The 107,620-nt window shown below is 41.0% G+C and overlaps 2 protein-coding genes across 2 annotated transcripts; both read left to right on the top strand.

Moving 5' to 3' along the window:
- Positions 1–13,649: 13,649 nt before the first annotated feature.
- CPB2 (carboxypeptidase B2) lies at positions 13,650–32,826 on the top strand (the record flags this gene model as incomplete). Its single annotated transcript, XM_082491155.1, has 11 exons — positions 13,650–13,720; positions 18,498–18,573; positions 21,521–21,645; positions 21,737–21,845; positions 22,383–22,484; positions 23,057–23,161; positions 25,802–25,918; positions 26,780–26,870; positions 30,381–30,583; positions 32,430–32,514; positions 32,642–32,826. The coding sequence occupies 11 exons, from the start codon at positions 13,650–13,652 to the stop codon at positions 32,824–32,826; spliced, it is 1,269 nt and encodes a 422-aa protein (XP_082347281.1).
- Positions 32,827–35,485: 2,659 nt separating this feature from the next.
- ZC3H13 (zinc finger CCCH-type containing 13) lies at positions 35,486–84,808 on the top strand. Its single transcript, XM_082485107.1, has 20 exons — positions 35,486–35,561; positions 41,718–41,840; positions 42,276–42,385; positions 47,766–47,877; positions 54,464–54,572; positions 56,847–56,986; positions 57,746–57,906; positions 59,202–59,399; positions 60,681–60,854; positions 64,994–65,304; positions 66,362–66,826; positions 67,791–67,973; positions 71,095–71,638; positions 72,659–72,762; positions 73,166–74,191; positions 75,260–75,769; positions 78,946–79,095; positions 80,053–80,253; positions 83,506–83,669; positions 84,295–84,808. The coding sequence occupies exons 2-20, from the start codon at positions 41,724–41,726 to the stop codon at positions 84,463–84,465; spliced, it is 4,950 nt and encodes a 1,649-aa protein (XP_082341233.1). The 5' UTR covers positions 35,486–35,561; positions 41,718–41,723; the 3' UTR covers positions 84,466–84,808.
- Positions 84,809–107,620: the final 22,812 nt, after the last annotated feature.

Genomic DNA, 107,620 nt, shown 5'->3' with positions numbered 1-107,620 from the left:
CTCCGGCCCCTTCAGAATTGCCTTAATGAAGAACCAATATTAAATGATGTGAGAAGTCTCTCCAAATAAAATGTTCTATAAAGCCAAATGTGTTATCTTTGTTTTTAGTAATACATGTGCTAATGGGGATGTGCGTGTCACGTAGGTGAAACAGGGACAGATTTTAAAAAACTCACAGTGGGCTCGCTAAGAATGTGTCTTCCGTATTGTTACTGAAATCACAGATTGCAGAAAATGGGAAGGATTATTTCCTAGGTCATTTTTGTACATGCCACTCTGAGACACTGCCAAAGATGGGACACTGTGCTGGCTGGACCTGCAGCCTGACCCAGTACGATTTTCCCCATTCAGCGCAATACCCATCATCCTCTTCCTTTGCTCATATACCCATAATTTTTGCTTTTTTACATATTCTGCAATGCAAATGTGCCACTGGGTTTCTGTACTAAAGGTCAGATCCTTTTCCTGATCAGATCTGGCTGCCCTGTTCCTCTCACAAACCTATATATTTAATATAGGGTGGGAAAGGAACAGCATCCCAAGACCCATCCCGTCTGGTCACAATATTTCCCAGAGCTGTCAGAGGAGGAGAACATCTCAAGGGTTATATGAAGGAGACGACACCCCAACTTACTTCCAGTCAAGGAGGAGTTATCAGAGCATGGCCCCTATGCTGCTTCTCCTCTTTCTAAGTATAGGACCCACTGTTGCCATACAAAAGGGGTGGCACTGAAAAGATGGCTGCTCTTCCCTTACGTTGTTTGACTCGGGGAATCCAGCAGAGGTAAACCAGAGAGAGGAAACTGCAGGCAGAAACTGTGACCACAACATTTCCCTCAGGTGGGATGACCATGTATTTTGTGTGTGTTGCATACACGGGTGGCACATTTGCAAACTGCAAGGGCCATTTTCGGCTGGGCAGAGAGTATGGATCTGAAAGGGTCAGGCAATCCTGCCTGAAGACAGCCCTGATTTGGGTTCCCCGTCTCAGGGAGATGTCCTCGCCCCAGACTCAGGGGCAGACATGAGGGATGAAGTAGACAACGGATGGGAGATGGCAGCAGCACGAGGGTGTGAGGAGGGGCTTTTCCCTTGGTCCCAAACAAATCCTGGCACTTGCTATCCCCACAGAGAAGAAGGGGTTTTCAGACACAGCCTTTCCCATTCACCAGCCCTGAGCAACTCAGGTTTTTTGCACGAGGGTAGGATTTTTAGAGGAGCCTGCTGAGAGAGGCAGGGAAAGGAGGCTTTCAAACATCATTCACCCCTGTTTAAGAGGGACAGGGAACTGCTGGAGCAAGTCCAGCGAAGGGCAACTAAGATGATTAAGGGCTTGGAGCATCTCCCTTATGAGGAAAGGCTGAGAGAGCTGGGACTCTTTAGCCTGGAGAAGAGAAGGCTGAGGGGAGACCTTATTATGGCATACAAGTATCTAAAGAGTGGGTTGAAGGAGGATGGAGCCAGGCTCTTTTCAGTGGTTCCCAGTGACAGGACAAGGGGCAATGGGCACAAGTTAGAACACAGGAAGTTCTGTTCAAATACACGGAAACACTTCTTTATGGTGAGGGTGACAGAGCACTGGCACAGGCTGCCCAGGGAGGTTGTGGAGTCCCCTTCTCTGGAGATTTTCAAGACCCGCCTGGATGCAGTCCTGAGTAATGTGCTCTGGGCAATCCTGGTTTGGCAGGGGAGTTGGACTAGATGATCTCTAGAGGTCCCTTCCAACTCTGAAAACTCTATGATTCCTTGATTCCGTGATATATTTCCTATAGGCGAAATGTAGGACTTCAGTGTCCCTGGAGATCAAAATCTGCCTCTAGCTCAGGCTCTGGAGGGGGGCCAGGTGATGTACGCCATTATTCGACACACGTTTTGTGAAGGGGGCTGCTTTTCCCTCTTCCTCAGCATCCCCTTACTGGAGCCAGGCACCCTGCCATACAGCCCTCCCTCCTCCTCCCCTGCCCCCCGGCTGCATTTTGGGGCACTCTCTCTGAACCTCAACCTGCGTCTCGGCACCAGCGGTGAGCCCTGACACCAGCCCTGGCACCAGCGCAGCAGGGAGAGACAACCACAAGATGGCAGTCACTCTATCTGGAGTTTTAGAGACTGGCATGCATGAGCTCCCAAAATGCTCTCCTCTGGGAAATGCAGAAAAATTTGGGATATTTAACCCTAGGCAAAATGCTAGAACCTGTCAGTGTGCAAAAGGGAAGAGGCAGGGATACTACAGTTAATGCCTTACCAGATCTTCATCCCTAACTCTATAATCTCCCCTGAAAAATAAAACTGCTATGGACCCAAAGGTGTGGGAATAGCCACATTCTGGTATAGGAGTATAAATATTTTGACTTTTCAATGCACTTCTTTTTAATTGGGTATTCCTGGTTTTGTGATGGACTTGAGGTTTTGCTTTCATGAACTGGAAATGGTAACCTGTACTAAAGCTCCCAGCAATTGCTGAAGGGGTTAAACCCATCACAAACATCACAAAAAAAAAAAAAAAAAAACAGGATCTGGAATGTTTTGCTGTTGCTTTTCTCCAACTTTTTCCATCACTCTTAGAGAAAGCAGCTGTCTTTGGGATTCACTCCCAAATCAAGCTGGCTTTGTAAGCACTTCCATCATTGATTTTCATTGCACAATTAATCATAATTTTCAAGGCTTCAAAAAGGCTTAGACATTCATATGAATAAAATTAAAGAATCAGCAGTTAGACTAACTAGGAGAAAAAACCATGAGGGCAATCAATCCACTTGGCTTAAGGATACAGTCTGATCACCAGATGGACTCAGAAGCAAATATCCCCCCATAGTGTAGTAGAGCATAATTAGGTGCATGATGAGGATTTTACACCCTCTTGTAAATCATCTATCCTGGCTAAAAATCATCTGTTCTGCCTTTAGAAAGGGGATACGAAGCAGTATGGCTGGCCGCTGTGCTCTTGTACAGGTAAGGTCATGTTTCTGCTTCCTCCAGAGATGGAGTTGAACCAAAACCCCAACCTGGCATCACTCCTCTTTCCAAGGGCAGCTTAATTCTGCTGTGACCCTGATCATAAACTTCAGCTCTTGGTGTCCATTGCTGCCTAACCATGCAGCAGCTTTGATTTGGCTCCTGCTCGGAAAACAGGACCATGTCTCTGGTCAACGGCTGCAAAAAACACACAAGCAGCACTGGTCCTACAGTAAGTACTCAGCTACCACTGCTGTCAGCTGGATGGAGAAACAGGTCCCGGCGCCGCCTCCAGTCTTGCAAACCCATGTGTTGAGTTGCTACTGAGACTTCCCAGCTCCCCCTCTTCTGCCGCTTCTAGCAGCCTCCTCCACCACCTGGGAGAATGGACTTGTCAAGAATTTGGGAGCATTTTCCTCCAAGCTGCTCAGCCACTTTAAGTTCAGTACTTTTCAGGCAAGTGGACACAGGGAGCAGGAGAAAGTAGGGTTGCTGAATGCCTGAGCCTCGTTGCCTGCTGTGTGGTGAGCAACGTCACAGTTAAAAATGATACATAAACCTAAGAAGCCATTTATTAAGCACATCAGTAGATAGGGGAGCTCTGTGTACTGGTAAAGTGATAGACTTTATATAGCTTAGTGCAGGCAAACTCTGAATTAGGACCAAAATAACTTAAAGTTCTCATTTTGTTCATATTTTTTATGTATATCAGTGCTCAATGGCAGTTCTTTTCCGCCACCAGGAAAACCGTGATGTTCTCCTGATGGTTCGTTTGCTGCTCAGGGAGTAACACACAGCTCTGAAGTAAAACTACTAGTTTTAAAGCATTGTGTTTCATTGCACCTTATTTACTTTTTCTGCCCTGCTCACTTTTTAAAGGCAACAGTATCTTACAGAAAACCTAACTTGATCTCAGGGTGCAACCTACAATTGCTATTACAGGTCCAAAAGCTGAGAAGGACCAGAATTCCCACAGGCCATGTGCTCACAGGTAATGATACGTCTGAAATTTGTGAAAAGGGCAGAAAGCTACATAAGCAATTGAGGATATAAGCACTGAACTCCCTCGGGGCAGGCGCTTGTTTAGTGCACGTGTTAAGGATCGAAAGGAATACAGCAATGGATATCTGGGAACACAGAAAGCATGGAGAGAAACCCCACACATCCACCCAGGAAATCTCCTAACAGGTGATTGACACGCACAGTGCTGCTTTGATTCACGCAGGCAAAAGAGCAATGCCCCATTGCCAGGCACCTCTGGCAGCCTGTGCTGTGGAGTTGTCCTGGCTCTTCACTGCAGTTAGGCAAACCGGACACCTCAGAGCATGTGTTGGTTTGTCACTGAGGTGGGGAGATGTCTTCTGACCTCAGTAAGGTGTCCTCTCTTGATTTTGCAGCCCTGGAGGAGAACACCCTGCCTCTCTGAGAGGTGGTGGATAAGTCTGAGGTGCATCAACCTCTCCATGTCTTCTCCTCAAGACCTGCGTCTGCTTGAGTGCCAGTGAAACAGTCCTGTGGTTAACTAACACACCAGTGAAAGGCCCCATCAGCCATGTCAGTGAAAAGTAATAGAGATCTCTGAGGACAGATGCAGGCCACCAGCCCTACCTCCGCTGCTTGCTGCACTGTCAAATTACATTTCACATTAGGGAAATGTGGCCGCAGTGCCCCATAATGCTTGTCACAATCCTTTTCAGACCAACATGGGGCGATTCTGCCCATGTGATGATCGGACATTGCAGAAGAGTCAAATGCCTTGAGAAACTTCCCAAATTCGTTGCTGGATCCAAATTCTAGTAATATAGCTTCTGCTAATTACAGAGGTTGTGTACTGTGCTAATGGGACCTGTACTGTCAGAAACCTCCTTGGCTTGTCAAGATTTACAACACATGGGAACAACCTACTAATAGAGGTTCAGCCTCTGCTGACCTGGTGGCATCCATTCAGGAGCATCCAGAGGCTTTGAACTTGATAGAGGAACAAATTCTCATAAGGTAATTTCATTCTGCATTTCTCATACAAGCTCTTGGCAGGGGGATATCCAGCACTGTGACAGAAATCCCTCTCTAGCCTATAGTGGTCTCCTAAAGGTTTGGAAATGACACCCCAAAAAGGAGTCATGGGGGTCTCAGAGCATGGTCCTTGAATGCAGATTAGAATCATAGAATCATTTTGATTGGAAGAGACCTTTGAGACCATTAAGTCCGACCATTAACCTAGCACTGCCAAGTCCATCATGAACCTCAGCACATCTCCATGTTTTTTAAATACCTCCAAGGATGGCAACTCAACCACTTCTGGTGACTCAAATGCTTTCCTGGGCAGCCTGTTCCAATAATTGACAAGTCTTTCAGTGAAAAATTTTTTCCAAATATCCAGTCTAAACCTCCCCTGGAGCAACTTGAGGCCTTTTCCTCTTGTCCTATCACTTCTTACCTGGGAGAAGAGACCAACACCCACCTCTCTACAACCTCCTTTCAAGTAGTTGTAGAGAGTGATAAGGTCTCCCCTCAGCCTCCTTTTCTCCAGACTAAACAACCCCAGTTCCCTCAGCTGCTCCTCAGAAGATATGTGCTCCAGACTCCTCATCAGCTTTGTTGCCCTTCTCTGGACACGCTCCAGCACCTCAATGTCTTTCTTGTAGTGAGGGGCCCAAAACTGAACACAATATTTGAGATGCAGCCTCACCAGTGCCGAGTACAGGGGGATAATCACTTCCCTAGTCCTGCTGGCCACACTATTTCTAATACAAGCCAGAGATTGCAGAAGGTTTCAGCACAGATGTCGTCAGCTGCCAGAGCAGTTGCACGGTGCTGGGCTGGAGCAGCTGTACAACGGTGTCAGTGCTTTGCTGGGAGTCTGCAACTGCAATACTGAGAGTGCACTGTAGGACAGCTCACCTCTCCCCTTCCCCATCCCTGGATGGATAGAAGAAAAGTCATTTGCCTATTCGGATGCATTTGTACAAGAGCGGTCCTGCTGGGGCAGTGATGAGTCTCTCTGCAGTGTGGATCTGCTTGTGCAGGCTGGTGGTCAGCATGGGCTGAGAGTGAGATGTGCCTCTGAGGTGGGGAACACACCAGCCTAAAGGGGTGAACGAAAGGGGGCAGGGGCTTTGCTCCATGGAGCTTCTCTTCACCAGCATCCTCAAACAGGTCCTGACATCATCCGAACAGGTCTCAATATCCTCCAAAAGCCCAAAGGAAAAGCCCGCTCTTCTAACCTCTGCCAGATGCCACGCAAGCAATGTCAGCATGTGCGAGCAGTGCAGAGAAGAGCAGCAAATACTGTTGATGGACTTAGAGACAGGCAGAACACATCACTAGTCCAGGGCTAATTGCATTCCTGATATGTACATACATACCTATGTACATAGAGAGGGGGTCAGGTATGCATCCATTCGCTTGCACCTTAGCCAATGTGTGCTCTCTGTACGTGGTACTCGGAGCACCTTTCTCAAGTAGCTCTTCCTGGCGTGCTCCCGTGGCTCACTGTGATATCCTTTGTTTAACAGTTAAACTTGTTTTGCGAGTGCTCCTTGTTAAGATACTGGCAAACAAATCAATATCTACTGGCAGTAAGAAAACACGAGTCACTTGGACAACATGTTGTTTGGGTGGGAGTTGATAACAGGAAACAGAGCTCATGAGGAAAGTGTTTAACCAATACAGACACCTCCCCACCTCCCCAAAACAGCACACACACATCTTTCTGCTGAGAGAGAGCTGGAAAGCTAAACAGCAAGGACAGTAAGCTAAAACATGAATAAAGTAGGTTGGAATAACTGAGTACTCAAAAACGCAAAGTGAACATGTATTTTCAGCCTCTGCTCCTACCATGACTGAAACATACTGCCTGTACAGCACTCACCTGGGGATGAGAGGTCTGTTTCTTCCCAAATTAACCCATCATTTTCCGGCACAGACAGTATCTGATTTTTTTTTTTTTTGAGTTGGGAATGACATGAGGGAGAAATGCCAGAACCACAGAAATTTAGACATAGTCCAGATTTTCCCCTCCTGGTGGTTTCATGGACTGCCAAATTCTTTCCAGAATGAAATGACAGAGGTCGGTGACATTGGCCATGTATGTAAATGATCAGTGTCCTACGGAGATTAATTGGTTCATGAATAAAGATGAGGAACTGAGGTGTGCAGGGAGAAATCATTTATCAATTATATGCCTTGGAAAACTGAAAGATGATGCGGCCTTAACGGCTGAATGGGTTTGAAAGGGAGACTTGTAAATTGAGTTCTAATTATGTTCTGCCGCATTCGTAATAAAGAGCTGTTAAACTAATTGCATCCTTGTGTGGTTCATGAGCAACGGCACTCAGCTGCATCCCACAGCAAGCAACAGAGATCAGAGTTTAGTTAGATTTTAGTTGTCCTTTGCCTCGTGTAGGAAGGAGGCTAACCAGTTACCTTTGGCCTCATCAGTAGTGGTAATGCCCCCAAAAAAGGGCAAGAGCCTGTAGATATTTTTCAGGAGATTAATTTTGCATTTGAATCTGAATTTAAAGAACCAAGAAGGACAGCATAGACTCACTTGGCTTTTGTGTTCTGCTTCAGTCACATGGATTCATTGGACTGATTACCCATCCCTGGTGGGACTCGGTAACTGGAAACAAGAGGATTCTGGAGGATCAAACCTATAGCAGAATATGCTAATCCCAAACAGGGAAAAGGATCTGAGGGATGTGGCTGTTGATAACAGCGACCTCCCCTCCTCCTGCCCCTTCTGTGTGCTTGTTAACAGGTTTACTGTTACCAACAGACAGTACCAACCTAGCATGAGCTCTGGCACATGCTGAAATACAGACTCAGATCTGACAATCTCGATGCAGAATGAGGTTTGTTATTTAAAATCTTGCAGCTGGATACTGTGCAAGCCCCAGGATCAAAGAGGACAGCCACACTTAGGTCCTGGCTGAGCTTAGAGGAAATCCCGTGACTCTCAGTTGCTGAAAAGCAAGGGTGCCAGTAAGGGGGGGTCACTGGACATCACTCAGCGGCACTACTGCAACTGCTCAAGACCATCTGGCTGCAGCAGTTCAAGCAGTTCCTCCTTTGACATGTTTTATCTGGCCACTTTCTGGGGGCTGGCTCTCTTTCACCAGCAAGAGCAGCTGCAGGAGCCCAGCATGAGGGCCAGGCACAGCCCAACGTCTCAGCGCATGCTGATGCTTGAGCAATGGTACCCTGTTAGCTGGGACATGGGTGCCTGGCCTCTTCTGCTGCTACCTTTTTGGGCACTAACATCTTAAACCACCATATAAAGATGCACCAAAGCCTGGTCTCTCTGAGGTACAACACCTACGCAACATCAGGAGGACATATGCCATCCAGGGGGTCCTGGACAGGGTGGAGAAGAGGGCCCATGACAACCTCATGCAGTTCAACAAGGGCAAGTGCAAGGTCTTACATCTGGGTCAGGGCAATCCCAAGCACAAATACAGACTGGGCAGAGAATAGATCAAGAGCAGTCCTGAGGAGAAGGACCTGGGTGTGCTGATTGACGAGAAGGTCAACATGAGCAGGCAATGCATGATCGCAGCCCAGAAGGCCAACTGTATCCTGGGCTGCATCAGAAGTGTGGCCAGCAGGTCAAAGGAGGTGATTCTGCCCCTCTACTCTACTCTAGTGAGACCCCACCTGGAGTACCATGTCCAGCTCTGGAGTCTCCAACATAGGAAAGACATGGACCTGTTTGAGTGGGTCTGGAGAAGGGCCACAAAGAAGATCAGAGGACTGGAGCACCTCTTCTATGGGGACAGGCTGAGAGAGTTGGGGTTGTTCAGCCTGGAGAAGAGAAGGCTCTGGGGAGACCTTACTGCGGCCTTCCAGTACCAAAAGGGGGCCTACAGGAGAGCCGGGGAAGGACTTTTTACAAGGGCATGTAGTGATAGGACGAGGGAGAATGGCTTCAAACTGGAAGAGGGCAGGTTTAAATTAAACATTAGGAGGAAATTTTTCACTTTGAGTGTGGTGAGACACTGGAACAGGTTGCCCAGATAAATTGTGGAAACTCCATCCCTGGAGGCGTTCAAGGCCAGGCTGGATGGGGCTTTGAGCAACCTGGTCTAGTGGGAGGTGTCCCTGCCTATGGCGGGGGGGTGGGACTCGATGATCTTCAAGGTCCCTTCCAACCTAAACCATTCTATGATTCTATGATTCTATGGGTGTTACTACATGCCAATGTGGAGAGGGAGGGGAGACACAGCAGGTTCAGCCAAAAGAGTGGAAATATCTCTTTAGAATTGCCTTTAAAGTATGATTACACTTTAAAAAGCAATATAGTAACGGCACGAGGAGGCTTTATATACTGCCAGTCCTAATTCCCACATGCATAGTTTTCAACAAAGAAATCAAGAGACTACTTTGTTAATTATCTGCTCTAAAAACTAAGACCTGACCATCCCTTTTTAAATAAAAGCCCGTGCATGTCCCAGGGCTACTCTAAAACTTAACAGAAACCAACACAGGTCAAACTGTCCCCTATCACTGCATGCCTTCTGGTCACATCTGCTACGGTAATACTTGCAGGCACTGGTTCAGCCTAGCCCATGGTCTACCCAGTGTAGAAGTAATAATTAATCCAGGTGCAGCAAAACCTTTGAACTCAGCCAGAATTTTCAACCAAGCAGCTCTTGATCAGGGAATGCTGAATCATCAGAAAGAAAAAGGGTTGCTGGAAAGGCTTAGCTTTGAAGAATTTCCCAATTAGAGAAAAATATATTTGCTTGAGAAAGGAAGCTTTCAAATGGCTGAAATTCAAATGGCTGCAACAGTTCCTAAATTCAACCTTGTTTCCTCCTGGTCTTAAAAAAAAATGCATAGAAATGTGAGTTAATTTTCAGTAAAATTAAGAAAAAGCTTTTAAATTGAGGAAAAAATCAAACAACAGTTGAAATTATCAAAATGAAATGTTTTGATTAACCCAATTGTTTTTATAGCTACTCTTCCGCATGTTTTTTAAGACTGCATTTTTCTTCCCAGCTTAGCTGGGAAGTACTTCCCGGGTTCTCAGAAATTCTTGAAGGTTAAGAAACAATTTACTGTTGTAGGTAGAGCAAGTATACCTTCATTTATGACTTTCGTTGCCCAGAACACAGCAAATTGCTTCTGACCATAACAAGCACCTGAAGTGCCCAAGCTGTGGGAGGCAGACAGAATCCATAGGATTCACTGGAACAGACACAGCCTCCTACCTCTGAGCGAGTCATCCCAGCTCCAGTGGCCACGAACAGGACCAGGCGTTTCATTACCCTCTGAGATGTCCACAGGAGGTCACAGATGAATTGCTCCCAACAAGTGCCCATTTCTCCGCAGTGCCTGTGCAAGCGGCATGAGATGGCTCGCTCAGGCACAGCGGTCTGCACTGGGAAGGGCTAACGCTAGAGAAGACGATTCTCTCTTCCTAAGGGGATGAGACAAGTGGATAGGGGGGATGTCAATAGAAGTCAACGGGCAAATGTTAACCCCTAACGGCTGGGTGGAAGCAGCGAAGTTAATGCTTAAGTTTGGTGTCTAAACACATTCCCATCCCTTTCTATTTTGTCAGTAGAGTTTTTTTATTGATGTTTTTCCTGGGCAGGGCTAGAGCTCTCCTCAGCAGCTCACAAGGGGTTGGGGTAATCAATGTGTAGTTGGTTGCTCGTTAGAGTAGACCGCGGCAACACAGTATAAATAGATCATATCGGGAAAGGAAATCTGACCTGCTTGGAGACTGACCCGTCCCAGCTGTCTTTGTGTACAATGTGTGTCACAGCACAAATATCTTTGCAATGGGAACCTCCACGCTTTTGAAAATCAGACCACTTTATGGAGGTGTTTACTGACCAGCAACCTCATTTTAGGCACCTAGATTCAAACAGCTTGGCTGCTGCTGGTGAGGTGGTGGTGCTGGGATGGAGCTAGGGGCTGTAGTGGGTGTAGATGTGCCGTTTAGTCACCCAGGGATGATGACCAGTGGCACTGGTTTTGAACACTGTGTGTGACGTTGTTGCTGAGACAGGCTGTGTAAGTGGAGGAGAATGTAGTCTGCGTTGTTGAGATACTAACGGAAGGAAAAAAAGCAGAAAGGTGATTGATCCAAACAAGCAATGCCCAGCACATGCTTGAAAGGCAATGGGTTTGTGTCCTATCTGGAGCCATGAGACCTCTGAGGCTTTCAGACAAGCAAGAGGTGCAGGGATATACATTTCTGCCTCCTGGTCAGTCATGTCTTTCATTTTATTTTCTGTTCATTTTTTTATGTTTCATCCTACACTTACTAGTCTGTTTGTTGCGTTTTAACCTGTGTGGTGCCTTAACCACCACAAGACTCTGGTTTGTCCTTCCCTCAGAACTTACTTTAATGCCTTTAGTTTCCGCAAACACCCATTTTTTCATATTTTTTTTTGGTATGAAATATTTCCAGTGCCTATCAGAAATCAAAAGGCAAGTAGGAAAACAGCAGTTTTCAAACAGAGTGTGAACCACCTCTTTGCAGATGAGCTGGAGAACCCATAGGAAAAGCAACCAACAAACAAAAAAGTCTGACACCTACCATTTGTCCAAAATTTTCTTCTCAGGTGGATAGCAGAAAGTGTTCCCTTTTCCCTTTTAATTAACGCTTTAAGATACAGATGATCCTTTTCTTTCCTTTGTTATCAGCAATCCTACTCCATCGGCTTTTCAATCTCCTCTGTTACACCTATCTCAGTAGATCCAATTTTTCTTTTAATTCAATCTGTACATAAGACATTTCCAGAGGAAAGTGTGCCTGGATGACCAAGTTTCATCTCCTGTATTTTACCGTCTGTTGGAAGCTTCCTTTGCCTACATGAGGATAGAGCATCTGAACCATCAGGTTAAAAATCAACTCCTGTGGCAGAGACCTGCCCACTGCCTTTGCCGGGAACGGCCTCGGTACCTTACCAGAATTTCCTATTTGTTTGAACAACATCTAGAAAAGATAAAATAGGAGCTACAAAATCTAGGTAAGGTGTCAGTGGTTTTGCTTCCCGTGAGCTTTTTTTTTCCCTTTCTTTCTCTTTGGTGCCCAGTTTGTGCTCAACTCCAGTTTGGGGATTTTCAGTGTTTGTGTATTTTCACAGACACATTAACAGCAGGGTACTCACTGGGGAGTGTGATTCACCTCTGCTGACCTCAGCTATCGAAAAATTAGCCATCTGACTTGCTAGGACAGGTCTGCCCTCCTAAATAAAAAAAGAATCAGGACTGAATTTGAGTTCCGAAGTCCTGATTGCCTTCCTAAGTGGAGCACTGGTTCTGATCTGGACCACTCCAGAGCTGTTGGTGGATGCAACCAAGTCCATGTTACCTAACCTAACCTGAGCTCCAGGGTTTGCACCCAGGCGTTTTTCACCAGTTGTATACCTATTACCCTAAGCTACACCTCCAGCATCAAATAATTTAGTTCCCCCATTCACTCTCATGACTTGGCTCCCTGGTGTCCCCATTGCATGTATGTTGATTCTCTCCTCAGTCCTCTTCTGGAATGAATTCTCCCTGGAACAGAACCATGTTGTGTTTCTGGGGACTGCTCATATCAGACAGCATGGATGAAACTGCCCCAGGTTTGTTTCCCTCATTCTGCACCTATACGATGTGCTCAGCCAAGGACTAACATTAGGGTGGGTCTGATGCTGGACATGTAAATGAGCAGTTCTCCTCCACATAAGGCTGCCATTGGGGTGTTCCCAAACCAGTGCCATGCCTTGAACTGCTATGTTGGTGTGTGGAAGAAGAAGACCTAGACCATGTACTTACCCTTCCATGTCCTAGCCAAGTTGGATTTACTCTTCAAGCACAGAACATGTATGGAAATCATCTATTCTGACATATCAAATTTATTCAGCTTTTCAGCATGTCCTGTCTGGACAACCATGGATAGAAATATGGGAGGCAAATTTTGGGGCATACAAAAACTAATAATAATGAGATGAAGAGTCACTGGTACTTTTTCTTGGAAAGCTAACCCAGTGTGACATGTGGAAAATACATGGGTGTCAGAATGTCACAGAAAAGAAGGCATGGAGCAACACATGCAATCTGAAATCCTTGGAGGGATTGGGTGTTAACAAAGAGGTAGAGGCCAGCTGCAGAAGATGGAGACCCAGTTGAAGAGCTCCATTCTGAACTAGAGGAACGGCCCTCAGTAGCAAGACTATCATGTCTCACTTGCTTCTTATTTTCTCTACTAGCAAATGCCAGCAAAAGAAGCTTTCCTGCTCAGGATTTTTCCATTTGGACTTAATAACCTCATTCCCATTCCTCTCACTCAGCTTCACGCAGACTGCGATGTGCTATAGGAGTGCTGTATGCAGAGCACACTCCTGGACCTCCATAAATATTAGAGGATCGCAAAAACTTTGTGCTTGGTGTTATTTCTTATGTCTGTGGTTCATAGCCATAATGAAATGACACGAAGGCTGAGATGACAAAGTGACTTGTCAATATCAAAATGTCCAAAATGTACCTTATCCTTTCATGGATGGGCGACATCAATATGAGCAGGACCTCCCCAGGGAGTTCCGTCATATTGACTTAGCCATCAGGAGCTTGGGGTTGAGGTGAGAGACAGTATTAAATTTTAACCACTCTTTAAATAACATTTTTGAAATCAATAATGTGGGTCCTGAACCCTTGGCTTTCCAATTGCATTTGGGTTCATTGTGGATGCCGTGAAGATGAAGTTTTACCTGCTCTTTTTTACCCTATTTATGTGGATTCAAGAGAAGCATGTCTTCACTCTTCCAAGGTAAATATCTGATGGTGCTACTGGGCTTTTAGTGTGTGGTGAGTGGGACGGGGAAAGTACTGAAGCAAAATAACTCCAAGTTGCATAAGAAAACATTTGGCAAAGGCTGACATTTATTTATTGCTCTTGTAATTGGATATGTGGTTCAATTTAACATATAGATGGTGGAGGAAATGAAATTATTCTAAGTCTTCTTTGCATCCATAAATCCTATGTTTTTAATCATATTAAAACTATTCTTTTCGGTCTAAGTGCAAATCAATTCTGTTCAATCAGTGCTTTTGAATGCCAATAAAGGGCATTCTGAAACTTAATGGGAAAAAATAATTTGCTTCATTTGCCTTAAAACAAGACCTTAAATGAATTACTTCTTGAGGTAGAGAGAGAAACCATTTCAGAAAGTGCTAACAATCTGTTGTCTTTCTAAAGCAGCTTTTATGGTTGTTTTTCCAATCATAAATCATTTTTGAATAACCATTTGGTATTTGTACAATGTTTCAGAAGCAGCTTTATTGTTACCTATCGATAAACTTCAGAAATGCCCTGAAACCAAATGCATTGGTAAAACATGAGAACGTATGTCAGAGATAAAGACAGTCAAAGTGCTTTTATTTTCTACACGTACAGCTGGTTTAGAAACCTGAAATGTTTTAACAGGTTTAATAGGAACTAAAAGGATAAGCCCCTCGTGGTGACATTAAGCAAGACGAACAACCTGTAGGAATCACGATTAAACACAGCCTGCTCCTAGGACTGAAATGCCTACACAAATAATAGCATATTATGTCTCACAGCCCTTCTGTGACTCTGCACCACAAACCAGTGGGCAGACCTGTGACAGGTGAACACTTCTTGAGTTCATGGCTCAAAAAGAGGACCTTTCATCTCCGTTTGTGTTGCAATCGTATTTTGTTGTGGATTGCTGCGGAGGTGTGAGGGTTACAGTAGGGGGACAGTTAAACATGTTTTTAGGTGAATTCAGTGGAGTAATATTGCTCTGCGCTACTTGAAGGTTCATTTATTTCATGTTTAAATAAAACACTGAATATTTGACCCTTACAGAAGAATATGGCATTTTCCACTTGAAAGCCTGAGTCTAACCCTCCCAGCCCCGCTTATGGAAATGGTGAAAATAATGAGATTTTAAAGGTGATACATTATATCTGACTTTTTACTTTTATTTGAGTACTAGTGTTGGAGGATTTAACGGTCATGTATTAAACCTTCCCTTTACAAGGCTGCAGTGTGATTACTGCATCTGGACTTCTAGGAAAAATACGGAACATTGTGAGATTTGTGAAAGAGCTGATAGCACTGGAAAGACACCCAGCTCACTCGTAGGGAAAGGGCAAGGCTGGAGGCTGTTGGAGAACCAGAAAGGTGTGAGAAAAGAGAGCCCACAGGCAGACACCTGTGCTCCAGGCAGAGGAACAGCTTACATGGTCCAGGAGAACAGGAGAAGATGCTGGCAGCACTCCTCTAGTGACACTACTTGCTAGAGCCAGGGTAAGACTTTCAGCTGGAGGCAAGTAGGGAGGCCTCCCTTCTGGAGATGTTAGTCAGAAAGAACATGCGAGGTTTAAATGAAGGCAGGCTATGAGGACAGAGACACATCCATGCTGATGCCTTCTTTTTGTGGGTCTGTGTGATATGTGATGCTGATGGTCTTCCTAGTGACTGAGAAATACAATGGAGAGGGGGGATGAAGAGACTAAGATGCCAAAAACAGCCGGCACTGGTTTATGTCTATCTGTGAGATGGTGGCTATGGCCCATGGATAGGATTCATCCGACTGTATGGGATTTCTACACAGTTCTGCATGGGAACAAGTCTGTCTCACCTTCCTGTACAGATAGTGGAGAAAAATATGTGTATTTAGTTACAATTCATTTTGGTTTAGCACACACGTCTAAATTAACTCAGGTTAACTGGACCTTAAAAGTGTCTTTTTCTTGATTAAAAGAGCGTTGAGCTCAGATGAAGATATCAAAACCATCTAAAATGAACTGCAGTGCATCCCACTCACTCTGTCATAGCTACAGGATAAGACCTGAGCATTGTAGTGTGAGGATGGCAGCTGGACTTTCTGAAAGTAAAAGGGAGAAGAACAAGAGATGGGGAACAGTGATAGAGTCCAGTAGGACCTTGGCAGAAAGTTGGAGGAGGAGAATGAGAGGGATCCTCTTAAGGACAAACTCAAAGAGCAACCAGGGAAACAGGGCATGAGGACAGAAAGTCCAAGAAAAGAGGTGTGTTCATCTTGAACATCTCCAGCTGTACCAGGGCAGCAGGCAGGACAGCGAAGCTGGGGGTGGAGGATCGTTTCTGAGATTGGCATAAAGGCAATAATTAGAGCTTTCATCTGGGTGTTTTCTAACAGGAGTGGGGCAGAAGACAGATGAAAGGGTATAATGCCAGAGGAACTGAGAAGGCCAATGACTACAATTTCAGCTATTAATACTCCCCATGTTAAACATGACTACAAGAGGAACGGCAGAACTTGGATCAGCTTGTTCAGTGTATTCATGTCCTACCGATGAGAGCTATAGAGGAATCACTGCTAGCTACCACCTGCCCAGTACTTACCACACCCGGCTGAAATATTTGTGCAACAAATCATAGACAGGTTGGAAGGGACCTTGAAGATCATCAAGTTCCAACCCCCCTGCCATAGGCAAGGACACCTCCCACTAGACCAGGTTGCTCAAAGCCCCATCGAGCCTGGCCTTGAACACCTCAAGAGATGGAGCTTCCACAACTTCTCTGGGCAACGTGTTCCAGTGCCTCACCACCCTCAAAGTGAAAAACTTCCTCCTAATGTTTAATTTAAACCTGCCCTCTTCCAGTTTGAAGCCATTCCCCCTCATCCTATCACTACATGCCCTTCTAAAAAGTCCTTCTCCAGCTCTCCTGTAGGCCCCCTTTTGGTACTGGAAGGCTGCAATAAGGTCTCCCCAGAGCCTTCTCTTCTCCAGGCTGAACATCCCCAAATGGTGGGGTATAAGTACATACCAGCTTCCTCATTATGGTACTCTCAGGGTGTGGGAATCGCAGGACGAAATTAGATGCAGCAGCCCTTTTCTGGTCTACCCTGTGAAAAGACTTCCCCAGCTATGAGAAGACAAATTAACTTTTAAAATAGCCCCAAAGTGCACTTGCCTAAAGAAATAGGCAAACTGCCAACCCTGCCTACCCCTGATTGCTTTTTGATGCTCTATCAAATGATGGTTGGGGTAAAAATGGAGCTGGCATATTATTGGTTCTGCATGAGAAGCAACAGTGATTGCTTGGAGCCTGGGTAAAAGTAGAAAAGATGAATCACCCGGTTGCCAGATGCTGTCAGGTATCTGCTTGAAATCAGTCACAACAATGAGTTCTGATAATCATGTTATGCAGCTTGAAAACACTAGTTTTCAGAGCTCTGCCTGATTTCTTTTTAACAGCCTTTGCAGACAGGGCTGGCAGGGACTTCCACAGTGCCTGACTTCCACTGCCACCTACTCCGAGAGCCACCTCAGCCCACAAAATGGAGATAGGGATCCAACATTCCCCTGAGTGTCCTCCTTCTACACACATGAATTATTTTAATTATCTACCCATGGCAATTTTGAACTACATGGCTTGCAGGGCACTGAAGACCATGGCTGGATTTACAATGGAAAGTGGTGGGTTTTCTTCCAGAAAGTTAATTTCACTTCTGTTACTGATGGTGGGGTCAGGCATGGAGTAGCTGGGAGGGGTCATCTCATGTACAGCAGGTCTGGACCATGGGTTTCATGTAGAAGGAGAATATAAGTTACCAGGCAAAGAGGGGGAGGACAGCGGTATAGACCAATGGAAACCATACCTGGCAGAGGGACAAAAATGTGGAGATCAGTAGAACTGGACTGGAGTAGGAATGATGATGGTACTAGCCTCTGCACCTCTACAAAACACCGTGCTTGGCTTTTCACAGAATCACAGAATGGTCATGGTTGGAAGGGACCTCTGGACATCATCTAGTCTCCCCTGCCAGAGCAGGGTCACCTACAGCAAGTTGCACAGGACAGTGTCCGGGTGGGTTTGGAATGTCTCTAGAGGGGAGACTCCACCACCTCTCTGGGCAGCCTGTTCCAGTGCTCTGCCACCCTCAAAGTAAAGAAGTTCCTCCTCGTGTTTAGATGGAACTTTTCATGTTCAGGTTTGTGCCTATTACCCGTTGTACTATCACTGGGCACCACTGACAAAATACTGTTCCCATCCCCCTGGCACCCTCCCTTCAAGTATTTACAAGTATTGATAAGATCCCCCTCTCACTCTTCTCTTCTCCAGACGAAAGAGACCTGATTCCCAATTCCCAATTTGCAGGAGTCTGGGAGGGCTCATGCCTCTCTGCTGAACAGTGACTGAGACAGAGAAACTCAGGGGAGAAGAGGACAGCTGTCCTCCTGATCCAGGCTAGCTTTCCACCGGTGCTGTTGCACGCTGGATCAGCTGGGGCTGGCAGCTGTTGTGCCGGTGCTAGCTCCCAGGAGCAATCTCAGAGTCCAGCTGTAGATACTGCCTACCAGAGCCCTGCACCACCTCTTTCATGGATTTTACTTACTTTACTTTTGCGGACTGACAGAAGCAGAGGCTGGAACAGGGCTCAGCATCTTCACTATTGGATCTTCTTCAAGTTCTTGGCAGGGCAGCCAAGCCAGGGAAGAAGAGAAAGGCCAAGCCTGCTTCTCTACTTTTGCGTGACGTAGAGTAGTTCCAAGTATCTGTGCCTTACCTAAATACCCTTGTTTTTCAGGGATGAAGTTTTGTGGGCTCTCCCACAAACAAACAAACAGGTTGAAGCCCTTCAAGATTTACTGAACACCACTGAGGTAAACAGATCCCTCTGTCTCTCTGGTCTCTATGCCAAATTCTTCCCCAAAGTGCACTAATACTCCTTGTCCCATCAGAGAGAGATTTAGCCCATTTTCTTTCATTTGTCCTAATACAGCAGCTCAGCAAATGCTTGGTTTTCATTGCTCCGCTACCTTCTGATTTACATGAGGAGACCTCTGCTTCATAATGTTATAGTAGTGCATTGTATTTGAGCTCAGATTTTTGCAATTGCAAAGACACTGCAAAATTGGCAAAGCATCAACACACAGTAAGTAGAAATATTTTTGCTAGGGAATCTCAGCACTGTAGACCAATGCAATCTTGACCTATATGACTTGCAGAGCTTTGAAGATCAGGACTGGATTTTTGTGGTATTTTTCTTAAAGCAGCATTTAGAAGATAAAGATATCTTAAGCAATACTTTTTTTATTATTATTACTTCTATCTGTCATTAAAGAAGAGAGTAATTAAAATGAGGCATCTCTTCCTTTTCAAAAGCATTTGTCCAATCACACCCTCACAGTTTGAAACCAACATTCAGCAATAAAGGTGTTACCATTCCCTACACCAACATAATTTACAGGATGATTGAGGATGTGTCTCAGATGACTGACAGCTTTTAACAATGCCTATGCCCAGTCTTTCTCTGTCTTTCTTGGCTCCTATCCATTTCATGTCCACCCCAAAATCCTCCTAGTCTTCTCCTGTCCCTCCCAGCATCTTCTGATCCGTCCCTTCAGTTCACACAAACCTTGATAACCTTCCTTGCTCTTTTCCACTGCCACATGTCAGCTCACATATCCATCTCCTTTGCTGTACCAAAATGAATCTTCTCCATCTTTTCCTCAACACTGTCATTCTTCACTTTCTTGTGCACAGGAGCCCCAAGAAGCAATGAAAAATAATCGCAGCACATTAAGCGTAGAGAGAGCTTGAGGTGCTTTCTACCATGTCACTTATGTGAATATGCAAACCGAACACTTTTCAAATGTTATAAACTGGCCATTTTTTTTTCCCATGGCTATAAATTGGGCAAGTTATAAGAAGAAAAGGGAAAGGGAAAGGGAAAGGGAAAGGGAAAGGGAAAGGGAAAGGGAAAGGGAAAGGGAAAGGGAAAGGGAAAGGGAAAGGGAAAGGGAAAGGGAAAGGGAAAGGGAAAGAAGTGAAAGAGAAAGGCAAAAGCAAAAGCAAAGGCAAAGGGAAAAGGAAAGGGAAAGGCAAGACATGAACAGTACCTCCCAGCAAATTTTTATGGTTACAGTGTAGCAAAAAAGAAGCAATTGAAAATTAGCCTCTTACAAGAAGAATTGCCAGGCTAATTATACATGCTACTCCTGCAAAAGCTGTAAAGCAAAAACCTAAAACAAAGGAGATGCTTTGTTTTTACAGCACACACATTGCCTGTAGAATCCATCGTGAAAGAACCCAGATGCAGGAACACCAACAGCTGAGTCTTTTGTAGCTCCTCCTGGGGCAGTACTGACCATTGCTGATGATGGGTAGAGACCAATAATCACATGCATTATCAAAGTCTCCCATTTACCCCCATTCATTGCTTCTCTTCCACCTAAACTGTGTCAATCCAGAGTTCCTTAGTCTTCCTTGCTTTCAATCCAAAGAGAAACTAAATCTGAATTGGTGCGCATCAGCGCAGACAGCAGGCTAGCCAGGGCAACAGGGAAATCGTTGCTGGGGAGCTAAGCATCCAGCTCACTTCTTGCATGGGTTTTCCACACAATGCTGAGCCCTGTGATGCTGTTGCTACCTTGCCAATAACGTCTGAGATGGCTACACTGAGACTAGCTCAGCCATTTGTATAGCACATCGCAGCAATACATCCAGAGGCCAAATGTTTTACCATTTATTGTTCCAAAGTATCACACACAGTATCACAGTATGCTAGGGATTGGAAGGGACCTCAAAAGATCGTCTAGTCCAATCCCCCTGTCGGAGCAGGAACACCTAGATGAGGTTGCACAGGAAGGCGTCCAGGTGAGTTTTGAATGTCTCCAGAGAAGGAGACTCCACAACCTCCCTGAGTCTTGATTAAAAGCATGGATGAGCTTTCTGCATGATTTTGCAGACACATTCTCTCTGAGAAATGAGTGAAGTAAACAGTTGACATGGTGCCCTAAGTTGACTATAATGCATGGTGCCCTATGTTGACTATAGTTGCACCTTTCTGGTGCAACTGCACCAGAAAGGAAAAAAAATAAAGCCTATTGTCTGGAGACTCCATGCTGTGTGTCTTCAAGAATGCATCCAAGAATTATGTTGACCTTTTTCACATTGTAGACTCGTGCCTAATTTTCTGCTTACTGTCACCCCTACATCTTTTGGTATTATTGTTTGTACAGTTTCAGTCTTTTATTGAATATGCTGGCTTCTAATTTCATTATTGTAAAAGATTTAATTTTACCAAGAAGAATCTCATTTTCTTATTTTATTCCCATTTCTAATCTCTTTATTGCTGCTTCAACTTGACTTATATTCAAACCCCTTCTGGCATTTATTTCCTCCCTGATCAAAGTCATCAGCAAATACAATAACTAAAAAGACTGGTCTGATCTTCATTAATTCTCCAAATACCCTCAGGGAAAATAACTCTCAGCAGCCTTGAAAACATGTAACATAATAACCAACTAAACATATCTATTATACTAGAAATACTATCTCAGAAAGTGTTATGTTCCTGTCTTTGTTCTTGATTTATGAATTTATGTGCAGAAGTCATTATAAACATTTCTTAAATACACACGTTTCATTTCCAGCAGTAGCAGAATGCTATAACACAACACAGGCAACATTAAAGTGCTTATTACAAGTGGTGTCTTATATTGAAAACATATGCTTTGATTATTTTCAAAATACTTATTCAGTGTTAGCAAGAATATTTTTTCTTCCCTCAGTAAAAAAAATAAAATGTTTATGGACACTTTGCAGGTCCTTCTCTGGCAACCCGTTGTGGTTGAAAACATCAAGGAGAACAGAGAAGTCCATTTCTATGTCAGGGCATCCAGCACAAATAGCATAAAAGCTCAGTTAAGGCAACTGACCATCCAACACAAGTATGTATTTTTTATTTGTTGTCATGAATGTTTCTATAAAGTTGTTTGTCATTTATGTGACAGGAGCTTGTGCTCTTTCTTTGTTATTCAGAGTCTTGGTGGGAGATGTTCAAGGACTTATTGAAAAACAGACTATCAATGACACGGTCAACCCACGCAGATCTTCATCATATTATGAAAACTACCATTCAATGAAAGAAGTGAGATATTTTTATTGTAATCCTCTGTAGGTTCAAGAGGTGAAATAAGTCTCATGGTTGAGAATGGAGATAGGGAAAGAAATCGCCAACAGGTAAATAATTACGATTGTGTTGCTCAACCATTGAGAGTTGTAATTACTATAACACCTTCATAGAGAAGGAATGAAGCACCAGACAAAATCTCTCATACACGTGTTGCTTCAAACTGCCATTCAAATGCAGACAACATAGAAGTGAAATGAAGTCACAAAACACCACATAAATATTTAAAACATGAAATGGATAATAATTTAACCAAACAGAACTAAAGAATAATTTCAGGGTTATACTTGGACTGTGTTGTGACTGTACCTTACCATTTATTTTAAGAGAAATTAGAGTCAGGCAAGTGGTAAGTGTTCTGAATTGCTAGTTTTTCTTTCCCGTCAGCTAAAGAGGCAGGATTTGGGGAGGAAGAATGAATTTAAGTCTAGACCATTTTCAGGGACGAAGGACAACAACAGGCAGAAGATCTATATACTAACTTCATCCTTGCAGATATATCATTGGATGGAAGAAGTAGTGAAAGTCCATTCCGACCTCCTCCAGAAAATATATATTGGATCCTCATATGAAAAACGACCACTCTATGTTCTGAAGGTATGGCTGTGACTTACTGCAAAATCTTTCCAAATACTAATGTAAGCAAGTGACTGGGTTTGGCCAGAACACTTTCCTAAATCTATACTTCTATGCATATTTTAACAATGTGCAAATTTTTGTCATTCCTAGAAGTCTCCTAAGTTCTTCTAATAAGGTGCATTACCTTTGACAAAGGCATTTAACTGTGTTAGGTTCATTGTTGGGTCACAAAGAAGTTTCCACATCTAGGCCATCATCCAAAGGCATGAAATACCGGCACAGGGGACACCCTCCTCTGTTGACTATGAAGCCAGTCTAGTTTGTCGCCCTGCATAGTTGGTGATCGACTCCCTTGACCCCAGGTCGGGCTGCAGTCTTGGTGCCTGTGTTAGGAGCTTGCTGCCAGCAGTCTGGGTATGACTCTGACCGTACGGCAACGTAACTGAGAGCAGTATTCTGGCCCAGGATCAGCCTGAGCTCTCCCTATGTGACAGACGCTGCTTCTTCGGCCTTAATTTCCCTTTTCACTTCCACTTCCGTGTGGTACACTTTACAATGGTGACACTTTCATACCATTTCTCTTTTGTCAGCTTTCTAAAAGCCAGGAAAAATCCAAAAGTGCCATATGGATCGACTGTGGTATCCACGCTAGAGAATGGATTTCTCCTGCTTTTTGCCTGTGGTTCATAGGCCATGTGAGTAGATAATCACATCTGATGACTGTTTTCAAAGCAAAGCAAAAAACCTTGATGCAATTTACCTTCTCTGTCCAATTGAACTCTAGAGTCCATGAAGTCTTAATCAATTTACTTCCAGAACACCATCACAGGAGATGTGTGTCTAAGATTTATACGTAGCAGTGAGTGTGTGCGTATGTATGTGTGTGTCAGTAGATGGAGGTATGTGTGTGTGTGAGAGAAAGATCAAATGCCAAAGAGCTCAGATGGGTTCTCAAGTATGAAAGAAAATTTTAAAGTATGTGCAGCTAATTCAACAGAGACGTTTACAATTATGAATGGTCAGTGATGGAGAAGCCATGCCAGGAAAAGCAAGTATTTTGTAATCTACTAGGCCTATGTCTATGCCACCACATGGATACAAGGAATGATCCTGGCTCTTGGTCATGTAGCGCATGGTGGTTCATGTCCATATTACTCCATCTGACACTGCCTGGAGTAGATCAGACGACACCTGGAATGAGCTCAAGCTGTCCTATAACACTTAGTTCTTCCCTGCTTGCCTTCCTAGAGCCACAGTTACCCCACACTTGCCTGTGCCAGGCATGGCATAACTCCACACCACCATGTACACCAGCAATCTCTACTTAGCACTAACTGTGATGTGTCACCTGCTGCTGCGCCTGCTGCTGCTGCTCCCCCACCTCCTGCCTCTGCATTTTCTATTTGTACTCATGCCTTTTTCTGGATCTGCCTCATTCAGAGAATGAGGTAACACAGGACATCTTTTTCTGAAGGTACCATCCCTGCTACAGACACCATCATTTCAGACCTCCAGAACACAACCAACAACTGCCAGCTACACGCATAGTACCAGTTCGTGGAAACTAGTAAATCACTGATGGGATGAGACTGCATGATGGGCTTAGCCTGACCAGCCTTGATGTGCAGCCACAGACTGATGGTCACATCTGATCTTTAATATCTTTAATATCTACAGTGCTCACGGTAGTGAACAAAGGTATGCCAAAAGATACCACATCCATGGTTTGCACTGGATCTTAACACGTGTTACCTTGGTCTTTTTTAATTTAAGGAGTCTCTGCTCAACTCATCATGCTGAGCTGCTGGCCCAATTCTTAGTATGGACCAGGAAAAGGCTCCTAAGGCTTTTCTGGCCCAGACAAGCTTGCCCAACTTGCTCAGTTAAGGTCCTAAGATATCATTTATTGTTACTTTTTCACAAAAGCAAAGTTCACAGTAAAAGTAAGCTAGATGAGATTGAGACTTCACAATCACCAGTACTGTAGCCAGAGCAATAACATAGATGAGTCCTTGAAACATGAATTATGGTTTGGCAGTGATGGAACTAAATAATGATGGTGGTAATAATAATAATAATAATAATAATAATAATAATAATAATAATAATAATAATAATAATAATAATAATAATAATAATAATGTTTATTTCTGTCCTCAGTAATAACTATAAAACCTCAATGACTATAACATTTGAAAGGAGATTGCAGGAGTTAGGGACAGAAACAGCTGAACGTACCCTGTGACCCACTGAAAATCCCAGCCTTCAAGGTTCCCTTGGAGAGAAATACATTTGCCGTTTCATGCTGCTTCAAATAATTACCAGCTGTGCTGTCACTTTGCCAGTGACACATCCCTGCAGCATTTTTCAGAACTAACAAGCTGAACATTTAGGTACTCCATCCTCTTGATGCAATTTACGTGTTTTAAATCCAAATTTTATTTCTCTATCACTTCATGAAGTAACATTTTGAAATTTGACATTAATACACATCTGTACATAGACATCAAAATCAGTAGATCTCTCTTGCAAATCCTAGGCATTCTTTCCAATGTTTCCACTCTTTATCAATTAATTTTGTTGTTACATTGTAGTAAGATTGACATTTCTCATTTAAGTTAGAGAAAGTCCATTGCCCGAGGAAAACTAGGAAGGATTTAAAATGAATGAAGGTGCTTTAAGCAAGGTATAAAGAAAAAAAAACCCAAAGATATTATTACGGACTTGTTCTATTCTAATTGTAACAAAACCACTTATTTAGGTTAAAATTTGTCCATGTGGTGGACCAATAACCAGGTTAGGTATCACTAAAGCCTCCAAAATTGGCTGTGAGGCACAATTAGCAACGTAGGTCTTACTGGCTCTTTGCATACAAACACCCTGAACTCATAACGCGCCCAGGAGAAATAATGTCATGTACAGCAACCGTTCGAAATGTTTCTTGTTATTTTTGTGCTTGCTTTATTTTACACTGTTTTTGTGGTATTTTGGGCAGGAGGGAGGGTTCCTATCCTTTATACAAGCAGCAAAAGCTCAAACCTTCCTATTAATTGGCTTCAAGTCTCTCTCATGACCACTCCTTAACATCAGAGGACCGCAGTGTACCTGACTGACTGTACCAGTTCGACCCCTACCCTCTCCCCGGCACTTCTAACCAAAGCCCTACTTTCCTATTTAGCAGTTTCTGTGATATGATGCACCTCTATCAGGAGGCAGACCGGTCTGATAATTGCACAATTATTTTACATATACCATCAGGTGCCTTTCTAGGAAGACAAAAAGAAAACCCAACACTATTACGAACGCTTTTAATAAGTTTCCCCTCTGCTTTATAGGCAATCCATGTGCGTGAGAGAGACCAGACCATGACAACACTTCTGGACCATTTTGATTTCTACGTCATGCCGGTGATGAACGTGGATGGCTATGAGTATACGTGGAGCCATCCCTCTGTACGTAGAGCTTTTTTGACAGATTGTGCAACATACTGATGCGTTATCTATGGGAACTACCAGTGTGCATGCTTAGGGTGTAATTTCCATCCTGGAACTGCACGCCCCCAGCTCTTGATCTCTGCTTGGAATTTCTGCCTCTCTGCCCTATTTAAACCACAGCAAATACTGCAACTAATTGGCGTTTGACTCACGCTACCTTTCTGTCTTCCAAGCTGCTGGAAATGCACTTGGAAATAACAGAATCTCATCCTGGGGTACTAATACTTCCAGATTATCAGGGAACGCCGGCGTCTGCCTCCAGCAGCAAGGTTAAAAACACTGGCACAATCCCGCACAAGCTGAATACTGTGCTGCATCAGACAGATAGAGCATAGCCAATAACTCACTTCCTCCTCCTGCAAGGTAGCCCCGTTCTCCGAGTACTTTTTGTTTCAGATAAATGAAGGTACAACCGGTTTTTATTTATTGGTTGTAAATTCTGAGTCGTTCAGATGGTTCTTTGATTTTTAGATCCTTCACTAAAATTAAAAAAAAAAAAAAAGCCTACGGAAAGGTTGGACTCCTAAATCTCACATACCTGGCCGAACAGTATGTCTGCTTGTCTCCTTCCATGGTCCAAATCCATTGAAATCAAGCCAGATGGGACCACCTCTTGTCCTACCTAATATTTCCTTTTATCATCCAGCCTCACTGGCAATCAGATTGTGTTTTTATAGTCTTTCTTGGTATTTTGCCTCTTCATTGGCACATGACCTCTAGAGGCAAAAGTTGGAAGTCCCATTTAACGAACAAGTGCAATGGTGCCATCGTTTTTCTCAGCTTTTTCCCTGAACGTGGCTTGTGTGTCTCTTTCCATAGAATCGGCTGTGGAGAAAGAGCCGCTCATCGCACACTAACAGCAAGTGCGTCGGTACTGACATGAACAGGAATTTTGATGCACACTGGTGCGGTATGACATCATTTCCTCCCTATTGTACTCCTGCCTCAATTTTAGCCTTTAAAATTCTTAATTTTGAAAACATTCTCATTTACTGTTTCACAAACTTGATATAAAGACAAATGCGACTGGATAACTTTTACGAACCAGTGAACAGTTTCCCAACCGTAGACACTTTTTGTTGGGTCCTAGGATTTTTCCTCCCCAGATGCCACACCAGAGACTAACCTCTTCCCAGCATGATGACATGAGAGAGGGGGACCAGGACCCTGGATCCTGTCCCTTGCATCACACCATGACACGCTGGGCGGAGGCTGGAGAGGAGCAGGGGGAGAAGGAGAGAGGGAAGAGGTGGGTGGCCCTTGCCATGTCAACCAATGCCTTTTGCACCGCCCAGTTGAGTAGATGTTTCACTGTGTTGTATGAACTGGTCACCTCAGTCATCTTTCAGTAGTAATGCCTGGCTGACCAAGATTTCTTGGCTCTCAGTATTTGTTGTCAAGGTTATATCACATTTACTTAACCACAGGCATTTTAATACTTTACAGGTTTTTAATAGTCTGCAGGATAGCTGTCTTAGAATTTACCCTATAGATCTGATTTGGGTTCACTCAGTACTGACACTAATGTTTGGTATGACTTTCAGTCATTTTAGTCCGCTGCTAAACTGGGAATAAAGATGTTTATTTACCATCCATGGTGATTATACAGAGAAAACCACATTTTTTCAGGCACAAAATTATGAAGATAGGTAACAAATACATAGATTTAGAAGTGATATTGAGTATAAATAAGTCATAAAAACAAAACTGGGAGAAGTCTGAAGAAATAACACCAAAAAAACTATGTGATGCAGATACTAGTTTCAGGGAAAGGTTATATAATACACTGCATTTAACTTGTCAAGCACTTTTGGTGGTGAACAACTTCTGAAGCAGATAAATGATTCTACTTTACAAAGAGCAGAAGAATACAGGTAGATTAGAAAGTGTTTCTTCTCTAAAGAAGTCTTTGGACAAAATGTACACCTTTCTTGCAGGGCAAAGGCAGAACATCTTTCTTTAGTAACTAGGGAAATATTCATGCTGTTTTCAGCCATGCTATGTTCCTCTCTTAGACATGGTTGAAAACACAGAAGAGAGAAGCCTCAGCACCTTGCAGGGCCATTGGACAGAAAAATACTGTTTGTACAGATAAATCTAAGCACTGAAGTCCGGTGCTTACAATAACTTACGCAGATGACTGTGAGGATCTTCCTAGGTTTCTACTCTGTTTAGTTATACAGTCAGTAAAGTGCAGAAAAACAAAATTCTGTTTTTCTTAGCATAAAAATATTGCCTCTACTGAATCAGATATATCTTTGTTTAGGAATTGATAGCAGTGGTTGAACAGATTTGATCCAGAACTTGTTAAATGTAGAATCTTCATTATTGCTGTAGCTGTGCAAAACATCAGGAGTTCAACAGGATGCTCAGAAGAACCAAGCTGGAGTCTTATTGCTTTATAATAGTGTTATATTTATTATCAGTTGTGTCAATTGAATACTATAACAGAATTGTGTATATGGGAAATGGCCACAAATTCACAGGAACCTACAATTTAATCTTTATTCACATACTTTTAAACAGAAGAGTTCTTGTCAGGGATGTGAAAAGCTCAGACTTCCATTGGCTTCAGATTTGCTTGTGAATACACTTTGTGCAACCGCAAACTCCAGGGTTTATATCTATGCATTTAATCAGAGCTATACTGCTGCATTGTCTATTCTTCCTCTTCAGCTGCTCAGATAAAAACTTTATGAACAGGTACAATGCCCTCATGGATTTTATGAAAATATACTAAATGCACAGATACATTACACTTTCTTATACTAATAAAAAGCAAAATTACTCCACTAAAACCAATGCACCCACTCTGTAGAACTAAATTTGACTGGAACCCAGTTTTATCCATGTTTTCCGTATCATTTCCTTAGCTGGCTGTTTCCATTTTGACCTAGGATTTAGGAAAGCAGACAGAACATTAATCCAAGACTGCCAGCAAACAGATTTTTCATTGTCTTGTTCCTTGGACAGTTTCTGACTGCTGTGCAAAACAGAACAGTGTAAAACTTAACATTCTCATTTTGTCACTTTTGAATGATTTCGCATAGATGCCAAGAATTGTTTGTATTTTCATGTATATGAATTTTCACGGACTGTTTGTGAAATCTGCCTTAATTCAGTAAGAATTATACATACATCCCAGAATAGAAAACTTACCACAGCTCTCTTTATCCCAGCACCCTTGTTTCTGACCTCCCAGCCTGCATCTTCCAGACTCAGTGTCTCTGTTGGCACATCTGCCCCACAGCTGCCTCTCTTCACTATATTATTTCTGCTTCTTCTGCTGTGTGATACAAGGGTGTACGTAACCCGAGGATTTCTTTTCAGCCGTTGATATTATAAAGGGGCTTGCAGTATCTGTGGAACAGTTGTATGGATGAAACTACAGGTTTATTCTTAACATCAACAGCCAGGTACCATTGTATCACCTAGTCTTTCTGTCTATCACACCCATATTTCACCCAAATACACCTGTACGGAGCCTTGCAACTCTTAATTAACTAAAACATACATATATCAAATTGTTAAGTGTTTTTGAGGTCCACATATGCTCCTTGTTACTTTGCGACATGCTATAGATCTTCCCTAGATATCACTGGCACCAGAAGACATTTCCTGTTCTCCTGTATCATATGATAAGAGCTTGCTTTGCTTCTACAGGGCTGCTACTCTGCAGATGTAACTGGCATTATTGATTTTTGGTTTTTGGAAGATGGACATCAGTTAAAGTGTGTCAGTGCCCAGGGAGGAAGAAAGTCTTCTGGGTGTTAAAGTACTCAGTGAGCTTTATTCCTGCATAAGATTTAAGGATAAAATGTCCATTTAAACTACAGATAGTAGCAAAGGGGGAAATTTACAAAATTTATTAAAATACAAAGAGCTGACATTTAACAATAAAGATCCTGGCTGCTTCCAGAAAGTTATTTAGTCTTATTCTGAAGATAGCAAAAATGGTGAATCCTAGTTGTCTTCTTAGTAAATTGTTCCAGTACCTAGTTTTCCTCATTCTTAAAAACCTTCATTTAGATTTGTGCTTTTTCAACTTCTAATTGGCAGTTTGCTATTCCCCAAGATTAAATAATCACTTAGAACTGCCGTTTTCCTGTAGTACTTAATAGATTTTAAGAAGGGATCTCACAGTCGTCTTCTTGATTAATTTAAATGGAGCATATTCATCCTCTCCTCTAAGACTTTTTATCCAGTCTTTAAAAAAATTTTTTTCTTTACCTTATCCAATTTTTTTTGAGAGTATATATAGTAGGTGAGAAATCGTAGTAGGCTCACACTGTTTTCTGCAAACATGACAGTTCTTTCCACAACATGGTGGAGCCCACGATTTCTTGTGTATTAGCATCATACTCTGGTCTTTCAGAAATGCAGAAGTTAAGGAGTAACACCATGCCCTCTTTTGTTACAGAGGAAGGAGCATCTCCCTATGAATGTCACGAGATATACTGTGGACCTTACCCAGAGTCCGAGCCTGAAGTGAAAGCAGTGGCTCGCTTTGTCAGAGATCACAAAGACATCATTAAAGCCTACATCACCATGCACTCTTACTCCCAGATGGTATTGTTTCCATATTCTTATACTAGGGAGAAAAGCAAAGACCACGATGAGCTGGTAAGTCTTCCCATCTCTTTAAGTTTTACATTTATTTCAGAACTTCTTACCCTGCTTGGTTAGGCTTGTAATGAAGGAGTCACAGTGCTCTGCAGATGAAGAATTAGAAAATCTCCTGATGTTCTTAAGAACTTAAAGAAGTTTAGGCTGGTCTAGCACAGCAAGAGTCTTCTGAAGACTATGGAAAAATGAAAACAGTTATTTGAGATTCGATAGCACATCATCAATCTCTGATACTTTGAAGCTGCTACTAAAAGAGCAGTGTCTTGTTTTTTTGGATACCTTGAAAAGATATTTGTGCAAATTGCTGATTATGTTGTATGGTTTATACAAACTCCAAAGTTACTTGGGTGTGTAACTGAAAAATACCCTCCACATACCTAAGCAATGAGGTATTCTGGCAGACACTTGCTGTTTTTGTGAAAGTGTTTTGCTAGGGATACTTATTTAAAATGGTCCTAATGGTAGGATGGAAGACATATCCTGCTTATGTAGAATTTGACATTCTTGAGCTACCAAATCACACGGTAAAAGCTCTCCTAGAAGACAGGCAGAGGTCAAAAAAGACAAAGTAGCTGCTGCTCTTTCCCACTGACCAGAAAACTCTGGTTTTGTTTGGATCAGGAAAGGATATCTAGGCTAAAATGAGATTTGCTTACACAGACTAATTAAGCCATAAGTGTATGTGGGACAGCTTAGTAATATTTTTCTTATGTAAAGACATCAAGTCCCCTAGAGCAAGGAACTGCCTTTCCTGTACTTCCTAGCCCACTTTTGGCATTTCTTAAGTTCCAAGTGCCGAGGCAATGAATTATTTTATTTGCAGCAAGAATATTCTTGCCTAGCAGCAAGAAAGGACCAGAAATTGTGTGAAGGGGACCAGAGAGGAGGTTTGCAGGCTTTGGGATTTGCCTTATGGGAAGAGGGCGCATGTCTGAGATGGACAGGTCATTTCATATGTTACATGGCATAAAGATCGGCAGTAAGAGAGTTTATAAAGATACGGGATTGCCATTTGCACACACTGCTGTCATTTTTACTGCCTGTCAACCTGATGCATCTCCCATGTCACTTATTACATTTAAAAAAAAAAAAATAAAAATTTGAAAAAATAAATGCCATATAGATAAGATTATAGATAAGAGGACTGCAAAAAGTACACCATTAATGCATTGGAAGCATCCTACCTTGTTAGACAAAATCCCAGACAGTTCAATATATTTCCATTGGTAACTAGTGCCAGTGGGTTCAGAAGAAAAAAAAAAAAACAAAAAAAATCCAGTACTATCAATAAGAAACAATCTAAACCCAAACAACACATATTCTTATGCTGTCTTGGTTAGTGTTTAATTTCCTGAAACTGCATTTAAAAAATGCAGTTGTGAGTGGACAGTAATAGTGCATATGTGACTCCTTCCCTGCAAAACAGAAAGACATGCTCTAATTCTGGGCATTTAAGTCTTCTTCATGGCTTACGAGTAGAATTTGATCAATGAAAATCTTTTTCTGCTGTTTTTGTCAACGCTACATGAATCAAGAGTGACTTAAATATTGTGGCAGAAAAGGAAAAATATGAGACAAATGGGAACAAATGGTTTGATGACAGTTTGCTGCCTGAAGTGGGTGGTAAGGTCGCGTCTATATTTTTTATCTAGCTACAGTAGAAATGCAATCATCTGTAGCGTGGGCATATGCTGAAAATTTTAACCACATTCTGTGGGTTTTCTAGAGCCTTTTAGAAGAGTATTTAACTAATGTGAGATCCAGAGCACAGTGTAAATATATCCTAACTGCGTAAATATTAACTATTATCACAAGCCTATAAAGATGTTTTATTTAATTTCAGGAAAGTCTGGCAAAGAAAGCAGTTAAAGCTATAAAGAGGACAACAAAGAAAACCTATAGACCTGGTGCTGGTGCACAAACAATTTGTAAGTAGTATTTTTAATACAACAGGCATAAGAGCATATCCTTGCTAGCATCCAAACACAACTTTTGAACAGAAAACTGAAGCTTTAGTTTTGGGTAACTGTTATCTGTTTTCCCTTCCTCACATAGATTTAGCTCCTGGAGGGTCAGACGACTGGGCTTATGATCTTGGCATTAAATATTCTTTTACCATTGAGCTTCGGGACACAGGAACTTATGGATTTTTGCTTCCTTCTCAAGAAATTAAGCCAACTTGCTTAGAAGCACTTTCTGCTGTCAAAGAGATAGCTCAACACGTTCTTCAAAATTTGTGATGTTGAATATAATTTATTCCAGCATGACTGTATTTACTTAGTACAAATAATAATAAAAAGCTTCCTGCTCTATTAAAATTATTTTTATATAGGCAAAAAACCCCCATGATTGCACCCCCTATATTTCATTTTAGAATACATTGGGTTTTTTCAAGCATACTTATATACCTATACCTACAACAGTAGTTCAGTGCACTGAATATATATATATATAAAATGCACACTATAAGGGGAAAACAGCATAGATAATCTTATGTCCCTCTAGACGGTGGAAACTCCAGGTGATGTAGCATCCAACAGGCCTCTGACTGACATAAGGCATGCTGGGCAGACCCCATCCATAGAAGAGGTGACCCCATTTTGGTCATTTGAGCTATTGTAGGATTTTCTTACTGGAGAACAACACTGTTCATCGTTTCCACCGTCAAACAGAAAGGATGTTCACATAAGAACACGTTTAGAAGGTGGCAAGGACACTGATAATAAGTGGGAGCTGCCCATAGGCTCCTCTGCTACAAATAGCTGGCTAAGTTTATTTATCCCTTGGCCAAGGGTTTGTGCAGCACAACATAAGCCTGAAGGCCAGGCTGCACATTGGGGCATAGTGCAGGAACAGCCTGGGCCTACTCAAGTTCACTTGGATCACCAACTCCTCCACATACAGTTGTCTCCTGGTCAGGATGAATACAAGCCTAAAGACAAGCTGTCATCATGCTGGCGCACTCATTAAATTCAAGAATGACACTGAAGATGAGACTCAGACAGAGACCCTCGCTAGAGGGATGGGATGCCATTCAGAGGGACCTTGACAGGCTCGAGGAGTGGACCCTTGCAAAACTCAGGAAATTCAACAAGGCCAAGTGCAGGGTCCTACACCCAGGTCAGGGAAACCTCTGGTACTAAAACAGGCTGGGGAATAAAGTGATTGAGAACAGCCCTGCTGAGAAAGACATGGGAATACTGGTGGATGAAAAGCTGAACATGAGCTGATAATGTGCACTCACAGCCCAGAAAGCCAACTGTATCCCGGGCTGCATCAGAAGAAGTGTAGCCAGCAGGATGAGGGAGGCGATTTTGCCCCTCTACTCTGCTCCGGTGAGACCCAGCCTGGAGTACTGCATCCAGTTCTGGAGCCCTCAGCACAGGAGACACATGCACCTGTTGGAGCAGATCCAGAGATGGACCACGAAAGTGATCAGAGGGCTGGAGCTGAGGACAGGCTGAGACATATGGGGTTGGTCAGTGTGGAGAAAAGAAGGCTCCAGGGAGACCCTACTGTGGCCTTTCAGTACTTAAAGGGGGCCTAGAGGAAAGATGGAGAGAGACTTTATACCAAGGCCTGTAGTGACAGGACAAGGAGCAACGGTTTTAAAACAAAAGAGGGTAGATTTAGACTAGATATAAGGAAGACATTTTTTATCCTGAGGGTGATGAAACACTGGAACAGGTTACCCAGAGAGATGGTAGATGTGCCATCCCTGGAAACATTCAAGGTCAGGTTGGATGGGGCTCTGAGCAACCTGATCTAGTGCAAGATATCCCTGTTCAGTGCAGGCGGGTTGGACTAGATGACCTTTGAAGGCCTCTTCCGACCCAAGCCATTCTTGAATCAGAATGGTTCACCTACAGCGGGCAGTTCTTCATTCCCGCAGCCCCTGCCTTTGCCTTCTATGACTTGGGCCGTGGGGTTACAGCCCTTGCTGGTGAAGACTGAGGCAAAGGAGCCATTGAGTACCTCAGTCTTCTCCATATCCTGGGTGACCAGGGCTCCCGTTTCCTTCCAGAGAGGGCTCATATCTTCCCCAGTCTTCCTTTTATCACTGACATACCTGTAGAAGTTTTTCTTGTTGCCCTTGATGTCCCTGGCCAGTTTTAATTCTACCTGGGCTTTAGCTTGCCTAACCTGTTCCCTGGCTGCTCAGACAGTTTCTTTGTATTCCTCCCTGGCTACCTGTCCTTGCTTCCACCCTATGCAGGCCTCTTTGCTTTTGAGTGTGTCCAGGAGCTCCTTGTTCATCCGTGCAGGCCTCCTGGTGGTTTTGCCTGACTCCTCTGTTGGGATACCTCACTCCAGAGCTTGGAGGTGATCCCTGAACACTGACCAACTTCCTTGCGCCCCTCTCCCCTCCAGGGCTTTATCCCATAGTTCCCTACCAAGCAGATCCCTCCAGAGGCCAAATTCTGTGATTCTTTTTTTCTGGCCCTCCGCCACGCTGTTCATCATCTCCACAATCCCGACCGGCCCCAGCTCAAAAACAGCACTGACAAACCCCCGCAGCCCGGGCAAAAGCCCAAAGCTGCCACGGGGTCGGACAACCCAGCCAGCCGCCGGCCTGGCCCAGCCCCTGTGAGGAAGCAGGCGCGGGGCGGGGGCTCGCCTTCCCCGCCTTCCCTCCCTCCCCCAACATGGCGGCACCGCCGCTTCCGTCCGGCCCGCCCCCGACGTCATCACCAGCGCCGGCGGGGCGGGCGGCGCGAGGGCCGCCGGGGCGGTCGCGCGCGCGGCGGCGGTGGCGGCGGCGGTTACCCAGCGGCCCCGGCGCGCGGGGGCAGGGCGGCAGCGGCGGCGGGCGCCGTTGGGCTGCGGGAGCGGGTGGCGCTCCTCGTCTTCCTCTCCGTGTCGCTCCGCGCTCAGGCCCGGGAGGACGGACTCCCCCCTCGCCCCCTCCCACCCTCTCCGCCCCGGGCGGCGGCGGAGGAGGCGGCGGGGAGCGGCGCGGCAGCGGAAGGAGCAGGTGAGTGCGGCGGAGCGGCCGGGGGCGCGGAGGGTGGGGGAGGGGAAGGCCATGAGGGGAGGAGAGGCGGGAGGGGGCGGGGCGGGCCGAGCTGGGCCGGGCCCCGCGCTCTGTTGCCCCCCGCCCCCGTTTTGCCCTGGCCTGGGGCACCGGTGGGGGGGCGGCGGGGCTCGGCCTTCGCGGCTGTGCCGCGGGGAAGGGCCGTGCTGCCGGTAGCCCGGCACTGTGCGGGGCTGGGGGGCGCGGCGGGGGCTCCCCGAGGAAGGGAGTGCGGGCGGGGCTTCGTGCCTGGCGGTGGCGGCCATGCAACGGTTGACTCGGGGTGCGGTTCCACCGGTCGGGGGCCGCGCTGGAGCCCACCTGCCGCCGTCTTCCCCGGTCATGGGGATTTTTCCACTTCAATGAGGCTCTTCTCCCACTTTCTGGCAGTAAAACAGTTTCTGCTTGATGCGCTTAGAGGAACTACTAATTCCGCTCCTATAAATTCACTCATCGCCATTTCTTTAGATAGCGGCTACAGCTAACTCCCATCCCTTCCAGAACTTGTAGACTGGGCGCGTTGGGTTAGTGTTACGAATGGTCTGCTTATGTCCTCGCCTTTGATTTCTCTGCTGGATTCTCACTCCACCCTTGATTCCTTACCGACCTTCTGCAAGACTGTTTGAAGAACAGATTGTGGCAGTTAGTGGGTTAGCAACCAGGACCTTATGGGATCTTGCTCTGGTGGTGAAACACTTGGGGTGCCTCTGTGTAGACGGGAGCAGGCAGACTCAGCCCATGAACTTAAGTGTACCTGAAAACCATAGAAGTGTGGCTGTACATGGCCGTGCATGAGACAATATGCCCCACTTCTCAGCATGTTTTCTTGAGTGTGGCAACATGCTCATGTGGTGATCCAATTTACAGATTGGAGATAACAGGTATCCAACAAACTTGATATGAAAGCTGAGTGAGCTTGGATCTGTTTGCACCAGTCTGCATAGACTGTCCCTTAGTCTGGTGAAACATCTTCTTTGAGTATGAGGCCTTTGTTAGACAAGATATGGAATACCATATAAATATTTTTTTTTTGCTATAGTAGAGTCTGGTTTTTAAATTTATTTATTTATTTACATGTAGAAAGCCAACCATGGTTTTATACTTATGAAAACATAATTAGCATTTGCTTATCACTACTAATGGAGAAATACTTTATGTTAAATTAGAGAGATAGGTTCAAGTTAACATGGTGATGGGTTAACAGCATGGAGTTGTGAAAGTAAACTTGGAATAATTTCTAGTTTTCTGTCAAACAGGCTTCTTTGTGTGAGTTGAAGAGTGCTAGACTGATGTCGCATAAATGTGCAACCAGTATTTGACTATTATTTTGAAAGTTGGTTAACAATGAATTTTACTATTTTTAGCATTAATTTTAGGTAGTAAACTGGTGGAGCTCCTTCAGATATCGTTATTTTATTAGTATTGTGACATGGAAACATTAACATTGTAATCAGAAACAAAGCTGTTTCAGATAAAAGATCTTCATTTGTAAAAGTGAAGGGGAGCACTGACATTTTCTTCTTTCTAAGCTGTTACTTAGTTGTCAACAGGTATTTAGTTTACCCTAGAGTGTTATAATCGGTTTGTATCTGAACTTCTGTAGGATTTTAAAATTACGCAAAGCAAATTTTTTTAAAATTAAGGCTTGGGTGGGGCGTGTGCCATGTTATTAAAAATTTCTTATTTTTTTTAAATGGCATATTATTTATCACTTCACAGGTAGGATTTTCTTGAGTGACATAATGTTTAGCCTGTGTGTGGTGTGCATGTATGCATGCACAGATGTTGACATGCTTGTTGGTGATGCCTTGGACTTCTTAAAGAGATTTTACTCCTTACAGGTTTTTTTGTGAACTTTCTTTTGTTCTGTTACATCTGAGTTTCTAGTTTTCCTGTAGAAGGAGGATTAATTTTTGTAGATGACTGACTGGATTAGGTTTTTCTAACAGAAAAGCAGGTGTTTCAGATGTGTTTGTCTTGATCATGGCTTATGCAATATCATACTTCTGTTGAAGAAAAATGTTAAGCATGCCTGACACCAAAATGTAGAAGTACCTATAATAAAACTACAGAATTTCAGTAAATATCGTGTCAATCACATCATGCTTCATTGATTTCAGTTACTTGGTTAGTGCCCACTAGGTATACTTGCTTCTCGCAAGTCTATCTACATTTTAGATTTATTCATGAAATAACACTGAGAGATATTTTACTTCAAATGCTAGTGTAATTAATGTCCTTAATAGATTGTCTGTCACCATGGAAAAGTTACTCTGTTTAAAGAATAACATAGATGCATCTGTGAGTAGGTTATCGTAGTGTTAAAATATTTCTAATTTATTATTAAAGATTCTCATGAATCTTACGTGTGTATGGAAAAGTGATACTTCACTGTTAAAACCTTAGCTATAGAATTTATTTTAGGGGTATAAAGTTAATTTCACTTAGTTGTAGTAAGCTTTTTCAGAAGTTGCAGACAGTTCAATGCCCCTAAGTAGATTTAGCAATGCAATGCACTGTACCTCAAATAGAGTAGTACGTAATTTTCTACTTGGAAACTTTTTTTTTTTAATCATTGTAGTAATTATTTGAAATGCTGAAATATGAACGGTTAAGGCTCAGTCCACGCTGATACTCAGTGCTGTCTAATCCACGTGAGTGTTTGATAAGGAGATGGTAATTCAGAGACACAGGAGTTTGATGGAAAGGAAAATCATTGCACTGGCCATCAGTGTGGGACTGATAGCAGGACTGTGGTCATCAAGGGTAAAGCAACATAAGATGAAAATGTGGAAGAGTTGAGCAAGTTAAGGGAATTTTTATGGGATGTTCCATTTAAATTGTTCATGATTATCCATTAAGGTGCAGTCTGAAAAAATTGGAAATGAAACACTTAGATTATTTCATTTTTTTTCCCCTCACAGTACTTTTTTATAAGCAAGGAAGTTTGTCAGTAATATAAAACTGCTGTTATGCATCTGCGATTTCAACTGCAATGTTGTTTTAGTAGTGTCTTTATTTTTTCAACTTGTTTGGTCTTTGAAGAATGAAAATGGGAGTGGCTGCATTTTCAGATACAGTCTCTCAAATGTAATGTTTAACATAGTGAAAATTCCTCAGTTTGCCTCTGAATAATGTGTCTGGACTGTAATCCTGCAGCCTGGGTAACAGCTGTATTCACTTAACAGTAAAATCTCATGCAGTACTGATTGCAGGAGTGAAGCCCTCGTGATAATATGTGCTTACAGAAAGTAGTATGCTGTGTAGTCACAGCATGCTGGTTTTGTTTGCTTCATATCTCTTCTGTTAATAAAGTATCTGTTTCTAATTGCAAACCAGTGTGTATGGACCGGAATGTAAAGACAGAATTGACAGAATGCTACCTGAAATAATAAGTTTTTTCTTTTCACATTCCAAGTTTTTATTTTATTTAAAATAGGGAGTTTTACAAACTTAAGAAGATTCAGGGTTCGATGGTGTTCTCTTAATTTCCTTATAGGAAATAATCGGCCAGAATATAGGGAAGTGGGTAGTTGGAATGAAATTATCTGCTCAGTTATGATGATGTTACCCCCTTCACCCTCTCCATGTTTATAACTATCCTTTTAAGCCTAGTCATCATCATAACTTCCTATATAAGTTAATTCCAAGAAGGTACTGCTTGCTGGGTAAAAAGTAACATTTTAAAAAGAAAAAAAAGATGTTTTGCCTCTGTTTCTTTGAAAATAAAAGGATATTCAAATTAGGAGGCAAAATGAATGGAAATTTTTTGTATTTGTATACTCCTAGCATGTCAGTGTGTACTGTACTTATGTATGAGATGCACTCATTTTACCTGTCCTTCATATGTTGAACCCTTTCCCTATGCCATCGCCAGTGCCGTTCTTCTAACCTTTTTTATTTCAGATATAGCCAAATTCACTATTTGGTATATGATCATCTTATTAAAAATGCTTTTGCATATGTCAGTCGATTTTTATATCGTCTATTAAAGGGTGTAACAGCATGAAACCTTACAAATTCAGTGTTGTTTTTTTTTTTCTGAAATACCGTGGGAAACAATCCTGAAATGGAAGGGTGCTCAGCTAGGTGAGATGTGGTATTGTTTTGCTTTCTAACTGTAATGGTTTATCCTGTCGGACTTTATAACTACTGCTGCACATTGAGCTGTCCACAATGACTCCTAATTATTTTTCTTGGAAGACTGGACTAATTTGAACTCATCAAATATTTAGATAAAATCATTTCTCCTTGTGTGCATTACATTATATTTATTTGCATTTCATCTGCTGTTGTATTACTCAATTTTCTAACTCAATTAGATCTTTCTGGAAATCTCTATTCTCCTCAGTTTTTACTAACCCAAATAATTTCCTACTACTGGCAAATTCTACTTTTTCACTGTCTGCTTCCATTAATCGGTGTTAACCATTGTTTTTAATGTTTGGTATACACCACATGGTTAACTTCTGCCCTCTCTGAGCATCTTGGTTAACATCTTGGTTACCTGGACCTTACTTGTGAGATAAAATTCTTCAGATAATCAGAGGCTTGGAGAAGTAGTCACTAGAGCTGAGCTGAGAAATCTCTTGAGTACGTAGCATAAGCTTGCTTTCTTCTGTTGTTTATAAAGGAGCCAGTGTGCTTAGCAGGAGGTTCAGCACAGTTTTGTTAGTAGAAAGTGCACAGGTGTCAGACTTCTAGGGAGGTCTTGTTATTGAAGTAGCCATAGGATTCAGATAACGGAGTTTCACCAAGGTACAAGGGAAAAAAACATGTATTATCAGTGTCAAGTGTAAAATACAGGTTACAGCAGTATTATGTTTTATGTGCATTTGTCCACATTTATACATTATAAATTATTTTGCTGTAGAATGGGACCTTACAGTCTGAATGCTATGGGAACATATTGCTGATCAAATCAGTAAAATTTGTATTAATCCAGTCTGGTGGGTGTTAGTTTAAATTTGTATTATTTTGACTGCATGGATGAGCTTTTTGTGATTTGTAATTTGTTTGTGTTTGAGAAATTAGCTTAAGTGTGTGTGTGTTCTAAATGCAGTGACACGTAGATAGCAGCAGAAGGTTAGGAGATCAGTGTTTGGCTATCCATTTTATACCAACTAATGAGCCCTATAATGATGGCACTTAGTAATACAACAAAGCAGTGGCTTTTTGAGCTGTATGTAAATCATCCAGCAACTGGCAGATTTTCCCAAATTTACTTTATTTGTGTCGATCAAGTAGCACTTAACAGAACGAACAACAGTTTTTGGGGCCTATTTTGCCCTTTTTCTACAACCTGTCTCTAGCGCTCAATATGTATCTTCCCTTTTTTTTTAACGTTTTTCTTTCTATGTTCAATAACTCCTTCCTTTCTCAGGTAAGATAAATTGTGACTGCTTATTTACCAAACTTATGCTGTATTTGCTTCAAAATCTGGTTTTCTTAATGAAAGGAAGTTACTTCTTGAGAAGCTTAAGAAGTGTATCACTGTTGTGTTTTTTGTTTGGTTGTGTTTTTTTTTCTAAACTCAGGTTGTTACAAATAGTTGTAGAATACAAAGTAGTAACAAACACAGACTGTGGATGGTATCAATGTGGTTTTCAGTAGGTGGTCACACACAACAAATGCCAGGGGGGCGGAATGGACCTCTCACTTTGGAAATTTGTTTCTGAAAACGGGAGCTGTTTTTAATGGTCAGAACCTGTTTCTGAGAGGTTGGTGAAGTAACATTAAAAGTTCTTCTCACTTGAAGTCACTTGAGTTGATGCACAAAAAATACATGACAAAGGAAAGCATCTCTTCTGTGTGGTGTTTGCTACCTAAATTAATAATATATCATATGATCTTTCCCAAGGGGAAGCTGAAGAATCCAAAGCAGGTCACAAGATAAAATGAAAAATTATCATTTCCGGTGTTCAGCTGTCTAGTTCAAATCAGAGGCATTCCTCGTTAATAGATACATTTCACTCATCTATGATGTCGTTTCCTTTCTTCATCACTTCTGCAGCAAGTCTTACAACATATATCATATTATTTTATTCATGTGAGTTCAGTGTCAATAGCCCCAACTGAAGGATTTTACAGTTTTGCTTTTTTTTTTGGTTGAAGTAGTACAAAATGTCAAAAATTAGAAGGAAGGTCACAGTGGAAAATACCAAGACCATATCCGATAGCACATCCCGAAGACCCAGTGTGTTTGAAAGGCTTGGACCCAGCACTGGAAGTACTGCAGAGGTGAGTTGTAAAAGTGTTCTTCTTTTCCTCCCCACCCCAGCATCTTCTTTTCCAGGATTTAGGTGGTGGGAAAGAGTAGCTCACAAGTACCAAATACTCAGGTGTCACTGATGGTTAGTAAAGGTGAAAAGAACTTAACGCTTGGATGTTCAACATACTAATACTAGAATTTTCAAATAACGTGTGTTGTCCCAGCTTCTGGAGAGGAGCAGTAGTACTGTACATATTAATAGTATTTGCATCAACTTAAATTTTTCTCTGCCAGACCTGATGCTCATTGTTGATTATTTTTTTTAAATTACTTATATCACTAGTGGACAGAAATTACAAATAAATGGGAATTAATGTGGAGTCATTTGTTTGTTCTGCCACACTCACACCAATGGTATTTCCAGAAATGAGTGTGAAATTCACCCAGTAATGTCTGTCTCTTAGACACAGTGCCGTAACTGGCTGAAGACTGGCAACTGCCTCTATGGGAACACATGTAGATTCGTACATGGCCCTTCACCACGAGGTAAAGGCTATAGCAGCAGTTATAGAAGGTAAATCAAGAACTCACTTTGAATTCTTCACATGCTGTAGGAAAGTAGCTTTTGCAACTGTCTTCTGTTGTTTTGTTTTTTTTTGTTTTTTTTTTTTTTTTTTTTAAAGTGAAATGCTGTGGTGTGCCTAATGGTATGTTTTATTGATAACCAATTGCGTTGTGAAGCTGCTCAAAACAATTAATTTGGCAACTTAGTGGGTTTTCCCAGGTTTTTTGTGTGTATGTAGCTTTAAAAAATGAACAGAGTCCGCTGGATGCAGATTAACTTCTTATATTACTTGAAAAGGGAATTTCAAGTACCTTAATACTTTTTTTTTTTGGCATAGTGTCACTGCAGCTTCTGATAAGCCTTTCTGTTCTTTACTGAAATGCTGTTTTGCAACTACTTACAGCAGTACTCACATACTTGCAGCCCTTCTGCCTTCTCTATATTGTTTGATGAATAAGGTGTCTATCCTTTCTGTCCTGTTGTGAGAAAACATTTCTCTTGAAAACATAGTTTTGTGACTTTATCTGTCAGATATAGAACAAATATCCTGTATCATAGGAGGAGATCCAAAAAGTTACTTCATTTTTTGGAAGAGAATATATTTTATTATCTGCCTCTTCATATGTAACTGTAATTTAACATATTTTTTTCAACCGTCCTTTGTGTGGCATAACACCTTACTTAACTGAAACCAAATGTGGTAGTAAGTTGTTTTGTTTTGTTTTTTTTTTTTACAAATAACTGTGCTTCATAGTGCTACAGTAATATCAGTGTTACCTCTAGATTATGGATGGGCATACTGAGTCATCAAAGTGTAAAGCAACAACAGGAGGGTTGACATGAGGTTAGGGTTCTGTTTCTGGTTCTGTTTTCCTGATACTCTTGGTATGATCTTGACTTTCCTTGTTTGATCTTCCATTGCTTCTAAGGTGGTAGCAGTTGGGATACAAAATGTATCACTGAGTTTAAAGTTTCTTTCAGTGTGTAAAAGACTTTGTTCTGTACTGAATGTTCCAAATGAGGAAAAAGGAGTGATTTACTGGTGGAGATTAAACTTAAAAACTGTTAGAACGTAATTTTCTCCTTTATTTCAGCGTTTGGAACGCTCAGTGTGTAATTCTGCTTGGTGATTTGCAGAAAAGTCACATTTCTTTTAATGATTAAAGCTTTGTTTCTGATTCACTGTCACCACTGACACTTAAGAATAATGTTGATTTACTTTTTATTGCTAACTTTTTTTTTTACTAGGACTATATGGAAAAGTCAAAGGACGAATCTTACTGCTTATTTGTCTGACATGTTCAACATTTAATAAAGGTGTTCTTAAAAATAAAAAGGGGGAGGAAGCAACTACTTGCCCATTCCCCCCCCTAAAACCAAACCAAACAAAAGAAAAACCCAGACAAATGAAAAAAGCATGCTTGTCTTCAGAACTTTTACTGATAGCTTTTGGCCAGGCACAGAAAAAGCTGGTTTAGGTACATAATAAAATGTTGACATTTTCATGCCATTGAACATTACAGACACTTTTACAAATGTTATCCAGGTATTTTGAATGCAATTTTATTGGCTTCTTGCAAGCCAAGCTAATATTGCTTCCACATCAGTTCAGTTCAAGCAGTACTCATGTTGAGGTATCTGGGACAATATAATGGCGGTGTGTCTGCATGTGTTTAGCCAGGCCTGCTGGTGAAGTCTTTTGCAAGCAGTTTAGTAGGACAAAGCACGTCTTACTGCCTTTCTGTCTTGCCTTCCAATTTCATACCTGTCTTAAATAAATCTCATTGTTAATTGTTTTATCTGACCATAATGCCTCCCATAGTTCAGAACATCACCAGACAGTAGGAAAACGTGACTCTAAGGTGTGAAAAAGACTCTTAAATCTAATTTTGTTATAACTCCATTTCAGCATTAATGCTGCCTCTCACAGCTTGAATTTTAATCTTGCTGTTATAAAAAGAAAACCTAGCATGTTTTTACATAAAAAGCTTTCCTGATGAGGATATTAAGAATTCAGTAATAGACCTGACAGTTTTCCAGGCATCTGAAGTAAGGAGAAGCTAACAAGGAAAGAGCTGTGTGTAAACATGCTATCCCACAAGGAATTTTGCTCTCTTGCTCCACTTACAGATTGTTGGTTAGTTGCCTGGCATCTTCCTGCTGGTTCTCTTGTACTATTGTCAGGATCTATGCTATCATAACATTCCTCTCCTAGCCTGTCTGATCCTCTTCTTTCTGGATCATTACTCTGGATTTAAAAACCAGACCAGCAGTAAAACTAGGTAAGAACTTATGGATTTTACAACAATATTTGAACCTTGCATGGGAAACTGAAAAATGGGATGTTTCATAAGCCATCAATTATAATATGTATATCATACACTAGTAGTTGTCATCTGCCTATACGCATGTGTGTGCACGTACATACACACAGATATTCTTGGATACGTGTGTTGTAATGTGTGCCTGTTGTTAGGGGGGGTGTTCCTGACGCTGTAGGAGGTACGGAAGCAAATGGAGGCATTGTTATGAACGTGCATTTCCAAACCAAGCTGCTGAATATGGAGAACTGAACTGTTGCAGGAAGTAATACTGTTTAAAATCACATAACTGCACTGCTTAAAATTTGAAATTATGAAATTCTGCATTTTAGGCCTTATTTAAAAGATGGGTCCAGCACAAAATATTGTCATTAAAGTGAATTTTTTCATTGAGCGGTTTTCTTCTGTCAGGGTGCAGGGATAATGCTGTGGAACCTTTTGTGTGAAAGGTTCTACCAGTTGCAGTCTAACCACGTCATCGTAAACTGTAGAGGTAAAATTGTAGTTATCCGTTGAAATTCAGCAGTGTGCATTACCTGGAATAACCAAAGGTCCCTTTTGGAGAAGGAGGAGGGGGGGGAAGTTATGTAGAAAAGAAGGCATTGTGTAAAAATTAAAATTGTAGTATACCTGAAACATGAATCAGTTAGTAGGCCAGCTTATTTTTCTGTGCATCAAGCCAAACTATCTGAAAAGAGTCACAGCATCCTGAGTAATTATTTCTTTAAATTTAACAGGTTTTTCAGTCTGACTTTTTTGGGGGGTTTATGGTGTTTTTTTTTTTTGTGGAGGGGTGAGATGGTTACCATGACTTAGCTCCAGTGTTCTACTAAAGCTGAAAGAAACCCAAACCAAACAAAAAACACCAACAAACCCCAACCCTGGAGCTATAGCTTTTTTTTTTTCATTTCTGTGATTTCTTGATAACTTTTGTAATCTTTAAGTAGATTTGAATAAAGTTGTAACAAAATAAATTTTTTCTTCCCTTCCATACTGAAAAAGGTACCAATTGAGGGTGAAATGGTTTGGATGTTTTTTCCACTCCAGCATTTAACTTTTTTTTTAAAAAAAAAAAAAAGGGGAAAAAAAAAAAAAAGAAAAAAGTACTTTATAGAGACACATTTGGTATTTTAATACATGAGCTGCATTCAGTGTAAGTTTTCTTGCTCTCTCCTTTAGCTACCAGGGTTTTTCCTGAAATTGCTCCTCTTGAGGAACAATGTTACTAGTATGTTATCTATAACCTTTTTGCCTTTTAAATTAATTTTCAGATTTACAAATCCAAATCCTTTCTGCCATAGCTCATATATTATTAAAATTAAGGCATTCAATTGCCACTTTAATGTTAAAAGACTGTTTATTTGTTGAGGTAGTTGATGGTTGGAATGCTTCAGAGTGTTTTGGAAATGCTAAGGAACTGTCTTTCTAAGATCGAGGGAGGGAAAAGAAAAAGATACCTTGAATTATAACCTTTGCTAAAGCCATACACTTTAAGGATGGTATAATAATGCATGCAAAAGAGATAATTTATTTATATTTGTATGCAGGTTATTATTTGATCCTTCTTAGTCCTGAAAGAAGCAGCATGCTACTGTTTTGTACCTTTCTTCTGATCTAGAGTGACCTGTATTTACAACTTCATAAAGTATTAAATGCATTTAAAAATGAGAGCAGTCACTGGTCTTTTTCTTCTTGGATCGTAAGACACTTAATCTTATGACGCAGTTTAAAGAATTAAATATAGATAACATTGCAAAAAAGGAAATGGAAACCAATTACTGTTTTTCAAGTATGCAGAGGTTGAAAATGAAATCATATTAATTTAGATTTTTGTATGCATAATTTGTGAAAGACATTTTACTCTGTATATTATGTGACAGAGGAAGGGTTGGAGAACGTACTTTCTAAATGGAAACCCTAATTCAGACTGAAAAACAAAGCGAATGCAAATTTCATTATTCAACTATTTTATATAACCCATCTAATCAACTAAGGCAGCATCATTATCTCTCTATGATTCTTTAGTGTAAACCGATAAGTACAGACCTAGTACTTTCATACAACCATTTCACAGAAGAGTCTGTAATTATGGCTAATAGCCATCACAAAAGTACCAAACTCAGTATCAGGCCAGATTCATAAGACGAGAAAATTTTTCTTGAACTGAAAGATCATTTGAAACAGCTCCTACATCCCCTTTGCTTAAGAGCTTGTTTAAATGTAAGGGTTGTTGTCTTTTAACCCATAAGGGATAAATGAACTTGTGAGTCCATAATAAGAGGTGACAAAATTATATAAATGTCTTGTAATACTGTAGGATGTTCCCCCTCCCTTCCCACATCACAGTAATACCTTTTACAGAAAATATACCTTAAAGTTGCATGACTAGTAGAGTTCATACAAAATTTTGTAATTAAATAATGAAATTATGTTACTGCAAAATGGAAAATGGAGGAGGCCTCCAAGAGTGAATTTCTGGTGTGTGGTCATGCAACAGTGTTTTTTTGTGTGGCAGTCTCACCAAGGTCATGGGAGCATGGCACCTAGGTCAGGTTATCTCCACTTGCAGACTTCATCCATATCCAGATCTGCTTCTGTTTGGCTATCATTGCTAGTCTACAGTAGTTTGACTCTGCATTAATTTTTTTTTTTTTTTTAAATTATATATTAAAATCAGTGCAGCTTAGAATATGGAGAAGGCTAAAGATATTTTGAAAAATTTGGTAGGAGTGACTGTGAAACGCATTTGCATGATGGGTCTGAAAAAGAAGATTTGTTCTGGATAGGATCACCCGAAGCTAATCTAGAATAGTAACTGAGTCATGCCATATATACATACGAGTAATTTTTCTTCTTAGAGTCAAGTCTTCCTTGATGTTCTGAAAGGTTTTTTAGGCTGCTTAAGCCTGTTAGAATTGAATATATTTTTATTTATCCACTTTGCATCTGGGCGGGAGGTTTAGGTCTTTCTGTATATACTAATAAAAAGAATGAAAAGACAGATTAGATTGTATTCCTTTAAAAATAATGCCATAGAACTGGTTATATTATGTTTCTGTATTATACAGGTCACCAGAAAGACCGACTGGAGATCTTCGGGAAAGAATGAAGAACAAACGTCAAGACGTTGAGGCAGAGCCACAGAAACGAAGTACAGAGGAATCATCCTCTCCTGTTAGGGTAAGAATGGAGTTTGTAGAACTCCAGAACCCCTCAGTAGCAATTGGGCAGTGTGTCCTAGAAACCTGTCTGTGGTGACTTGTAATATTTAAAATGTTTTAACGAACTGATCATTTTGTATATAGCATATGACATTTTATTATGAAGTGTATTAATAATTGTATTATTTTGCAATTTTATAGCATTTTCTGATCTTTTGGTTCCCAAAGATTTTATAAATCCCGTAGACTAAGATATGTTATAAGTAGTGATAAACAGGTATTTAATAACAGTGCAGACTCTTTGATTATTTCCGAGAAAGTGTATTAACTGTTCTTCCAATCATCCACTGTTTTTCCCCCAACGCTTATTTTTATCCATTGTTTACACGCACCCTAACTCCAGTTGTTCATCCCAAATTTGCTTTTAAAGAGACCATGCAGTTACTGTTGTGCTGGTTCATTTTGCCTTCCTCCTCACATACTCATCAGGCATCCCAACTGCTCACTTTTGGGTTTTGCAAAAAATTAATTCATTATCATTCTCATTTTCTAATCATCTTTCTGCAACCCTATATCCCTCAAATATCAGAATTCATTTATTTTTAAACTGTTCCTGCACTGATGTTACAAAAAAATAGGGGCAAAGTTGATAGTGTGACCATGCACCTGTGTAACAATAGCACCACTGTATTCCGACATTATGTTTTTTAAGAACACCTTCATATGAATAATGAGAAAAAGGTTTTATTTGTGAAAAATCAGTTTTGCTTCTGCAGGTATTAACAGCATTCTTTTTTTTCCTCTTGGTCTGTTCCTACTTGCTGTGTAAAATGAATTTTTATGTCAGGTGTAAAGAAATCAACAGCAGCTGCTATCATTAAATTAACAGAATGGCTTACCTTCCAATCATGTTTACAGTTGCTGTTAATTTGTGTAAACTTTCAATCTTTTTACTCTTTTACTTAAATGTGTTTCTTTTATTTTCTAATAGTTTGAATACACTGTTCAACATTGAGTTGGTGGGAAAAGTGTTTTTTCCAACCGCTATTAAAAACTGTAACTTCTTTCCTGGTACAACTCTAATTTTGATGTAATTCTTTTGGTTAGTTAACCCTGCTTTTTATAGTGTTCTATTAATGTAATAATAAGATACTCTTAAACAACTAAACCCCAAGTAAACGTGAACTGGAAGAAGGTATTGGAAAATTAGTGGGTCTGTTAAAGTACCACAGAATTATTTACGGGATAAGCACACTGCAGAGAAAAAAATACTCTGCTTCAATCTCATAAAACTGAAGGCTGAGGAAACCACTGAGCTTTTGTATTAGTTGCATGGAGGATATGGGCTATCCAAAGAAAATATTCTGGAACAAACAGTCGTCAAGAGTTGCATTGCAAAGAACCAGGATATCTAAAAGAACAGAAGACTGAAGTGACTGATCTGCTCCATTGTTAGAGCTACTGTTATGTTGGAGCTCTAATATCTGACGTTTCCTTCTCTTATTAAAACTTTTGGGATAACAGAGGAGCTGGATAAGAGCTTAACTTTGTTTTGAAATAATGAAAAGTACCTTGTTCCATAAAAAGTTTCATAATTTTTTTTTTTAAAGGAGCAGCACTGTTCCTACAGACAAAATTTGTGCTTCACCAGTCTACTAGCCTGAAACTTTAATAGAGAGTAGTGGCTAAAAGAGAACTGTCTGATACAGGTGAAACCTTAAATAGCTCCTTTTGAAACAAGGCTTTTGAGGCATATAGATAGTCAAAGAATAGCAGGTATAATATTGTCAGGTTTGGAAGCCAGCTAAGGGGAAAACGTCAGACTAATTTCAAATGATGAAGTTGGGAGGATGCTGTGGTGTTTCGTCTAAAGAGCTATAACTTTTTAAGAATGTGGAAAAAATGTTGGACATCCCAAATGTCAAACTTTGGAGAAGAAATGAAAACAGTAGTTGAGATTACTAAAGTCTGAGGAATGATAGAGGGATTGGGGAAAGGTAGTTTTTGGCAGTACAATAGCAGATGAAACTTGGTGTTGGCAAGTGCAAGCTAATGCACAATGAAGAAAGTATTTAAAACAAAAAATTGTGAATGAATATTTCAAAAGTAACTGAAACCTTCCAGTAGAAAAAGAAGTTATTGTGGACAGCTCAATGAAATCATATGATCAAAGTGCAGTCACAGTTGCAGAAGCAAACACTCAGGTATATAAAAATGGAATAGAAAAATGATCAATATTATGCTGTAGAAATTCATGGTCCAGTTTTACTTGAAATGCTGTTTGGTTGTGATCACCTGTATGCAAGAAAATACAGTCAAAGGTCTTTTTGAAGTGGGCGTGGGCGAAGAGGTGAGAAAGAGACTGGAGAGAAGAAAGGACATGTGATGAATGCATATGATGTATGAATGAGAGAATGTAAATTAGATGCGTCATACTTATACTTTATCCCAGTAGAAAGAGTGGTAAATTTGAAAATGACAAGGGGAAATGGTATTTATATTATATATGACAATTCTACCCGATTGCTGCAAGATACAGGCAAAAACGTGAATAGATTCCACCAAAAATTTGAGGCAGTATAACTAGTATAAAATCTTTTTGGAAGAGATTTCTTGTTCTTTGGAGACATAAGATAACTAGTGCGATCTATGTGTATTTAGGAAGAAACTTCCTATATGGACAACTTACAGAATATATCCCCTATTACTTCTTCATATTTTGTACTATTATTTTCAGAGACAATATGCTGCGTTATGTGGACAACTACGTTGAACTCAGTTGTTTCTGTGTTTCTCAGATTTGCGTTCAGAATTATTTCAGCACTGTATTTTAGTGTATCAATTATTATACAAATAATTAGATAAGATTCCTGCTATTATTGTACTTAGTTGGAAATTTTTATGTTGAATTTTTCTCCATATTATAAGACAGTTACATTGGAGTATATGAAGTATTACCTGGGAGGTGTGTGTGATCTGGGAGAAACAGTGGGAAGGACTTCATGTACATTTAGGAAAGGTTTTTGTAAGGAATGTGTATAACTTGTTTCCTATCTGTGCTTTTTGTCGCTGTGGCTTCTGAGTATCTCTACTGGAAATGGAAGTCAGCATTGTCTTCCATCTCTGAAATGGAAACAATACCTGTTCATTTCAGGGAAACTTCATATTAATTTTCTTGTATGTTTGTGTAGTGTGGTAGTAGTTTACACTATAAAGGTATTATACATAGAGCACAATAGTACTGTACTTGCCCAAAAGATTCTAGCTGTAATACATGATAGTTTATTCTAGATTTAAAGGAGTCTGTGCTTTTGAATTAGTTTATATTGCTGCTGCATGTACAGGTGCCGATAAGGCTGAAACTGAAGCTTCTGCCTTGTAAGAATTGTAGGTTTTGTTTATAAATACTCTCTCCATTGATGTTGGCAAAATAACACTCCTTGGCTAGAAGCATATTTTGCAGACTGGACGAGTCCTTTTGTGCTTGGCCAAACCTTCTGGCTGTAGTGGGAAATTCATTCAAGTAGACATCAAGTCTTGTGCTGTAGAGTGCTGATCATATCTTACGGGTTGTGGAGCTTCAACTTAAGTAGACATTAAATTAAATAAATCTCACAAAATTCAGCCATAATGTTGTAATTTTTTTTCCTTTCTTAAGTAGTTCTTTCTGAATGTCAATGTTAAACTGTAATCATCTATCCAACATATGTAAATAGTTTAACTGTGAGCACATCCCTGAAAACAGCATAAACAAAGTCTACTAAGTTGTTGTTTACTCTTAGGACAATCTACAATAATTTTTTTTAGTAAATAGTTGTATTATTTTGAAAGTTTATTGTTTCTTGTCTAGTAAATGGCATTTTTTCAGAGTCTGCAGAGAAATAGTTTACAAGTGTGGCTGAAGTGGGTACAGCATCTTCAAGTACAAGTGAAAGACATGCTATTAGCCTTTAGGAGCTTGACTTATTTTATTCTTGGCTTATTAAGGGAGAGATGAAAAACTGTGTAAAGTACAAGAAGGTCTATAAGGATATGAAGGAAATATATACTCCCCGTAAGAGAATTAAATGCATTGTAAGTGGAACAAGTACAATAAAAAGAATGTTGAAGACTTTTCCATAAGAAAATTCAAGTATGTGTTCTAAACAATCATAACGTAGATTCCTGAATTGCATGCCCCAGGAAAATATACTTGATTTCTAAACTGAGATTTGTTTTTCAAGATGGAATATTACCAGAATCTTTTTGCCCGACGACTAAACTGAAGTCATTTAGCATATGAATGGACTTGGATCAAGTTGTCCCGACCTGTACAATAGCATGCTTGCATAAAAATTGTCTGTTCCCTTCCCTTATATTCAGTAATTCAATAAAATTCCTTTCATAGAAGATGTTGTTCTCAGTTCTTCTGTAGAAATGTGATTGTGCCACTACTGAATCTCTCCACTGAAAGGAGAAAATACAGGCTGTTTCAAGACGCTTGTGTTTGGTTGTAAGTTTGGAGACATAGGCGAGATATGTACAAGTTGTGTAGTATTTTTAACATGGGATATTAAATTGGTATTTAAGCATTCTGACTTACCTGCGCATTCTCTGCTGACAAATTATTTGGGGAATTTGCTTTGAGAAGTTTTTTGAAATTGGTGTATAGAGGATGTCCTAACATGCGTATTTCAGTTTGCTAGTAACAAATAGTGTTGAATTAATAGAAACTAGTATTTGTATTTAAGAAATATTGTTTATTGTTTTTTATATTGTAGTAATTGGTTGGAATATACAGCAGAAGTACACAGTTTAATAGAACAAATGCAGCCTTCAAGGAGGGCAGTCTATAAAAATTAAATTACTCTAAGGAAAAAAAAAATGGTTGCAGGATAGGCTTGTTGATAGTCACAGATTTTCAGATCTCATCAGAGCCATTTTCTCTTAAGTAACTTGCTTTGGAGCATAGTACAGTTCTTGCTCTTAGACTGAAATGCCGTTAGTGCATGTTGTCATGATGGCTTAGTTGATGTAGATTTGTCTGCAGTTGATGTCAGTAACCAACACAACTTGATAGGTTAGGATTTTGTGCATCATTTTAGAGATCCTGTCATGAAATGGAGAAAAAAAACTTGGTTTTCCTTATTCTACAAGCTGCTTTAAATTAAACATGATACGCATTAGTTCTTTAATGTGAAGTTCCTTTGTCTTATGTGGTGACTGGTCAGGTTTTTTCCAAACTTTCTAAGGCTTTGAATATGATATACTGAATGCATCAAGATGAGAGGCTTGAAGATAACTGTGCGTTGAAGCATCTGTTTTAGTTCACTAGCTAAAATAAATGCGGTACTTGTTCTGTTATCATTTATGTCATTAAACTAGTGGTAACATTTTAACATTGTTAGTGAATAAAAAGGAATAGTTGAATTTTACTGGGAGTGACTATTTACAATGTTATGTTATTTGCGTACTGTATTTGTAAGGTGATGTTAAGGATTTAAAATAAGTCAAGATCTAAGTGCCCATAAGGAATAGCTAGTTAAATTCTCAGGCATCTCCTTTTCTTGGCATAAAACCAAAGGTTCCTACATAACTACACTGAAGAATCCCCAAAAGACAAAAGAAGGCACTATGGAGGTGAGAATAGAAGAGAGATGGGACAGGCTTTCATTATTTGCTCTTTCTGGTTTGTGACTTAATAAATTAACCTGAGATACTTCTAAGCTTGAATGTTCTTTGTTTGCAAATAGTGAAAAAAAAAAAAAAAAATTGTCCTGTACTCCTCTTGAGTCTAGGTGGATCATGTAGAGAATGTCATTTCAGCAGAGGCAATGATGCAACTATGCAGCTTTACTACTGGAATTTAGCAGGGGAAGAAGAGTGGCACAGGTTCAGTTGCCTTTTGAAATTGTCTTCCTTCCTGTAAGAATAGTCTATGGATTCCTTAGGTATCCACAGGACCATCTGCCACATGCAAAATGGGTCCTACTGCAATAGTTAGACTTGTCTAATAACTCTAATATAAAGCTATCAACAAAACTTGATTCCAGTGTGCTTTAGACTTTTTTTCCCTTCCTTCTGCCAGCCAAGGGTCTCTTTATTTTTTTTTCTTTTAAAATTTATCTTATTATCCCCCCCTCCCCCTTCTTTATCCACTGGAGAGTTAAATGGCTCAGCTTCTGAGTCTTATCTGCCTTGCATATAAACATTCTTATTTACAGCTGAGAACTCTTACTCAAGCTGTTAAAATTATACTCTTTAAATGTTCATTAAACTTCTGGTCTTAAGAACCTGATCTGTTCTTTCAGTTCCTGTTTTAAACTTTATACCTCTGATAGGTGCTCAATTCTTGCCCTGCCATTAAACCTTCTTATTTTATGAGTCCTTTCTTCTCTTTTCCCTATCTGCTATTTGCATACTGATTATAAGAAAATGCATTAGAACGTGTTGCCTGTGGAGTCTCTGCTTATTTAAGAAGGTATTTGTTCAACAGGCTAAAGGGGGAAATGGTCTTTGTACTATAAAAAAGAAACAGCCAAAATGCCATGTAAAATATACCTGCTTCTTCAGGCTTCTTTTAAAATAAAGTTGTTTACTCTAATGCAGCATTTTTCACTTTATAGAAAGAGTCTTCACGAGGAAGACATAGAGAAAAGGAGGATATCAAAATTACAAAGGAGAGAACACCAGAAAGTGAAGAGGAAAATGGGGATTGGGAAACAAATAGAGAAGGTAAGTATAATTAAAGTATTGGTCCCCCTACAGCTCAAAGAACGACAAGGTTACTGGGCTGTAGGTAAAGCAGAATGGTTAAACATTTGGCCTCTAAGCAGAATACTTCTTATGCAGTAGCCATTAACGTGTATTTTTGGAGGAGAGCAAGGAAGCAATCTGAGTTGGACTGCTACAATGGTAAAACCAATTTATTTTAAAAATGCATGCTTTGTTTTTTTCTTTTTTGACTCCTCAGACAACAAGGAACTTGGCCATAGGCTATTCCATGGCTGAACTTTTCACATTTAGATCACTAGTTGAATACAAGTTAGATCCAAAGTAATTTTGAAACTGGTCAGCCTGAGGAGAGAGCATAACTTCTTTGAATTAAAAAGTCAGCAGTTTTTTGTTGCATAATTTGTACTGGTGTGAACTGTCTTGTTATACTCCTTCTAATGAAGCTCTTGTTAACAACAGCTGAAGGTGGCAATTGGTGAACTATTAATATTCTGAAAATGCTCAGAGTGGTAAGAGTCTGTAGTTGGTTTTGGTTGTTTAATGGTTGAAAGGTGATTTCATTGTTCTTGTTGATAGTATTTGTCCATTTAGTATGTGGACAGTTGAGGAAAAGACTGGGCTTTTTTCCCGTTTCTCTTTTGTTAGAGACCAAGTTCACCTCACAGTGAAATTATGGCAGCTTCTAAGGAAATGTGGTGTTTCCGTAGTTTTGTGTCAGTGTTTCAGAAGTAGTTACAATAGTGCAAGAGAAGATGAGAATCCTGATCCCTTCTGAGTGAATTCAGATACAATGAATATATTTACAATAAAGTATGCTGTAAGTTGTTTGTGGGATGGAGCTCCCCTGTAACTTTCATTCCTTAGGTAGCTTTTCTATAGTATGTGGTATAAGTGTTGCAAATATTGTTTTGCTGTATCTTAAGCACAATACATGAATAGAAAAGTAACCATGCTATAATTTCATTGCTTCCTAAATTTTGGTTTTGGCATGATTTAAGAAACATTGACCTATGACATGGATTCATGGAAATAGAATCTAAGTCAAAAAACTTTGGAACATAAAAACATCATAAATATAGTCCTGCTCATTGCAGAGAGGGTTTGAATAGATTACCTCTAAAGGTCCCTTCCAACCCAAACTATTCTATGATTCTATATAAATGTATGTCTTAAGTCTTAGACACTGAGGCTTTCAACTTGAGAATTACGATTTTTTTCAAAATAGTGTTGATCATAGTTATGTGGATGAAGTAGAATTACCGTCTGTTAAGTTCTAGTGAGTGCTGTTTACACAGACAGATGGACTGGGAAAGAACCTATGCTGTTAGGAACTGCACCTCTCTATAAGCTGTTTCCATGCATTCATGACACCTTAAGGGAATTTGTAGACTGAGTTTAGTTATTGCAAAACCTTTTATATAGTTCCTGTGTGTAGGAAGGGGAGTGAAAGCTAATGACTCTTTAATGAAGTCATCTGACGTCTTTTCTCTGACAGTTATTTTCCTAAAGTGCTTTTTGAGCATTAGACTTAAATAGCCATAAACAAAATAAATGTAAACAGAGTGAGTAAAACTAATCTTCAGTAAGATTTCAGTTGCAAGAGTCAAAGTATACGTAAGTAGCTTAATCCATGACTTAATGAAAAAGTGACAGAAATAGCACTTTTCTGATGTGAAAACCCACACAGTAATAATGTATTTAAAACAGAAATAAACTCTTGAAGTGTGCATCTATCCAGTGAAAGAGATCATACAGATGTCTTCTTTTATTTTAAAATCGATTTGTAGGTGTAATTAAATAAGTGTATCAATTGATTTGTGGGATACTCAAACAAAATCCTCTAGTATCATGCGTCATTATTTAAATCCATTTCATGTAAGATTTCCCAATTAAGTAGTACTCTACATATTTTTGGTCTTTGTGAAGACACACTCTTGTAATTTTTTTTTTGTTGTTGTTGTTATTTAAATATAAATAAATGATTTACTGGGTTTCCCTTGCTACCTCAGCTTAATAATTGATGCAAGTCTCTGGAAGAAGTTAAGGTGTTTTCTTAACAAAGTTTAAGAATTTAACTGCAGATTTTACAGAACAAACTGAATTTATTTCAGGTTTACACACATAATTGGAGAAGAGATTTGGCTTTGCTTCATTGAGCCATTCATGAGTGTTTAAAAGTCACGGAAATATTTATTTGGGCATCTAGTATGCTAAATGTTATTATTTATTTCATGTCTAATTGTTTACTAATCTATTTACTTTTTTTAAATAAAGACTCTGATAATGGAGATGTTAATTATGATTATGATCATGAGCTGTCTTTGGAAATGAAGCGCCAAAAGATTCAGAGAGAACTCATGAAGTTGGAACAGGAAAACATGGATAAGCGAGAGGAAATAGTCATTAAAAAAGAGGTTTGTATTATGTAAATGTGAAATTAAAAAAATAAGTCATCAGCCACTTCATAGGCTCCTAATTGTTTTCTGGTAGACTTGAGCTTCCTGGGCTACACATGCACCGTTGTATTACATAGTAAATAACTGGTACGTGTATAACTTCGGATGTGACTTGGTTATTAGTTGTGTTCAATCATCCAGCACCATAACCAAGTATTCTGCTTTATGAAGTCAGCTATTAAATGAGTAGGATTTAATGCATTTTAATGATATAAAACTAGTAGACCTTTAATAGAGAAGACATGTAGAAGAAAACACAAGGCATTTGCCAAGCTCCATTTCCACCATGTCTTGTAGTAACAGAGTAGAGTGACAGAAGCAAAGCTGTAAGTGTTAAAAACCCTACAATTTTGGGGAAGATTTAAAAAAAAAAAAAAAAAAAAAAAAGCCTGAATGGAGGTCTTTCTCTTTCAGACAAACCTGAGTGCAAACTGGGAATGCACTGATTTTAAACTTTCAGTTACAGTTTTTGTAATGTATTACAGAGTGCATCGTCTTCTCTTCCCCTACCCTTTTCCTGTCTTCTTCCTTTTGTGGTGTTCTTTGAAAATGATGTAGTTAGTTTATTTGAGGTAGATGTGTAGATGGTCAAGATCTTGGATGTATACTGTTACTGAATTTACATATTTGATACGTATATCAGCATACAGGTAAGTTTTTTTTTTTTTTTTTTTTGAGCATCAATATCTTATCGGTTAATATATTCTTTTCCTCAAGATTTCTCCAGAGGTGGTTAGATCTAAATTGTCACCATCGCCATCACCAAGAAAGTCTAGCAAATCTCCAAAACGAAGATCCAGTCCCAAATCATCTTCTTCAGCTAGTAAGAAAGAGAAGAAAGCATCTACTGTATCTTCCCCACTTTTGGATCAGCAGAGGTCAGTATGTAGATGCATCTTGTGAGAAAGAAGAACCGAGAACCAGGCTGACTTTTATTACTGGAGTTTTCATAATTAATAATGTTTTTTCATTTTCCTTCCTTCCTTTCAGGACTTTTGATTATGTAACTTTAGGGGAAGGTCTCTGTGCACTGTGAATCATCTTCTGCAGAAAATTGTTATGTGCATGTAGTTGTCAATTCATTAATTTCATGGTTTACAAGCATGTCTTTTCTCTTTGAATGTCCAGTCCAGAGTCTCCAAGAGGTGATGAGGAAATGTAAACCATTAAAAAGTGGGAAGCAGTTTTATTTGAGATGCTGCAGTCTGTGCAGTAGCTCCTGTAGACTGAAGTGAAATGTTTAAAATTTGAGCAACTACGCATTCTGTTGGTATTGCATATTGCTGTTCAGGAAATAATGTTTGACTTTCAAGGCAGGGAATTTCTCATAATTCAGGAGGGGAAAATATGTGGGGGATGGGAGGGGAAAAAAGTAAGGACAAGGTATGTGAAAATCACAGGAGTTCAAACTAGGCACCTTGCCACAAAAAGTCGATCTTCAAAACTTGTTTCTAAGCTCTTGCTGGATGCAGGACTCTTTGAATCACTGTTTGTAGCTTTTAGAGAAAAGAAATGACTGCAGCAGTGTAAGCTGACACATCTGTATTTGCTAAGCCAAAATCCCCTTTAAAATAGGGACAAAACAATGTTGTTTCTGCTTCGAGAATGTACAGCATGGGCTAGTATGCTACTGACATTCAGTATGCAGTGATAATGTCAGTGGTAGTTTATATGAGAAAATATATACTGTTTCATGTTGAGATGCATATTTAAAAAACATTTGGATGCTTGTCCTTTGTTAGATGGTTAACATTAAATTGAAGGCACAAGTTCAAGTAATTCTGTGTATGTGACTGGGGTATTGCATTGCAGAAATGGGAGTCTAAACAGACAAGATAATCTATAGAGTTCTGGGCCTCTGTGTGCAGTTCATGCAGGGGCATTTTAACTTTGAGAGCTGGTTCTGTCTGAACAGGAACCATTCCTATTTTTGTTCACTAGCTTCAGATATAACGGTTATAAATGGAAGAGCTCAATGTGAGTTTTTACCATCTGCATTCGCCCTTCAGTCAAGTACAGTTATTGAACGCTGCTTGCTAATGGAGTGGTGAATCCTATCCTAAAAGCTTCAAGGCCCTTTATGTTACAACTTTCCTGCCAACATCTGAGAAATCATTATTTGAAATAGTTGGTAGTTCTTCATTTTTCCCTCGCCCTGTTAATTTATCTCTAGGAGTTCTAAAAGTAACCAGAGTAAAAAGAAAGGTCCTCGTACCCCTAGTCCTCCTCCTCCAGTACAAGAGGAAACTCCCCTGGGGAAGAAACACAAAGAAAAGCATAAAGCAAAAGAACGTTCAGAAGAAAAGGCAAGGGAGGTGAAAGAGAGAGGGCGTGACTTTGAAAGGCACAAGGAGAAAAAAGAGAAGCAGAGGTAAGTTGTATTGCATTATTAGCTTTTAACATTAATGTAACCTTGCTTTTAAAGTTATCTTTTATAGAACACTGAATAATAAGGGATTTGCACCTGCTTTGCCAACAACCTTTTAAGCTCATTAAATACTTTAAGTGTGTTATATAGATGGATTGATAGACTATAACTAACAGATTGGTAGGTTTTAATTACGTAACTTGGTAAGTTTGTAAAATGCCCTTTTGAAAGATTCATTACTTTTCAGGAAGTTGGACCTTCACCAATGGAGCAATTAATTTGCCAAAATATTTATCAAAGTCGTTCACTTGTCCGCTTGCCTACTCTTCCAAAATCTTAGAGGACTAATATCTTTCTGAATTGGCAGTGGCATGTTTAAACTCTCCCGTCAGTAGGTTAAAAGTATTTCTGAAGTAGACAGACTGCTGCAATTTTAGAATTACTTCACTTTTGCATATCTCTCTCTCTCAAATGGTGGACTACAGCTACTCCCATTATTTCCTGAAGCATAGGTGTCTATTTAAGTTGAAAAATACAATATTTTTAAGTCCTGTATTCCCTTGATGAAAATAGTGTACGTGCTCATAAATGTTTTACTTTGTAACTGGCATAGCAAAGACTAAGGAGTGGAAGACCAGTAAATTGTGTATTTTTAATTGATTAAATAAATTACACCATTCTTACTTTAAAAAAATATATTTCCCTCATGCTTGCACACTCCATTACTGGAAGGAGGTCGTAAGCAGTAGAACAGAACATTCTAGGTGGTGCTGAAAGGCTCAAGAGAATACTTGCCTTATCATTAAGAAACAACATTAAATCTTCATGATGTACAGTGAGTGAAATAGTTGAAGGTTCTGGCAGATATCTTTCATTTGCAACTGTGATTAGTGTTTGAAAATGTCTGTGAGCTTGAGGCTTCTTAAAGTTCTAATGTTACAGAAATTTTTGAGTAGAGTAGCAAGATAATTCTCCGTTGATAGGAATTCTGTTTTACTGCCACATGAAATATTAGGTAAAGTTACAAGAATGTATTTGTGGTTTTACCATATTCTAGTTTTGTATTTTACAGTCCAGTGATTAGCAAGACATTTAGTGCGTATCTTGTATTCTTGAGTTTTGCTAGCTTAAGGTAATTTCATATATGAAGTTATAGATGGAACAATTGATTGTAGTTCTTGATCTTGTAAGCACAAGTTGTGGCTTGGAGTTGTTTGTAATTTCTTAGAAATGTACTAATGCCATATTACACCTGTTAAACAAGCTGCTGTTCATGTTTCCTAGGGATCCTTCTGAAAGCTCCCATAGACAGAAGCGTTCTCCTAGTCCTGCAGATCATTCTGGCAGTAATTCTTCCCCTTCCAGGGAGTATTCACCACCTGCTGCAAGGCGAAGACAAACCTCCCGAGCTCCAGCCAGGTCAACCACTCACAAACATAACTTCTCACCCTCTCGCAGGTGGGAGGTCAATTGCATGGATTTTATTTCCATGAATAATTCTAGTTTAGAAACTTCCTCTGTTGGTTTGACTACTTGTTCTTCATATGTGTCTCTTGTGGGTATGTGTGTGCCTCAAACAGATGAGCTCTGAGATTTTTTTTTTTTCCCAAGTTACTACTTTGAGTACCTGTCATGTCAGGAACACAAGTCATGGTGTAGGCTTCCATTTATCAGTTCCTCTCAAATGTTGTGACTTCAGGTGGAACTTCAGAAGCCTGATATGAGACAGTCTGTGATCCTTTGGGAACTTTTGTTTTTCCTCACCTTCCCCCTTCTTAAAAAGTAGAAAAAGTGAGAAGTCTTCTATCTTGGAGATGGGGAATGAGCAGGGGATGGGAATGTTCTAAATGGGTAAGGTGATACACAGATCCTGGCTCTACACATCTTTCCTGAAAAGCAAGTACAACTGGCTAAACAGTATGTTACAAGGACAATTTCAGAGACCCTTCTTGCAGTAAGCTTCAGGGAAGATATCATCCTGCTAGTTCTAGGGGCCTTAGAAAAAGATCTTTTACCACCCATTAGAAAGAAAGGAGGAGGCTTCTTATTTGGGTCTGAAGGAGCCTTTAAGCTTAGGCTTAGAATGGCAGTGCTAAACACTACTACAGTCCTATGTTTGTATAATGGAGAGGGAAGCATACTTATTTTCTGCACTTCTGTTGAAGGGTGGAGAGAAGACACCAGGTATCTGCACGATGATAAAACAAGCAAAATAAAACCCATCCATTCAGCAGCCCGAAGAGTCATGAGCAAGCTCTTTTGCTACTGTGGTGACTCAGTTCAGCTGGAACAACGTTGTATTGTATTAAGATAGATGTCACTGATGGACATTTCCTCTAAAGTGGGTTGTTTATAGGGAAGGGAGTAGAAGAGCCCATTCCCCCTGCAGCTGGCAGTAATAAGGAGACTGAAAAATACCTTTGCGGTAGTCTTTTCCCCGTTTTTTCTAACCTGCTTCAGTATTTTGCTCATCACTACCTGCTTGGGGATTCTATGCAGACGTATCAAGTGTTGTGCAAGGGATTGTTAAGCAGGGAAGATAAATCGGCCTTCTGGTAGAAGCAGGGAAGGATATTTGAAATGTTTTGTTTGTCTCTGAACCACTGATAGTCTTCCATGCAAGCCAATTTTGGTAACCCTCTGTTTTGTATTAATGGTTTAATGGTTAAAAGTAAATGGAGTCTTAGTTTAAAGACAGTAAGTCATGAAATTATATTAGATTCTGTCAGTTATTTCTGACCCTGACAGATTTTTACTTTGCTTTGGAAATTTTACTACTAATTCTAGGCCATCTCTTTCATTTGTATGTGACAATGTGTACATTCTCACAATTCTTATCTTAGTGGCATGCAGGCTACTTGTTTCTTCAGGAGTAGTCATTGGTCGGACCTTCCCTCTTGTGATGGAAAGCTGCAACGTGCATGAGTATATATCCATGGACACAGAGAAACTGAGTTTCCTCTTTCCTGCCATTCTTGAAAATAGTTTACTGGTAGCATGCACAAGGGCACCTTAAGGCTTTTTAATTTATCAGACAAAAGAAGCTACGCATAAGCATCCTGGAGCTCAGACTGTGTGTAGAAGTTCCAGGCATCCCTAAGCCACATCAGGAGTGCATCAGCTGGATCCCATGCACTTTTGTGTCATCAGACAAGGAGATACAGAATCTTAGCATCTTGTTGAGGTGTCCAAATATTCTCTGGCATTGACCATCATAAACACATCTCAGTGGGCTAGTTTCCAGGCCTGGCAATATCTGACCATACAAGCTTACAGACACAGTATGAATTAGATCGAGAAAACAGATGCAGCCTGTTCTTCAGAGTGTCCTAGTTAAGCATGTTCCAAAGGCTGGTTTTAGTTTTGTCTCACCCATTTCTTTCTGCCACTTTTCCTGGTATATTTTCTAGTAGACATGAAATGGCTCAGTTGAAGTATTATTTCAGCCTGTCCTGCAAAAATTTTACTTGACTTCCCTCAATTGACAAGTCTGAAGTGCCTCAACAATCAATTCAAGATCCTTCCTTTAGTGAATTATATCTGGTTCTGTAATGGAATCTGACTGTAAACCCAACATCTTTGTGAGATTGGTCCTGTGTTAATCAGCGTACGACTCCATGGGGCTCTGAAGGCAATTTTCTTGAGTCACTGACATTGACTAGAAGGAAGGATGAAATGCTGACATTAACAGAAGATTTTCACCATGTTGTCTTTTACCCAAAAAGGACTTCCTTAACAGACTTGAGTTCTTACCTCAGGTTGCCAGAGATTTCACTTAAAACTTTGTTCCTTGAAAGCTGAATAATTTTCTGTGTTCTCGATGTGAGGAGATTTTTTTTTATCTTTAGAGTCTGGGACTTTAAGAAGCCTTAGCCAGGAGGTCCACTGCTGTGTAGCATTGGCTGGGCAACATTTGGCTCTTGGATAGCGTAATGACATGCTGTAAGCTGCTAATCAGAATTACTCCAGAGCTCACTCTCTTCAGAGCCCAACTAACATCAGCTATCTCCCTGGGAAGAATTTCTTGTGATGTTTGCAAGATACTCAGCAAAAGCTGTGTTACATAGATATCTTTACCAACTGTTGGGCTATTGCAGAAGATTACAGGGAGGTACTACTGCTTTTAGTAAAGTAGTCCCTCATTTGTGAGTCACCTGAAACTGAGATCTGTATGATCTGGATGTTTATTTGAAGTCACCAACACTGTATATAGACATTCAAAAGCAGGAACTAAATTACTTAAAATTAAGTGGGATTTTCTCAAAATTTATTGTCCATGTGTGGTTTTTCTGACTCCTGCTCTTCTCTTTGGAGTCTCTGGAATTTTGTGAAGTGGAAAGGAGTTGGGAGTTAAGGGCAAGTCGTGTTGCCTGCGAAAAGATACCTGCAATTTGCTTTGATGCTGAACCACTACAAAGCTCAAAGGCTTGAAGTGTGTGTTTGTTGGTGTTAGACTGTCAATGAGATAACATTATGAGGGAACATGTTTACTGTTGTGTAAGTGATCTTTAAGTGTTGGGATTTCCAAGATGTGAGACACTTTGCATACTTTTTTCTTATTCTATTAGATATGACTTTTCCCTGCTTGTGTAAAGATTCATGTTTGCTAAACTTTTAAGTAGATAGGCATACGGGTTTTCAGGATCCTGGCCTAAATTGTTTAAAGATCAATGCTTACAATAAAAGAAAGAAGCTAAAAATGCAAAAGAAGACACTGTTGCTTTCTAAAAAAAAAAAAAAAAAAAAAAAAAAAAAGAATGCTGTTGGAAACAAAAGAAAAAAATCCCCTTAATTTTTACACAGTGTATCTGCCTAATTTTACCATGAGCTCCGAAAAACATCTTATATTGAAGAAAAAGTTGTTCAGGTTTGGAGGTAGGGAAGAAGATCGCGTTTTTGTCTGCTCTTCCCTCCCCTCAGGAAAGCATTCTGTTAGCTGTATAATAGAATTTTGATTGGACAACTTGTTATTGGGTATTAAATAAACTAAGCATTTAAAGATAAGTATCACAGAATCATGGAGTTTCAGAGTTGGAAGGGACCTCTAGAGATCATCTAGTCCAACTCCCCTGCTAAAGCAGGATTGCCTAGAGCACATTACTCAGGACTGCATCCAGGCGGGTCTTGAAAATCTCCAGAGAAGGGGACTCCACAACCTCCCTGGGCAGCCTGTGCTAGTGTTCTGTCACCCTCACTGTAAAGAAGTTTTTCCGTGTATTTGAATGGAACTTCCTGTGTTCTAACTTGTGCCCATTGCCCCTCGTCCTGTCACTTGGAACCAATGAAAAGAGCCTGGCTCCATCCTCCTTCAACCCACCCTTTAGATACTTGTATGCCATAATAAGGTCTCCCCTCAGCCTTCTCTTCTCCAGGCTAAAGAGTCCCAGCTCTTTCAGCCTTTCAAGTATACTTTGAAAGGATACACTTGGTACCCTCGAGTGAAGATTAGTTTAATGTTTTATAGAAAGAGCACTTATTTTCAGCAGATAGAGGGTAGAGAATACACGAGTTATTTTTATCTTTTTTTTTTTTTGATATGGTAACAACCTTTCAAATAAAGTTACTTCATGTGTGCCTATTCTAACTCTTTCTTGCAGGTCTGCTTCTCCATCAGGTCAGCATCATTCCCCCATATCCTCCAGACATCACTCCTCTTCATCACAGTCGGGCTCCTCTGTTCAAAGACATTCTCCTTCCCCACATCGCAAAAGAACTCCTTCTCCATCCTATCAAAGGACAGCTTCTCCACCTGCAAGGCGGTCATCTTCTCCCTATCCCCCACACTCTTCCTCTTCTCCTCAGAGGAAGCGAAGCCCTTCAAGACACCGATCTCCAGGAAGAGAAAAGGGAAGGCATGATCGTGATCGGACTTCACAATCTCATGATAGGCGCCATGAGAGGCGGGATGGTATGAATACAAGTAACACTTAAGATTAATTTTTATTTGTTTGCAAATTGCATTTTGAAACTTGATTTTCAAATTGTGGCATTGTCTGCACCTATCCCAGTGGCTATGGAGTGAAGAAAATATTGGCAGACATTTGTATTATCATTCCTGTGTTGGTGGAGCTGTTTTCAGGGACTCTGCAGTGGTGTATTCCTGATAGGACTGCTTATGTAGGCTCAGCTGATTGTAGAGGTCCTGTAGGCATCTGTCAGGTGTTTCTTGTGTAATGCAATAGTGGCAGCAGTAGGTAAGTGATCTTCTCTTGGTATCAGGCATATACTAGAGGATCAACTGAGTAACAGCAGGATAAGTGTAAGTAACTATTACTCTTTTCTATGAGGTGCCCAAATGCTAATCCAGTCCTCACTGATTGCTCTGTCCGTTGTCCTTTTAATTGACATTAAAGTATGTGTGTGCAAAGAAACAGTCATTCCCTCTAGAAATCTGTAGAGCTGGTTGAACAATTTGTGATGGGCAAACATGCCATTTCTCTAAAGAGACAGGTTACAAAGATTACATATGCCAGCTTTTTTTAGATTGGCTGTAAACTTAACCTTAAAAAAAAAAAAAGGGGGGGGGGGGAACCCAACCCAAACAAACCAAAAGATTTTATCAGGACATTGAGGTCTTAAAAGCGTGTGGTCTAAATATAGCACAAATTTCCTGAAAATACATGTGTGGAGAAAAGAAAAGGAACCTGATTGGAGGAGAAATGATCCTACCTTAAAATTATTGTAGTGTGCTTGCTGTCTAATAAGTTTGAAATATATTTTTATTATACTTACTCTCTTCTGAACAGGTAAATATTTGTAAAATACAGATTCAAATTCACAAATAAGATCTTTAAGCTTACTGAATGTGTAGGCAGATACCCAAAATATTCTTCTACTTACACATTAATTTTGATTTTCTGTGTGTATGTCAAATATATTTTGACTGTATTATTTTAGTGTTGTCTTCTGATTTTTGCTTCCTCTGATTAAGCTATGTATATAACATTCTTTTAAACATTTTATAGAAACTAGAGGGAAAAGGGAAAAAGAAAGAGAAACAAGAGATGATCGTGATTATGACCAGGAGCAGAGTACCTCCAGGGATCATAGAGATGACAGAGAATCTCGTGATGGAAGAGATCGGAGGGAGACAAGAGACAACAGAGATCGGAGGGAGCCAAGGGAATCCAGAGACACTCGAGACTCCAGAGATACAAGAGATTATAGCAGAGATACCAAAGACAGTCGTGATCAGAGAGACTCGCGTTCCACACGGGATTCCCATGACTACAGAGACAGAGAGAGTCGTGATACCCATAAGAAGGATGACCAGTACCAGGATGACTCACGCAGTTATGGAAGATCCCATGGCAGAGAGGAGAGCTCTCGTGCTGAAACAAGGAATGACTCCAGAAGTGACTCCAGAAATGAGAGCAGAAGTGACAGAACTGGCAGAAGTCGAGGCAGAGGTCCAGAATTGTCTGACAAGGGTATTGCCTGATTTAAAAAATTAATGTGTCCCTATCACTAGAGATTGATTATTGACATTCATATGATCTTGATATGGAAGTGCTGCCAAATAGTTCATGCTTTTAAAGCTATGTTCTCTTCTATTGTCATTAAATTAGAACAGTTGCTTAAATTTATAGCACTTCTGTGTTCTCCATTCATTAAAGTGGCATAACATTGGTGTTCTGCCATACCGTTTTAAAACAACCCTAACCCTTGCACCATGCTATTTAATGTTTCTGCAACCCTAGGTTCTCCCATGGGCTACAAACACAAGTAAGAGGCTGATGTGTAAGGGAAGATTCCTAGAGAGCAGTGTGTCTTTAAATACTGGGCAGCAGGTTTTTTGTTTTCTCTCAAAAGGAGCTGCATGTCTTAAGTACCTGAAAACTATCTTTCTCTTATCTGCCCCACCCTTCTTGATTGACCAAGAAAAGTGGGGTTTTAACCTTTGGCAGTATTTTTGAAAGTCTGATGCACTTGGTAGAACAGCTACACTTGCCACCTTTAAATCATCTATAGTAAATATATTTTGGCTTTCTCAGGTTTATTGTGATGATTTCATTAGGAAAATGCCATACAGTTTTTACAGGAAAGATGATCTCTACTTTCTCTGCTTATTCTTGCTGTGCTGTCTATAAATTTACATCTTACTCAGAACAAATGTGAACTGACTTTTGGACTGTTATATTCCTAGTCAGAAGACCTCATGCTGTGACCACGGGATGGAGATTTAGAAAGTCTTGAGTTTGCAGTTTGAAGTAATAATTTTGCAATTAAAACGTAAAATTTGAGAGTTGTTAAGTAGACTTTGATGCTACAATTCCTATTTCTGTGAACTGTTAATTCACGTTTATTAAAAGTTATTACTTTAGTTGGTATAAAATATAAGTGGATTTCCTTATGTGTGGAAACTCATCTTTTATATTGATACATCTCTATTAGGAAGTCGGGGGACTAGAGGATCCCAGGTTGATAGTCACAGCAGTAGTGGAAACTACCATGATAGCTGGGAATCGAGGAGTAGCTACCCTGATCGGGATCGCTACGACAGTCGAGAACAAGCAAGGGATTCCTCCTTTGAAAGAAGACATGGTGAACGTGACAGGCGTGACAACAGAGATAGAGGTATCTTAACGTATATTTTTACCAATACGTACATAGTCAAGTGTGTATGTATGTTTCTCTCTCCTACCTTTTTTTTCCCCTTGTTCTGCCCCTGTAACACTAATTGATAACTTATTTGACATAGCACACTGACACTTGTGCTATCCTTGATGTAAGTTAACTTCTGTAATAAGATCTCTTATTAGCAGTGTATGCATGAGTGCTATGCCCTTTCTCCCTTCCTACAGCTAGATTTTGACAACTTCTGTTTTTATTCATCAAAGTAGTCTTTAAGCAAACTAAACTTAATTTCATTGTACAACTTCAAACATTTTTTCCTTCTCTTCACCTCCTCCAATTCATGTACGTACACATGTAAGCTCACAGTCATGACTGCATTTCATTACTGGTTCTGTTTGTCTGTGTAGAAACATAGTACTTTTGCACTATGAGTTATTTGAGTGTGTTTTGGGGAAGGCCTGACTACTAGACTGGCTGACTTACTGACTACGTACTACTAAAACAAGCAACAGTTTAAATTTATGATTAAGTCAAAAATGTATTGACTGGGGAAATTTAATATTGATGAATGCTTTGTCATGATCAGTAATAATTGGCTAGTAAGTGTTGGTGCAGATACCAGTGATCACAGAAAGAGTATGCGAGACTGTTGTTTCAGACATAGTGTGCAAGATGTCACACTTCTGCACTGAAAGTGTTGTATTATCTCTAAGGAACTTAGTACCAACTTTGAGTCTGGAAAATACTTGTATTGCTCACCAATTAAGAGAACAGGAGGCAAATGAAAATAACATGGAAATGAAGTGAGGAGCTGTGAAAAATAAATATAAAATTACAGCGGTGGGTTTTTTTTCTATCTTGAGTTTTGATTTGGAAGTGACATGTGTTCTAGCTGTTGTTTAGCTTCAGTTTTTCAAAGATGTGGTTTGTATGTTACTTTGCGAGGAGCTTTTTGGTCCACTGAAATGTATCTATTATTGCTTGTTCTTGTGACAGGTTCTGCTGTAGATTCTGTCTCATCTTCAAAGCAGGATTTCAATAAACCTAATCTCCAGGCTTTCTTTTTGTTGTCAGCTGAAAAATTCTGCAGTCTGAACATGTCCTGGGGATTGGCTTTTCCAGCCTAGCTTTCATCTCTTCCACTGCCCCACCCCCACCAAGTCCGATATATATTATAATGTAATTTGTGCTTTTTATATCCTACAGAGTTCTTAATAAATTAAGAAAAACATTAAAAAAAAAAAGGGAGGAGGGAACCTTGGAAGTAAAAATATGTCATCACAACAAAATAAATTTGTAGAAGGGAAGTTGCTTTGAATATGTTGTGTTCCCTTTGGTGGGGAAAAATGTAAAGAGCTTGAATGGAGATAAGACTTGTTGTTTTCTTCCTCAAAAATTTAGATTGCTTTTTGTAGTAGTAAATCCTCCTCAGAGTTACAATTCAAGATGTAGTTTCCGTAATTAGATCACAGTTTTGAAATTTGTCGTTCAGAGAAAATGGAGATAGATTTTGATTGGTACTTAGTTCTATGATATGCAAGGAATATTTTTAGTATGATTTTAAAATGTAAGCTCGCAAATTTGGGCTGCCTTTGCTCAACTAAGGCAAATATGTAGGTGTTCCAAACAACCACTGGAACAGTGCTTCAAATAATGAAATCACATAAGAAGGGCTGACTATCCACATTTAATTGTCCAAACACTTCCAGTGTCTTGATTTGTGTAAGAGTTTATTGTAGATGTTTTGTTACCAAAACTGACATAACAAACAGGAGTTACAGAGCTTCTGTATAAAATCTAATACTTAGTACGCACAATAAATTGTATAGTGATGTTACAGGCACGATTAAAAGAACGTGAGACCTGTTCATGGAACCAATTGCATGGACTGATGATTTCCCTTTTTTAAAAAGTGTTACATCCATGGCAGAAATGTCACTCAAGTTTCCTTTTAATTTTACCTGGTAACATGGGAGAATTAAGTAATTTTTAATTCACTCGGAGATGAAAATTGATTAAACTGATGGAAATGCATGTTTTATTGATTTAGTCCTGTTCAAACTCTGCCTGCTTGCCCCTGGTGGACATTGTCTCAATTTACAGTGAAATGCACTCTCAGCCCCAGAGTAATGGACAGAAAATACCAACCTCTGTTCGTGCCATTTCTTGCTCTTTTGTGTAGTGCTTTTAATATATATTGTGGAAAAATAGTTTTAATGATTTTTTAAATTTTTTGTGTGTGTGATTCAAATACTACTGACATCAGCATAGAAGTTGTTATAAAGTGGACAAAATTTATAGAAATATTTTAAAAAATATCCAAAATATAACAAGGCAGCTAAGTCTGTGGAGAGTACATACTGTTGCATAAATCTGGTTTCACTGTCCTGGATCAGTCGTTTTCTATTTAAATTTAGTTTTCTTTGACTAATATACTGTCTGAACACTGAAAAACTGGGCTTCTAAAACTGTAAGGCTCTGCAGTGAATACATATGGTAACCTCCAGCAGTTCTGCTTCCCGTATTGCATCCTTGCCTCTACCTTTCTCATGTGTTTGAGTGTGTATTTCTGTGCAGGGTTCTCTTCTTCGGTGACAAGATCGGGTAGTGTTTCTTATTTTGCAGTAACTTTTACTATGTATTCTAAATAGTGGGAGTTCTTGTAAAGCCCGTGACTCTTAACAGTTTTAGGAAGTAAAATTTTCATACGGAAGGCTTAATGTTTCATTTTCATCTGTATGTCTTTCAGAGCTTTTCAAGACCTTATACCAGATTTTGAATCATTGAGTAATGCAATAATAATGGCTAGGCTGTGAGGTGTATAATTCTCTTTTGAAGCCACTCAGAAGGCTTCAGTCTGGTAGAAAATAACATTTTGTAGTAACTAAAATAAGGAGAACCCACTCCCAAAGTATTGAAAAAAATCTTTCAAAATTAGTACTGCTTTTTGTCATTTTTCCTCCCCAAAGAAAATTTCCAAGTTTCTGCAGGGAGTCACTTTTCACTTAATGCAAACCTGTATCTAGATTGTCAAAACAGAAGCTCTTGGGGTTTTATCAGTGTAGTGGAAGCGATGTACATCCCTTTAGCACTTGGTAATCAAACCTGCCTCTCTTCACAGATCAAAGAGCAAGCTCACCGGTACGACATCAAGGACGAAGCGATGACCTCGAGCGTGATGAAAGAAGAGAAGAGCGAAGGGTAGATCGGTCTGATGACAGGAGAGATGAAAGGGCCCGGGAGAGAGAGCGAGAAAGAGAGAGAGACCGAGAGAGGGAAAGAGAAAGAGATCGGGAAAGAGAAAGGGAGAAGGAAAGAGAGTTGGAACGAGATCGTGCTCGGGAACGGGAGAGGGAGAGAGAGCGGGACAAAGACAGGGAGCGCGACCGTGACCGAGACAGGGACCATGACAGGGAGAGGGAACGAGAAAGGGAGAGGGAAAAGGAAAGAGAGCGAGAGCGGGAGGAACGAGAAAGGGAGCGAGAGCGCGAAAGAGATAGAGAGCGAGAACGAGAAAGGGAGAGGGGTCGGGACAGGGATAAAGAAAGAGATCGCCAGAGAGACTGGGATGACAAAGAAAAAGGAAGGGAAGACCGCAGGGATAAGAGAGAAGATATCCGAGAAGAAAGAAGCTCAAGAGATGTCCATGAGGAAAGAAAATCCAAGTGAGTGGATCTGAATGTTACTTCAGTTTAAAAAAAAAAAAAAAAAAAAAAAAAACAAAACCAAAAAAACGAAGGCATTCTTTTACTGTTGATTTCAGTAAGTTACTAAGATGGGAAGTATCATAAGGAAGAAGATAACCCGTTTATGCAGACGTGTCTCCCCTGCATCTGTGTGGCACATATGGGTGGCCCCAAAATCAGTACTATACTGGTGAAGTTAATCTGATGCTTTGGTAGTGCTGAAGCGTGGAACTACTCAGGAGCTAACAATTGAGTCAGACCATGTAATTTTCCTTTTAAAGTATACTTGTGTGGCTTTGTCTTTAGTAATAGCAGCTAACTAGATCAGTGTTCATGACTTTGTTCATTAAATTTCTGTGGAACATAAATTAGCATTTGCGCTACTAAATTTTCAATACCAGACGACTGCCAGTGAAGGTGTGAACAATATCCCGAGTAAGTGTGTGGTGCTTCCTTTAAGTATGTAGCACTGATTCTTTGTCTCTTTTCATTTAGTACAATAAAGTTCTCATTGTTTCATCAATAATAAGCAAACCAGTGTTGCCATGAATGGCTGCTTTGCTTGGAAGTAATTAGTAGCTTTTGTTTGAGAGATTGTGGATTTTTGTAAATCACGTAGTACAGGCTGTCCCCCATCCCACTGGGTGTGAAGTGAGCAAGTGTCTAGGTAGGGGCTTAGCTGCCAGCTGGGGTCAACCCACTGCAAGGATCATTGCCACAGTAAAAAATGGATCTTTTCATAACTTTTTGCTAGAAAGATAGTTGTCTTAAATGTTAGAGTTTCAGTTTAAGGTATCTTAAAGTATGATCAGAACACTGATCATACTTGGAGTTTCGGAATAACAACTTAAAAGTCTTCAAAATTTACTGGCATCCTTAGATGTGTTGTCTTCTCCATGAAGTGCTTACACTTTAGGGATTGTGTTGATGATAGTCAGTTATTGAATGTTTTCTTTAAAGAAACCTCAAGAAATTTGACTGTACATGTTTGTGCCGCAGGAAGCGTCACAGAAATGAAAGCAGTCCAAGTCCTCGTCAGTCACCCAAACGTCGCCGTGAGCATTCTCCTGATAGTGATGCTTACAACAGCGGAGATGATAAAAGTAAGTAAGAGTTGGCTATATTTGCAGCAGGATCCAGCTTACCCTCTGCCTATGGAAAATAACTTGCAATCTTAAATACAAAAAACATGGGGCAAGCTCTTCACCTTAGTTTTATGAGCATCACAATTTTTCCTAATTTATATGTTTGTCTTTTTGTCTTAATTTTATCAGTATATGTTATGTCTGCCAGGTGATAGTGGCTTCCACATCTGTTGTTTAAGGTGCACGTTTACCAAAATGGAAATAGTCTGTTGCTGCTGCAGCAGTAGAAAAACTTAAGAAATGTAACTGAAATAATGGATTATTTGTTTTGATTGACACGTTTTGGCATGCACAAGATACCAAATGTTCACCTGTTCTTCTTCCTAAACAATACAAGTACATTCTTCTTCCCATTTTGTAGATGAAAAGCACAGACTTCTGAGCCAGGTTGTGCGGCCCCAGGAGTCCCGGTCACTGAGCCCCTCTCATGTTACAGAAGAGCGGCAGAGTCGCTGGAAAGAAGAGGAGCGAAAATCGGACAGAAAGGAAAGTTCTCGGCGTTATGAAGAACCAGAGTTTAAAGAGAGGGTTTCTTCAGCAGACAAGCAAAGAGAGCAAGCAGATGTTTCAGAAGGCTCCCGGTCCAGGATTCAGGAAAGTCTTGGACACCGTCCCTCTGAAGAAAGAGATGCTTCTGATAGAATGCATGATGACAGCAAGAGGAAGTCTAAGGTACAGAAAAAAGCCACAAAGAAGAAGAAAGATGATGACAGTGGGGTGGAAAGGTACGCTAATGAATCAACGACTGAGGAAAGCCAGGTCTTTTCACCCAAGAAAGGTCAAAAAAAGAAAAATGTAGAGAAAAAGAGGAAGAGGTCCAAGGGTGATTCTGAAGTTTCTGATGAAGAAATTGTTCCACATCATAAAAAGAAGAAAGGTCCAAGAACCCCTCCTGTAACAAAAGAAGAACTGGTTGAAGCACCACCTGAGAAAGCTGTGGCAGAAGTCCCCCAGAAAAGAGAAGATACAACTTTTAGTGACTGGTCAGATGAAGATGTTCCTGAACGTGGTGACATTGTTGTTCCAGAAAGAAGTACTGAGGACTCCCATAGAAAAAGTCATAGGACAAGGGGTGAAAAGGTGGAAGCCCCTCATGTTACTATAGATGATGGGCCACACCGTAAACCTGTGGATCAGAAGCGCAGCAGCAGCCTTGGTAGCAATCGGAGCCATGCCTCAAGCAGACTTAGATCCCCTTCCAATGAGTCAGCTCATCGCAGTGGAGATGACCAGACTGGACGGAAGAGGATCCTGCACAGTAGCTCTAGAGACAGGGATAGGGACAGGGACAGAGATAGAGATAAGAAAAGCCTAGAAATCACTGGGGAACGGAAGTCCAGAATTGATCAGTTGAAACGAGGGGAACCCAGTCGCAGCACATCTTCAGGTAATAAGACACGTTTTAGCGAGACTGACCTATCATTCTATATAAAAGTGCAGAGGTATGAATCCCATATTCAAATCATTCTTGCGTGGCTGTATACTCTTTTCATTTGTAATTAACATGAAGGGAGAGGGAGGTACTCTCTAACATTCACAAAACTAGAGTAAATTAAGATTCTTGCAAATATTACTATATTTGAAAAGCTGATCCTCAGTGGGCAGGATTACCACTTTGTTTACACCAAAACATTTGGTCAGATTCAGTTCATGCTTACTGGGGAATACAGTAATTTGTAGGACAAAAAAAAAATAGAAAGAGAAAATGCCTGCGCTAACAGAACACTGAGGTAGTTTTATCATCTAAATAATGTTCTTAAATGCATTATTAACATTTTTTGATATCTTCCATATTTTGATATGGAAATTCTGAAATCTATGCAAAATGAAAATGTCTCTTCTCTCTGGGAGAGAGATCCATTATCATCTCAGGAGCTATTTTCACTGAGGTAAATCTGTCATGACTCCTGTTAGGCATACTTTTAACGCGTATGGAAATCATCTTTGCAAATCAAAATAATCACAACTTGTTTTGTTTGTGTAATTCCTGAAAAAAAAAAAAAGGTAAAATGTTTTAAAATTCAAAAAGCATCAATAGGAAAATATCTCCCTCCTAAAGCACTCTGTCTCTGTTTCCTCATGGTTACATGCCTAAAATTGTTTTTCTGAATTTATCATTTGCTAGCTAAGGCTTTCCTAGCTTTTAGAAGACGTGTTTTGAAATTTTTGAATTTTGAGATGATTCCCTAAATTTCTGAGTTAAAATGATATACCTTCAGTTTGTCTTCTGTCATAGTAGGAAGTAGCCACTGAAAATCTTTTTGGGGAGCAGGAGAAATGCCGTATGTTTTAAGTAAGGTTAAATCTATAGGCAATCTGAAGGCGTTATTGACTTGAAGAAGATCCTTTTGAGAAGTACATTTTCATACCTGAATCTTTAAAATGCTTTGGTCTAGTAAAATGGTATTATATTTATGTGCTGTAGTCACGCTTATGTTTAAAATATTTTATTCAGATCGTCAAGATTCAAGAAGCCACAGTTCAAGAAGAAGTTCTCCTGAATCAGATCGCCAGGTCCATTCCAGATCTGGGTCCTTTGATAGCAGGGAAAGGCTTCAGGAGCGAGATCGACATGAACATGATCGAGAACGAGAGAGAGAGAGGAGAGAGGGAAGACAGAGAGACTGGGACCGAGATGTTGACAAAGACTGGCCGAGGAGCAGGGAACGAGAGAGACTCAGAGAACGAGAGAGGGAGAGGGAGAAAAGACGGGAGCTGGACAGAGAGAGAGACAGACAACTACCCGATGCTGCTGAAAGAGAGAGAGACAGAACTCTTGACATCTCCTCTCAAAAAGAATCAACAAAACACAGTGAAACGAAACTGGACAGAGATCATGAAAAGGAATTTGATGGCGTTTGTCGGGATTCAGCAGCTTCAGAGAAGGAAAGGACAGACAAAGATTTAGGACCTTCACAAGGTTTTGAAGATGGAAATGAGGCTGAAAAAGTAGAGAGTTTAGAAGGTGAGATATTCTGGGAAAGAACCGGGACTGACGAATATTTTATTTTTTCCCTTTTACCATAGTGCTGAACTGAGCTATATTAGAATAGTTTTCTACTGAAAGGCTTATTGGCTCCAGCTTCTCTACTGTGGAAGCAGACAAAATAAGAGAGAAATCTGCTGAGCCATCTTCTTTAGTGTTATTTGTTAATTTCTAAAGAAGTCCTGAGGCATAGAAACATAAATGATTTGAGGTATAATTTCACCAAGGTGTAACATTTCTGAATAGGCAGTTTGCTAAAGAATAACAGCAACATTTGATTGCTTTGTTATATCATATAAGTTCTATTTCTTAGTTTGGAAGTGACAGGTAATTGGGGGGGGGGGGGAAATGTTGACTTTGAACTGTTCTTTGGGGTTTTTTTTTCTGCAGAGCTCAGTTATTATAGAAATTATTGTCTGGTTAGTGGGTGAAACATATGTATGGCTTGGCACAACAGTCCAACAATGGCTTTCCTGAGGTAATCTTATTCAATGCAGCTTCAGTTTGCTGGCCTTTATGGTGCTGGGGAAAATGTACTTAGTATTAATAAATAAAGAAAGGAATGGGCAAACACAAACTCTTAAGAGTTCGTCACGTGGATTAGACAGCTTGAGCTTTGCATGCATAGGAAGTTTGTGAAGTACTTTTTAACCTGTATCAACATGGTAAAAGAAGCAAGAGTAAGTCCAGAGTGCTATACGTTACTGTTATGTTCAGTAAGTTGGCTTTTTTTGGTGATGGCAGGAGTTGTCTTCTCTAAGATCTGTTGAGAGGAAAAAAGGCATTGTAGGATTTGGAGGTTTTGGATGTTTGGAATTGTAAGGCCTGAAGTCCATAGTCTTCAGAAAGAGAAACAAATTAATTAAGCTTTTGTAGTTTTACACAAAATAACAGGACGTTGTCTCATCATATTTGCATGCTTAATAAGAATTATCAGTAGATGTTCATTGTTAATTTGGGCACTTAAATGCTCTCTGGAGAGGACGATGAGGAATATTTATTGCTCACTATATCTCCTGCCTGATTGCTTACAAAGGGGTCATTAAGGTTGACTGGTGCAATTGAGAAATTTCCATTTTTTGAGGTTATGTGTGGAGTAGAAACACTTGTCAAAGATAGTGTTTGGAGGATTATGGGGAAGTCTGCTCTGTCTTGCTGGAATGGACAGCATTCAGTGATTTTTAAGCTAGAGGAAGGAATGGTGCAAGAAATCTGAGAGTACAGTGTGGTAACTTCAGAAAAGAGTTGGTGAAAGGCTATTCCTAGGTAGGTTACCTGTTTCCAAGAGGGCACCTATAACTAAACAGGCTGTGGATGTTAAATGTACTCTTACGTCTAGCCTTTCAGCAGACTTCTTGTAAGTGTTTTAATGTGTATTCTTTTATGTATTTTTCAAGGTTGTGTTCTAAATTCTCTGAAAATTACAATCTGTAGGAAGTTATGGTATATTTAGGATTATTTTTTAAGAGAAAGAAATGTCTTTTACAAAACGTTCAATTTTATTAAAGCATACTATATATGGCATGTTTGTGATTTTCTAAGGTTTAGTGTACTTACTGTCTTTCATTACTTTTACTCCTGTTTACATTGCTCCTTTTTAGCTGACTAGTGTGTTGTGTTTTTAATGCAAAATTAATATTAAAGTACATTTCTGCAAAAAAGCAGTAAAGGGTAGTGATAGCATTGTAATCTAGAAATTATCAAACTTTGATTTGAAATTCAAAATTGAGATAGTAATCTTTTTTAATCATGTATTGAGAACTATGGATTATTACTTTTAACTGCTTCATACAGTAATTTTTTTAATGGTTCATTTGTGCTGTCCAAGCACGTCGTTATGGTGAGCTGATGTATCTGGTAGATCAGTGTGGAGGCAGAAGATAGATTATACAGGCAGTGAATATTTAAAATTCTAAGACAAAATGAAATCTAGTATAGATCGTTTTATTTTCCTTTTAAAAAGGAAAAAAGTTCTCGAAAACTAAAAACAGTTTCCAAATCTGATGATGTTAAGGAGGTATCTGATATTTAATTGGACAAATTACTGTGGTATATTGCCTAACAAAATGTGCGAGGACATAATTATTACATTACTATAATGTCTTGAACCTTAATGTGTTTGCCCTAGGAGTGGGCTTAAATAATGCTGAAGTTGCTATATGCTCCTTCCAAAGCACTACCAGGTGGTCAGAGTAGTTAATTTATGCTCTGCTAGCATGTCTTTTACTTGCTTTTTCCTTACTGATTTTTAGGTTAGTTGAGGTGACTTTTTTTTTTTTCTTCCCCCTCTGTAGCTTTTACAAAGGTAACAAAAAAAAAAAAAAATAGTATTGGGGACATCTTAAAACAGAGGCAGTTTTCCTTCTGGATAAGGGAGCTGGAAGATATTAGAACAGTCATCCACAGGGGAGGACCCCTGTAAATTCTGTCTAGTTTGTATGGCACAACTCATTGCAAGTACTGTGTTGGAGAACCCTAAGAAAGCCTGAGCTTTGAGCAGTAGGGTTTCTGAATATTTGAGTTGGATCTTTCAGTCTTGGAGGTGAGAGAATGCCTTCAGGTGTTCTTTTCATGAACTGCAAAATGCAATGTGAGTGTCTTGTGTTTACAGGTTTTAAGGAACATGTTTACCCATACAGCACAGGTATTTGTATATGCATATAGTAGGCAGATGGATAGGAGTGTAACAACTAAAGAAGTTTAGCATGGCTTTCTAAAAGCTCTTCTTGTGGCTTCCACGAAGTGTCTAAAACTCTGAATAATTGCTTCATTCAGAATATCTTGCACCTTCTTATTTTGAATCTGAACTCAGAATTCAGTGCAAAAGCATCTGAAAGAATTTGTGGTGCCAACTTAGATTTATATTATTAAGTACATACCAGATATCAGATAATCAGCATATGTTTCTTCTGAATATGGCCTTTCATGTGCAGTCTGACTAATAATGCACCAAGTAAAATTCAAACTGCCGCATTGTGTATGGGAGAAAAAAGGTCTCTGTTTCCATGAGTTAATACCTGTTTTCATGTTGAATATACTTGTCCCCCAAAACTAACAGTTTAGTGTCTGAACCTTTCTGTTTTCAGGCTGCTTAAAGCATGTTTAGAGAACAAGAATGATTACTTTAAAGCTACAGTATATATCTGTCTCTGTAGGAGGAGAAGATGAAGCAAAGATTGATGATGTACAGTCACTGGGGTCTGGTGCTGGAGAATATGAGCCAATCAGTGATGATGAACTGGATGAAATTCTGGCAGGTGATGCTGAAAAGCGGGAGGATCAACAGGAGGATGAGAAGATGCCTGGTAAAAGTATAGCAAAACCTCTTTATGATTATTTGAATATAAAGATCAGTTTTCATATAATGCTATCATGATGTTGACAATATTTCTGAATTAGGAATGCAGTTTGTATGCTCTTAAGTATTTCTCATTTGTTCTGTAATAGGTAAGCCTGAGACATCTAGAGGTAAGTAAAGAGTACTGGGAGCTGTATTATGAAGTAGTATTTATCTTGTTTTATATAGCTAGAAGGGTAAGCTTTTTGTTTTTATAAACGTGTTTTCATTTATCCCATTTGGTTTTGATCATTACTTGGAACTGATATTTTTATGAACAGATTTTATCCGTGCTTGAATGTTTCCCAAATGCACTGGGAAGCATGAAATCTTCTACTTGTCGTAAGTTCAGTTGGGTCAGCAGGGCATCAGTGTTCATATTTTCTGTGGTAAACATACTAGACAAACACAGTTGCATGGTTATTCAATAAATAGCACATCCCTCCTTTGGAAAAAAACAAACAAACAAACAAAAAAAAAAAAAACCAGCAACCCAAAAACATTCAGCATCCCGAATTGAAATACTAGCTTTTTAAGCATTTAATTTGGATCTGTCACAGCATGTTTAGTTGTACTGACTCTTGTGAATGCATAAGTGATGTGTCCAAATCTGCTGGCTAAGCAGGGTCCAAGCAGCCTTTCACAAAGGAATTGCAGTAAAAATGAAGCAGAATATTAGGGGTGGGTTTTTTTTTTTTTAATCCAAGAAGCTTTATATTTGGACACTCCTTTTTTCCACCAATCTAAGTGAGTTTTGATGTTCTTACCTGAAGTGTCCAATGATCTTGGCTTTGAGAACTGCAGAACAATGTTCATCTAATATATACTGCGTTTAGGACACAGGGATGTACACAGCATGTGAAATTAATCAACTGTGGTAAGGGATGATGATGTGGTAACTCATTCTCTGTCAATGTTTTTGCAGATCCTGTGGATGTTATAGATGTAGATTGGTCCAGTCTTATGCCAAAGCAGCCAAAAGAACCACGGGAGCCTGGGGCTGCACTCTTAAAATTCACACCAGGTGCTGTTATGTTGAGAGTTGGCATTTCCAAGCGATTGGCAGGACCAGAACTCTTCACCAAAATTAAAGAGACTTGCCAGAGAGTGTTAGAAAAACCTAAAGGTAATTGTTTCTGCAGGAATTAAACTCTTTTGTACTTAATGAAAATCCTTATGAAATGTACCTTAGTTGATTATTTTAGGTTTCAAGACCATAGAAAGTGTATAATGAGTATTGTGTGAAAATTACAGGAATGTAACACAGTTGCTTGTCAGTCAAATTAGTGTTTTAATTCCAGCAGTGGTGAGGAGTCTTGAATAATAGCCTAAACAATTTTGCATCCTATTGGAATATTCTGTTTGTGACACCATTCATGCTTTTATAGCCTAAAGTGTGTCATCAGTTTTTTGGAGAGCTAAATACCTTCTGCTGTGAATCAGCAGTAATATTGGGAGAAAGAAATAAGATTTCTTATTTTCTTTGAAGATCCTCTGCATGTCCTCTTACTTTCCTTCTGAAGATCCTCTCCAGAATGCATAGATAAGAGGTTTTGGGTCAGAATGAAGCAGCTAAGTGAAATTTGTATATTATGTCTGTGCTAGAAATGGGTAATTAAATAGTACACAGGTCTGGGATTTGGATAAAGTGTGTGGCATAAGACATGCATAATAGATGGGATGGGCATGAACTATACCAGTGCTGTTTACTACAATTCTGTACTGTAAGCAGGGCTTTTGTACGAGAGAGAATACTGATTTTTCTCTATGGCACCCCAGGAACCAGTTAAGCTGCTTGTGACAACTTGCATGGTAGAATTGGTTTTTTTAGAGCTATGAAACATTTGCTTTCTGTAAGATGGAAATTATTCCAGGATCTACATGTGAGAAAATTATGACTTATAAATAATAGTATCTGCAGAGCCCCTGATTTTAGAGAATAGCAGATTTTTCTGGTTTTTGTTTTTTTTTTCCTCTGTAAATTCTAGTTCTTAATTTAAAACAATACTTTCACATTCTTTGCAACATTATTCTTTATGCAGTTGTCTTGTTAATCTCCACAAACATAACTGCTTGCTTGATCCTTTTAAATTCCATAACTATTAATCATGGGCTGTTGCTATTGCTTCTACTTCTTTTTTTTTTAAATCAAATTAAATGCAAACGTTTTAATGCATCATAGGCAGTATAGTTTGAGGTGTGTATTTGGTATTAGTAACTACTGTAAATGTTCCACTGCAATATTTGCAGCTATGCAGTATTAGCTTTCTTCTAGTTTAGAAAAAAAAAATCTCAGCTCCTATGCTTAAGAATTTATATAACTGATGTAACTGATAAAATATTGAGTCGTCTTGAGTTTGCAAACTGTCTGATATAGTAAAGGTATGAACTATGTCTCTCTCCCTGTAAGCTTAATTTTGCTGTACGCTTAAATACTTCTTACGAGGGATTCCCTGCAACAGGAACTGCAGTGTGGAATCACTTCACCTGGCTATTTAAAATGATACCTGAAATATCCTCAGCAGCCCTTGCATGCTTCTCTAGAAATAAACAGAATGTCCATAGTGATAATAGGAGGCTCTCTGGCACTGCTTCTGGGCTGTCTTAAGTGTACATGGATTCAGCAGAACTTTGCTCTGGAGAGAAAGGGGGATTGAAGTGCCTCTGTTGATTTTTTTTTTTCCCTTTGGTGTGTGCAGTCTGGCACGCATGAAAGTTGCTACACGTGGAACCACCAGTGGGCTTTCAAGTGTATACGGTTCCCCTGTAATCTGCTAGGTGAAGGTTCCTTGTTATAGTGATTACACAGCCACAGCACATATATTCTAAACTAAGGTACAGGTACCTGAAAAGTGAATGAATTGGAGCTCAATATTCAGTATGTGTTACAGTGAAAATGTAATGTTTTCACTTTGGACTTCTTCATGGTGGTATAATTTGTTTCCCTGTTTTATTCCTGAGTTTGGTGTTCCCTTCTTTGTCCTCATTGTGGATGAAAAGTTTCTGGTAATACACTGAAATGCAGAAAGGAAGGAAATGATAGCATTTTTGGGGAATGGTTGTTTTTTTTTAAGTTAATTTTCTTTGGAAACAAAAGTCTGTAGTATGTGATGGAGTTGAGATTTGTAGCTGACTTACCCTCTATTATGTGCAATATTTTGCTCTAAGGATATGGACATGCTTAGTCGCCAGATGTGCTCAGCATCTGGCACCTAGGCAGAATCTGCAAGCTGTCAGTGTTGCCTTTGAAGTAGCCTTTTTGTGTCTTCTCACTTATTTGTGGTGTTGATTGTCCATTGAAGCTGTTTTTATGACTTCAGTGCAGTTCTCTATAACCTGCCCTTGATTTCATGTACCTTCTTTTTTCACCTTGTTTAAAAAATAGTCTTATTCAGCTTCGTTCAAATTCTGAGTGGTTTAAAAATGCTTCTTGTTCTCTTCTGTGTGCATTCTGCCAAACTGCTGTAGCAGTCTTTGCTTTTAGCTGCTGAATCTTCCCCACATTTGCTGGTGTCTCTAGTTAGGTGTTAGATTCTCTGCGAAGTGCGAAATGTTTTGCTATATAGAGGTGGCTGGATTGGATTTGCCTTCCCTCCACTCCCCCGATTATATCATAATCTTCCTATTTATCATAAAAGGGTTATGAATCAATGAGCTGCAGTCCAGCAGCATGCACTCTTTTCGTCTTTGGCTGCATTCTGTAGAAACAGATGTGTCACAGAACAAGACTTGCCTCAGGATCCATCTTTTTTTGAAGTGGTTCAGTGTCCTAGCTGCACACTGGTTCTTCTGATAAATGTATTAAAGGACTAGTCCTGACACTCCAAGTACTATTATCAAATTCTTTAGCAGACTCAGTAGGAAGGGGTAGTTCATTAGCATCTGTTGACTTGTTCTCCAGGTTCATCCACCATGGATAAAAGAGTTATGCTGCATAGTTGTATTTCACTTCTGCATGGCCATACAAACCTGGTACTGACACCAGTACAGTTATGTGACATCTCACAGAGAAGTGAAACTTGGACTACTTTCTGATTAACGCTAGTAGTAAACACTTTTTGTCACACATGTCGGACCATAAATGATACCCCCGCTGTCCCAGAGCTGCCACTTGATTTTTCAGGCCTCTCAGTGATTGCTGTTTCAACATTTCTTTCCAGTGCTGAAGCTACGTACAAGGGTACCCATCCTTCCCTTTAAACAGTGAAGGATTTATTTGGGTTTTACCTAAACTGCAACATCCTTTTTTCCAAACCTTGATACTATTTAGAAGGCAGAAATACAAATAGTAAAACTTTAAGGAATTTCATATTACTGTATATTGCTGTTCAAAAATACCATATATATGTTGATCTCTGCAAACATCAATTCCTTCTAGATGCAGAAAACCTTTTTGAACATGAACTGGGAGCATTGAACATGGCTGCACTTCTACGAAAAGAAGAGAGAGCAGGTCTTCTCAGTAATCTGGGTCCTTGCTGTAAAGCACTGTGCTTTCGAAGGGATTCTGCAATTCGTAAGCAGCTAATGAAGAATGAAAAGGCAAGTGGTTCGTTTAGAGTTCTTGGTCAAAATGTGGAAATACAGATTCTACTATGGAAAAACATTTCTACAGGGAGCTAATTTTTGTGTTTGTTGTTCTAGAGTAGACCTATTCCTTTAAATAATGGAGAAGAGACTTTAAATTAAAGAGGTTGTAGGTTGTTTATTTGTTACTCAGGATGAGAGATTAATTTAAGATTGATACTAGAGGTGGGTGCTGTTTCTTGTTTTGGGGTTTAAAATTATGGAGGCACAATTTCTAAATTTAGAGAATACATGATAAAAAGAATTAGTTAAAATGCAATTTCAAAGACCATTGTTGAATAATTCTCCTGCTTAAGATTGCATGTACTTCTATAAGAATTACAAGATTCTGTTCTTCCAAGCTAAAGGTACCCAGATAATTTTCTTTTCAGAATTAAAAGAAAAAATACTTTTGCCATTTCTTGCACTACAGTAGGTTTTACGATCTTGCATGCTAATTGAAAAATCATTAATTCTCAGTCTTTTCTAGTGAATATGTATGATTAAATTATTGAGAGTACTTGAGGTTAATTTCTCAGCTTGCATGTTAAAAGCCACTGTTTTCACTTCTTTTTTTTTTTTTAATTTTTAATTTCAACAGGGTGCAACAAAACAAACTTACACAAATTCTGCAGCGATGGACAGCGACTTGTTACGGTTGAGTCTACGGTTATTCAAACGAAAGACTGTGTGCCAAGTTCCTGGGCAGGAAAAGACAGAGGATAGTAAAATTCCCCAACCAGCTATCCAGCAAGAAGTGTGTGTGTCTTGAGCGAATGACCGTGGTGGCACTTTCTAGTTGATTTCCCACTACCAATGTTGGTACTGATGTGTAGAACTGGTTGGTTGGAAAGCAGCTGTAGAAGATGGAAGAAAATACTCCGTTTGTACACAGATAAGAATTATTGGGTTTGGATGTGAATAAAAGGGGTAAAAAATAAAGTCTTTTGTGTGAAGTTCTCTGCAAGTTTTGTAATATTGAAACTTACACTGTAACATAAACCTGTTTTATGGTGCATCAAGTGTAATAATGTGAAAATGTCTGGTTTTAGCATTTATAATACCATCTGATATTAAACTTTAGAAAAAACTCGGTGTATCTTTTTCCTCGTTGTGAATGTTTTTTCCACCACCACCACCCTGGTCCCTCAGTACATCTGGAATTTCTTCAATAGCTTAGTGTCTGTTTACCTCCACTTCCCAAATCCCTTTCTTATCACAGCAGCCTCTAGTGTGGATCTGGATTTGGACAAAACTTTAGCTCTTTTCCATCTTTAGCACAGGTTTTCTCCTGATAATTTCTGGACACACAAGTCTAGTCTAGTCACATAAGACTCCCCTTCTTGTTAATAGAAAGAAGTTTAAAAAAAAAAAAAAAAAAACAAAACAAAACAAAAAAAACAAACAGAAAACAACCTTTCAGGAAGTGATTTATGACCAATTTTCAATGCCTATATTTGTGAGACTAACAGCATTTTGGAAATGCGTACTGCTTACAGAGGAGGAGTAGTGGATGTATTTTATGTTACGTTATGTGTCAGGGCAGATGAATCCCCTGCAGCAACCTGAGGGTATTTGACATGTGATGAGTTTCAGGTATTTTCAGATGTTAGCAGTAAAGGCAGTGATGTTTTGCTGGGTGTCATGGATTTCAGGGGCCTCATTAGAAACTTGTCAAGCCTGGGCTCAATTTTGTAAGAATTGTTTTCAGTTTGAGAAGTTAATATCTTGTGGGGGATCTTTGGATTGTACCAGTCAGGTATATTTAGGTAGTCTGTGGAGGCCTCCATGTGAAACGGAGACTTCCAAAACTTCAAGCTAAGTCTCTGTGCACACCTCTCTGCTTTCCCGGGGTTTAAACCTGAACTTTGCATTCTTCTCATAGAGAGTGGGAAAGAAATCGGTAGTTTAACCTTGATGCTGGGTTTGTTGCAAAGCAGCTTGTTTTCATTGTTCTCATTCAGGTTGAAAATGAGTTATGAACCACTAAATTGGATTATATTAGTTTTTTAGCCTTTTTCTCCACTTGGAACCGGCGCTCTGACTGTGCAGTTTGACAACAAGCCTGTCTCGCACTTCTTGTGATTACTGACAGTTGTATTGGCTTCAAGCAAAGGCCTAAATATGAATAGGAATTCAATTCAAATACAAAGCTTTCTTACTATAGTGCTTTCCTATAATACCTAGCACGTAAGCGTTCAGTAAAATGTTCTTATATTACGTTTAAAGAAAATGTGAGGGGGATTTATTTATATTTTTGTAAGTTCCCACGCGCTAGTTTATAAGTACTTGTATCAAATCTAAATAACGTGAGAAATTTCTACCATTTGTTGGATTCTCATTAAACTTATGTGATACAGGCAAAACTATCTTCCTAAGTTTTTCACTTGTTGAACATTTTTAAGAGACTTGGTGACTGTTATTTTTAATATCACTGGTGATTTTATATACACTTACAAAAAAAAATAGTGTCTTTAAAAGACACTAGTACTTTAACCTGAGCAAGAGTTAACAAACCTGTTCTATTCAGCATTTAAATGCCTTCTCACCTATTTTATAGCTACAATAATGCTGCCTTTAAGCTGAAAGTATTAGATCATTGCTTCCAATTATGTTAAAGCCTATTTTAATCTCCGTCTCTAAGAGACATAAAAATGTTTGATAGCTGGAAACAGCCTTGTCTAAGACTGCAGTACACAAAATAGATTCACTGTGTGGCATTTAATTACACTGCGCTTACTTTAAACACTCTTCCTGTAAAACAGTCAAGGTGTATATATGCACTTAGTTTCCAGCAGAGTATTTCACATTATCCTAGAAAATGCAAAATAAAATAGGCTTGATGGGTTACTACGAGTACCTCGTGAAGTGCCAGTGTCCCATTGAAGGTCAAAGCCAATGCTGACCTGTACCATCATTTGTTGGAATTACACAAAAAAAAAAAAAAAAAAGGTGCTGAAATTGCCTCTGATGCACCTTTGGTTTGATTTGATTTGCAGCGCTTATGAGTGCAGAAGTACGTTGTTGTACCGGCAGAAACCACGGCTGTTTCTGAGGGAAGCACTGAGATTTTTTTTCAAGCAATTCCTCTCTTGTCTGGCAGCAGTTACTGCACAGGTAGAGCCCCGTGAAAGTGTGAAAGTTTTGTGTATGAATATTTTTGGTCTCCATCATTTTAACATAAAATAGTGCTTAGTTTGCACTTGTTCTCTCCGACAAGGAATGTAAGTTATAAAGCTGCCTTCAGGTAATTTTACAATAACTTTTGGAAAAGTAGATTAGCCCACATAGTAATTTCAAAAAAAAAAAAAAAAAAAAAAAAGGAAAAAAGCATGAAACTTCCCTGAATCGGAGAACTTGCTTTAGGACTTTCCATCCTCTTCCCTGTGGTGGTCATCGCTTTTCTGATGTGGTCTGCCAGCCCTTTTAACATGTCTTTTCCTTTCCCCCCATTTCTCTCCTAGTTTGACTTTGAGTGGGGGAAAGGAGTAGCTGGAAGAATTTGAGCCCAGTTCTTATCTTGCAAGGCTCTGGCAGCAGTACGTGGGGAGCCTGTAATGTTTCAGGCAGTGGTGTGAGGACAGGGCTGAGCGTGTGCCTCGGGTGCCCTGGTGTGTTCCAGCTGCAAGTCGGAAAATGTGGAGAAGCCTCTCACACTGCTCAGTTTGTGCTTATAAGCTGTGGCAGCGACTTTAAAGCAGTCCCTGTACCAAAGCAGAGATGTCAGCCCCTTCTGCTGCTGAGCCCGTGCTGTGCCTAGTTGGATGATAAATTAAGTTTTCAGCATCCCCGAGGTGCAGTCTGGAACGTGGAGCTGCAGGAGAAGAAGCTGCCATGTGTGGTGGTAAGATGAGGCAGGTTTTCACCCAGGCAAAACGCTATGCCCAGCTCCTGCAGCCGTAACGGACTCACAGGCACAGCAGATTTTGAGAGCCTTGAGACACAAACGGGGCTATGACCTGTATCTCAGGATATTGTCACGTTCGTTATCTCAAATAGTACTTTCGGGCTATTAGCACTTCAGCTCGTGGAGTGAGATACAGATTTTGATGGTGGGCCATCTGCACGGTGTACTCAAAAGACAGAGTTTAGACAGTTTTACAAAATTCAGGGCTTTCGTTTGAATTGTCTCAATGGGGTTGTGTTCCTCCTTTTCTGCCGTAGGGCTGCCCTTCATCAGAGAGCAGGCTGGCTGGAGCTGCCCTGCCTGTATGAGGCAGGGCGCGGGATGTGCGGTCAATTCGAACGGTTGCTACTGACTTTAAAGAGTTCAGGAGCCTCCTTTGTTTTGCAGCAATGCTCCAAGTCCGCTCTTCAAAGGATCTTTGTACAAAACCGTTGATTCTTCTGTAGAGGTCTCTACCTTAATGCTAAGAGCAAGCCCAAGGAAATGGTAGCAAATGCTTGGTCTCGGGACACGCGTCGTATAGTAGGGAAGGTTTTGTGGGTAGTGGGGGCATCCAAGGTTTTCTGGATGCAATTTCAGGAGGCAGCTTGAGAATGGTAAGGGTACTGTTAAAATAATAATAAAAAGCTCTAAACAAAGCCCTGAACTCAGAAGTAAAGCAATGTGGCCAAGCGTCAAGATGCGAGGGGTTTCTTAAACCAATCTGACCTCCTAAGAATTTGTCACATCGTAATCAATAAAAGAGTCCAAATATGTGGGGAGAGAAGTGCTAAAATAGCATCAAAACCCCAAATAGTTTAAGCTTTTTGGAAGAAGACAGTGGTTTTATAATGAACAGTTGGTTTCGTTGCCTCTGCCCTATCAGTAGGGATCAATAGATGAAAGAGGGAAGATAGGTGCATTCTGGGGAAGTTTGATTTCTTGATATCGGCTTTCACTGTCAGGGATGCACCTACCGCAGGCTTGCTTTGTCCTTAGTAATGAAGTGGAGGTATTATCTTTTAAAGACTGAAGTGTCAGAAGACGTGCTAGAACAAACTGCTGAGTTACAAAGCAGTGGGCTGCCAGATTCTAAGTGTGTATTCACGTGTGAAAGGGCTGTGCTGGTTGCAACCATGCAGTTCCTAAACAAGAGGGATGATTGAAGTAACAGGTAATGGATGGGGATTTTAAGCTTTGGGCACAATGGAAAGCGCTCTTTCTCATCTACTTCGTGATTAAATTTGCCGTTTGAATATATTACACATGTGAGGGGTGCTTGAGGCACGGCGTGGAAAGTACTTGAGGAAGGGAGTAGTAGAAACGGGACAGAATTGAGTAGTGTAGGATGTAGTTGTCAGCCTGGGAGTGAGAATACATACGTCTACAAGCCAGGAGCTCGCTCATCAGAATCATAGAATCATAGAATCATAGAATCAGTGAGGTTGGAAGGGACCTTTAAGATCATCAAGTCCAACCATTAACCTACCCTGATAAAAACACCACCACTCCTAAACCATGTCCCTAAGTACCTCATCTACCCTTTTCTTAAACACCTCCAGGGATGGTGAATCCACCACCTCTCTGGGCAGCTTATTCCAATGTTTAATAACCCTTTCAGTGAAAAAATGCTTCCTAATATCCAATCTAAACCTGCCCTGACATAACTTGAACCCGTTTCCTCTCGTCCTATCACTTGTCGCCAGGGAGAAGAGGTCAGCTCCCATCTCTCTAAAACCTCCTTTCAGGTAGTTGTAGAGGGTGATAAGGTCTCCCCTCAGCCTCCTCTTCTCCAGGCTAAACAACCCCAGATCCCTCAGTCGTTCCTCATAAGGTTTGTCCTCCAGACCCTTCACCAGCTTTGTAGCCCTTCTCTGGACACGCTCCAACACCTCAATGTCCTTCTTGTAGTGAGGGGCCCAAAACTGAACACAGTACTCGAGGTGAGGCCTCACCAGTGCCGAGTACAGGGGGATGATTACTTCCCTAGTCCGGCTCACCACACTATTCCTGATGCAGGCCAGGATGGTGTTGGCCTTCTTGGCTGCCTGGGCACACTGCTGGCTCATGCTCAGCCGGCTGTCCACCAACACCCCCAGAATGATGGAGAGAAAAAGATCTAGGTGTGCTGAACGAGCACACCATGAACTGGTGCAAAAGCTCTGGAAACAGGCAGTGAGTGTAGCCCTAACATGGCTCCAGGTGGGTGATTCCAGAAGGGAAAGGAGCGGTTTTACTACTCTCCGTAGTACCTGTGAATTCTCACCTGGTCTGTCCTGGGCTGCCCCACTATGCTTGCAGAAGTTGGAGTCAACCTACACACACAGGGAGCCCTGAAAGCGGAGAGAAACACAGAGCATGAGTGCCGTCTCCTGAAAAACTGGGCCAGTGAGAAATAGGGAGAAAAAAATGAAGCAGGTCAGCAAAAGAACAGGCAAGCATAGGCTGCGCATATCCATCTGAAAGATGGATACTGGAAACCACCTCAGGACCTGAATAGGTGTGCGCAAAATTTACTTTCTCTCTGAGTTGCAAAGGTGCTTTGTGTCAGCATGAAACCTGCAGTTGCCTCCGTCTCAAACATTATTCCCGTGTCTGTGTCTTGCATGCTCACAGAAAATGAGTTAGCAAGAGAATTCACGGGACTTTTGAAATGTCTCGCACAAGGTTATTGGAAAAAAAATTAAGCTGTAGCAAGTGGAGGATAAAGAAATGGTGTGAATTAAAAATTAGCTGGGAAACAGAAGGTAACAGAGAGGATTAAATGATCACGTCTCATCACAAGCAGCTCACAGTGGGTGACCTCCCGGTACATTTGTGATTTGGAAAAGAGTTAACCGAGAAGGAAGATGGGAAAATTTGCAAATCACGGTTAAAACTGAAGAAAAACCCAGAGAGATGCGTTTGCTGCCATGTGGCCCATTCCTTTAGCTCATTTCAAGTCCTCCTGTGAGTTAGCATCAAGATGTGCAAATGGATACATCACTGAAACGGAAAATTTAATCAACTTCTATGCCTTATAGTTTAGCAATATCAGTGTAGAAGTTCACGGAAAACTTCTACCTGATGTAAAGAGATATGCATAAAGCCAAAAAATCGAAGAATACTCGCAGAAAAGATGATATATGCAAAGGCAGAAACTGCGGTATGAGTAGGCTCCTAATGCAAGAAAACTTACTGCCAAACAGGTGCGAACTTGGGGATGGCACAGAAGATCACAGAATCACAGAATTTTCAGGGTTGGAAGGGACCTCTAGAGATCATCTAGCCCAACTCCCCTGCCAAAGCAGGATTGCCCAGAGCACATTACTCAGGACTGCATCCAGGCGGGTCTTGAAAATCTCCAGAGAAGGGGACTCCACAACCTCCCTGGGCAGCCTGTGCCAGTGCTCGGTCACCCTCACCGTAAAGAAGTTTTTCCGTGTATTTGAACGGAACTTCCTATGTTCTAACTTGTGCCCATTGCCCCTCGTCCTGTCACTGGGAACCATTGAAAAGAGCCTGGCTCCATCCTCCTTCAGCCCACCCTTTAGATACTTGTATGCCATAATAAGGTCTCCCCTCAGCCTTCTCTTCTCCAGGCTAAAGAGTCCCAGCTCTCTCAGCCTTTCCTCATAAGGCAGATGCTCCAAGCCCTTAATCATCTTAGTTGCTCTTCGCTGGACTCGGTCTAGCAGTTCCCTGTCCAAGATCTCATGTCAAAGTTATTAACATTTTTGGGATCGTGTCCTTAGAAAGGAAAGGAGTAATAATAGTTACGGTTACAATAAATTAAACGGTGGTCCAGAAAAAGGAGGACAGAAAACACTTTTTTTCCTGCTCCTTATGACAGAGCTCGGTTGTAATCCGGTAAAATTAAAGAGTGGCAGAATTGAACAATAAAATGGAAATTCTTGTTTTCCTCACAGTGCCTAATCAGGCTTAGAGTTCAAGCTGCAGGACGTTGCAGAAGCTAAAACTTAGCAAGATTTCCAAAAGGATTGAGTACGCTGTGAGCGTATACAGTTGTTCCTGGGAGGTAAACTGAGACTGTGTCTGTCAGAGCTTATATTATATGAATTTATACCTGATGGGGAAGGCACTCGGGCATTGCGAGCGCCTGGTGTCCAGCAGTTTGTTTCTGTGTGAGCAAGCTGTCCTCCTCGCTCCTGAAATGGGAGGGCTGCCTGCTGGGGAAAGCCCTCATCCCAGCTGCCAAATCACACGGGGGAGTCGAGTGGGGAGAATTCGGGTTGGGACGGGCCACATTCAGTGACGCAATCGTTCAGACTCAGACAGTCTCGCTCCTGTGCTCAGGAACCGCCCTGGGCACGTCTGAACCTTGCAGGGTGTCGTATTTGTGGGTTTAAACTGCTCACCTCGTGGATACAATAAGACCTGCTGAGAAGGCTACGTCAGCCTGTGTCTGACTCTGGTAGAAATTAGGAGACCCTATTTGACGGCTCTTGAATTTTCCTTTGAGATGTCTGGTCAGGACCACTGTAAGAGAGATAAATTGATGGATAACACGCCTGACTGGCATTTTTCCCGCAGGATCTGAATTTTTCATTTTTTTTCTTTATGCAAAAGGCTTTCTTGCCAACGTATCCAAAAGCAAGCTGCCCAAATAATAAATGCGCTGTTAAATTCACACTTAGCAGCAACTACTCTGTTCTGCACTTTCCCTAACCAGTGGTACCCCGCTTTGCAAATCTCATCTGATGCATGAACTGTCAAAACATAAATGGGCAACTGTGACTTCTCCGCTGTCTGCTCTGGAATGATAGCATAATCTATTTGCTATATGCATCCCTTTAATTTCCATTTTTATTGCTATAACCTAACCCACTTTTTCTTTTTTTCCTTTCTTGGTGCACAAATTATAAAGATGGCCTCGCCTATTCATCAGTAGACTCTAAAGCGCGTGCGGTGTGTGATGCACGATCCTATCTTGTTGTTTGATCTAGTTAACGCTGCATTCATAACTATACATAAAAGATGGGGAGTGCTGTCTGATGACAGCTTAGCGTAAATCACCGCATCCTCTATCCTCTGACCCAGGTGGAAGCAAGGAATCTTAGGAGATCTGAAGCTCAAAAAAAAAAAAAAAAAGAAGACTGAGAAGCACTGCTTTTAAAGCATTTCTAAACCTGTGAAAAACAGAGCTGTTCTGTTCATTGTACGTGTTTGAATGGGCACACGATCCTTTTCCTGGAACGCAGGACCGATGGCATCACTATCTACATGGGAATGTCATCACAGGAGTGCTGCATAACCACAAGGTTCGTTCATAAGAAAACGTTCAAATTAGGGCCCCACTTCAGCACCGTTTTAGGAAAAGCAATTTAACACTGCTCAAATACCATAGGAGCATAAAATGGTCTGATTTTGCATTAAATTGCTGGAGCCTTTAATAAAATGTACTGGGTAGTTATTAAATAAGGCAACTAGATAGAGAATTTGAGAGTCAGACTTTTTTTTTTTCTAGCAACAGGCATCTATCAGTTCCAGCCTCAGCTCAGCCGTGCACATCTGGATAGAAAGGAAAGATTACGTTTATGTATGGGAGATTCAACTCTAATTTTCACCTGTATAAACCAATGTGAACTGTGAAGAGAATGACATGATTAAATTGATATACTACCAAAGTGATAAATCCAATATCTGGAAAGATGTTTTCCTTCCCTGCTTGCTTCTGAACCGTAGAAATTGGTTTTCAGCTCTTCACCCGGGAACAGCAGAGGAGGATTTATCAGGTGTTGTATTGTTTTTTTCTCTTTAGAAATATTTTGTGTTGGTCTAAAAGTACCTAATCACTGTTGTATCGATTTGTGTATCAAAAAAGGAATATTAGGTAAAGAGCAGGAGTTTCCTTGGCTTTTGGCCCTGATTGATACTGAAATACATACATATGTTTTTGCTACAGTTTCCAGGGGGTAATTTTTCTGGTCTGGCCACAGGACAGAGCAGAGTGTGGGCAGCCGTCTGCCTTCAGCTCGCATTAACCCAGGCAGCAGAGTTTCTGCCATCATGCAGAAGTGTGTCGGGTGCCTCTGCGGTAGTCTCGGTGCCATGGAGTGTCCCGTGGGCTCGGCGTGCTGCTCCCAGCCGTGCGCTGGAGAGGGGGTAGCTCTGATGAGGAGCATCAACGTGTTGGCCACTGCCCCGTGGGGCTGATCACACCTCGGGCTGCCCATGGGCAGACGTGTCCTAAATGTTTGCAATCTGTGTCTTTAGGAGGATTTCTCCCTGGTGACAAGTGATAGGATGAGAGGAAATGGGTTCAAGTTATGCCAGGTGAGGTTTAGATTGGATATTAGGAAAATTTTTTTCACTGAAAGGGTTATCAAACATTGGAATAGGCTGCCCAGGGAGGTGGTGGATTCACCATCCCTGGAGGTGTTTAAAAAAAGGATAGACGTGGTACTTGGGGACACGGCTTAGAAGTGGTTTTGTCAGGGTAGGTTAATGGTTGGACTTTATGATCTTAAAGGTCCCTTCCAACCTTAGCAATTCTATGATTCTGTGATTCTACATGATACCACTGTTTTTAAGCAGGGCATACAAGCACAAGGTCCACAGCTCCAAATGAAATATTTTATCTGCAGACATTGTAACCTACTTTAATCTGATAAATGCTGACACTGTCCCATAAAGGGATGGAGGAGCAATCAATGTAACCCTAAACTAAATTGAATTGTTGGGGTTTTTCGTCTCCCTTCTGCGAGACTCGGGTAGCTTTGCGATTCATCACACGCTACTGATCAAGAGCTGGGAAAGTTTCTTTCCAGCCTTACAAAAATTACATTTCACACAGCTTTTGGCCTGGATTAGTGGTGGGCAGGGCAATATATAGCCGGATCCCAATTATTTCTTAGCTGTCACCCCCAGCCCGCTCCATCCCTCCACTGCTGGCATGTGCTGCTGTTTGCGGGCTTGCTGGAAGAGGAATCGTGGAAGGGTTATTAGATGGCAATACAAAACTGTTGTAGATAAAACCACTCAAAAAGTCAACACCAGTCTTAGGTTTATTTAAAAATACTTTGTAAAGAATATTGTAAAGACCATTCTAGAGGTATAGTTATCTTCAGCATGGCCTTCTTTCTAATTGAGTTTAGATCCCCACTGGTTAAATGACTCGCTTTCTATCTACGTGGTTAAATCTGCTTTTTTTGTGGATAACTCTCTATGAACATTGCTCCTGTTACAAATCGTGAAGTACAATTTATATTGGCAATAAAACCTTTAACAATTGCTAAAACAGTTAACCAGCTCACTAGAACATTTGCCATCACAGATCTAGCCTTAGGAAGTTAACTAACAAACATGTTATTAACCACTGATGAGGAGCTGTTTGGAAGAGCTTATTGCTTAATTAATCTTTGTACTGAGCTAATAAGAGTGTTAAATGGGCCTCTCGGTTGAATTGGGTTGTTAATACAGATTGCAAGTTCCCTCAGGGAGAAATCTGAGACCAATATGACATTAAAGTTAGCCATCCAACAAAGAAGATATTTTAGGCATTAAAAATAACAAAGCCAAACATCTTCATTAATAACGTCATAAGATTCAGTGGCTGTGTGTATATGAGTGAGTGTATGAATTACCGTGCTCTTTCCTTTTCTGGTAAGAAAGCTATATCAAAAATCTTATTTAGATTCAGCAGTTTTCATCACTGTTCTGTTGCGGCATAAATTAAACTTGTCACACTTATCTGTAGTAAGCAGGTTACACTGATCGGGGAGGCAGAATCTGAAGCAAACTCTAATGTCATCTGCTTATCCTAAAAAGACAAACAAGATCAAAAACCTCTTCATATTAATGAGTTGAATAAACCTTCTGCTTGATAGAATTTGATGCAACGGTAAAAGGCGGTGACCAGATTGCCCTTGTGCTTCATGGCATTTTTAGTAGAGAGCGCTTGGGTCTCAGCCATGCAGCAAGGTGCCTGTACTTAATATTAAACCTTCGTTTTGAAAGTCATTATAATTCCCTGCATGAGAAGTTGCCTACTGTCTCCAACTCCCTTTTAACATACATGTTACATCTTTTGGGAGAAGAGAAAAATTCCATAAAAAGAAAGGTTGGAAAGGAATAATTTGCCCTTGAATGTCTGGTGTTAGTAATGCAGAAGGGGTATCGGTCTGTCGCTACAGTGGCTTCCACACCGGTCCTTGTCCCTCATGAGACCAACTTCCATCCTTACGCCCGACTCGGAGGTGTTGGCACTGTGTATGCCTGCATCCCATGGTCCGAATATTATACTCAATGTGGATTACATTTATTTTGTACGAAATTATCTCAAAAAGACTAGGCAAAGCATTTATGACATGAAAGCAGCAATATGACAAAAATGCATTCATGCATACCCATATTTTTGATGTCAGGGTTTTATCTTGTCTGAATTCTTGCTGGCTTCAGGCGTAATATACTGCACACCCCCCTCTCACCAAAAGCCGGGGCGGGTCCAGATGCGGTGAAGTCCTTGTTTGCCTGACTCCTCTGTGACTAGCCTTTGACATCTTACAGGTTTATTTTATGGTATTTTGCTACGGACACTTGAATACTGATGAGAGTCATGCACTTAGGGGATGTGGTCATAGTACAGATCATCGCTTCGTGGTCTCTTGACCGGTTTCTCGATGTTGTCCGTGTTGTCTCTAATGCATCCCATTGAAGCACCAAGGCAAAACCTTCTTGCTTAGCATACCCTTGGAGACCTCTAAATATTGCCTCACTTCATTACTACTGCAAAATGATCAATATGCCTCACCAAAATTAACTGTACTTTGGACATCTCCCTTGCCTGATTACTGTGCAATTTTTATTCTTCAAGGATAATGGAGGTTTGCTCCCAGCCAAGATGCTTTGGTGGTTGTAGGCACAGCTGTGGAGTCCCTCTGTGGCTGTGGCCTTTTCCAGGAATGGGTCTTAGCTGTTAATCAAAAATAATCTTTGTACATGTGCACGCGATCTGTGTTTGGCGAGTATGAGTTGGAATTCATAAATGGGAAGTGATTGATTAGGATAACATACCCCTGTGCTTTTATAAACATCGGGATGAGGGCTGGAATACCTCACTCCTGACTGTCTGCAGCATATGTCCACAAATCAGAGATCTTGTTTTCCCACCCCTCGTTGCATGCTGACCTTTTAATGTACTAGCCGAAGCTAATCTTACGTGTACAAGAGCATATTGGCTCGACGTATTTGTTACAGGTAATTAATACTGCTCTAGTCAGCCACCATCTCAATTATTATTTCCAGTTGCTTCATAGTTATTAAATTGTCACATTTCAAGTGCAAACAAGTGTCCATGATGATATACAGAGTTCTGTTAAGTGGAAAACTTCTTAGGTGCCTTTTTATTGCTCAGAGCCCCAAGGAATACCGCTGTGGTCATGCTGTCTTCCAATATATATTTGACCTATACTTCATATGCACAGTTAAAGGTTAGAATAAATATGCATGTTTTCTTTGCTTATTAAGCGAAACTCTCGACATTAAGAGAACATGAGAGGAGTTTCCACTGATCTCCCAACTAACACAGTAAATTACTGCTCTCTCTGGATGCACCTGCCTGCCTCAGCTCCACTCCACTCATCCCGGCTGCTTTTTTTCCATACATGGATTCACAGTAATCCATTTACATGGAGATACAGCTCACTAGTTAAGCCTTTGCATTGTAAATCCAGCTTTAATATTATCAGCAGCGCTCCCTGCTGTGCATCAAGGCCCAGTGAACCACTCCTCCATGCTGTGGGTTAGAGGACCCATTGCGCATCCTGTGTCTTCTGGGCTCTTGCTTGCTATTACACCTTCTCCCATAAGCAATTCCAGGTCCCTCTCGCCGTGGCGGCGGCCAGCTGAGCGGCTGCAGTAAGTGCAGGAACCTCCTTGATGCAACACCACTAACTTGTTCATGTGTTATTCTCAGCCAGATCTCCTTACGGGTGCTCTTCTTGCAGGATCCTTCCTGTACGGAAGGAGTTAGGTCCTGAGGGAGTGTGAGCTCCAGTGTGGAGGTCTAAGTGACAAGATCAGCGACTGCCAAACGCCGTCGTCCCCCAGCTCACCGCTCCGTCTGTGGTCCTGAGCACTGTCAGCTGGCGCTGAACAGGAGAGCTGAAATGGAAAAGCAGGGGGAAAGAGTTAGAATAAATGCCTGAAAAAAGAAGCAAGGGAGTGAGAACATGACAGAACAGATATAGTTAAATCTCTGTTCATCAGGTAGTAAAACTCCCCTCTACACAGAGAAAAATCCTTTGGTCTCCAGGACAGACACAGCTCCCAACAAGGTCATGCTGGATTCAGGGAATTGTCTTTTACAAGCTTCATCCTGAGCAAAAAAAATATCCTGACTTTTTACTGAGAAAAATCTGAACACAAAAAGTGGTCAGGAATCCAGCTAACGATAATCTTCAACTCCAGTAATCCTGTTTGTCCAGGACAGGGCTGCCCCTTCCCCTCTCTGCTGTCAAACCCTGATACTTCATTTTCCCTCATAATTGCTCAGGAGACCCTTTTGTTCCCAACCACGGCCCACCGGCTGTGACAGCAGTCCCCCGTCCCCTTTCCCCTCTCCTGTTTAGGGACGTTGCCATCACTGCCATGACCTTCAGAGCTGATGTATGGAGCATCCCTACAGGATTGTTCTCTCTGACATTGAGCGGGAGGCTGGGCAATAAAATGAGGAATTAGCAGGCATTTACATTCTGAAGTTAACGATGAGGAGTGTGAGCCTTCTGAACATCTGTTTCCCCTGTTTTCAAGGGGGTCTTCAATTTACTCCTGGTTCTCATCCACGTGGCTATTACCATTAACCATCAGCCAGAATTGCCCTGGGTCTGGGGAACAGAGGCTGTGTTGTGGAATAAAAACCCTCTAAATCACCGTATGTCTCAGTTTTGGGGGGACAATTGTAACAGCCACGGAGTTAGGAAACAGTTGGAAACCGTCTTTGCGGGTGATGAGAGAAACACGGGGAAAGCTGTGCTGTCCTCAGGCCTGGAGCTGGACTCAGGGCTATATAAATGAGGAAATAGTTCTGCAAGCGGCTGTGGTCTCCCCCAGGGCAGCACCGGTCTGTCTCTTCTGCCAGCCTAAGTCCTAGACTGGTGACTGTCACCCGGGGAAAGAGCAAAGCCCTGACCCTAAGGTGAGAGAAGGGCCAGAAAACCCAGAAACTGGCAACTTGCAGGGGAAAAGGAATGAGAAGGAAAAAAATAGTAAGAAAAAAAACCCACCACAGGATTGAGTGTGTAAGGAAAAAGAAGTAAGGAGGGGTAGATGAAGGGAAACTCTGGCTGATGACCACTGTTTCAAGACAGACTTGGTGGACATAGAGGCAGAACACTGTTCCCCAGTAAAACCCCCAGGTGGGGTGACAGTGCCAAAGAGCAGTCTTCTCCTGATCCAGGGAATGAAGGGGGCAAACTAGGCAAACTGGGCACCCTGGCACCTGGTCAGGGTGTCAGAGCAAAACGTAGGAGGGATCCCTTATGGAATAAAATGCCTGAGTGGATTATAAAGCCTAAAATAACAAGAAATCTTCCTGGTACCTCTACGTTTGACTTTCAAAGCCTTGTAAGAGGGCAGGTTGTTGAGCTGTTACACACCTCCCTGATTTAGTGACACTGGACTTAGCCTTCACCTCCCAGAGTCCCCCGCTTCATCGCCTTTAATAACCTCGTGAAGGATAATGAAGCATTTTAGGTTTTGTGTAAAGCTGGCTGGTGTGGTGGGGGTGGGACATGAGGGCTTTGGGACAACTGGCCAAGGTTTCAAGATGCCTTTGAGAAGGGGTCTGGGATGGGGATAAGGCATCCCAAGGCTCAACCCTTGGGGAAGGGACTGCTGCAGCAGTTTCACCTGAGAGCCTGGCGAGCTGCCCCCACGTTTGGTGCCAGCTCCATGTCCTCTCCCAAATTCTCCCTAGTCCCTCTCTGACTTTTGTGTGGAAATTTGGGGCCGAGGCAGTACAAGGATGCAGGATGGAGAGGGGTTGTCTGAGCCTCGTGTCTGCTGCCCACCCACAGGCAGAGCTGGAGGTGGGTTTTAGCGTTCCCCCTTTGTGAAGAGTTCATCCTTGTCAAAATCTAAGTAAAATAATAGCCTGGGGGAAGCTTTAAAAGCCTGACGCCAAAAGCGACTTTCATTATGCATCGCACCCCTCACAGTCGTCCGAACGCTGCGATGCTGGTGCACTCCTTAAATTACGGACCTGTGACAGCTGAAGGTGTGGGAAGCCTCTGCGGTTTACCAAATAACAGGGAGAGACAGGAAAATCAACATGTCACACCAGTGTCTGCTGGCAGTCCAAATGATTTAACTGACTCCACGCTTTTTAGCATTTGTGTTGGCTTTGCTTGGCTTTTAAAAACAGACGGGCTCTCAGGCTTGCAGCCATTTTCAGACCAAACACCCCACACCATTGCTGTCCCCGTACTCTTCTGAGACATTTTTTGGCTGGCACAGGTTGCCTGACGAGGGTTTGGTTCCAAAACGGTGCATCCAAGGTTGTAACAGAGTCTTTTCTTTTTGGCCATTTCCCTTTTAAGCAAGGTAAACAAGAAACCCCAATTTGCACCCGGGAATGCTGATTGCAATAAGCAGTTAAGTCCATCAGGTTCCCAGTGACACTTTCCGTCTGTGAGTTTCAGATAAAGACAGGGAGCTAAAGTAGCTTAATGGATTAAAGCAATTGCCTTCCCCACCTAGACACCTCGGCTGGAATCCGATTTCGGCACTCAAGTGAAATTGCTCATTTGCTTTGGGGGAGGGAGGTGGAGGCAGATCACCCAAACTACCCTGGTGGCCAAGAGCCCCCATCTGGCAGCCGAAGGGTGGCCATCACCAGGATGCTGGCCATCGGCGCCGGTAGATGGGGTGGCCCACCAATGCATGTGTCCGCGCACGTCGTTCCCCTGCCAAATGCTCTCCCCATATGGGATTTCCCCACTGCTAAAAATTTAGCCCCTTTTGGCATGGAGTAACCATCCCTCACAGCAGATGCGGAGGAGTTTGTCCCACTATTGAATACATCATGACAAATTCTGACAAATTCTCATTCACTTGGAAAACGGTGTTCAGGCTGAGGAGGGGCTAAATGGTTAACCTTTCCATCAGACCAGGGAGAGGCTCTGGCTGTGAAAGCACCAGTAATTTACCTTCCATTAAGATGCTGCAGCTTCTCATCTGTTTGAAGGCTGATAGAAATTGTTTTCTAAATAATAAGTCTTTCCCTGTAAAAAATACCATAGGTAATGGAAAGATTAAAACAGAAGTTGAGACATCACCAATCTATATATTCAATCAATGCCAAACGCTGAATGCAGGCATTCTGCTTCTGTTACTAGGACCATACCAGAAAGCTCAGGAGAATTTCCAGGAATTGCTGCTATTTTAACTTCCTTTTTTTTTTATTTTTAGTTCATCTTTGTGGTCCAGAAAAGAATAATTGAAAGTTGTCCAAATGACCTGAGAGATCAGTGGAAAATCTTGCAGAGTACCCATGACTTTTCATTTACAGTCTTAGAGCCGCTTCCACAGGAGCAACACAGCGCTCGGGGCTGATCCTTTCACTCTTCAGGGTGGCCGTAATAAAAGTGGAATTTCTTAAAGGATCTGTTTGTTTCTGTGTGTATCTGAGACCCATCGCTCCTTATTTCCCAAGACCTGAGAGCACCTGAGATTTCCCAGAGCACCTGAGAAAAATGTGTCCTGGAAGGTCACCTCTTCATTACTGTCTTCTCCAAGGCTGACCAACACAATTTTGCCTGGTGATGGTACACTGCAATTTTCACCAGGAGAACGTTTCTCCAAAATAGCCAGATTTTTATTAGGAGGAACAGAATCAGCCAATCTGAATGTGAACAGTCAATGCCCCAGTTTTGCAAATTTCTTTTTCCCACGTAATATCTAGAAACACAATCTGTGAGAGCAGTAGGGTAGAGAAACCCATTTCTAACCTCGGCAAACAGAGGCTGATCCCACACTGCTGGTTGAAGCTCGTGTGAAACATATCACAGCCGGTGCTTCACAGGAATGATGCATCTGTGTGACAGAGGAGAGAGACAGAAATACCACTTAAAGCCAGATTAATCCAACACGATTTAATAATAAGGAGCAAAGGAACATAGTTGTCATTTACCATTGGCTTTAAAATGGTTTGTGTTAATCTCATTTACTCCTCCATCCGATGTAAGCTGTCCATTTAAACCCTCTTGACACGCTCTCTCTGTTATCATTTCCTACAGATCCCTGTTTTACTGCCCCTCTCTTCTGCCCCAACTTTCATCGTAGTGTGCTCAGAGCAGAAAAATGGCCCCAAAAAGCTGGTACAGCGGGAGTCCATTTCTCTCCTCTCACGTTATTTTTCCCTTAAGAGTCTAGGAGAAGGCTGACCTTAACATAGGACACAGTGTCATCGCCTCTGCCCTGTGCTACATGGTGTAACCGTTACTCTCTCCCGTGAGGATGTCGGAGGAAGATTTCTCTGCAGACCTAACAGAGGGGAAAGTTTTCCTTGGTCATGAAGTGAGAAAATAGGATGGGAAACTGTTCCTGGATTGTTACTAGACTGCAGCCAGAGCAGACGGGGATTTTTCACCCCACCCCCCCTGTGGAATTATGGACTTCTGTTGTCCCTGCTGACGTTTTTTCAACTTTCTCCATCAGAAACCCAGAGCTTGAGAAATGGAAATATTTAGGAGTTTCTCAGCAATTAAAACTTTTCAGATCATGAAAAAATCATTGAAAGTAGCATGTTCTTGAAAATGTTTATTGAGTGAAAAAGCTGCTTTCCACTGGAAAACATCACGGACAATTATTTCCGCTCTAGCAGATCTAGTCACACCTGAGCCTGAGCTCCTGTTTTACACTGTTTCATTTCTATTTATTTAGCCTCCTTCGCCCCAGATGCCCCTTTCCCTCTCTGCCACCAATGGGGACAGTGCCATGGTGGAAGGGTCAGCTTTCCCTGGCTCAGCCCCCGCAGAGGGCTCACAGCATCCTTTAAGCGTCCAGGAGACCAGCAGGATTTCATGGCGTTCTTGTGTTGGGGTGAAACCACCCAAATGATTCCCCATTGACTTCTGACTCCAGGAAGCAGGAGGAGGTCGGGGGTGGAGAGGGGATCAGGGGTCTGAAATTTGGGTCATGTGGGCTTTCTTCCAGGTGCTCTTCCAGGCACTGCCCAGACCTTCTGTGCAGGCGATGATGGGTCCACTTGCAGAGGGTGGTTCATGTGCTCAGTAGCCACCCAATCCTATGCCCTTTTTGTCCCCTGCACTGTCACATAAAGATCCCAGGGATCCCCAGCTTGAAATATCACGGTGCAATGGCCGTATTACTAGTATACGGGTGGATGCTTTACTCCTGTCTCGTTAATTAGGATCCACTAGCTAAAGAAATTGCTCCCGTTAGCCAGGGACTGCTGTTTCTTTAACTTACAAAATGCAAATATGCTGGCAGTCAGAGGGTTAAGAGAAAGCAGCAACTAAGTACTTGTAAATTGATGTAGTGCCCTGAGGGTACCTCTGCTGGTAATAAAGTGCATCTCATAAACAGATCTGCCTCCGTGCTGCAGTCCAGCAAAGCAAAGTGGAGTGGATCCATCCCAAATTAACCGTAAATGAGACTGACACTCAAACACAAATCGAACGCCCCTCAGGGCTCCACTTACATTAGCTACAAAGCCTTGGAAAAGGATCTAGAAGGGCTTTCTCTTCTCCAGGAGAAGTTAATTGAAGGGATCTGCAAATGGTGGAAAAGGAACATGTACAAGAAGCAAAAGCCATTTAAATCCTCTTTTTTGCTCACACTTTTTCATGATGAAAACCTGTAATATTAGCAATAACTGCTGAGTGCGAATTCATCTGGGTGCTGTTTTCCTCCTCCATCTCTCTCCTTGCCCTGACCTTTGAGGTGGAGAAGTCCATCTCATCTATAAATGTAGCCACTTCCAGACACACCATGGGAGGCAAGAGACCATCGCTCTGAGACTGGTGGTGGGAGGTGAAGGGGGCTGCAAGAGCAAAAACCAAGTCAGGTAAACACATGGGCTAGGTAAAGCTGGGCTTCCCAAGGGGCTTGAGCACATTCATGTGGGCTGTGAGTGCCCCTACAGCTGACCTTCGAGTGTCATGGGGCACCCTCCACCCTGAAATGCCCAGACCCTCTCTGTGCCTGGTTCCACTGCATCCCGGTTGCTGCTGTCCCCAAGTCCACACCTCTGCCCTCCTGCTGAGGGGCTCCAGATCAGCCAGGGAGCAACAAACGGGTCAAGAGACACAGGGTTGCCAAGCCTCCTCCAGTGATGTTTCAGAGGAACAAAAATATGCCTTTTTTTTTTTGTTAGAGGGAAATTAATTTGGCACCCATGACCACCAGAGGGGTCAGGTCCTCCATCGTGACTATATCCCTCTTGTGCTTGTGCTTTGGAGCATTTAAACCTCAGCGGGTATGGCACAAACGCAGATGAGGTGGCAACCCCTGGGCTGCACACTGGATCAGGGGCTGAATGATGTTGAGATTCAAAAGAATGCAAGAAAAGTCCTGATCTGGACTTTGGGACTGCAATTTGTCACAGCTCCTCCTTTCTTGTGGCGGGCTGTGGGGCCAGGGTGGGTGGTAGGTGCTCTCTGAAGCAGGACGGCTCTTTTGATTCATGGAGCCACCACACCACCGAGCAGAGGGGTGAAGGTGCTGCTTCGTGCCTTAAGCTCCGGCTCTGCTGCTTTGCATTTCAGATGCAGGCGGGACAGTTGATAATCTAATTCCAAAACAAAGGCTGGCATCTATTTTTTATGCTTTCTTAAGTAACCTGTTCGGATTTTTATGATTCAACTAATATTTGTGGGTTTTTTATTGTGAGCAGCCATCCAATAACAACATTAAATAAAAAGTGGAGTCTCTTTATTGATTTGCTTTTAGTTATAAACAAACATGTCATATATAATCGAGATGTACACTGCTTGTAGATCGTAGAGAGCACATTTATAAAACCATTGAAAGAAATAATTAAATGGAATACATCACAGCCACCTTTCCAAATCATTCGAACAGGCATGTTACACACATAAAATGCTGATAGTCCTTCTGGCAAACTTTTAATACAATCATTTGGTTTGCACTTTAAATGCCTGCCATATTTTAATCCTGGAGATAAATGAATCTCAGTGGGATTGCTGAGTAATTAAGAAAAGTGTCTCTGATGGGCTTGCTTCATACAGAGAGGTGAAATAACACCGGGATAGTTGGCTGATCATCTGATATCTTTACATTATAAAAAAAAGGCAAACCCTGAGGCATGCCATTGTCACGCTGTGTGACAGGGATTGCTTTCAAAGAAGTTGGGTTTTCAGTGTTAGTTGCCTTGCGGTTCTATAAATTGCCATTTAAAATGTAAACCAGCGTGCATTCTGGAAGGAAGCCCCTCGAGACCCTCCCGAGCCAGAGCACGATGGCCTGGAGGCCACGGGTCAGGGCTCATCTGCTCCGTGGGGCTTTCCTTGATTGAGGGCGATAGCTCGGTGGGTCGGTGGCAGTGGTGGAAGGGCTCGGGGAGGAGCTATTTGCTGTCCGGCAACAGATCCACAGGAGTTGTTTATTTTCTAGTCATGGGTCAAGATATAGTCAGGATGGTCTCGAGAACCCACTTTTAGGTTTTGCATTGAGCTTTCTGGTCATTCAGTTTTGCTGAAGGCTCAGATTTTTCTGGTAAGAAATGCCAAATAGAAATAGAAACACTGACACCCCACCCCCCGCAAAAGAAATCAAGCCTTAAATTACTGCCTGACTCTTTGATGTGCCGTGATTAGCAACGCATGCAGTTTTAGTCCCAGTGCTATTACACACAAATCACACTGGGAACTCTCCCTCAGCCACTGCTGCCAGCAGAGGGATTTTTTCCCATTGAGACGTTTAACTCAAAAGAGTCGCTTTGCCGGAAAAAATCTTCTTGGATGGCAGGTTCTGGGAGTTTTCCCTTCAGCGTAAAATAGCAGAGCTAAATCCCAGGCGGGGAGCTCGCGGCCTTGATCTCTGCTGGCCACACGGAGGTCAGGCTGTACTTGCCTCTCGGGAGTTTGCTGTATCACAGCCAGAAACATGTAGCGTCGGCTGGGATTTTCGCCGACAATATCACTCTCGGTTTCCACGCGCGTCCTCCGGCATGAAAAGCATTCCAGGAAGAAGGCGGTTGTATCCCCAGAGATGATAACTGATCTCGCTATGAAAAACATTTAGTTGTTCGCTGGAAAACAGACCTAAAATTAAGATATTAGGCAATTAGGACAGTTGCCCTTTTAAATAACTATTTTCAACTAAAAGATGTTGTTATTATTGGTGGAGAGGTAGATGCAGAAACAGTCCATTTGACAATTGTGTCTGAGAGCAGGGGACAGAAGCGCCCGTTTATTGGCTATATAAATCAAATTAATTTAGTTAAATTTACAAAGGCAGGAAGAAAAGCAATAAGGTCTGTCCTGTGGCTGTGCCCCAAAACAGAGGCAACACTGTCAGTATTAAAACTGCTCTCCCCAGGGAAACCAAGAGCATGATGTGGCTGCAGATATTTATTTGGTTGCTGTCATTTCTAATGCTACATATTTTAAATTTATTTCAAACACTGTTGAAAACCTATACTGGTGAGAAACTGCCTGCCCAGAGGGATCCGGTGGGGTTACATGAAGGGGAGTTGTGCCATCTTGCTCCACGGAAATAGTGATTTAAGGGTTTATAAACAGGGTTCATAACTCCAGCTGTATGTCCCCCTACCACTCAAGGAAGGTGGATTATTTATAGGCATATGTTCTGGCTCCCTAACTGTCACCTCCTGCCCCTCTCCACTGCTCTACCAACATCCTCTGTCCTGTCTGTGTCTCCAGCCATGTCTGAAGCATGACACAGCATCACTTTTCCACCTGTGATGCAAAGAGGAGGTAAAAAGAGGTCATTACTTTGCCAACTCTCCCCAGCGTTTCTCGCCTTGGTATTTGCCATGTTAGTCAAGGCAAGACAGATGTGATGTGGGTCCTGGACATCACAGCCTGGCTCTAGCTCGCAAGATGCTAGTCCAGATGCAGAGAAAGAAAGAGTCGCTGCAGGACGTAGCCCAGAGGGATCTGGGTGGCTTTCACTGTGCTGGCCAGCTGGTGATGGCAGGCATCGGTCTGCTTTGTGTCTGCTAACATCAGCATAATTGCAAGGGTATATTAAGTTGAAGGACAGCTTAATTTGTTTCAGGGAGGACTAGCCAGCTCTGTTTTTCCCTCCTGAGAAGATTCTGAAGGTGAAATAAAAGGTCTAAGAGAGAAATTCTGCCATCGGACACCTGTCTACAAATGCCATGGGAGCACCACATGTGAACATGGGAAGAGGATTTAGAGCTGCAGGTGAGGCCCTTCTTGTTGAGCATCCATTTTTGTGCACGCTTTCTGGGCAGATGAGTCCCTGCACCATCTTTGACCTAGGTGGGCTCAACCTTAGCTATCTTTGGGCTGAAACAATGCCACCGGCTGACAGGATGCCCTTGGTGCATGTACAGATGGGAAAGGACATGGTCCAGGCAAGCTGTTGCAGGGTGCAGATCATGAGGGATGCATGCCTCTGGTGACACACTGGGACATGGTAATCATCTTAACAGCACTTGGCACTGAGTTCTGCCTCCCATCCACATCGCTCACTGAATCTCTGTGCCATTAGCTAATTGAGCTTTCCTGCAATACCTCAGCAACATTGGCATTGGCAGGCACGTTTTTCAAATAAGTAAATACAGATTTGGAAAGGCTACCTGTCCTACCTGGCCAGTGGTCATCAGTGGGATCTGCAGGCCTTTAGATGGCAGAAGCTGGTGACAGCTTTAGATAGTGGTGGTGGTCCCTGGGCTCACCAGGGCCATATGGGAGGCTACTGCCGGGCTCTGTCCCAGAGACTCTCACTAGACAGGTTTAGAAATGTAGAAAAGGGGTCTGAAATTTAGGCCTAGGTGGTGCTTGTCCAACCATCCTCAGCCTTTGTCTGTGTTGACGAGGGGTTTGGCTGGCAATGGGGAGCTCCA

The sequence above is a fragment of the Vanellus vanellus genome (assembly GCF_965231255.1).
Source record: "Vanellus vanellus genome assembly, chromosome: 1".
NCBI classification, from domain to species: Eukaryota; Metazoa; Chordata; class Aves; order Charadriiformes; family Charadriidae; genus Vanellus; species Vanellus vanellus.
This window is presented reverse-complemented; position numbering and strand designations above follow the sequence as displayed.

What these genes read in the sequence shown, in the direction of transcription:
- ZC3H13 (XM_082485107.1), top strand. Translation starts at nt 41,724, where the DNA reads ATGTCAAAAATTAGAAGGAAGGTCACAGTGGAAAATACCAAGACCATA. An exon ending in CAGTCGCAGCACATCTTCAG is followed by an intron (nt 74,192 to 75,259) that starts GTAATAAGACAC and finishes TATTTTATTCAG; the next exon opens with ATCGTCAAGATTCAAGAAGC. An exon ending in GGAGGATGAGAAGATGCCTG is followed by an intron (nt 79,096 to 80,052) that starts GTAAAAGTATAG and finishes ATGTTTTTGCAG; the next exon opens with ATCCTGTGGATGTTATAGAT.